The sequence below is a fragment of the Pteropus medius genome, unplaced genomic scaffold (genome assembly GCF_902729225.1).
Source record: "Pteropus medius unplaced genomic scaffold, Ma_sr-lr_union100, whole genome shotgun sequence".
Taxonomy (NCBI): domain Eukaryota; kingdom Metazoa; phylum Chordata; class Mammalia; order Chiroptera; family Pteropodidae; genus Pteropus; species Pteropus medius.
In genome coordinates, this window is record NW_024340701.1 from 3,843,444 (window position 1) to 3,987,622 (window position 144,179).

At 35.0% G+C, this 144,179-nt stretch overlaps 1 protein-coding gene and 1 pseudogene across 10 annotated transcripts; one reads left to right on the forward strand and one right to left on the reverse strand.

Moving 5' to 3' along the window:
• Positions 1 to 12,096: 12,096 nt before the first annotated feature.
• SPATA6 (spermatogenesis associated 6) lies at positions 12,097 to 113,981 on the reverse strand. Of its 10 annotated transcripts, XM_039885633.1 has the most exons (14): positions 113,546 to 113,663; positions 112,725 to 112,828; positions 99,288 to 99,425; positions 98,078 to 98,126; positions 86,335 to 86,376; positions 85,171 to 85,295; positions 76,101 to 76,181; positions 71,537 to 71,830; positions 66,901 to 66,988; positions 59,056 to 59,096; positions 46,027 to 46,214; positions 41,966 to 42,065; positions 27,611 to 27,702; positions 12,097 to 19,969 (listed from the first exon to the last, which is right to left on the reverse strand). In XM_039885633.1, the coding sequence occupies exons 3-14, from the start codon at positions 99,300 to 99,302 to the stop codon at positions 19,789 to 19,791; spliced, it is 1,296 nt and encodes a 431-aa protein (XP_039741567.1). In that variant the 5' UTR covers positions 99,303 to 99,425; positions 112,725 to 112,828; positions 113,546 to 113,663; the 3' UTR covers positions 12,097 to 19,788. The 10 variants fall into 10 exon arrangements, with proteins under 10 accessions (XP_039741567.1, XP_039741564.1, XP_039741565.1 ...); XM_039885630.1 differs by lacking the exon at positions 112,725 to 112,828 and having other exon boundaries at positions 46,027 to 46,211; positions 113,546 to 113,786; XM_039885631.1 differs by lacking the exon at positions 112,725 to 112,828 and having other exon boundaries at positions 42,014 to 42,065; positions 46,027 to 46,211; positions 113,546 to 113,738.
• On the forward strand, positions 103,877 to 103,993 carry LOC120580993 (uncharacterized; annotated as a pseudogene).
• Positions 113,982 to 144,179: the final 30,198 nt, after the last annotated feature.

Genomic DNA, 144,179 nt, shown 5'->3' on the forward strand with positions numbered 1-144,179 from the left:
AAATTACATCCCGACTATTCGTTATTTATTTTTAAGGAAATAATTCACAAAACTGGGAGCTCCTTGTCGGAGTGTAAATTTATCTGGGAAGAAAAGTACATGAAGACTAATAATACGGATACTTTTTTTAAAACGCTCACCTTATTTTATAAAGAGCATTTCCACATCAATTATCTCATTTAGTTCTCCATACCACTCTAGGATGTTGAATTATTTACAAATGAAGGAACAGACTCAGAGAGGTGAAGTGATGTGCCTGAGACCTGCCACTCAGTAGTGGAGTTGGTCCTTGAACCTGAATTCTGATTCCACCTTTAGGCCCCTCCTCATCATGCTACTCTCATTTGCAGCATTCTTTATGAATGCTACTAGTATCCAGGCACATGGAACAAACATGCAAAAAAAATGTACAGTCCAAGCAAAGGCCAATCTAATTAAATAAAGGCAGGCAAGAAAGCAAGTCATTGCAGTACATTGTGATAAGAACTGAAATTAGAGGTAGGAACAAAATATTTGGGGAAAACAAATTACCTGGTGGGGTTGGGGAGAGCTTCACAGATATGACGTTTAACTCAAAATTTGAAGGGTGAGTATAAATTTCTGGGTGGAAAAATGGAATGAATTATATTCTAGGCAGAAGAAACAGTATAAAGCAAGACAAGTAAATAAAAGGGCATGGTCTGTCTGGGGTAGAGATATTTGGTGTGGCTGAAGCATCAGGTGCGTAAGGGCAGAAAGCAGATCAGCTTGGAGAAGTAGATAGAGGCAATCCTTAGCACACAGAATGCCTCTAGGAACTGGGCACCACGATGTAGCTCAGAATGGGATAGGTTTGGGGAGGGCGAGTAAGGGCAATGAATATATCCAGGGAGCATCTTACTGTTCATTTTAGAAAGGTCATTATGGCAACTGAAAGAGAACAAAGGGCCGGAGGCTGCTAAGGGATGGCAATTATGAGGTTGTGGAGGTATCACTGGAAGGAAATAAGGAAGAGTCCGTCGACAGATGAATGGATAACCAAAATGTATATATACATAAGGAATATTATTCAGCCATAAAAAGGTATGAAATTTTGATGTATACTGCAATATGGATGGACCTGAAAACATTATGCTTAAATAATAAATAAACCAGACATAGTACGAAATAGTGTATGATTCCACTTATATGAAGTACCTAGAATAGGAAAATTCACAGAGACAGAAGGTAGAATAGAAGTTATGGGGTAGTGGGGTTCGGGGGATGGGGGACATATTGTTTAATGGGTACAGAGTTTATGTTGGGGATGATGAAAAAGTTTTGAGTATGGATAGTACTGATGAGTATACAGCATTGTGGATGTGTTTAATGCCATGGAATTGTATACATTCAAATGATTAAAATTATATTGTTATATATATTTTACCACAATAAAAAATAAGATTGGTGGATGGATAGATATATGCTCAAGCACGTATAGTAAAGTGATGAGTTCAGATTCGAGCACACTGATGTTGAGATACCTGTGAGATATCTTACTGGAATTGCCCAATAGTAGGTTATTTGTATCTGTGGGTGTAGAGCTTGGTGAAGAGATCAGGGCTGTAAAACTTCCTTATAATTGCTGCTTGGGACATATACAGCCCACCTCACAAGACTAGTGTTAGATCTGTGTTTTTGTGTCGTGGTTGGTGGTATTGCCCAGTGGTGTAAGTAATTTTGGGATAGTGCGTTACTCCAGACTGTTTACTGGAGGAAGCAGGGAAAGGAGAGAGTGAAGCTTCTCTCTGTCTAGTCAGTCCTCTGGGAACTGGTTTGGACCACATATGTTACAGTAGAACGCTGAGGGGCGGAGGCGCGGGGGTGAGGACAGGAAGGACTTGTCCCAGCTGCTGGCAGTTCTGTACAGAGGCAGCCTGCAACTGTCAGCCCCATCAGGATTGTCTCAGCGGCAGAGTCACCTTGCCCGAGGTGCCACCCCTCCAAAGGCAGTCCATATCTAATGACTAATAAATATAAAAAGGCATGGCCATTTCAGCCTAAAGTCAGATAACTCTGATGGGCCATTTTAGCTCCAGAGGCCCCGTGGGGCTGCCCAAGGCGGCGATCAGGCCTACATCACAGCTCAACTTCCCCGCATCCCTCCTCCCACAGGTACAGATCCAGACCACTCCAGAATAAACCTCCTGCACACTAAACTCCAGCCTCAGAGTTGGAATCCAACCTGTGACAGGGGTCTGAATAGATAACCAAGCTCCTTTGACTCCACTATCATCCCAAACCATGCTGACTGGCTCTCTGCAGACAGACCCTAACTGAACCACAGACCACTGCATTCTCACGTGTACTGGTGAGTAGCTAACGGCTATTTCCTGTTTTACAAAAGAGAATGTTAACAGGCTTCAACGAATCCAGCTGGACAAGTGACAGAGAGACTATCATGTGTTCAGCAAATAATTCCATGTTAGCTGCCCCAGAGATCCCCACGGCGAAAGCCATTAAGCCTTGTTATGTTTTATCTTCTTTCTGCTGCAACCCTGAAGTGTTTGCTGACATCTGAAGTCTGGTAAGAATCGTGGTCCCCCAGCCAAATTTCTGAATCTTTAGGCAAATGCACGGCTGTTGCATTCTGAGTCAGGTGTTCTGATCAGCTAATCCATTCTAAACAGACTTGCTTCTGGATATAAAAGGGAAGAAAAAGCAAACCTCTTCAAACTTCAGGATCACAAAAATTGTGCTATTAAAAGTTCCCAGTGGAAAAACTGAATGGTCACAGAAGACAGGCTTTACTAATAAAAATAAATATATTTGAGACTTAGATGTATTGGTATGAATCAAATTAACCAAGATTTGGGTACAAAAAATTGCTCATTCAACACCTTTTCGAAGGATTTAGTTTCGTTTTCTTTTGCTGGGTTTGTTTCCACCTTTGCACACTCTTCCTCCACAACAAATTCAAGGCCCAGCAAGTTAAGTGAAGTGCACCTTGCATTGTACTCTAATCTCAACACATAGATTGCTTAACAAGGATGGAGATGCATAAACCTTTATAAATAAGTGGGATTTTATATGGATTGTTTAAAATCGTAGCTGCCTGATGAACAGTAGCTAGTGTTTATTGAGCACTATGTGCCACCCACTGTACTGTTATTATGTATTATCCTGTTTAAATCCTCCCAACCCACCTGAGATAGGTAAGACTTCCATGTATGTGAATGATGCCTCTCACAGTAGTGCTACATGGTAGCCCTGGGGATAGGCATTTTTTTTCTTTTCTTCCTTTCAGATGAGGACATAGAAGCATAGAATGATTCAACCCCTTGCCACCAACTCACGCAGTTGGCGCACGATACTGACAGGCCTCAAACCAGGCTGATCGGACTAAGTCAGGGTTCTTACTAACTGCACTGTAACTTGTCCTCTGCTAGATGTCACAGGTTTTAACTAGGGCAGGATACATAGTCTCTATTACCTTAACTTCTTCTATTCTTTTGTTTGCCTTTCTATGTACAAATTATTATTTATTATGTATATGATGTAATATTATTAATTTTAATTAATGTTAATTAAAGCCTAAATTATGTGATATATATCAGAACTGTGAGTTGCAGAGAACTATACTTTTTTTGATTTTTAAATTAGTTTCGAGTCTACAGTACATTGGTTAGACACTAGTTTATAAAACGATCCCCCTAATTGCTCTTTCTCTCCTCTGGCTCTCCACCTAGCCATTCCATTAATGCTAACTGGGTTCCCTATGCTGTGCTCCCCATTCCAGTGACCATCTATCAACTACCAATTTGTATTTCTTTAAACCTTTCTCTCAGCCCTCCTTCTCCTCTGGCCGTCACCAGATTGTCCTCTACATTTGCGTCTGTTTTCGATTAGTTTATTCTTTTTGTTCCTTAGATTTCGCATATAAGTGAAATCATATGGTATTGATCTTTCTCTGTCTGACTTATTTCGCTCAGCATAATGACCTCTAGGTCCATCCATGTCATTGCAAATGGAAGGATTTCATTTTATGGCTGAGTAATATTCCACTCTGTCTTTGTTCTAGTTGTTCTCTTTGCCTTCACTATCCTGTACATCTCTGCCTACTGAAATCCTGTTATCATTTAAGGCCTGGCTCAAATGCTTATAAAATTTTCCCTGGACCCATCCTTCCTCTAGCAGAATTGACCATATTCTCCCTTTGTGACTACAGTACTCTGTACCTGGATATTTTTTTTTCTTTCCCAAGATAGAATAGTAACAGCATTCAAAAATGTTTAATGAACGCTACTCTAGTATCCCTAACATTGAGTAGGAACATGTGTTCCTCTTCTTCCTTGGGAAGGGGAAAGGAGCATTTTCTCCTGCCCTTGACCCTTTGACCCGCCAAACCCTATCTCTTTTTTTTTTTTTTGCTTTTCCTTCATCCTCTATACTTGGATTTGTTTATACTTACACTATCTTCCATGTTGAAATGTAACTCATCCATTTGTCCCTTTCTCCTTGGGACTCTAAGTTCCTCAAGAGAAGAATGTAGTTTCACTCATCTCTATATCCCTCTCTATGGCATCTAGCACTGTGCCCAGCACGTAAGTGCTCAGCAAAGTTCAAAGCAATTCTTTTGTGACCTACCAGAGCAATCTATTGGATGTGTATTTCTATAAGATTTAGTTCAGGGAAAGAAAAGCTCTTATCAATTGTATAAATGTGTAGGATATAATTCAGAATGTATTTATTAAAATTAAAGTGACTATTTATTGAAGAAATAAAAAATTAATTAGTCCTTTTCAAAATGACTGCACATAATATACGAAACTTTATATGTTAGCTCTTTCATTTGCATTCTGAGGAAAGGTTTCCATTTCAGAGAGAAAAATACCACGAGCTTAAATAAAATGTACCATAATGACTGTACTGGGGTAATGATAAATCTTGCATCATAGGTTATGCGATACTATATTAAAGACATGCATTCTAATCATTTTGGAAGTTGTATGATATAGTAAATTATCACATAAAGAAATCTCAATGTAGTCTAAATGCACTTGTTTCTCTCATATTAAAACATATGAAATTAGAACTTTAGGCCAAAGCAATTTTTTTCTTAAATGTTTAACTAAATTTGGAGAGATGGTCAACATTTATACTTACACTCTTTGAACACAACGAGTTCATTCATCTAGATGGAATAAGAGGAAAACAAAGCCTCCTCATAATAGTCAAAGCTGATGACATAACAGTAATACTTACATGGTCCCTGACAGGACATTTTCGTTCTTCTTTTATATAATCATATCAAATTGGTAATCTGGTCCCCAAGGCTACTCTAAATCATAAAAAGAAAAATTTGAAAAGGAAAAAGAAGTTCTGAAATAATGAGATGTGTCAATTGTCAGCAAGGGAAGGACAAATATCAAAGTAGCGTAAACACTAAAAATAAAGCAAAGCTGAGCCATATTAGCGTGGAGGCGAGACCGCAGGCACTAATGACTCCCCTCAACCTCAACCGTCCTGCATTTACACTGGCCGATACAATGACTGGTGTTCATGTTGGTAAGCCAGAGTCATCGAGAATGCCTTGAAATATATTCAGTATCCACTGTTTTAAGGTTAGCAAATAAGTGATAAACTTAAGATGTTCCAACTTTTAATTAAAATATAACAGATTTTTTTTGAAAAATTCGGGAATTCAGAACTCATTAGGGTTCAGATAGTAAAGGTTTTACTATTTTGGGACTTTCTACTATGGAAAATGTAAAGCCTATCATGACTAATAATTTTCTTAATTTTTAGAAAGGCAAACTTTCTAATGCCATTAGGTCTCACTGTCTCTACTAATTCAAATTCAGCTTAAGCATTACTACTTTTTACATTAGTTCATCTCTGACTACACCTAACTTGAAGTACAACACGTTATCTCAAAAATCACTTTTACTTGGTGTGGACAATCCTGCAAACACACTTTCAGATAAAAGCATGATAGTGTATTGCTAAAAATAAAAGGGATAGTCTAATTTTTATGCTTTCCCCCCCTCCCCCATCTTCACATTTGGTTTAAAAATCGATACTAAAGAAATCTAATTTATATAATGTATGCTATTGCCAAGTAGCACCAGTAGTATCTTAATGGTAATTATTTACATCTGGTAAGACTTCAGGTCTCACTGAACACATTTTCTCTTCATATCTTATAAACATTAGGAATTTAAGGTCACATCCTTTATAATCACACATAAACTAACAAGCCAGAGAATTATTCAGTGTTTCCAGTTTGCTATTTTACCTTCTGACAAGTTCTATAAAAGAGAAGAGAATAAACTAACTTGCATTACATGCAAGATGTTGCCTACACAAATGCCAGAAAGGGAAGTGAAATGAACAGCCGGAACATATGGCTGTGAGCTGACAGCATAAAGAAACTAGCTCCGCATGAGCAACAAGGAACATCTTGAAATGTACAAGACATATGTGTTTTAGGAAGAAGACTGAAGTGTTTCATAATAAAAACAGGACAAAGTGAACTATGAGTGCTGAATAAAGTTTTAATTAAAAATGGATTTTTAGCCTTCAATGTGAATATACAATATGCTTCACAGATGGATCTTATATTTAAACCTTATCCAAACCAAAAAGTAAGTGAGACAAATAAAGCTTCTGAAAATGGCATAGAGGCTAAAATGTATGTAAATAATAGAGAGTACTGGTACAAACAAACAAGGAAGGAAGAACAACCCTTCTGTCATCCATTTTCTGCTTGCACATTGCATAAGCAGATCATATAACCTACCTTTGGTGCAAACACGTTTCTCTTCAGTTTAAATATATAATAGTCACACACATTTAGGAAACAACCTAAACGTCCTACCACAAAGAAATGGTCAAATTACTCCGTAGGATATCAATGCAGCATTAGATGATCATTTAAAAATTCATTTATGCATCGTTTTAGAAAAATAAAGAAATATGTATGAATTAACATTATAGTAAATACAGAATTTGTAAAAAAAAAAAAAGAAACTTGGCAGAAATGCATGGAATACTACAATAAAATATACAAAAATGTTACCAAGTTATCTCATTTTTACTTTCATGTGAGTACTTCTATACATCTTCCAATTTTTATGCACTATTTATTAACATTTGAAAAGTCCAGTTAAAGTCAAACTAGTTACTTAGAAAACCTGATATAAAATAACAATGATTTTAAGTTTATCGGGAAATGTTTTTATATAAGTCTTTGATGCCTGAGCTATGGTGGTCTTTACCTATATAGTTTCATTCTTGTCCCAAGGCAAGAAGGAATTACCTCTAAAATGCACTGACTATAGACAAACAATGAATGACACACAGACATGGAGAAGATGAAGATGTGACAATTACACTCTTTGTGTACACAAGACCAATGGCTATACTTTCTATTTTTTCCTTGGGGGAGGGGGCGGGGCCGAGAAAAACAACTTCTAAACCAAACATAAAAGACTAAAGCTCTTTCCAATGCATTTAAACAGCATGAGTTTAAGCTGGAAAATCTCTGGCAATGACTTTAGTGTTTGAAAGTATCTTAATGCCAGGAAAAACTCTACTATTACAAAATGTTTATTTTTTAAAGTTCAGCTGAGGTTTGAGTTTTATGGAAGATCTTTAAGACGGATCAAAAGTAAATTCAGGAACAGCCTTTCTTACTAGATTTCCTGCAGGTTTCATTTCATTTTAGAAGCCATATTTATTGCTAATACTCACTGATATTCTCCCCTGCGTGAAACTCTAGCTCCAGGCAAGAGCTGTCCTCAAACACACTTCATTGCCTTTATTTCCACACCTTTATGCCACTGTCCAATTTTTTTTCCCACTTAAACTACATTTCTCTTTTCCTACCTATTCTAATCTAACCCATTCTTCAGACTGAACTCACGTCCCTTCTCTGTATTCATGAAGCCTTTACAGATAACCAGCTTTAGTTTTCTTCATCTTTTGAACTCTTATTACTCATTGACTCTTCAGCAATTATGAATCCCTTTGTGATATTTTTTACTGTGATCTCTTCCAGCACTTATGTCATGTGCTAAACTAGACTGAAAATTCAATGAGAACATTTAAGAATTATTTTTTATGTCATCTACAGCAACTTTTTGGCACCAGGGAACAGTGCTCCTATGAGAATCTAAAGCTTGATTATCTGAGGTGGAGCTGAGGTGGTGATGCTGGCACTGGGGAGCGGCTGCAAGTACAGATGAAGCTTCGCTCACCCACCAGTCACCTCCTGCTGTGCAGCCCAGTTTCTAACAGGCCATGGACTGATACTGGTCTATCTCTCAGGGGTTGGAGACCCCTGATCTATAGTGTTCAATTTGTAAGTGCTCAGTAAATACGCTGAAAGATGAGAAATGGCTAGAGAAATAGAGACTCCGAAACCCTTACCCTTGGTCTTAACGTGACCTTCGGAATGTCAGATATATCTGTTTAACACCATGAGAATGAAATGGCATTATTTGAGCACCTAAATTTTTTTTGGTATAAGGACACAATTCAAATTCAATAGTAAGGTATATGAAGAAGGGCCTTCTGTTAAAATGTGATTTCAACATACATTTCACCATCATCTTGGGCCCCAATTTCACCATATACCCTTGTACTGTAACCATTCAAAACTTCTTGCAGTTCCTTGAATATGCTGTGCTTCTTTCATGTCCATGCAAGCTCTGATGCCTTGTCTTCTTCTGATAAAATCATCCATTAAGATCAAGATGAAAGACTGATTCCTTTGTGATATCTTCCTTCACTTAATGATTCTCTTTCATGCTCTTAAAGCGCCTACCCAAACGACTCCTTCATACATTTACTTATACTGTAAATATGTACAATACACTGAATATTTTACAATATACTGTATTATAATGTGTTTGTGAGAAGTCAGGATATATGTTTTTATTTTATATTTGCCCAATGCCACTCACAGTATCTAGTTTATACTAGGTACTCAATGTTTACTAAATGAATACATAAGTGAATGACTTTGTTAACTGTTTAGATGAAGCGGGAAAAACCTGGAATTTAAAGGTTAGCCATGGATAACCAAAAGGTATGTAATTCACATGGAAGTCAAGAGCTAGCCATTATCCTTCAAGGTATTTTGTATCTAAAATAAAAAGAAATTCAGATGATGAAGAGGTTAATAAAATAATGAGAAAGATAAATTTAGATCAGCAAAAAAAAATAGTCCTACCTGCTCCTCACTACAGAGGAAGCCACGAATAGGTGCAGGACACCTGGTTCTCCAACCTGGGCAAGCATCATAATCACCTAGACAGACTCTTAAAAACACAGTTAAATTGGCTGCATCGGGGTCTCCAGAGGCTGAGACAGGAAACTATTTTTAACATGCTTCCTGAGCTCTTCCGATCAATCAGACCAGGAACCACTGAACTGAAACAATAACCGAAAGCTTCACCAGCTTCACACCTGGACGCTATACGGTCATGTGTATTCCACTAAAGAGATGAATATTAGGCACATCTCAGATATTCTACTTCTGAGTCCTATACCTAAGGAAAAAATATTTCCAGATTATGACAATTTCTAATTATTTGTTGTAACTAAATCACTAAATTCTTTCAATCCCACAGAAATCTTAACTACTAAACCTTAGGTAGAGCCGCTAACAAGTCACAGGTTGGCTATTTTAATTTCCTTTGCTGCTCAATGGAGCAAAGGTGTGTTAATAAGTAGGTGGATTGGCCAACAGGTAGGACAGAGTAGAGATCAGGAAAAGCTAATGTGTAGAGATATTCACAAACATATAACATTTCTGGATAATGGAAAATAGGCCTCCTCCAAATTTAGAAGTGAATCAATCACTGAGAATCAAGTATCATCAATATTAAATCTGAAACCTAAGGAAAATCAAACAATAGTAAGAAAAAGTTCTATAGGATATTTATGAGAAAGTACTAATACCTGGGTTTAGGTCCTAGTTCAGCCACTTCCACTTGCACTGTGTGACCTGCAAGAGATACTTAACCCGAACTTGCATGTTCTCATTTGCAAAAATGTAGATTATAATCCTGCCCTACCGAATTCACAAATATGTTAGGGAGAAATACAATAACTCATATAAAGATGTTTGAAAATGGTAAGAAGCTATATAAAATACAAACCACTATTTATCATAAAAGTTTAGTGGAAATAGTTTTCCGAGGCTTTAAATGTTTACCAGACAAAAATTCACTGAAGTCAAATGTTCTTTTTCTTCCATTTTCCCAACATAAACACTTGAAAATACTTCCTAATTCAAAAGCTGGCATCTTTTCTCTCATTTGGCAAAAATAATTCCCCCCCTTGGGTTTCCAGTGGAACTGAAATGAGTTTGACTGTTTTTGTTTAAGATTATCAACAAAAACCTCTCCAAATTATGCAGTTTCTATGCCAAAACACATTCTTTATGCAGCACAATTGTAGAAATATTATCATATGTGAACAAATGCTGGGTCACAAAGGAGAATTGGGATGGAATATTTTTTCTATCCTTTAGGAAAATGCAAAATGTTTTTAACATATTCTTGTTGAGAAGAGTGATAGATTTTTTTTCTTTTAAATAACTTTATTTTACAACAGAATATCATTAAAAATGGGGGTGGGGAACAGAGCTATACTAATTGTTTCAGAAAATATACGTTTCAGATGAGTCCAACAGATAGGCAGCCAGCTATGTTATCATCATCATCATCATCATATCATTTACAAAGCCTCTTACCATGCGTTAGGCATTGTTAAGCACTTTATAGTTGTTAACTAATTTAATCTTAATGACCCTATGAGATTGGTAATGTTATTTTCATTTCACGAATGAGAATATTGATACAAAGAAATCAGATAATTTGTCTATGGTCACACAGTTATTAAGTAGTTGAAGTGGGATTTGAATCTAGCACTGACTCCAGAGGCCATGTATTTAACCACGAGGCTATCTTTTCTGGGATGTGAATAATTCATATACAGTTAAGATGCAATAGATAAAATATAATACTCATTGGCCAGCAATTCTAAAAATATATACATAAATTAAAATTTTATTTTATATCTTTTTATTTATTTTATTTATATCTTAGGTTAAGCTCTCTAAAGAAAATATTTTGCAATTTAGAAATCTTTAATTTAAAACTTCTAAAGAATTATCTGGTAAACCCAAGATGGGTCTACTTAAAAAAGGTATGTACATATGATATATATATATATACATATATATATATATACAGTCATGTGCCCCATAAATAATGTTTCAGTCAATGACGGAACGAATATACAATGGTAGTCTCAAAACATTATAATGGAGCTGAAAAATTCCTATCACCTAGTGACATCGTAGCCATCATAACAGACATATTACTCACGTTTGTGGTGATGCTGGTCTAGGCATGTACTGCCAATGGTATAAAAGTATATCACATAAAATTACATACAGTCTACGATACTTGATAATGATAATAAATGACTATGTTACTGGTTTATGTATTTACTACACTATACTTCTTAGTGTTAGAGTGTACTTTTTCTACTTATTAACAAAAAAGTATACTGTAAAACAGATTGCCATGTTACACCGGCATTAGCCTCATACATCTCGTGTTTACCATGTCCCTTGACTGCACCATTTTCTCTTGTGCTTAATTTAATCTCATGTTGTTTTGCACAGTAACGTGCTGCACAGGCTTATAGCCTAGAAGCAATAGGCTATACCATCTAGCCTAAGTGTGTAGTTGGCTATACCATTTAGGTTTGTGTAAGTGCACTTTGTGATATTCGCACAAAGATGAAAAATTGCCTAATGACGAATTTTTTATAATATATCCCCATCGTTAAGTGACACGTGACTACACATACATATACCTCTGTGGCTAGTGTCAAACAGTGTAATCTTCTGAGAAAGGTTATTGCTCAATCACACTCATTACAGATTCTTAAGAGCTGTAGAGATGTTCATCTGACTGAGATGATCTGGGTTATTTCTATTGCATTACGATAACTTACTCTAACTTCTACCTCTAACATCCCCCAAATCAAAAGACTACGGTTAATTTGTAAAATGTAACTGCACAAATTTTAAAATAAACAAAGGACAATATAAACTTCCTAGGTAAAAATTGGTTTAATAGGACATACCCACAAACCAAATTTATTTTAGAAATAACACCTTAACAAGTGAACGAAGTCACATGTAAAGTCCATATGGATAATATATCAGAGACTGAAGTCATGCATTTAGTTTCACTTGTAAAATCTACATAAAACCTCCAGCAAAGTGCACAGGATTTAAAAAAATAGAAATAATGATGGTAAGGCAGCTGTCTATGCTTAGGTGGATTTATGCACAAAAATGATTCCACTAAATCATTTTTAAGCATATGCTATTTGTCAGGTACAATGCCAGTCATTTTACATCAATTATCTAAGATATCTTTTTTATTATAACAATCCTAGGTAGGTATCATTCCCATTTTATGAATAATAAAATTAAAGTTTAATATCTCCAGATAGTACCACAGTAAAGAATTCAAACCCGAGTATACATGGCTTTTTCCATAATTCTGCACAACCTACATAAAGTAACTTTAAGATCTATGACAAAAAAATCTCAATAACTTAGTCTCATATCTTAAAACAATTTGAATATTTAAAAGAAAATTACTCACATAGCTCATATTCCATTTTTTTCACCAATCAGATCCTCAAGACCTTTCAGAATACTACACCTCTATATTGACTTAAATTTTAGTTATTATAGTTCCCCTTTTTTGAGCACCACGCATTGTATGAAGTGCTCCACATGCATTAACTCTTTAAGTGATCACAACACTATGAAAACATCTTCCATTTTACAAGTGAGAAAACAAGTTCAGAATGGTTAAGTAACACAGAGGTAACAAATTCAGAGAAAGAAATCTGAGGTCTGTTCAACTCTAGAACCAACAATATTGCTATTAAGGCACATGGAGTATTCTTTCAAATTGCAAATTATTTTTCCTAGATCATTTCCAAAAAGCAAATATAATAGTGCCTAATATATGTCAAGGAATGTGCATATTTATTTTCCTATTTAATCCTAATAATACTTCTCTGAGGAATGAAAGACAATGTTTATTAATATTCTATTTCACAGGTGGGAAAAAATGAGGTTCGGAAAAGTTGTATAGTGCTTTTTCTACTATGCAATGTTGCTGTCAATCCCTTGGAAATAGAACTTTCTGAAAATCTATATATACATAAAATCTTCAATAATTTGTTTGCATATATCATTAATTTTACTGAAAACCAAACACAAACAAAAACTCCAGTGAAATATGTTTCACTGATAAAAGAAAGGCTCTCACAGGATACTTATTCTCAATTCTATTACATATGTTCAAAGGCATTAAAGGTTTTCTCTTGCCTTATTTCTGAACTATATCACAAACTCAGAAAGGTAAACTTCTTTAAACTTTTACTGCAACAGAAATGTAGTGGTACTTGCAAATTTTTGACTTAAAGTCTACTATTTCTGATATTACTATAGCCACATATTCTCTTTTGTTTACTATTTGCAAGGAATACTGTTCCTCCATTCCTTCATTTTAGTTTGTATGTCCTTAAGCATAAAGTGAGTCTCTTGTAGATAGCATATAGTTGGGTTTTGTTTTATAACCACTTCGGCCACTGTCTTTTGATTGAGTTTAATCCATTTACGTTTAAGGTAATTATTAATAGAAAAGGGCTTACTTTTGCCATTTTGTTTTCTGTTTTGTAGTTCTTTAGTTCCTGTTTTTCTATTGTTGACCCCCTTTATGTTTTGTTATTTTTTTTGTAGTAATATTTTTTCATTTTTCTTTTTATTTTGTGTACCTCTCTATATATAATGTATGTGTATGTGTGGTTACCATGTGGCTTGTTAAAATGTCCATGCTACTCAAAATGATCTACAGATCACCATATATATCATTTCATTGCTATTCTATCAAAATCTCAATGGCATTTTTTACAGAAATTTTTTAAAAATCATAAAATTCCATACAAAAATTTTAAAAACCATAAAAATATGGAGCCACAAAAGACCAAGTATAGCCCAAGTGATCTTATGAAAGAACAACAAAGCTGGAGGCATTACATTTCCGGATTTCAGACTAAATTACAAAGCCATGGTAATAAAACACTACAGTATCAGCATAAAGACAGACATATAGCAATGAAACAGAATAGAGAGCCCAGAAATAAGGCATATACACAGTCAACTGATCTTTAACAAGGGTGCTAAGAACACACAATGGGGAAAGGATAGTTTCTTCAACAAACGGTGTAGGAAAAACTGTATATCTAATGTAAAAAAATGAAATAGAATCTCCCTACCTTATCACACACAAAAATCAACTCAAAGTCAATTAACGATTTAAATGTAAGACCTGAGACTGTAAAACTCTCCCAAAAAAACACAGGGGAAAAGTTTCTTGATATTGGTCTTGGATAATTTCTTTGTTATAACATCAAAGCACAGGTAACAAAAGGAAAATTAGACAAGTGGAACCACACCAATTTAAAAACCTTCTTCATAAAGAAGGAAACAACAATTAAAAATCAACCTAGGGTACAGGATAAAATATTTGCAAACCATATTTGCAAAGGGGTAAGGAGTTAATATCCCTATTATTTGTTAATAATAACTCAAGATAAATCCTAGGGAACTGAATGAACAGCATGGTGCCCATAGTTAACAAAAAAGGGACACCAGGAGACTCTGGGAGGTGTTGAATGTATCTATTACCTTGATTGTGGTGCCAGTGTCACAGGTGTTTGCATATGTCCAAATTCATCAAACTGGACATATTAAATACATGCAGTTCTTTGTATACTAATTATACCTCAATAAGGTTTAGAAAATGCAGTGATGTGTGTGAATGTGTGGTTACTCAGTCAAAGATGGTCAGGTAAGAGGCTCCACAGAAAGCACACCCTCAAGTCCTTTACCTACAACAGTCGCAGACATGAAGTCTGGTGACCATGAAATCTCAGGTCCGTTAAAATCTTCAGGAAACTTTCATACACTTTCACCAACTTCTACCTTAGTTCATGAGATGATCTCTTTATTCATTTTTAGCGCTTGGATGTTAGAAATCTGCCTTAGGTTTTATTGTATTAATGTGAGTTCAATTTGCATTGTAATTCACTGACTGGTTCTCACTGAAGAGACACAAGCTCCACCATTTAAAAACTTATACAATAATACTGTAATAACTATGTATGGTGCAAGATGGTTACTAGACTTATGGAGGGGGCCACTTTGTAAATTATATAAGTGCCTAACCATTTTGCTGTAACGCCTGCAACTAATATAAAATAATATTGAATGTCAACCATAATTGAAAAAAAATTATGAACTGTAACAAGCTGTTTTCAAGTACTTACCTAGCTGAGAGGCAGAGTTGGGGTTAGATTCAAATGCAAGCTTTACCATTTACTGGCTGTGTTTATCACTGGCCAATCACAGCAGTTCGATCCTTAGTTACTTAACCTGTAAAGCTGGGATGACTTATACCTACCCTCACTCACAGAGTTGTTGTGAAGATCAAAGATGATGTATGTACATCGCCAGGTACTAATGGTGGTCCTTAATAAATATTATTTTAATTCCCTTGTTTTAAAGTTGACACTAAGGTGGAGATGGGAGGTTCGAAAACAACAAAAAAACCACCACGTCCCCTCGAAAAACCTGCAGACATTCATATACTATATAAATCAGAGCAGAATACATTATCTTCCATCAGGGTCATAAATGTAAATTGTCGCAGCTTGAATGTGACTAGGATTTCTTAGTAAAAAAAGAAAAAAAAAGGCTGCACTTCATTGAGATAGTTTTGCTTAAATAGTCACATAAATACCTAATTCTTAATTAATCAAGAGAGCCACAGTTTCTAAATTAAGTCAGTTGGTTACATCTGAATGCTAGAAGATAGAGAATTATTCAGTCCTGCAGTCAAAAACGCACTGCTTTGTGAATGACAAAAGATAAGACTTTGGGAAAGAAAATATTTGAGGCTCATCTTGGGAACCAAGAAATTTGCATTTCATAGAAGGGATTTAAACTACATTGGAATATAAGGTGCTGGAAACAATTGCAGGCAATTGCTTTCTTGGTCCATTGCCTAACCCTATACTTATCACCCTTTGCAGTAGCAGTTTATGAGCTGGCCCTAGTCACCTAAATGCTGTATATCTTAGTTGGTTTGCCAAATAACAGACAAAGGAAAAGGCAGGCCATCATATTATGACGTTTTTTCTTAATTTAAGAGTATTCTTTTAAAAAAATAGATTTCACTACAGAAACACTAACTCAACTAAGGAACCGTATATTTCTTCTCAAGGACCATGGTACAACTAAGATTTTCTCTTTTCCATTTTCGTCTCTGGCTACAGGCAGAAATAGACTAGCTGACAGCAATAGTTTTGTCAGGGTATCTTATTTCTTGTATCCAGATAGAGTTAGGCTTTGTATTGTTTTTAGTGGCCTTTCATGTATTTTTTCTTTCATGCAGTTATTCAACAAACATTGTATATCTACTGTGTGCCACGAAAGCAGAGGTAAACGAGGCCCTAGACCAACAGGAAAAAGCACACAGGTTATTCATAATTCAGTTTTTGTTAAGTGCTATAATAAAGATATGCCCAGATTGTGGTGCTGGGTTACTTTACAAAGATAAAGAAATACATTCTGTGTACAAGAGCCTACACAGAATATGATAGAGTTAAAATGAGGAAATCCATAGCTATTATGTTATAATTGTTTACTTGTCTGACCTTCCACCAGTAGTCAATAAGCTCCTTGAGTTCAGAAACCCATTTCTCTCACTTATTTATGTTTAGTACTTTTGTGGAGGTGATCCATAGAAACATAGCAAAATGCACTTTCTTGAATACCTAAATCCTTACAAAAATTTGTACACAAATGTTCAACACAACTCTGCTTCCCAGAGCTTCCTGATTGTCTGTGTTAATCAATTATACAATTATAGAAATGGTGCAACATTTAAAGGTCATTCTAAATTAACCCCTTCATCACCTTATAGGTAAGAAAATTGAGCTCTAAGAAAAATGACTTAATAAGGTTATACAAACAGTACTGGGACCAGGAAGAATTCACTTTCAATCTAATGATTCATTGTCTTCCTTAGTTGATTTGACATTTTCTTTCATATAATCCTCATTTTTTTTTAAAGAAAAAAAATGATTTAAAAAGAAGAAAGCCTCTTTATCTTTCATAAGTCCAATAACTATTATAAGATTGTGGGAAATATAGAAAAAAAGGCTAAGAGAATAAACAATTTTACCTTTCTGCTTCTATCAATGAGAAAATACAACTATTAATACTTAAAGATCTTACTCTTTAAAGATACTACAACATAAGAATTCACAGGAATAATTAGGGAGAGCAACAAAGACCCTTTCTTCTTCAAGGAAATGGAAATAATCAGACACATAACAAAGATGCTACATATCTGAATATGTACCCAATCCTTGAGAGAGATGTCAGATTTAATCCACAAGACAATGTCTTTCAGAATGTCACTTTCTGAAGTTCCCCTTTGAGATTCATTTTTTTGTGGCATTTGTAATAACCAATGGCAGGTATAAATACAATAAATAATCTTTGTGGTATTTATTCACTCGAGAGGTTTTCTACGATATCAAAACCTTTTCTTGAAATTCATATTTGTTCTTTTCACCAGGTAGTAACTTTTAAATGGAGTTTTTCGTTTGTTTCCATACATACACACAAACAAAAACCAGATCCTAAGTTTCACTGATAATTTTTTTTAAAGCATTATTTAACATTGACCTTCAAAAGCTGATTCTATAAAACAGTATATAACCTACAGCCAGAGGTAACTCAGTGATCGTGTAGTCCAGCATTTTCCCAGCTAGTGTCCATGTGCACCTGAGGATGACATCTGAGAGGGAGTGTGGGAAGTTGAGGAAGACAGAATGCGAGGGGAGAGAGAGCCATAGCAATAAATACTGATACTTGCTCAATTTTGTCTAGGAAATTCCGGGTTACGTAAATAAATATTTAATGAGCACCAACTAGTGCCAGATTCTACTAGATGCTAGAGCAAACCGGGTTTATGCCTGGATTTCTTAGAGCTTCTAACGTGCTAGTGTTTACTATGACCATGATGACCATATGTCCTAGTTTTCCTGGGCCAACTGTTTCAACATTAATAGCACCCTCTTTCACTCATGATAATTCTGTAAGTTGAAAGGAGGGTGAATATAATGCACAGATTTTCCTAAACTTATATGAACAGTGAAATACTTGTATTTACATTTCTACAACCTTCTCCTGGAACAGTAGTCCATAAATCACAGTTTGGGAAACTTGATCTACTCCAGTCTCTCTCTTTAATAGCTGATGGAAACTAGGGACCAGAGAATTAAAGAGACTCAGCTAGAAAATGGCAGAGATGGATTCCTGGATCCTATCTCTGATGCATTTTTTGATGTATCACAGATTACTACACTAAAACTCTCAACATGAAGTTAAAAATTCCTATTATTAGGTTGCAAGTATTATAATATTTTCTCCTAATAAAATGTCATCCATATTTACATGTTAATTTCAATTTAAATGTAGTTCAAATAGATTTTTTCTTTTTAAATTATAGCTGTAGAATTAACCAAAAATGGAGTCAATGAAAAAACATTATCTTGTAGTCAACTCTTCAAGCTTTTAAGCTAAGTTTATTTATTTCCTATCCTCTGCTTTCTCTCTACTGTCTACCCCAGTAAATGTGAGGTAACTGATTTCTTCATATCTTCAAAGTGTCACTGGCCTAACAGGTGTGTGTTTGGTATATGGGAAAGGAGTTAATTTATCAATCAACAGACTTTCCAGTGCCTACTACAAAGAGTTTCACTATATTTTATTCCTCTTTATAGTCCCAAGTGTCCTTTTAAAGTAAGGATACTACTTTCTCAGGCCATTTGTTACCTATGAAAAGTCTGAAAAGGTTAAATTAAAATATAATTTCCCTTATGCTTTTCAAGTCTCTTCACGCTCACTAACAAAGGCTATTTTCTGATTCTGTTTGCACCAAAAGATATGGCTCTAGAAGAAAATCGGGCAGAGAATTCTATCTTTAAAAATAAATTATTCACATTTTTGGGTCATACATGGCCACTGCTATTTCTAGCTGTTATCCATTTTAGTTAACTTAAGTAGTTCTTTTGAGAAGAGGGAGTAAATGATTATATAAATTTTAAAAAGAAAGCTATTTTTTATGCGCTAAGAAACATAAATGGCCTTTACTGAGGAAAAGCAGAAAATACCAGTTAAAACACAGTTTAAAGTCTTGGGATATACATTTCTGTACAGTATATCTTTTTGCTCATCACCAGGAAAAGGGAGTTAGCATTAATTCTTATTCAGACAAGATAACCAGTGAAGTATATGAAAAGAAAATTATAAGGTGACTAAGGCAGAAGAACATTTCTGGAGAGAATCTACTCTCGGATTTGTAGATGGTGAGATGAGATGTATGTGGCAGAATATCCGTCTCACCATCGGACTGGACGCCGTGATGGTGGTGTAGAGCTTTGGAACACAGCTCTCTCTTCTGTGACTAGAAAAAGACCTGTTTACGATAATTTACCATTTGAAGCAATGAACTTATTCAAGTCTAACTACAGTACTCAATTAGAGCCACCTGTTTAAAAAAAAAGGAATACAGATATTGATTACATCAAATGTTTTCATTGAGAAGTTGACACGAACACTCATACAGTTTATCGCGGATGGTCTCAGAAGCTTTCCTGGGTATGAGAAACAGAATTACAGGCCTTTTTGTACAAGTTCCTGTATATCTTGTCCATGCTGTTCTCAAAGACGGGTCGGTGGGACTTTCCTTTATAAGAGGCTGCCCTGTTGGACCAGTATTCGCCATCATCCAAATGGTGACTTCCACGTGGCCGTTGAAATGAGCTAGAAAAAAGGATATAAAAGGCTGAAACAATGGTGGAAGTAGGGGAGAAGTAGTACTATATAAATTGCATATTTACAGAGCACTTCATGGGTATGTGATACTCTGGGTTATTAGAAATAAAAGACAATAAGTCCTGTGCCTTCAAAGGGTGATGCTATTGACATGAAATAATTACAAAACAATAAAATGAAAATCGTGTGTGAGAGATGGAGTTAAAAAGGAATTCAGAGAAGAGTGCCATGGTGAAAGCAGAGCCCAGAGGCTGCGGTATGGCCAGTTATGGCAGTGGCTGGCCTCTGAAGTCAGGCAGACCTGGCACTGAATTCTGTTCAGTCCTCTGTAAGATCAGGACCTTGGGCAGTTTATTTAATCATCCAGAGTCTTGGCTTCCTGTACTGTATCTTTGCAGTATTTGCTTTAAAAATCAAAGAAAATATATTTAAAATGCATAGTACAACGCTTATCTTGCACACGGAAGTTATTAAGGATAAGGCACCGAACTACTAGGACTTTCTACATATTTATATATGTTGATCAACACATCTTACAACCCTCTGAAGTTGGTAAGTGTGGAAACTGAGACTCAGTGAAGTCAAGTGACTGCCTAAGACTGCTCAGAGAGGAAGTGGCAGAACGGAAAGGGGTACCATGTCTCTGGTTTTAAAGCCCTGTCTACCATGGCATGCTGCTATTGTCCTCAAGCTGGAGTAGAAAGTGAGCCTGCATGTGGACCACTTTCGGGAAATGAAAAACAAGGTAGAAGAATCTGGATCTGAAGTGATAAGGATTTACTTTAATTTTGAGAGTTTTGAAGAAAAGTAAAAGACAGATAGGAAACTATGAAATAGAACAAGACTACTGTTGGAACGAGACTAGAGAAGAAAAGGCAACTCTTTCTGAAAGCTGATAGTATTTTTTTATACATACCAAAGTTATAATTTTACTGTCATAAACATTAAGTTCTGGGCTTATTATATCATTTGTTAGAAACAAAACATTGACTTTCGCAAAGACTAAGTTCATTTTTTTTAAAATCAATAATCGACCTACTTCAATAAATTAAATACTTATTATAGATAAGACTTCTCAGGAATGTTAGAGATTATGAAGTTTGTGCCATAAAAAAACTACATGGCTATTAAATGCTACAAATATTTTCTTCAGATATTTGGAATCTCACTTCACACAAACAAATGATTTCTTCCATGACTTATCAGTCTCATGATGTTAGCTCTATTGTCAATTGTAAAAATAGGAATTCTTGCAGCTATATATCTGTAAAAAGTATTTGCTATTTTGCCTGAAGTCAGTCTTACCACCGAAACACCATAAAAGTGACAACAACAAAAAAAAAGGCATGGAGTGGCTCTGTTATCATTTCTAGAGCTTTACACAGTGTCAGTGATGATGTAAAGTAATGAGAACATTTATCCGCTCACTTTAGAAAACAGTTTGGTGTGACCTAGTAAGGGTGATTATGTAACATCAACCCAGGTAATCCACTTCTAGGGACCCCAGTGAAATTCTCGCACATGTGTACCAGGAGACAGGTACAGACATGTTCATAATAACACTCTTCGTAACAGAGCTAAGAACTAGAAGCAGCCTGAATATGCATCTACCTTAGAACAGATAAATCAAATCAGGGTATATGTATACAATGGTATAATATACAGTGGGAAAATCAATAATCCAAATATAATAATAATCCATTACACAGTTGTAATTAAATTTATATGATGCTTAAAACAAGGAAAATTAAATAATTTTTAAAATAAATATAGATACATATATAACTACTGAAAAAAGGATTAATAGAAAAGTCACACTAGCCGTTACTTCTATGGAAAGAGATGCAATTGCTTAGGGGCATAAGGTGGCTTTATAGGTATTGGTTATATTCTGTTTCTTAAGCTTGATGGTAAATAAGTGGTTTTTTATTATTACTATTACTATTATTATTATTATTATTATTATTATTATTATTATTTGGGATGCACAAACCTTAAAATATATTTCTTTGTTAGAGTTTATATATCTTATATTAAGTTTTTAAAAATTCACTTCCATGAACCATGACAATATGTCTTTCTACTTGCTGATGACTTTGCTAAAATGGGATTCTACCTCACACATTCTATCAATATTTACTAGATCCTGTCAAACTTTATTTACACTTGGTATCACCTCTTTCACCCTGGAAAATTTTGAAAATGATATAGTCTTCGGGAAGACAAATGTATTTTTTATGCTTAAAGCAGCTTTATTTGTAATAGTAACAAATTGGAAACAATACAAATGTCCCTCATTTGTGAATGAATAAACAAATTCTAGTAACATCCATAAAATGAAATATTTTCAGCAATAAAAAGGAATCAACTGTTAAAAATAGATACAGGTTCCAAGTTGGATGAATCTTATAGACAAAGGTATTTTGAAACATGATTGTCATTACTTCTATTTTGTCCATTCAGTTTCAGAGAGGTAATGAAAACAATTTCTAATAATGTCAGTATAACCTTTAAAAATTTTCAAAAGGCTTTAGCCAAGTCTCAATGCTACTGTTTTGATATCACATTTCTTTTACTGTCTTTGCTCAAGAAATAGTCTAGCCAACTGAATATAATTTATTTCACACCATTTCTCCCCAACCCTAACTCCTACTGTCACTTAAAACCGGTTTTTGGCAATTTGAGTCAAGTGATAAAGAAATCACATGCACAGATACGTTAACAGAAAAATTTCTGCCTGTTCTATCTCTGCAAACATACCTAGCAGCCTAAGCCCCTGCATATGCCTCTATTCCCTCATACTATTTTAGGAGTCCCACATGTGGTTTGTTTGGTTGTCTTTTGTTTATTTGTTTTGTTTTGCAGCAAGTCATACACTAATTAACAGTTCACAAAACACAGATCTGTTGTCTGCAATCATCAACTTTACTGTACAGTGATGGCCAGATAATAATGTCCTTTTCTGAGCTCTATAGTTTGTTTAGTTGCCAGGCTCATTCTACTACCATGAACCTACTCAACACAAGTTTGGCCAAAATAGACATTCTAATGCTTTTGGATCTTGCAAATTTGGCAGGGAGTTCGTTTATATTTAAAATCGCAAACTTTTTCAATTTAGTAAACAGTATTGTGGCTCTCTGGAGAGAATTCTAGAATTGGTTCAGCCTGGAAGTCTGAATTGCAAAACAGAGATGTGAACACAGAACAGGTTCTAACATGGTTCATGGGTAGACAGGTGCAAACAAAGAATATCAAAATCCTAAAAACAATATTTACTTGTATACAAGGAAGCCTTGGCTAATTAATGCACTGTGAACATATTAAGTTAATTCTGATTTTCCATTACTTGGTTTATTAGTAAGTTCAAAATGTGTAAGTGACACTAAAAAGTCTTATTATAATGACAGAGTCCTTTAAAAACTACAGGTCTCTGTTTTGCTATGAGTATCTCCAGCATCCATTCATTCAAAAAATTTAGTAAGTTCCTACTATACTCTACAAAATACTGCATCAGTGCTATATGCCATAAAATGGTTATCTTCAAAGCAGGGATAATATTGTTATTTTATTAAATGCAGTGTTTGTTTTTATCAACTTAATAATCATGCTACTTGAATAGGGAGTATTCTCTTTAATTATGACAATGCTATTAAGAAAAAAAGAAAAAAGAACAGAGACCAGAGACCAGAGACCAGGATAATATCTCAGAACTGGGCAGTTTCAAATCCTAATTGTTAATAAGGTATAAATTATAAATTTATTTTTTAAAGCCTAGTGTATATGCAAAGAAGAGAAATGTCTTAGGCAGCTTATTATGGACCAGGAGACAAAGGACATAACCAGCTTTTTCTTTAGAAAAGAATGAACTCTCTTAAACCCTGATGGTGTTTTCTATAATCAGTATCAAATAAAAATCAAGCACATACATAGTGTTCAGATAAAATACCTATAAGGTTGTATACATAGAAAAGAAAGTCAGATGGATATGCTACCCAAAGAATATTAATTCTAAAAAATAATTAGAAGGTCATGAGAATTTAAAAAGTCATCATTTACCATTTGTTGAAGAATCAGAGTTGAAAGTGAATTTAAAAAATGATGATGCATATGCTATACTTTAAACTTGTGACCTAAGAATCAATATAATGAAAAGTATTTTATAATATAAGAGATGAATTCCTTTCTATATTACTCTGTAAAAGCTCCTATCAAGCAAAACTTTGACAAAACATGTAGACGAGCATTGATGATATAATATATGCTGTGTACACACTGAATGGATGAATGGGTGGAAAGTAGAAAGGATTCAAAGTCTTGGAGTTCAGAATAGATGATAGAAGATTATATTATGGTCTAATAAAATCTAAAAGGTACTTTGTACCTTTAAAGATACCATAGATAAATGTCATAAAAGATATCAAAATGTATTGATAAATTATAGCACTATATTGCTCAAATTTTAATATGCATCAGAGTCATCTGGAAGGCTTATTGCAACTTAAATTATTAAGCCTCGGGTCTGAGATGGGATCCACGAATGTGAATTTCTAACAGGTATCAGGGTAATGCTGAATGCTGCTGATCTAAGAACTATGCTTTAGAAAGCATTAAACTAGAGGTTTAGTTTTCTACAGGAAAAGAAAAAAAACTCAGGGAAGAAATTCCATGTTGGCATTTATCTTCTATTAAGTAGAAGAAACTATACAGTGAACATCAAAAGGTATTTATTCAAATAAATTCACTGAAAACTGGTTATTTATGGTTTACTTACAGGTCACTTATTTCCCTTCCCTGAGTAAGAATGTGTGGAAATGAGCCACTAACAACAAATAAGTTCTAACAGCTTCCGTCACTGTTAATTCTAGTATTGATTCCTTATCTAGAGATGTTACTAAATATCACAATCATAAAATGGGTTTATTTAAATAATGCCTTAGAGTTTCAGCAATGTAACTGATCATTATTAATAAAAGACCCAATTTTAATATTTGAACAATATTTTTAAAATTGAGCTCCTAGCACACTTCAGAGACCTTGATGGGCAGAGAGAAACAAAGATAAGTAAAACATTTGTGCCTTCAGAGAGCTTACAGCTAATAGAAGAAAGCGAGAGAGAGACAGAAGGAAATAGTTATCATTGCTAATTGAAATTATATATATGAGAGGAAGTGGAAGGATAATAGAGAAAATAACTACATCTTAATCCTAAAGAATGAGTAGGCATTTGCTAAATAAACAAGAAGAAATGGGTTATTCCAGGCATCATATTGTGACAGAACCAAGCATGAAACAGTCCAGAATGTCATGAAAAACCAGGTATATCTGCAGAGGTAAGAATAAAGTAAGAGTTAAACAGAGAATTTTATCCTGGGAGTAATAAGAAACTTACAATGGGAGAACAAAAAGGGATTTCTATTATGATGGGATATTAAATTAAAATTACAATAAAGTCTCCTTAATCTCAAATACTATTTTCAGTGTATATCCGGGTAAAAATGACAAACTGTCTTTATTTAAACACATAAGAATAGTATTTTAAGCTGATATTTTAAATCATCTCTCTGGTTTCACTAATGTAGGTTAAACTCAATATCATTACCATGTCCACAGAGAGCAACTAGTTTATTTTCATTATTCTTTTATGAATGTCATACCATCCTTCCAGTAAAAACAAACAAAAAAAAAAGCAAAACAAAAAAGCTAGTCATAAAACTGACCTAATATGGAGTATAGACAGATTACTTCAGAGAAGATCCATAAATAAATAAAAGAATGAACATATTTATTCCTAAAGGCAGTTATCACTAAAGCTTAAATGACTATAGTTTGAGCGTAATATCAGTAATACTACTTATTATGGTTCCCCCAAAGCTAACTTGGGATTGCTGCTAATAATCTTTTCCATGTCATCATCTAGTCAGTAGTCCACCTACCTAATAATATTTAGTGAGGACCATAACTGCCTACTCATTTATGAGAATGTTAGAAAATCATAATCCTTACTAAAAGTTACATTTAATGTATTACTTTCTCATAATCTATTTAAAAAATAAATTAGTCTGGCAAGAATTGCTAGTCATAAAACCATTCTAGTTGTCTACTAGTGTTCTTTAAGGAGGCTACAAGTTAAATGCTAGACATGTACTGATATTCTCCAGATACCAGGCATTAATATTAAGTAGGCTAGTCTAATTAATAAGATTATACTTTTGTTTTTAAAGATGAATATACTTCCCTTTTCTAATAATGAGAAACTTCTCTAGACCCCTAAGCTATAATTTTACATTTTGAAAAATCATGTAAATATGCAGCAACCCAAATTTTCTGAATATCAAGATGCCTTTTTGACAAAAACTTTTAAAAAATAAAAACTAAGTCTTAAATATTTAACGAAAAAGTTCTTTATGATACTTGAGTTAATAACACAAGATCCAATGAATTCAAATTAGAATTAAGCAACATTTTTCTCACTTAAAAATGAAAGCTTATTTTTAGTTATTCAAGAGATTTTAAGTATACATATATATAAATATATATATACATATATATATTTAGACTTTTTTCCTTCTATTTGTTAATACTAAAGATAGATTTTGGCTATTTATTACATCTTAGTAGATTTGTCAAATTAATCAGATAATGACCAATGGGAAAGAGAACTAAAGTCAATCCTGTGTTATTTAAAAATATATAGGCAAAATTTAAACTACTCAGTTTGAAATTCTGTTATAAATAATTTCATAATTAAAGCATTTATATTGAGCATATTCCTACTGTTAGTAACCTGAAAAAATATGCATAAGAAAATAGAAAACAGCTTTTATCAGTAGCCAATTCCATAAAAGAACAACATGGCTAAAAGTTTTGGGCAATAGACATAAAAGGTCAAGTCATATTCTAAATGTGAACTTCAAATTATTTTTATACCATTTCTTTTTGTGGCTAACTCACATCTATATGAAGCATCACCTCATGCCTTGTCTTTAATTAGGACTAATGCTCAAATAGGATAGTGATGCCAGGAGTACTGAAGAAATTTGAGATATACATATAAGATACTAAAAGGAGGGAAGAGCATCCTAGGGCCCTGGGAAGTAGCAAGGCTACCATAGCAAATGTCTAAAGTTTTATAAAAGGTGGGCAGTATGAAAGTAAGAAGGAAGTCTGTAGGGGTAGTAGATTCTTTCCCCAATCCAGCTCTCAAATCCCAAAGTATTGGAAATAAAGGTCATTTAATAACTCCTTGAAAAGAGATTTCTTCCAAATCAATTTCAGATTCAAAGGTGGTGGAAAACATAGGACAGCTAGCATGGACATACGAATACATCCTGAAATAAGCCCTTGATATGTGGATTTGCAGGGAAGCCATATATACTAAATATCTTAAGTAGGATGAAAGCATCACCATTAATTGACTATATTTGTTTTCACTGAAAAGTTTCAGTAATACAAACATTAAAATATCTTAATAGGATTTTACATAATTAAACTTTTAAATTTTTTAAAGAAATAATTAATAATTGCTCATTTGAATCTGAATTTCCCACAAATCCAGCAGATTAGGAAGAACATTGTTTTTATATTGACCGTGAGAAAGATCTCTATACACAGAATTAACCAAACTCATACCTATACTCGGGGTCACTGTCATAGGCAGAGTCTCTGTATAAAAGACCTCTTTTTAGTTCCAGTTCATCTTCTTTCTCTAGGTCTCTCTCATCCTGAAAAACATAAATATTTTCATGAATTCATTTTATAGTTAAAATGATGCTATGTCTCTCTGGGAAATGTTCTCCTCCTCCCCATGATAAGAAACTGAATTAAATGTTTGGATATGTTAGGAAAGAAACAAAAGGGTGAGTGAGACTTTATTATTCTGTTCAATAAAACTAATATGGCTTTATTATATTTTTGCTAATACTGTTTATCAAAGATTGGGCACCCGGTAGATGCTTATTGAGTTAATGAATGAATGGGAATGAATACTGTATGTTAAGATATGTAATAAGATGTGTAGTAATATCTTGCACATTGCTATGTGACCTCTCAAAAGATTGTACCTGCATTCTGAAGGATAAGTATTTGGGAGAACTATGTAGAAATAAGCATTCTAACATGTACCTATGACTGACAAAGTAGACGACTTAGAATAATTACTCATAAGCCAAAATGCAATAACAAGCTACAAGAAGCAAAAATGAAAAGCAAGCTAGTCGAAATCAAAATACATGGCTACTCATTCTTCTATGGGAGACCTGTTCTTTTAATAGACACATTCAAGGGCTGGAGAAATAAGATTCTAAAGAGAGAGTTTTGTGAGCTATATCATTCATAGTAATTATGTTCTTAATGGTATTTTATATAGTTTAATATCAAACATCTTTTTCATCTACTGGCCAATGCCCTTATTACTCAGTCAAACTGGAACAGAAATAAAGAGAATTGATAACAAAAGGAACTAGGAAACACAAATAGATTGCTATTAGGTTTAGTGTTAATAAGGGATTCATTCACTTTATGTAAGAAATCAGCTGAACACAGATTATGAAGAAAAATAATTTTAAAAATTTGAAGACAGCATGAAATTGGAAAGAGAGCATTCAGTTAAAAATGTAAGCAATAAATAATAGAGCCATTTGTGACAACATGTATGGACCTCAAGATAAACATGCTAAGCGAAATAAGCCAGACAGAAAAAGTTGAAAATCACATGATATCACTTATATGTGGGATATAAAAGCAACAAGAGAATAGGACAAACAGAGATTCATGGACATGGACGATAGACTAGTGGTTACCAGAGGACAGCGGCGAGGGGAGAGGGAGGAGGTAGATGGGGTAAAAGGGGTCAAATATTTGGCAACAGAAAGAAATCTAACTATGGGAGGTGAACATGCAATGTAAATATATATATGCCTTACTGTTAAATGTACAGCTGAAACTTACTGGATTTTATTAACCAATATCACTATAAAAAATATTAAATTTTAAAATAAGCAAGTTTAAAAATCATAGAATATGTGAATATATATTTGAATTATTATAGCTTCTGGGTGAATTGAACATGTCTATCATGAAGTAACTTTGTTTATTTCTATTAATGCTTTTTTTCCCTTAACATTTTTGGGGGACTATTAATGTAGCACAATAGCTTTCTTTTCGTACTTGGATGGTATATATCTGTCCTTTTATTTTCAACCTTTCTTTATTATTAGGTTTAAATTTTTTCCTTAAATAGCATATAGTTAGATGTTGCTTATTTTGGTCTAGTCTTATAAGTCAATAAAGTGGAGTATTTATTATTAACAAATCTCTCTTATAAGTCAATAAAGTAGAGTATTTATTATTAATAAATCTCTATTAATATCACAGCAAATACAATTGCCTGTAATGAACGCAAAAGACACTACGAAAGTTTAAGAAATTAAAAAATGTAATGTTTTCAATCTCAAGAAATAGATTATGTTGCAACTAATTGAGAGATGTAAATAATATTAAATTAAAAATTCTATACATGGCAAAAGTTATTAAGTTCTAGATTATATTTCAAATTCTATACATGGCAAAAGTTATTAAGTTCTACATTATATTTCTAGATTATATAAGTGATATCAGACATAACCATAAATCAATATTCTTTGTTTAAATTTGTCAATACAATTGAAAAAAATTAATTTTTGACCAGTAGCAATAAAAATATTGACTATATTTTAAAAGTTTACATATAAAAAAATATATAAAAATACCTTTAAAAAATCTTAGCCTCAATTATTCATTAAACAAAAGCCATAGTTTGAGCTGAGTAGCTGCTATTCTAGACTCTGAAGATAGAAAGATGACCATGACATGGTTCCTGCACACTTGCGGAATAAGATTTGTTTATTCTATGAAGTTCTGTGGTAAAATGGACTAAAGGATAGATTTATCAGGAGACATAGTAAAGAACAAAGTAAGAACACTACAATTAATTAAGCATTGGGAAAAGAGAATGGTTGTCTTAAGAGGGAGTAAGATTGCAATCACTACAAACTATGCATGCAGAGCACTGATCCCCATCTAGACTGAGGATTTCATGGAGGGTAATTCTGCCCTGAGAAACAAAAAGGACTAGATGGCCTTCGTGGTTATTCCCTGCAAATTTTAAGACTCTATTTTGTGACTTTTATATATACTTGATACACATACATATCTCTCATAAGAGTCCTTTTATATAGTCTTTTTTTTTAAAGGTCAGGTTACATAAAAGCCAAGAGGCAACAAACATCACATTTTATTATAAGCTATTAACTATAGATCAAGCAAACATTTGAAAAGATGTATCATTCTTGTCAGTGCCAGCAAATACATTCCTGGGGCAAGGAGAGGTAATTCCCCCTTATTCCTCACCAACATTCCCATTTTCCCACATACGAGTGCAGAAAAAGATAGATGACACCAATATTTCTCAAATACCTTCAAAGTATCTAGGACTCAGGTACTTCTCATATGGATATCATTTAAGCCTTCAATGAACCTTATCAAAAAAGTAGTAAAACTCAGAAAAATTATATAACTTGCCCAAAGATACAAGTTATTTAGTGATAGAACTGGACTTTAAATCCAGATGTAATTTGATTTACATTATACTGCCTCCCAGAATGCAAGTAAACTGGACTATGAAATCAAAACCTCCATCCCAAGCCATTAGATTATCCTTCTAGGTGAAAATTAGGCTCAGATTCCTTCAGCTAATATCTACTTGGTTTTTTAGGAGACTATTCTAAAATAATATAGCCCAGAAGAAACTTTTTCAGAATTTCCATGAATACTTTTTTTTTTTCAGCAAAAGTCATCAATAAAATGAAACATTATTAAAAGAAGCTAGGGCTCTCCTCTGAATTGGCAGTAAATTAAATGTTCTCTTAATATTCCTTTCACCAATGATCACTATCTTACACATGTAAATGACATCATACCTAGAATATCCCTGGAACAAAAAAATAAAAGCTATCCACTCATGCTTGCGAATTTAAAAATTTAGGACAAAAGAAAAAATAAAATAAAAAACAAATCTGGGTGAATTCGTCTGAGGTAAGAGCCGCACTAAAGAAAATTCTAGAGTATTATAATCACAGAAGTAAATAATCATAGAAGAAGCTTGGAGATGCAATGTGGAATAAAGAGCCACAAAATGGAAATATATGATAACATCTAAGTAAGTATCACCTACATAAAGTGCGATGACGTAATATGATGCTTAAAATATACAAAAAAACCCCCACGCAGGATAACAATAGTATGTTAAGTCAGAAGGTGAATAACAAAGTTAATATGTTCATTTATATTAAACTTTAAGAATACCTGTTTTAATCTTTAATGTAACCATCAAAAGAATAGAAAAAGCATCACAACTTAATGTTTGAAATATTAACGTATAATCAATCCCAAAGAAGACAAAAAAGAAGGAAATATAGAATGTTAAAAAGGCAGGATACATACAAATAGTAGATTTATAACCAAATATATCAGTAGGTATATTAAATATGAACAGAGTAAATACTATAATTAAAATACAATGATTACCACATTGCATAAAAAGTCAACATATACTATTAAAAATTCCCCTTATGTAAACAGAAAGGTTGAAAGAGTAAAGATGAAGGAAGATGAAACACATTAACAAACACACCACTTAACAACAGACATCACATTTTGTTTGCCAGTACACTTGGACCAAAAATGACCACAAACTAGGTATAAATGAAGTTTCAACAAATTGCTCTCTGGTGATTGCCAGAGGGGATGGGGGTTGGGGGGTTGGGTGAAAAAGGTGAAGAGATGAAGAAGTACAAATGAGTAGTTACAAAACAGTTACAAAACAGGAATTTAGAGTATAGCACAGGATATATATAGTCAGTATTATTGTAATGGTTGTGTATAGTGCCAAGTGGGTGCTAGAGTAACCAGGGGGATCATGTCATAAATTATATAAATGTCTAACCATTGTACTGTATATCTGAAACTAATATAAAATGACAAATAAATTCGTTTACCATAAATAAAAATAGAAAATAAATTTTCACCAATTATGGGTTATGACATGAATGATATTAAAGTGAATGGAAAATTAGGTTAAAAAATGAGGGCATCCTATCATTTGTGACAATATAAATGAACCTTGAAGGCATTATCCTAAGTCAAATAAGTCAGACAGAGAACGACAAATACTGTATGATCTCACCTATATGTAGAATCTAAAACAAAAACAAAAACACCAACATCATAGAAAGAGAGATTAGATTTGTGGTTACCAGAGGTGGGGATTTTGGGAAAGAAGGAATTGAAGGAAGGTAGTCAATAGGTACAAACTAAAAACAAAAAACAAAAACAAACAAAAACTTCAGAAGACTGAAAAATTAAATAGTCACAAACCACAGAATAAAGCAAAAAATAAAAAAGTAGAATAACCCCACACAAAGAATGTTTGGAAATCTAGCAATATACTTTTAAATAACCCAAGGTAAAAAAGAAATTACAATGGAAATTAGAAAATATTTTGAACCAAAATATGTAAAAATGTGGCATTAAAACTTATGAGATCCAGCTAATATATTGCTTAAAAGGAAATCTATAGCTTTAAATACATGTAATATTAGGTGAAAGACTAAATATTAATGATGTGAATAGTCACCAAAAGTTTGTAAGAGAAAGAACGGCAAGTTAATTCCAAAGAGGAGAAAGAAATGATATATGGCAAAAGTCAATAATGTAGGAAAAACATACAACAGAGCCAATAAAACAAAATTTTTCAGGAGGAAAAAAGTAATAAATCTCACAAACCTCTGGTGAGACTGACTTCTCAGTTTTTATAATTATCTGTTTTATTACCATCACAAATAGCAAACATTTATTAAACACTTTCTATATGCCAGTGTCATTCTAAACATGTTACATATACTGCTTCTATTATTAATACAAGAAATCTTTGAGGAAACTGTAGCATAGAGAAGTAAATTGCCCAACAGACTGGTTCCAGACAGAACCTTCATAAAATGGCACATTCTCAGCAGCATGATGAAATCTCCTGCCATCCCACTGAGAACGTGAATCATTTCTTTGTCCAGAGTGTCTAAGCTATATCTGCTACCCATCCTGCTGGTCACTCATTGGCCATCTCGGTTATCAGATTTAGATTGCAGTGCTTGTATTCCAATGATTCTTATTTTACTTAATAATGTCCTCACAGCACAATAGTGATGCTGGCAATTTGAATAGGCCTAAGAGAAGCTGTAAAGTGCTTCCTTTAAGTGAAAAGGTGAAAGTTATCCACTTAATAAGAAAATAATCGTGTGCAGAGGTTACAAATCTCTACAGTAAGAATGAATCTTCTATTCGTAAAATTGTGCGGAAGAAATTCGTGCTAGTTTTTCTGTCACACTTCAAACTATAAAAGTTATGGCCACAGTGTACATGGTTAAGTGCTTAGTTAAGAAAGAAAATGCATTAAAATTGTGGGTGGAAGATATGAACAGGAAACATGTCTTATAGGCAGCAAGCAACATGTTATGCAGGAAAGCACTGAGCCTATGTGAAGACTTTAGCCAGGGGCCCCCTGAAATAAGTGACCATGTTCACATAACTTTTATTACAGTGTATTATTATAATAGTTTTAATTTTATTATTAGTTGTTAATCTTACTGTGCCTAATTTATAAATTGTATTATCGATATGTATGTATGTAAAGGAAAAAATGTACTATGTATAGGGGTTTGGTACTACCTGCAGTTCAGGGAGTCTTGGAACATAACCCTTAAGATAAGGGCAGGGGGACTGCTGTGCCTACTCTAACCCTCAAATGCATTTGACTTTATGACTCCTGTATTCCAGGATGAAATCTAAATTTCTTATCCTGGTTTTTCATTATCTGGCCCAACATGAACCTTCTGCTTTAACTGGATTATTCCTCACAATTTCCAGAATGAGTTTTATCTAAAAACATTAATTTCCAGACAAGAGAGGTGGACAAGATTAAGCCATACTCTCTCTGACTTCTACCAAAAGGCAACAGAGCTTGGGCCTTAGATGTAATAGCGAAAGGACTGGGATTTTTGTTAAAATGATCTCGCATTTTCTTGAATACATGTGTATGTCAAAATGTTGGGTATTTGCTTTTTTCCACTGGATTTTATTTTCAACAGAATCTTTTTCCTGATCACTGACTTCCATCAGTTCGTTTGAGATGGACTCTCTTCATTTTTTAATGATTGTCTAACTTCTGATATAGTATGTTTTATGCTCTTTACTAGTCAAATATTTAATAATTCACAAAGGACTTTTTCACTGTTCCAGAAGAGGTTGCTATTTAATTTGTAAAATAAAAATCTGTTTTCTCTTTAAAAATTCTCTGGGAAGCTAAAACACTCCCGATGTTTATGTTTAAGACTGTATATCTTTGTCTCTGAGTATCCTTCACACAGGACCAGAATGGACCTGTGTCCAGGGAGCATGTTTCAGTGTACAGCTCACAATGTCTCTCTCTAGTATGTTACTGTTTATGTTTCTGAACATGTATTGTCACCAAGGGTCTTATGTTTGCATGTTTTTACATGTTTTTATTTGAGCATATTATTGGGCTTATGTGCAGATTGACTTTGTGTTTATATTTGTACAGTTTAGTAGTTATGATCAAAGAGTATTAATCTAGATTCAGATCTTGGCTCTGATCATCTTAAGGAACTATGTGACCTTACATAAGTCGCTTACCTTTTCTGAGTCTCAGTTCCTCATCTTTAAAATGGTACTTAATACTTTGTAAGATTTTTGTGAGGATAAAATGGAATGGTACATGCATAATGCCTAGCCTGTAATTAACACTTAATAAACAGTTATTATTTCTATGTAATCAGTCTGGTTTTCTTTGGAACAAAGATGCCATTTCCTACTTATGCCTTTTATTCTTATACGTAATCATATACTATGCCACATTTTTTTTCTTTTATATCCACTTATTGGTTTATTAAATAATCATTGGATTATATAAATTCTTTATGGGCAGGAAATTTGATTTCATAAGAATATCTCCAGTGCTTTGCATGGTGCCAGGTACTGAATAGGCAGATATTTGGTGAAAAATGCTCAATATATACCAAATAAATAAACAGAGAGCAGAAAAACATGACTCACTTTAAGCCCTTGTTTTCAGGTTGCTCTTAATGTAAAATGATTTAAGACATTGAAATTAGTGTCCAGTGTAAGCCACATGAGCAACATTACTGCCTACCATTCAAGAAAGTCAGGTGGTGGGGGGTCTTTTACTCCTGAGTAAGGAGTAGTTTGTATATGTATAAGCACACACATATATGTTTTGTTTATTTGTTTTTGTTTAAAGGCATTAGAAAGCTGCTTAAATGGTACTAGTGGTGCCAAGATTACTGAGAGGAGAAATGAGCTAATGGTCTGCAGCTGGATTTTTTTCCTGGGGGTATATGTGTTTTCTGATCACTGAACAAAATGTCAAGAATCTATGCTTTGTTCAACCACAAGTCCACTGCTGCAGGACAAAGACACCAGCCAGGTTTTTGCAATCTTACTGTGCTAGATGAACAAAATTTAAAATCCAAGAGGCCCAAATCCAATGAGACACAATGGGTGCAAAACTCAGCTGATGGTTCCTTCCAGACAGTTGCAGAATGTCTGAAACTGCGCAAGGTGAAGAGACAAAAAGCTAGGCAAAAAGCCTCTGAAAAGCTGAAGGCAGTTTCTCTGTCTTGCATAAGATAAGAATTCTACATAGTGCCTACAAGAGAAAAGGGGGCTATAATCACACCAACTCTCAGTTAAAAACACAATGTGCTGAAATTAAGAACTCAATAGTTAAAATTTTTCAGTTTTGAATGTGTAGATTTACAAAAAACCTGTAGTTAAAGTGTTCCTGCATACAGGAACTTCATCCTTCATCTAGATTTTTAAAATTTTTTAAATTTTATTTTATTATTAGTTTCAAGTATACAGTACATTGGTTAGTCATTTACATAGTTTATGAAATGATCCCTGATTGCTCGTTTCTCTCCTCTGGCTCTCCACCTAGATGGATTCTCTTAAATTTAACATCTTATGTAAGCTATGTGACCACGATACATTTTGCAAAACTTAGAAATTAACACTGGCACAATACTATTATCTAAATTGCAGACTGTATTTTGATTTCACCAGTTTTTCCAAAAATGTACTTTTCTGTTCCAGGATCCAGTATAGGATACCTTATTGCAATTAGTGATCATTTCCCCTTAGTCTCTTCTGATTTGTGACAAGTTTCTGGCCTTCCTGTTATTCCTGACCTTGACAGTTTGGAAGAGTTCTGGTCGGGTATTTTATAGAAAGTTTCTCAATTTGGTTTCGTCTGATGTTTCCTCTTGTTTAGACAAAGGTTATGAGTTTGGGGGAACAATATCACAGAGAAGCATCATGCTCATTACCCGATATCAAGGGATACATATCAACATGAGTTCTCACTAGTGATGTTAATACTGATCACATTGTTAAAGTGTTAAAGTGCCAGATTTTTCCATCTAAGTTACTATTTTTTCTTTTCCATGCTTTATTCATTAGAAGTAAATAAGTAAGTCCAGTCCATACTCAAGGGAGGAGGAATTAAGTCTCATTTCGTGGAGGTGGCAATATCCACAATTATTATTTAGAATTCTTCTATAAGGAAGATGTGCCCATTCTCACCTTTAGACATTAATTGTTTTGCTTAGATCAGAATGGATTCATGAATATTTATCTTATTCTTTGGGTTATAATCCTTTTACTATTGCACCCACCTGGCACTACATAATTACAATATTATTTATTTTTCCTATGCTGAACTTCACATTCCCTTGACTATTTGGTAATTCCCAAATTGTACTACTTCATCTATTCACCTTTTTCACCCAGTCTATTGCTGTTTATTTTGTTGCACAAATTGTTGCGGCAATATCCACTGGGAGTTCATTTAGGTTGGCTCCTGTGTCCTTATGACAGGCACCTATTTCCCTCACTGCCGCTTTTTTGAGCAATTCCTCACCTTCTACACTACAAGATGTTCCATGCTAATCTTGTGTTTTCCTTGCTCCAGCCCCAGAATTAACCATCGCTCCAAGAGAACTGGTAACTTTTCTTAAAAATAGACATATAGAAACCAAGATCTGGGAGCTGGGTGTGCTCGTTGCTATTGGGCTATCACTCCTTCTTAGCCCTTTTGGAGGAAAAACCTAGAACTATGTGTGTATATTAACCTGTGTATACACTCATATCTGTATTTCTAAATCAATCTATCTGTATACATTAAAATAAACACGAATTAAAATTGTTATCTTAGACTCTAATCCAACATCGCAGGGTTCATTATAGCCTTTGTCCACCTTGTTTCTTTAAAACTTCTTTTTCTGACAATGAGAAACCAGTTGTCTTTATCTGCAATTTATTTAGTTATTTGTCCAATTTTCATGCACATGCATTTTTAGAGATGCTAATCCATACAGTTATATGAGACACATGTATCTACTAGAGCAGCTTTTGGCAAACTACAGCTCCCTGGGCAATTCTGGCCCTTTGCCTGTTTTGGTATGGTCTGATAGCTAACAGTAATTTCTACAGTTTTAAATGACTGAGGGAAAAAAAGATTTCATGAAAATTTACATGGAAAGTACATGAAATTGACATTTTAGCATATTTGGATAAAGTTTTATTGGAACACAGACATGTTCACTTGATTATGTATTGTCTGTGACTGCTTTAGTGCTAAATAGCAGAGCTGAGTAGTTGTGACAGAGACCTTATGGCACATAAAAAACAAAAATATCTATTTACTATCTGGCTCTCTGCAGAAAAAGTTTGCTGACCACTGAACAGAGTACAGTGATTATGTAGTTCTTTTTGTCTGTAGCTTTATAGTATCCAGCCAAATCACTGTATTCCAAAGTTATTTAGGTATGATAATTTAAAGATTTTTTTAATACTAAAGACATTTTTAATACTGTTAAATTCATGTATTACAAACTGCATTAAATCCTCAGAAGCCTCAATATTATGCTTGCTATTTTCTTCTTTTAATTTTCATAAAGTTCATTCTTTCTGAGGTAAACTTTCTGAAGTTCACATTTCTAGGAGTTGTGACAAATGCATACTGTCATATAACAACCACTCCAGTACCAACAAGTCCTATCACTCTAAAAATTCCCCTGTGAGTCTGGTGTCTGTGTGGTCAACCTCTTCTGCCTCCCCTAACATTTGCTATTTTAACAACATCAAGTAAATAAAATTATGTAATACATAGCTTTGGGGTTCTGGCTTCTTTGATTTAGCAAACTGAATTGAAGGTTCATCATGTTGTGTGAATTAATAGCTCAATTTTTAAAATTGCTGAGTTTTATTTCTGGAATGGGCCACTTGATTATAATGTACTTTCATTTTTATATACTGCTGGATTTGATTGGCTGAAAATGTTGCTGAAAATTTTTGCATATATGTTCATGAGGGATTTGGGTCTATATATTTTTTTGTGATGCTGTTGTCTGGTTTTGACATTAGAGTAAATGTTGACCTCATAAAATGACTCGGGAAGTTTTCCTTCCATTTTCAGGAATATATGAGACTGATATTATATTTTCCATAAAGGTTTGCTAGACTTCACCAGAGAAACCAGCTGGCCTTACTGTTTTCTTTTATGGAAGACTTGTAACTTCAAATTCAGTTTCTTTAATATGTATATAATTATTGAGATTATCTATTTCTTCTTAAGTTAGTTTTGGTAGTTTGTTTTTTAAAGTTATATCTTTCAAGAAGTTTCAAATAGTTTTAACAGCAATGTAAACACAGCAGAAGACAGGATTAGCAACTTAGAGGACATTTCAAAAGAAAATATCCAAACTCGAGAAAGAGAAAAAAGCATTAAAAAGATCAAAATAAGCATAAGATACATGAGTACAATCTAAAGATCTTAAATAAGTGTAATTGAGAGATGGGGAGTAAAGAGATATTGGGGCATAAGCGCTGTTTACAGAAAGAATGGCTATAGGTTTTCCAAAACTGATAAAAGATATCAACCTACAAGTTTGAGAAGTTCTTAAAACTTAACATAGAATTAATCCAAGAAAACCACATCTAGGTATATAATGATAAGATTACTAAACACGAAATTGAAGACCAAATCTTAAATGCAATGGGGGGAAGGGAACACTACATTATTTCAAAGGAATAACAGCTGACCTTTCAACGGACACAAAAGAAGCCAGAAGACAATGAATGACTTCTTTAACATGCTAAAGAAGATAACTACCAACCTAGAATTTTATATCCAATAAACCCATCTTACATAAAAGTAAAGCCAAGATGTTTTCAAGCAAACAAAATTGGAATTCACAACCAGGAAAATGACATGAAAAGAAGTATTACAGAGAATTCTTCGAGCAGATGGAAAATGATTCTAGAACCTAGATGGGAACATGGAATTGCAGGAAAAGAATAAAAACTAATAAAAAGGATAAATAGTAGTTAAAATAAATAAAAATTACTACATAAAATTTCTTATCTGTTTCATATATGTAGAATTAAAATCCATGATAATATACAAAAAAGGAGGTGGGTTAAAAAGAGCTAACTGTTTTTAGGTCCCAATATTATTGGGGAGGTCATCTAAGAAATAATTTGTCTGGTACACATGTTGAAATCTGTAGGACAACCAATGAGAGAATAGTAAAAAAAATAAAGTAAGTTAATAAAGAGGAAAACAAATGGCAAAAAAATACTTATTGATCCAAACAAAAGCTGTATCAAATGACATAAAAATATCAGATTTTCATTCTTGAAAAAAAAATCTCATGTGCTACTTATGAGATATGCACTTTAAGTTTAATGATAAAATGCAAAGGATGGAAAAATACATAACTTGCATATACTAGCCAAAAGAAAGCTGCTTTAACTAACGTCAGACAAAACACACTGTGAAACAAGGAATGACACTAGAGATAGAGAGACATTGCACAATAAAAGGTTCATATCACAGTCTGAAATCTGTATCCAACCAATAACATAGCTTCAAAATATATAAAATAAAATTAACAGAACTAGAAAGAAAAAGAGATACATCCACTACCATGAAACTTGAGCCTTTCTAGACACTTGAAAACTATTTACCACTCCACAGAAAAAAAATGATTTCAACCTGATCATACATTTAAATGTGAAAGAAAATCAAAAGCCTTTAGAGAAAAAAGGACAAAGTTTGGAAGTAGACCAGAATTCTAAAAATACCAATCAAAAAAGAAAAAAGATGAATTGGATTCATTAGAATTAAGATCATCTTTTCATCAAGAGATATCAGTAAGAGATTGAAAAGGCATGCACAGAGTTGGAAAAAAAAATGTAAAACATATATCTAAGAACTCATATTAAGAATCTATAAGGAACTCTAAAGCCAAAAGTGAAAGGGAGAATTAGTACAAAAATGGGCACATGACTTGAACAACACTCACAAAAGAAAATATCCAAATGACCAATGAACATATTTACCAGTCATCAGGAAGCAGCAAATTAAAACAATTATGTAATAAATTGCTAATTACTTATCAAAATGCCAAAACAAAAACACACGCAGGCACACACACGACCAGTCAAGTAGTAATGAGGATGTGGAACAAGTAGGACTCACACTATACTATCAACAGTATAAACTGTTAAAGTCACTTGGAAAAATCTTTGGCAGTATCTACCAAAGCTGAATGAATACATACCCTATGACGGAGTAATTCCACTGATAGTTGTATACTCAAATAAATCGTATACAATCTTACTCAAGGATATGCATAAACTTCTAATAGCAGCTCTATAATAGCCCAAACAGAAACAACCAAAATGTTGGAAGAAGGAATGAGTAATCGATGGTCGTATTTTCATATAATGAAATATACCGTAGCAAGAGTGAAGAACTATTGCTAAATATAACTAGATGTCGGCATTGCAGAAATATCTGAATTGTAAGACCAAAGTAGAACAAGTCAGAAAAAAAAGGAGTAGACACTGTAGGATGTCATTATATAAAGATCAAAACACACAATACCAATCTTGCTATTAAAAGTTAGGATGATGTTTTATCCTTGGAGTACAGTAACTGCGAGGAAAAAGAAAGGACTTCTGCAGAGCTGATAATGTTTCGTTTTTTGATCTGGTAGACAGTTTACATGAGGTGATTTGATTATAATTCATGAAGCTGTTACTTATGATTTGTGTATTTTCTAAATGCATATTAAACTTTGAAAACAAGTTTAATTTAAGAACATTATACATATAGAAGCTTAAAACAGTACAAACTGATGTCAATGTCACATAATCCAGTTATATTCCCAGGACTGAGCTTAGTGCCCGACATGACACAAATGATAAACAATTGTTTTTAAAACTAATAAATGAAACAAGAAATCAAACACAAAAATAATATACTGTCATTATTTCCCAGCTGTCATTTGTTTACATTTTTTTTTTTGCTTTATTTCAGAAAATAGTCTCATATTGATGTTCTCTAATACTAAACCTGATAGCCCTGACCTGTTTTTTTCCTCTTTTAAATATTTAATTAACATAGCAATTACTTGGGAAGTTTCTTCAGAAAACATATTTTATCACCCTCTCCCCAGTTCTACCATTTAGAATCAAATCTATTTGTAGGATATGGAACTACTTTGTAATGGGCCACAAAACAAGAGTTCTCACATTTGAAGGCTATGAAAAAATTATCATAAAGTCATTACTTACTGACTCTATGAGATAATTATCACTAACTTTGTTTATAGTTCAGATGATCTGTGTCAAACATTTTGCATAATGACTCAGGTCAAGCAGGAAGTTAGATATGGAGATTGTATCTTTTTTCCTTTCCAGTGATTAAATATTGCAAGCTTTAAGCATCTTGGGTCATTTTCATGTCCAGTTATAAAAAGCCTTCAAGAGAAAATTTTAGAAACTAACATATAAATGTCTTTGATGAGCCTGATGTGATTTCAAGACATTTTTTACCCGGTCATGGATCTCATCGCAGTTTGAAGGTGAACACCAATCAGAATGGAATCTGTAGGCATAAAAAACAAAGGTGATTTGTAACCAGAGGGAGAGAAAAAAAATCTTTCCAAATGCCAGATACAGAAAGTCATTTTTCTTATCCCTATGTAATCATATATAAAGATTAGAATAACATATTTTCTTCCTTTGACCAAGGATGAGAGGCATATATAAAATCAGGTACTAATTCTCACCTGTAGTATTAAGTCCTCAAAATATGTTCAATAAGTAGTCTTAATAATAAAGTTTGACATGCGCTTGGGAGAACATACCAATATATCTGATTATTTTAATAATTTCCATACATAATTCTTTAGAGCTTTATCTCGACATAAAGATATAGATTTTCATATTAGAACAATAATTCCATGTAGCATGCCTTTAAAATTCGTTATTATTTTCCAGTAATTTAATGATACTTAAGCTTTGTAGAAGAAATTCCTTTCTGCATACAGAAAAATTAAGCTAATTTTGTGAAATAAAATGAAATATTTATAATAGATGAAAATATTATTTATAATCCAATCATGTTCTTATTTCTTCAGAATACAGGAGAACAATACAAATATTAAATCATTTCAGGCATGTCGTACACCTGAAACTAATATAATGTGTCAATTATGCCTCGATAAACAATCAAATAAAGAAGACGGGGGAACATAAAAATTGAATATTCCCATCTCAGTACAGATTATAACACTGGTCTAGTCTCTTCTATTACATAAGTATATTTTTAAAAAGTAAACATTGAAAAATAGGAAAGAAAAACATGACTTTTATTAGAGTCTGAGTGTTAGAATTACAGATGTGAAAGAAGAAATAAAGCAATCATTTCTCTTTCTATGCCTTTTCCAAACTCAAAACTGGTCTTAATATAATTAAGCTACTTTGTTTTATATAATAATAAAAATTTCTAGATCTGATTATAGTGCATATATACAAAATGCTATTGATAATTCCTTTATAAAGGAATGAGTACTAAAATGCTAATAGGTTGCTTGAAACTTTGCCTTTTTATCTCCTAGTTTGTTCTTAAAAAGTTATAATTTTATATGTTTAAACGGAGTGTAGACTATTAAGCGTGATAAATGATTTATGCAATCTTTTTTAAAGAATGCAACCAGTAATGATCAACTATATCTAAATTTTAATCTCCTTCATTTGTAAAAGGAAGTGTTACTGCATCTCTGCAAATGTATAGGCAGACTTTGTTATTTGCTACATATGTAACACATCTTGAATATCTTGATATCCATATGTAGCTTCAACAGGAGCTCTTCAATGATACCATGATAAGATCCACTAGTCTGTGCTGTGGTATAAGAAATGATTGCCTAACAATCTAAGACATGATTGCCTAACAATCTAACTCCATTTACAAAAATTAAAACCTTAAGCATGATTTAAAAGAATACCAGCTTCTTTTAATTAGATTTGCCAGTATTAGTCTGATTTTAGTAACAACTCTACAGCCTAATAAAAATTATGTCATAATATTAATATTTGTACTTTGAGGAGAAAACTGCTTCTGAAATGTAACACTTATCAACATTGAAACTATTTTACAGTGTGCTAACTCTCTGGAGTTATTTTAAAAATGAGCTTAAAGCAAAAAGAACCTTCACTATAAATTAAAAAATTTATTTGCTTAAAGTCAGTGATAAAGTTTTTAAAAATCTGTTTATTCAAAGAAAATGGTTAAGGAGTCAGTGTTTTACAGTAATTTCAGAAAAAAACTTAATTAATTTTAATGAATATTTACCTAGATATATTCCTGTAGATGTTATGTTCTGTCATACTCTCAATTTTGCCTGGGACATATAATCTACATTTACACCAGTTTAAATCACTTATTATTCCAATGGATTTTCTAAACACCATATAAGTATATTGCTCTGTGACCTAAAAAGCCAGATCAGAGAATGTCTGAAAGCCAGATCAGAGAATATTTAAAGAGTGGTGCTGATTGTACTAAAAAAAAAAAAAAAAAAAAGTGTTTTTATTTCTAGTAATATATCTTAAAGATAATTAAAAATAAAATTTTCCTGTATAGACTAATTCTAGATCTTTTTTGAAAATACAATCAGAGTAGAGATATTTTACCTTAGTGAAAATAAAAAGTTTATCTACCCTAAAGAGTACCCCTAAAATTTTATTGATTTAGATAAATTCAAAATGAAAAGAAACTCAACCTTCCTCAAGTCATAGGAAGAACACGTACTGTTTAATATTAGAATCACTTGTTTCCTTCTATCAGAGCTTATCCACATCTATATCCAGCATCAAACTAAATGTGTGTAAATGCTACTATCTAATCTAAGCCATTCCCTGCATGGAAATATGAAAAAAAGACAACTGACTTCAGCTATCCTTAATGAAAAAAATTTGAATATAGCTTCAAAGAAGAATTCAAAAGCTGGGACAAAATTATATGCAAGGATAAAATAACACTAGACCAAAATTGTTGTATTATAGTAGTAAACAATTGGAGAGCTCTGCAAAATATGTGAAAAGGTAGAAAAATAAAACAGCATTTATAAAAACATAGCTAAGGAAATATAGGTAAAAAAAAAATTCTCGAAAACCTATGGATACTACAAAGAACCTAATCAAGAAAACCACAAGTGTTTAATTCTAAAAGTAGCTAAAAGAAAGTAGCACCAACTAAATATCTGAACATCTTAGCAGACATGGAAATCAAAGCTAATACTGAGACTAACGTTACCAGACTTCATCAGAAAAATTCTTCGAGAGTTCTTCTTGAAAATTCTTCGAGAGTTCTTCTTGAACTTTTTTTCCTCTTGAACAATGAAAGCCTATAGAGAGAGATAGATCTATCTATCGCCTACCTACCTACCTACCTACCTACCTACCTACCTACCTGAACCCGATGATCCCCAAAAGGCATGGTTCTAATGGACTAGAAGCAACATTAGTAATAATTCCCTCTATCTCAGGATTAGGTCTCTACCATACCTCCATATATCCATTTTGAATGCTTATAGGGCTAATGAGAAAACATACAAATCTATTTGTTCAGAATAGGGATGTTCCAATATAGCCTCCAAACTGACACACTCTATTTCAAAGCATCAGCTTTAAGATGAACTTTTGACAGACCCTCTACAGACTCTATGATTGAAACTTCATCAATTATGTCTGATGTCCCTAATATGCTGTAGAAACTTAGTGTGCTACTTTAGCTTTTTGATACCAACTGTAAAGATAGATTTTACCTCCATGTTGTTGATGGTATATCTGTTAGGTTTTCAAATTTCCATACAATTTTTAAAATACTGAGGGTTCGGTGCTTTTTTTTTTTAATTTATGACAACTATTTTTTTCTCTTACTATTTGTGAGAGAGGCAAAGAGGCAAGGAATTTCCAATTTGGATTCAACAACAGCAACAACAAAAACGGATGAAGAGGAATTACTTTTTCACATTCAAATTATAACTGGTGTCTAATTTTGGTTGCAAGAGCATTTTTAGAGAGCGAGCTGGAATCTGGAATCTTTACATAATTCAGGTTCTTTTACGAAGTTGGGAAGAGGTTATTTGAGGAAACAGGTACCACATACCAACAATATACAGTATCATCATTATCACCAAAAGGAAAATATAACCTATGCTATTTTTATACATAAGCCATGCCTATAATATTAAATACCTATGAATCTACTAAAAACAAACTATCACATACTCTATTTTTCACTTTTATGCACTACAGTACTTAATCAGGGCTAAAGTAACTCTAATTAATAATAGTGAACTTGCTTTAAGGGAACTGGGCTGGAGAGTATTTAACACTAAGTAATATGCAATATGTTCTAAACAAAAATAATTTAAGTAAGCCTCTTAAAATCAAATTATACTTTTATAAATAATCACTTCACATATGTAATTGCTGCCTTCTCTTTTCTAATTATGATTATTCAAAAAAGTAGTACAGAAATAGAGACTAAACATTACCTTTCCCTGAGAGAAGCTCGATTTAACACAGGGCTTGGAGAATGCTTTGGTACTGTTGAGGGTGCCGAATGTACTAGTAAGGTCCTCGCTGAATGCTGGGGCTTGCTACATGACCTTGAGCTCAAATACTCATCACACCTTTCCAAGGAGTCATCGAAGTCTCTCCCATGAGGTGTCCTGGTAACCTGCTTTAAAAAATTATATATGTATACACATAGTAACATTACACACACACACACACACACACACACACACACGTTCTGTAAAAGTAAAATATATATATATAACACCACAGCTATATTTGAATGTAAATTTCAGAATGTAGCAATCATTATCATTGTAAGATTAAACATTAAACGCTATCTGAATTGTTCATTCCACATGTCTAAAATATACAAAACTCTACCAATTCTAAGAGCTTTTGAGTAAGGGTGAGGTAAAGATAGGGGTGTATATATAAAACAAAAAACAAGTACTCATAAAGTAATAATAGCCTAGTTTAGCTATGAGGCCAAACAGAACAGAATTCTAATCCTAATACTCATTCATTGCTTCATTTGTTCTGGGGGCAGACAAATAAATTGGGACAGACAAATTAATAAATTTCTGCCTTTTTAACTCATATTCTAGTAAAATTTATATTCTAATAAGGAATGAAAGATTTAAACATACACACACCAAAATAAATAGGTGAAATATGAAGTATGTCAAAGGATGACAAATACCATGGGAAGCAAATAAAGCAGGAAAGGAGAGAAGAAGTGATGGTGGGTGGAGAGGGAAGGGTATGTAGGGAAAGAGCTGTAATTTTAAATAGGATAGTCAATAGAGACCTCAGAGAAAAGAGAATGTCTTAGTAAAGACCTAAGGAGCGAAGGCTTGAAGACCTTAGTAAAGACCAGAACACCTAAGTCATGGAGACATCTGAGGGAAGAATGCTGCAGAAAGAAAGAAAAATAAATGCAAAGATCTCGATGGGCTGGTTGGGTGGGGACATGTCTGATACATAAGAGTTAGCAAGGAAGACAGCAGGGCTGGACTGAATAGTAGGAGATGAGGTCAAAAAAGAGATTTTAAGGATTTAAGCTTCTATTCTGGACAGAGAAATTATGCTCCTTAAAAAAAATAAGATCTCCTTGGCTATTATATTAAGAACAGTTTATAGAGGGGTCAAGGAAAATGACAGAGAAATCAGCTAATAAATTATTACAACAAAATAGAGAAAAGGATGCTGGCTTGGATCAGAGTGATAGCAATGGAGATGAAAAGTGATCAGATGTAGAAAGCAATCCAAAGATGGAGCTAATGGAATTTGCTAATGGACTGGATGTCTAAGATAAAACCAACATCTTCTGGCCTACATAGCTGGAAGAGTTAAGTTTGCATGAAGTTATATATAACCTTCCAACTGGGAAGGGTGGAAGAGTACAGTATTAGGAGTCTGGTTTTAGACATGTTTAGCTACTCACACTCATTAATCTGTTAACATATTAGCATGGCATTCCGGGGAAGATAGAGATACAAATAGTATTTAAGGATATGACACTAGGTGATATCACCAAGAAAGTGAGAGTAAATAGAAAGAAGAAAACATCTGGAGACTGAGCCTTGGGAATATTCCATCATTTAGAGGCTGGGAAGATGGGAAGGAAATAGACTGAGGACTGACCAGGGGAGAAGAGGTCAGGGCAGAATAAAATACAGAAGGGAGAATGTGTTGTTCTGGAAGACAACTAAAGAACGCACTTCAAGGAAGGGGAGTAACTGGGTCAAATATCATTGATAGGTCAAGTCAGAGAAGACAGAGAATGGACTTTTAGATTTAATAACAAGGAGATCATCAATAACATCAAAAAGTGTAGCTTTGATGGCGTGATGGGAGTGATAAATGGGAGCTGAGTTCAAAAGAGAATGCAATATAGGAATTGCATTCATTTAACACATAGTTAACTTCCAGTCTGGGGTAAGTGGGTTTACAAAAGCTTATATTCTAGCAGTACTATTTCTGAAATACTTGACCTTTAAGAAAGCTACCTAATCTTTCTCAGACTCATTTCCTTCATATGTAAAATAGGGTCAATAATAGCTAATTTGTAGATTTTCCAAAGTTTAAAGTATTTTACAGAATGCCTAGGTATATGAATGAATTCTACAATAACTGTAAGTAATTATTAAAACACCAGTCCAACACAGCTTTTTGATTCAACACTACAATTTCCACTGCTTTCCAGAATTACAGCAACATATGGTAAGTTGACAGTCAGCTGAGAGAATCAAGCTCTCATCACAGAACCAAATAGCATGTAATTCAAATGATTCAGTTACAATCCCAAACAACTAAGAAATGTGATCCAGATTGAATAAAAGAAAAAAATTGAAAATTGCTCCATTATTAACTTCACAGAGACAAAAAAGCAAAAACGGTGAATGTCAAAAACAAGATCAAAGAGGTCCATGGTCAACAAATGCAAGTGTATATATTAAGAGACTGACAGGAAAGGGGCAGGGGGCGGGAGGAATGCTATAATATTGTTTCTAGAATTATAACCAAATACAAGCCACTTGGCTTATACTAGAGAGATTATTTTCTCTTCATTAATTCCAATGTCAATTGAGACATGTTGGCTGGCTGACCACTTCATTTTTTGTTCACTAAAATTTCTCTACAACTAGTCAGCAATGCTTTAAATAAAGCCTCTTCTAGGTGACTACAACCGACTTTTTCTTTATCAGGACATTCACTGAGAAACTCTTGAACATGTTAGCTACTATTCAGATCTAGAGAGGTACATGGATTTAAATTCACAATCCAGATGAGAAAGGGCATAAACAAAAAGATAACTGAGAATGAGATATGCTAAGCGTCAGGTATACCCTAATGACAATAACAGCAGAATGAAATTCAAAGACTTCTAACGATTTGAATGGTAGAAGTCTCATGGAGGAGGTGAGATTGGAATTAAGGCCATAGTAGGGAAGAGGGAGAGAAGGGCATTCAGAACGGAGAAAAGGGCACGAGGACCGACAGACAATCACTACAATCACTTGGCTATCTCAACAGCAGAGTAATAGAAGAAAATATCACAAAGGTGAAGAAGGACACATTGTAGAGAACTTTAAATACTGTAACTCAGTACTACTCGGCATTTATTAAGCGTCTTCTAGGTACTGTATAAAGTACTGAAAAGGTAGGAGAAAGCAATCACAGATAAATACAACAGGAGACCGAAAGACATTACAATCCATAATCGTAGACATTAAAAAACAAGTAATGATGAAACACCGAGAAATGAAATTCGGATTAAATAGACATACAATAAGTAATTGTGCAATGAGAACACAGCTGGGATGCAGTCTTTCCAAAGAATTACAGTAAACATTTGTTTTGGAAAGTTTTGCGTCTAAATGGGGAACTGGGAGGTATAATGAGGGATAAGTCTTTGATAAGGATCCACTTTGAACTTTCAGCCTTAAGCCTTAGTTTAAGAAACATTTCCGTAGCTCTAGAGAGTTTTCCATAGGTTACTTATCATTTCCAAAAACCAAATGGAATATTGTCTCTTTGGCTCATTACAAAAGAGTTTCATTTCTTGGATGACTCCTCAAGAACAATGGCTTAGAGTCCAAAGACGTGGGTTCAAAATCCTTTCTAGTTGTATGACTCTGAGCAAGTCATTTACTCTATCTAAGCTTTGGTTTCCTTACCTATAAACTGGGGAAATAATCTTGTAGGTTTGCCACAAATATAATGACATAAAGTTAGTGAAAATGCAAAGCAGAGGCTTATGAAAGACAATAATATTGATTTCTTCTGTTTATAGTAATCTTCAAATGTCAGCATAAGGTTTTTTTTTTTTTTCATTTATGGAACTAGTTCGGTAAATGCCTTTTCTAAGATCTCAGCAATGTAACAATTCCAACATTTCAAATATTGAAATGTACTAAGATTAAAAAAAAAAACTAATATTTTAAACCAATCTGAAACCGTTACAGGTAAGAAAGAAAATTTCATATGCTAAATTCATTATAATTACATAAATGTAATATGATTATGTAAATGACATACTTTTCAAATCTGTGAGATATAATGGTTTGGTTATACCATACTTATAAGATTCATAAAAGTTGCTTATACAGTAAGTTAGCAAGTTAAATCATACTAATAACCGTAAAATTTTTATATTTACAGGAACATCAAAATCAAGTTGATGAAAGAATTAACCACTAAGTATAATGGGAACCGGAAATTCACTTACAGGACAAATATTTGTTGAAAGCCTTCTAGTGCCTGGTACTACACACTATGCTCTAAAATCTCTTCTTTATCATGGGGCATCAAATTTAAGAAATAAATACAAATAATTCCAATAGAAATAGTGGGAAGTAGTTAAGAATAAAGACTGTAGGAAAGGAGTTCAGTATAGGTACTACTTTTAGGATGGTTCTAGTTCAAAAGGGAAAAAAACAAATTTTGGTGCCAGATCAGTTTTTCAATTTGCCGAGAACATTCTTCAGTGAATGAATTCCTATCTTATCCAATTTAAAAATCCATAAGCTCAACTCTATGGTTTGGTTTAAAGAAGATATACTTTCTTTACACTGAAGAAGAAATTAGAAAAAATTCCAAAATAACACAATAAAATTATAATTCCTAAATATATCAATCCCTGGGGTGGGGGACGCTCTCTTTTTAGACAACTGTTCTAGGCACTTATGAAAATAACTTTAATCCTCACAACGACATTATGAGGTAGGTATTTTTATTTTCTACACTTCATAGGAGAGGAAACTGAAGCAAATTCAAACTGCTATCAAGCGGTGGGGATCCCAGGCCAATGACATATGAGATTTTCATGGCAGAAAAAAAAAGAAAAACTTCCCTGATCCAAGCTTCACAGGTTACCTGTAAGGAAAGTCCCACAGAAAATGGGCTCGAAATCCAACTTACTAACAACCCGATACACAGAGCTAAGGAACAACTAACTGACAAACTATTCCCAAGAAAGAAAGAAAACATCCCCCAACTAATATTATGATGTGATCATAACAGTGCTAGCAAACCCCTCGAGGAAAGTAGAAGAAAGGGATTTATGGACTATCCTCACTAGTGACCATACCTGGAAACAAATCTTAAATAAAATATTAAAAATTAAATTCAGTAATGTTAAAAAAAAAGGATACGACATGACCAAGTTGGGTTTATTCAAAGAATACAAGGATGGGTTACCATAAGAAAATCTATTAATTCTCTAAAAAAAAAAAGTCATTATCAAGAGATGCTGAAACAAAAGCACTCAATAATATTCAACAACCACTCACTCAATTTAAAAATAGATATTCTTTGCCAACAAGGAATTTCAAAGGGTACTCTCTCAACTTGCCAAAGGATATCTAACTAAAATCTACTGCCAATAACATTTGTAGGTATAAAGGCTTGGACATGATCCTATCAAAGGACCAAGATAAAATCGTGTACTGTATTAGTCTATGCTGCTCCGTGTTAGGCTACAGTGTAGCCGCAAATTAAGTTTGAAAATCAGGGTCTTAACATAATAAATGTTCATTGTTCCCTGTGCTTTATGGTAATACAGGTTAGCAAGAGAAATTACACTTCACAAAACTGCCCAAGGACCTATGCTGATGAGACATGCTGAACAACTTATTGCTGCACCAACTATAAAAGGAAGCCTCATCGTCACGGTTAACAGGAGAGAGTTCATATCAGTTCTTCTATGCTTCACCCTGGAAGGTATCCACATAATTTTCATTCATAACCTATTGGCTAGGACCAGTATACCTGTAAGAAGGCTTGAAAATATGGAGAGGACATAAATAGCCAATAAGCAACAAATGTCTCTGCCGTATCCACTATCACCACTTTTACTCAACACTGTATCGAAGGTCCTAGTAAGTTAAAACAAAGAAATAATTTGAAAGTCAAAAGTAAAATGCATTATTTGTAGATGATATGGTTTCCTCTATTAAAAAAAACCTCAAGAATACATATAACAAGAATCTTATACAAAAATCAATTTCAAACCTATATACCACGGTAAAACACACAAAAATGTAATTTTACACAAAATACTATTTACCAAAGCTATAAGGTTTCTAGGAATAACTATAACGACGTGTAACACATTAATAGAAAAGCATATATAACTTTAGTGAGACATGTGAGAACTGAGACCACCTGCATTCACATGGCTTAACTATTGGAATAACCGAGGCCCACCTACCTCGACTTTACCATGAATTCCAGTAAATTCTTGCTCAGAAAAATAATGCTATAAACCAGTAAATAACTTCATTATTTGCTTCAGCACCTTCCAATAAAGCATGTACCTGAATGACAGTCTGCTTAATTATCAATCGGCCCCCTTCTTGGTCTGGGTAAATAGTCCCCTTCTCAGGACAACAGATCATGTCAACTAGACACATCCCCCTTCCTTATCAAATAACTGTTTACTTATCACGACTTACATTAAGACCTCAACCTTTGCATCCATTAATCCTACATGTATATATCACAAAGTCTATTGACTAGATTCTCTTATTAAAAGTCCTACCTTAAAACACTGAAGCCTGGAACTTAAAATGCCATAAATATCTGCCCTTAACCTTCCCAGGGACTTCCAGAGACACAGCTAAGACAGTCAAGATGGTTCTCTCCCTTGCGTCATTATGTCGCAAATTCAGCTTTGCTTGATACCAACAGATTAATCAATTATTGGGGTGGTCTATTGGTGTGCAGCAGTTGATAATTATGGAAGTTCAATAAGATCCAAATAGACCCCCCTTGCTGCCACAGCTAAGACCCTCCACTTAGAAACAGTGTTAGAAAGTCTCCTCTGAGGCTTCTTGAGCCTCCCTCCTTGAGGGGTTATGCTGACGACAGTGGTGAGGTAAATGGATCTTGGTGTGGAGTCTGGGCCCTAATTTCCTTTTTGTTAAAGCTCCCAAATGCTACTTTACTTTGTCTTCTAGGAATGTGGAACCCTTTTAGTAATCTTTTCATTATCTGATCAGATTTGAAAACTTGTGTCCCAGGTGGAAATCAGTCTTATTTCTAACAATACTAATATGTCTCTATCTTTGTTACTTTTTGTTGTGAGTCTATAGGAGGAAGTTCATAGGGAAGTGAAGGGGCATAAGCTACCAGATCCATCTGCGAGCCAGGCCCAAGGACCAATAGGTTCAGATGTTGTCATCATACCAGAATTCTTAGAGTAAAAACTTAGCCCTGGGTCACTTGTCAAAAATATGAAAATGTTCCTTGTTTTTTTCTTGTTTTCTCCATGAGAGAAAATGCCTCTGGAAGAAATTGCTCCAAAATCTTTACATCTTCCTAGAATTGCAGATTTGTCAGGTCTCCAATTCGAGACACCAACTAGGTTGGGGCCCAAGACACAAGGTGTACAAGCAACGTATTGACCAACATTGCCTGTCTCCTATGTGTTGGTTTCAGTTTAGGTCCATGCCCCCTCCAAGTTAGAGTCAAGCTTCTTACATGTATCACACCATAATTTTAAATCATACGCTTATTGTTCTGAATGGCATTACTTCACCAAAGATATTTTAGAATTACAGTGGCTACTGCAGAGGACATTTTTGTGATCATAACTGTTCATTTGAAAGATGCCTTAGAATGAAAAGGAACAAAAGTCCGACACATCCAGTGGTCTGCATTTCTTAACTGGAATGAGAAAAACTCCCCCCACCAAAAAAGTCAGATTCCAAAAATTGCTTTCTTAAAAGACTTATTGGCCAAGGCAAATAAAAAATAAAAAATTTAAAACTCTCTGATTTAGATACTCTCACATCCCACCTTGAAAGAAATATCATTTACCCCATCATTCCTCATGTTCTGGGCTATGCACAGACCCCTATCCTTCCTCTGACCTGCTTTCCTTCTCATCTGACCTGCCAGAAACGAAAGCCCAATAACTTCTTAAAGTTAATCCTCTTCAGAATACAAAAAGTACCATCTGACTGACTTTGAAGCCTGGTCTGTTTCTGAGCTGAAAGCCATTGTCAGAGACTCTCCAAAGTCTAAATAAGATAAACAGGTTTTGCAGTACTATTTAAAATTCTGTGAACTCCAAACTCACCTTCACACGTGGTATATTAAATGGTGTCATCATTCACTGAGTTGTAAAAATCAGAAATCTAAGAGTCATTCTTAACATTTATATAGCTAAACTCCTTTCAATGCTCTCTGCTTTCAACATTTTATTGTCTATTTTTGCCTAGTTTCTGGAATTTAAAAAAATGTGTGGAGATATTTTTAGTGGGATTTTGTTAATTTTCAAAATACTCTAAGTAAAAGGACATTTTATGATATTGAGTCCTTCTCCATGAGAACACAGTTTCTTTTCCATTTTTCAAGTCTACTATTCCATCGACATTAATCCCAAATATGTCTAATATCTCCACTGCTATCAACGTCCATTACTACCACACCCTAATCCAAACGATCATCATTTTTCACTTTGACTATTCAATACCCTGCTAACTTGTCTACTAGTATCTACTCATCTCCTAGTCCATTCCACTTTCCATACTGCAATCAAGAGTGATATTGGTCAAAGTATAAATCTAACCATGTCACCTTGCTGTTCAAAACAACTTCATTTGCTTCCCATAGTACTTAGGACAATTACCAAAATTCCTATAACATGACCTAAAAGATTTGATTCTGTCTACTACTTCAGCCTCAATTTATGCACCTAACTTATGTCTTTCACTTCTGGCAACACTGGTCTTTTAGTTGCCTAGCCACTGAACCTTTATAAATGCTATTTCTTCTCAGCCATAAGAAGAGATGAAATATCGCCATTTGCAACAATATAGATGGACCTTGAAATAACCATACTAAGTGAAATAAGCCAGATAGAAAAAGTTGAAAATCACATGATATCACTTATATGTGGGATATAAACCTAAAAGCAACAAATGAACAGGACAAACGGAGACTCATGGACATGGACAATGGACAATGGACTAATGATTACCAGAGGGGAGGGGAGAGGAGGGAGGTAGACGGGGGAAAAAAATGTAAATCATTTCTTCAATTAAGAAAATAATAATAATAATAATAATAATAATAATAATAAAAAATAATAAAAGAAGAAAAAAAATTCTATTTCCCCTTTCTCCTTGTACATGTTCTCTCCTTTTCATGTAGTAAATTCCTATTCACCTGCAGAGCTCAAGAGCAATTGCTGATCCTCCTCAAGATGTTTTTTCCATTCTCTTTCACCAGATCAAATTCTCCCAGCATACAATGTGTCAGCTAGTGCACATCCTCCATGATATTTATCACAGTTCCAAGTATATGCTGTTTTTGTGATTTCATTAATACCTATCTCTTTCACTATTATGAAATATCTATGAGGGCAGAGATGATTTCTAGTTTTACTAAATTTTTATTTCCAGTATAATAGAATTTTCGTCACATCATCTTTCTTAAAGGGAAAGAGAGAAGTTGGGAGTGGGGAGGAACAAAGCATTCCAGGTGTGGCAGAAATAGCAAGCTTGCCACCACAATTTATCTTTCTCTCCTTCAGAGTAGAATTATTGCTGAGAAGCGATTCTTGCTCTGATCAGGAACCAAACCGGCTGGCACCCTGATTTTGGAATTCCCAGCCTCCAGAACTGTGAGAAAATAAATTTCTGTTGTTTAAGTCTCCCAGTCTATGGTATTCGTTATTGTAGCCCTTGTTTTAAGAACAAATATTTTGCATTGCCCTCTACTAAATCCTTAAGTGAAATGTATTGAAATTGTAACTTACAAATACACATACTTTCAAATATTGTATTGTCCTAACTATAGTATAAAAGAGAAATTAAAGGAATGTGACTTCGAACATGTACATCAATACATTAATGCTCAAATATGACTATTCTAGAAAATATAATGAATGCTTGCACTTGCTTATATAAATAAGTTTGAAGTAAAAGTAAGAGGATCATAAGCCATTCCATCCAAGAAAATCAGGAAAATAAATGAGCAGCCATATACTTCATCATGGTTTTATATTACACCATATGTGTTTTAACAAAATAAACTATAATCTTTATACTATACATGTATTCCTGTAATATATGGTGTATCTCAAAACAATTAAAAACACTCTGTTTTATGTAGAGTTGGACTGGTTCTAATAATTAGGAACATGTTTTGCACCTCCATAATGGTCAGTGAGACAGCTGAAAGTCATGAGAATTCCTCACTGTTTGGAATTGTCGCACTCTTTATAGAGTATATAGCTTCTCTACTCATTAAATATCAAGAGCACTTTCCCTAAATAACTGTAACAAAAAAAAAAGTCCCTATAAATGTCTAAAATGCCACATTGAGGTTGATACAACCTCCACTGAAAACCAACATAGTAAATGAATGCCTATTATACACAAAGCATATGGAACTACATATGTGGGAGAGAAGAAGCCAGTGATTCAGGGTGGAGTGATGGTACAACAATAAAAAGAAATGACACTAAAAGAATATAAGTATTTATGAGAATAGCTGTTTATAATTTATCCAGGATGAAGAGAGTTGAGTTTGGCCAAAAGAACAGATATAGTCAAGCAACCAGAAATCTTAAAAAGGGAGCCAGAACATGTAATAGGTATGGAGAAGTAGGAAAAATAGTAAATAAAGATGTTAAAAAGCCATTATCACTCGAGCCAGACCAGTAGTTTCTCTTTTCTCCCAGGACACTGTACTAATTCCAAATCCGAAGGCTTTTTCGTGTTGCTTTCCTTCTAAAGACACTCTGCTTTTTCTTCTCTTGCCTATGTAAAACATATTTCTCAACAGAATTCAGGCAAAGTCCCACTTTTCTAGAAATTTTTTTGCAAGTACCCCCAGCTTCATGACTCTTTTCATTGTAGAAACCCTAAAGTGTTCCACAATCTGAATATTTATTAACCAGCTCCTAGGTGCCTATAAAAAAATCTTTTATTCTTTCCAGTATAAGCATTTCTATGAAAACCTATGCCTTGAATACAAAAATAATCCTGTCAGCTCACTGACCATCCACTGCTTTATGAGGGTAGTAAGACTTATCAATTTATACGCTAAATCTAAAAGTAAAGAATCTGGAGGTGAGAGTGGAGTAGAGTTAAAGATGGGTGGAAGTGCAGTTCTTTCAAAGAATTCATTTGGAAAAGAGGACTCTAAATACTTACACCTATTTTTAAATGGACTAGCCAGCGTAGAGCTAGAGGAGTACAGTTACCTGAGGATAAAAATCAGTGTCCTATGAGATTTATCCCATTCTCTCCACTCTGTATTTTTATATATTTGGTTTACTTGTTTTCTCTTCATAATCTACTCACACAATACACATATATTAAGAAGCCACGTTATATAGCAGATGACCTGCTAAGTACTAGCGATTAATTAAGATCAACAAGGTCCTTATCATCCTGGAACTTACAGAGTAGTAAGAAGGGAAGATTTTAAACAAAGATGAAAATAAATATACAATTATAAATTACAAGTGATTTAGGATAACTAAAGAGGCTCCCCTGAGCCCCATGTAAGACACCGAGCATTATGCTTCCTGACGTGTGTGAGCACACATGTGTACATGTGTGCACACACACACACATATATTATATACATCAGTGTGCATGCACATATGTATGTGTATCTGAGTGAATTCCACATAACAGGATGGGTCTGCATCAGTTGAATTATGCCAGGTCCCCGCTCCTCTCAGGGAAGGCTTGCACAAGGACACAATCCCATCCAAACACGAACAAGGGACAGCTCTAACATAAGTGCTATATTCGTAGCCTATACTAGTGGTTCTCAAATGCCAATCCTCGGTTAGACGGCAAGAGAGCTGCATAAGGATCACCTAAAACTATAAAAACTATAAAAACTATAAAAACTTGTTAAAAATAAAAAATTTCCAGTCTCCATTCTCAACAATTTCAACTTAGTAGGCCTGAAATGAATTTTTGTAAAGTTCCACCTGGATGATTCTGACACTCGGTAGATCTAAGCCTGTAGTCATACAGTGCCTTGACTCATTACTTCACTGTTCCATATTTCTTTTATCACATTCAAACCATGACAAAGCACTATGCTATTTGGTAAGCATGAAATAAATTATTTTCAAGTAAATAAGCAAAGGTATTAGAAGGAAAGTTATGTATCTTGTTTGGCTTTGTTTTCCCAACTATATTAACTCTATTATCAAGAAGCTTTCACTTAAGGACAGAAAAGACAAACTCTGAGACAGAACTCCAAATGTAAGACTTGAACTACTAGAGGTATGACAGATAATTAATATGGTACCCCAAATGATTTTAGATGGTACACAGTAATATTTTACCTGGCACATGGACATACACTAAATAATATAGCATCACAAAAAAATGTATTTTCTTTTCAATTACCTTTCAATCAGAAATCTTCGGTTAGCTATTTATGTCTCCTATATCTCTCTACCATTGCTTACCTCATTTTAAGAAATAGAAAACATGTCTTACAGCCTTTGGAAAACAACAGTTATCTAGACAGAATTTAGCACAATTGTCTTGTCTTCACTGTATTTTTTAAGACTATCATACTTTGAAAGCATGTAATATTGATTTTTCATTTACAGTGGTGAGAAAAAAAGAAGGTAAATTTAAAGAAAAAAGCATAAATTGCATGCAGATATTACGAGGATCCTCTGTGAATGACTAAAATTATGAGGATCCTCTGTGAATGACTAAGTTTACAAATAGTACTGTGTATTACTAAAAGCAACAACCAATTTCTGTCTCTCTCTTTTTCACACACACTTATACATACACAAACACATTCAATAAGTAACTATACCAAATGAACAATCAAAAGCCACAAAATACTAGTGGGAAGAAATGTAATGAAAAGTCTATTATACCACTTGACAATGTAGCCAAAATAATGACATTCATATGACAATTATTGTTTGTGCAATAATCTCTGACATGCTTTTGTCTGAGAGCAAGGATAGTTATCATTTTGTAATGTATACTATATACCTTATAATCCTTGGGTCGGTAGCAGCCAACATGAGAATGATCTAAAAAAGGATATACAAAAGAAACTATAAATATTTCATATCAAAAAAAGAAAATTTTGTTTCAACCTTGATTTTTTCTACTATCACCCTGTTACTATGATTATAATGCATACAGCAGTTTTCAAAAATATCTTAAAATCCTTCAACAATGTTACATAAGTGAAGATGATAAGCAACAAGTTAAAATCTGTATCAGTTCTTCAGTAATTAAGGGATTTCCCAAATACTAATTTCATTAGAGTAGGAAATACCTGAATATAGATTTGCATAACTTTTAGTTGATAAACCAATTTGTCTACATGATTGGTTATGAAATTGATATGGATGACATGGATAATTTACAGTTTAAAAAACCAGTTTATGATGAAATATAATTTGAATACATAGATTTTATAGATATTATCAAACTACATGTATTCCTATTCTTAGTGTCGAGTTTGCATAATGGAAACAAGACCAGCTTTAGAAGGTGGTAGCACATACTTTAGTGTACAGACCTTTTTAACAAATAAATCTACATTAGTCTGGCCCACAGCACTTCTTGTATGACCTTGGACACATTACCTAATCTTTCTAAGTCTCAGATTCCTCATCGGTCTCATTACCTCTTTCATAAATTTTTTAAAGATTACATTAGATATTACATGTAAGGCAATAAAATAAATGTTAACTAATATTACTAACACCATCAGCGACCTCATTACTATCAAATTCTAAGTCAAATAAGCCTAGGTTTAATTTCTGATTCCACCATTTATCAAATATATTACTTTGGTCGAGTTATACAATTAATCTGTTTCACTCCTAATTTTAAGAGTATAAAGACAATGCTAACTATCTCAGAGAGTCATAATAACGATTAAATTATATAGCTTATGAAAGTCCCTATATCTGTAACAAAGTCGATTACAAAACAATTCTAAATCTCTCTTGAAGATAACGACTGCTACACAGTCGATGCGGACTTTTGGTTTTACTCATTACTTAAAGGAGTCAGCTTTTAAGAATCAACTTTTAAGTATTATAATCTTTTTTATATTGACAGTCAAGCATATTAGAATCATAATTTGCAATTTTACTTCCTTACTCATACATTCTGGTCAAAAGCATTCTAACATTCTACATTTCACCTTCTAAACTGCTTTGTCCAGAAAAAATAATGGCTATATGGACAGACACCTAGGATAGTCTATATTTAGTCAGTTAGCTTTCTTTTATGGTACAAGTGTTGCTTATTTTCCAAGTGTCCTGAACCATTGTAGAAGAGAGCTGAAATATTAATGTATTTCACACAAGGACAATTTCACCATTTAATTCAGTAAGATTCAACTACTTCAAGTGCTTTTCAAAATTAAAAATGAAAATAAATCACAGTCCAGCTCTTCTTCTGCAAAGTCTAATATACAACATGGCCACAAGTAGCAGAAGAAATAAAAGAATGATAAGGACATCCTGAGCCTAGTTCTCCAAACATGCTAACTTTGAAAATTAAAGTAATAATTTCTGGACATGGTATATCTTCCCTTTGACAGCTAATGTAATATTAAAAGTATCAATATATTAAAAAACTAGTATGTCTTTTGCTTTAAACGAAATATTTATAAACTTCCTCTAATTCAGGCAGATTTATAATTTTCTTTCATTTTTACAAATTAAACTGTTACTTTGATCTGAGGTTTCCCAATGTTCACATTTAATCACCCATACCAATAATTACTAATTATATTCTATACAGGCGATAAGAGTCATGGCTTGTGGTTGCAAAGTGCTTATAGTTTACTTTGGTTAAGTTATACGAAGTTGAATAATGGCAGCATAAAGGAATAGGCTAAGTCAGAATGGTATACACAATTGGTACTATTAAAGTCATATCAGAGATCAATCTCTCAAGGTTGTATCTCTCAAAAAAGCTTCCTAAATGAGGAGAAAGTTGAGTTGGGCCTTAATGAATGGGTCACATCTGAGAAAAGTATGAAGAGCTAATTTGATCGTGTGTGTGTGTGTGTGTGTGTGTGCATGCATGTGTGCACGCGCGTGCGGGGGGGAGGAGTAGAGAAAGAAAGAGATTATCTTGATCGACTTCTTTAAATCTCATGTTTCTTTGTCTGTAAAATGAGGATAAATAATAGTATCTAAAATTCTCGATATTCCTATGAGTAATTAACCAATGAAATATAAGTACTTAGAATAGCTGCTAGCAAAAAACATATATTCAATAAATATTAGCTATTATCTGATTCTCTAATAACTTCATGATATAGGTATTATGGACTGAATGTTCGTGTTATCTCAAAATTCATATCTTAAAGACCTAGCCCCCAAAGTGATGGTATCTGAGGATTGGGCCTTGGGTGGTAATTAGTTAGATGAGGTCATAAGGATAGGGCCCTCAGGGACAGAGAGCTTGCACTCATGTGCATGCTCATGTATACTTTCCTGCTGTTTCTCTCAATTTCTTTCTCCATGCATACACAAAAAAGAGATCATGTGAGTATAGGGTGAGATGGCAGCTACCTATAAGCCAAGAGATCTCAGAATGAAACTTACGTTGCCAGCACCCTGATCTTAGACTTTCCAGCATCCAGACTTTCCAGAAATGCGATAAAATATTATCTGTTGTTTAAGCCCCCAGTCTATGGTATTTTGCTTTGGCAGCCTAAGCAGACTAATGTAATACATAATACTAATTATTATTTCTACTCTACATTTCAGGAGACTGAAATAACATCAGATTATGGATTTGTTAGCCAAACAGATGTGATATACATATAATCAAATTAATCAAATATCAAGTAATGACTAATAGTACACATTGAAAACAAAATGTGGCCATCAGTTATCAAAACATTTCCTTAGCAATTATCTAATATAGAAACTAAGGTCCACTTTGTATCAAAGTCACCAGTTACACTGGGAGTAATTTGATAACTCTGAGTCTCTGCATCCTGCCTTTCTCCCTAGTTGACCCTCACCCAATAGGTTCAGATATGACTCAGTCCTAAAGGACCAATCCTGACTTCAAGCAAGGACTTAAAAAAGCTTTAATCTAAAACTCGACATCTCTTAGCAACTCATTCTTTCTATCAAAGTAATTCTTGAGCCCCATTCTGATAATGATTACCACTGTGTTCCTTATGAGTCAGTCCCTATTCTTGGCAACCTCCACAGTATCCTACTATCATCTTCCCTTTTCATAACTTTAAGGAGTTATAAACTAGTCTGGTAGTTAGCACTACTAATATTGCAAAACTTCTCTCATGCTGAATGAACCTATTTGAATCTTCAAAGAGCAGGCCCCTGGCGTCCTTTATCTGCACATATCCTACTGCTACCTCAGTGCCCACAAAACATTCTAAGGTCGACCTCTTCTCTCCTGTGAATCTCCATGTGGCATACGGCCAATGCATTTGCTATATGTCAGTCTCTATAAATGGAAGCAAAGCTAAGATATCTAGCTTTATAAAATAAAACCAGGGTTTAATATCTCTCAGGAGTTCAAGCCTTCTAAAAAGGAAAGGCCCTTAACAAAGTGTTTTCTATCTCTTGCTCACTTGTGACATATTCACTTGAAACTTTTTATTCTGATCTCTAATATATTTATCTTTTGTATTTTCATGTCTGTGAAAGTCTCTATAGCAGAAGTCTCAGACTTTCCTCGCTCACTTTTCTCACCTGAAGTTTAGGAAAGAGCAAATTCCCTATTTACCAGTGACTGGAAGAGTCATGATCATCAAAAAAGATGTATAAACGACTAATAAGCACATCAAAAAACATTCAATGCCATTAATCAAATGCAAATTAAAATCACAATGAGATAGGACTGGTTATAATGGTTACAATAATAATAAAAAGAAGCAATAACAAATGTTGTCAAGGATGTGGGGAAACTAAATACCTCATACACTGCTGGTGGGAATGTAAAATGGTACAGCCACATTGCAAAAACAGTTGGCAATTGCTTAAAAAGTTAAATACAAACTCACCATATGAACCAGAAATCCCATTCCTAGGTACCTATCCAAGAGAAATTAAAACATATGTCTATGCAAAAACTTCAATGCAAATATTCGCAATAGCCAAAAGGTAGAAAAACTATCCAGGAGCTGAGTGGGGAATGCAGATTTATTGTAAATGGGTATTAAAAAAAAACTCTTCTGGATGATGGAAATATTCTAAAAATGAATTATGATAGTTGAGCAACTATGCAAATTTATTAAAAATTATTTAACTGTACACTTAAAACAGGTGAATTCTATGGTAGATAAATCATACCTTAACAAAGCTGTTAAAATGTTTAATAAAGAATAGAGAAATAAAGAAACTACAAGAGGAGTTCCTAAACAGGACACAGTTCTGTTGTCTATTGCTTCAAGATGAGGAGGGACACATTTAAATAAAAGCCGAAGAAAATAAGATATTTTGCTTATAAGTATATACATATGACAATATGTTATGTTATTAAAAAACCATCAAAATATTACCACTTTTTGCTATCTACTCAAGATATGACATATTATGACTTGAATATTATTTCCAATTTATTTTACTTTACTAATAATAACCATCAAACAAAGGGATTAATGGAAGCTCATAAAAATATTACAATCATATGTAGAAATGAAACTCACAAAAGAATCTTCAAATGAAGAGAATAGGAGAAGTTTCCTCCAAGGGGGGGACAGAATCTACCACCTTTCCTAAATTCTAGGCAAATAAAATAGGGCCAAGTATGATGCCCTTGATTTTCTCCTCCAGATACATAAGTGATTGGACAAAGCTTCCAAACATTCTTGAGACATAGTGAGTTTCTTCAAAAAGACTACACAAATTACAATTAGAATTATATATCATGGAAATTCCAGATAGAGAAAATGTGCTCAAAAAATTTATCTAAGAAGAAACAAACAAAAACAAAACAAAACAAAACAAAACAAAACAAAACAAAACAAAACAAAACAAAACCACCTGAATGAAAGCAGAGAAAGGAGGAGAGTGCTGGAAAACAAAGAAACTTGGGGTTAGAAGATATGGATTCTAGACTGACCATGGCTATCTCAGAGCTCTCTCACAAATCAACCTCTCCGAGCCTCTGTCATTTTTCTTGATCAAATACAGTTAAATTCATCTTCACATGATTATTATGAGGACTAAAACAAACAACGGTGATGAAAATGATATCCTATAAAAGCTTAAGTATTATTAGGCAAGATAATTTGGCAAACAAATGTTCAAAAACTTCCATCAAAGTAAGATAGTTTCAAGTAAAAATTCACTATGTTTAAGAGAGACTATCATAAGAAATCCCCATATGCATTTAAATAGCTGATGAAAACCCAAATCACAACTGCTCAACTGCCAGCCAGGGGGAAAACATGTAGTCAAATGAATGGAGGCATTAAAATTAAAGAAATAAGAAAGGAAAATCTTTATAGTAGAAATGCAAGTAATAAATTTACGAAGAATAATGGAATTTTAAAAAATCCTTATTTGGCATATATCACAGTAATAAATAGTTTCAAGCAAGAATCATCAATGTATGCTAAAGGGGCCAAAGTTGAGGAGTAACAGGGTATTACAGAGTCTCCAGGTATCTCTCCATACTATTAAGGGAAGAGACAGCACCTTTATGATAGACAAACCTAGCAGGTACCATCTTAATCAAGTGAGCAAACTAACATCACCAGTAAAACAAAGCAACATCGTATACTTCCTGACATGATACACTCAGAGTAACACATCATGCCTATTGTATTATTCTGGGGAAAATGAATAAGCTAAATCTAACCATGAGGGAAAAAATCAAACAAATTGAGGGACATCCTACAAAATAACTGGACTATACTCTTCAAAATTATCAATGTCAAAAACAAATTAAGACTAAGGAATTGAACTATGTTAAAGAAAACTAAAGAGACATGGCAAATGAAGGCCATGCATGATGTGGGATTTCCTTTGCTATAAAGATTTTATTGGGACAAGTAGCAATATCTGATTTAGGTTTATAAGTTGGATATTATTCTTATAAAGTTGTTAATTTTTGTTTTTGATAACTGCATCACATAAGACAATATCTGTATCAGTCTCCCTCGGCTGCCATAACAAAAACCACAGACTGGGTGGTTTAAACAACATACATTTATTTCTCACAGTTCTGGAGGCTGGAAGTCTGAGATCCAGGTGCCAACATAGTCAGGTTCTGGTAAAAGCTGTTTTGACTTGAAAATGGCTGCCTGATGGCTGTGTCTTCTCATGGCAGAGAGGGAAAACAATATCTCTCTGGTATCTCTTCCTATAAGGGCACTAAACTCATCTAAACCTAATTGCCTCCCAAAGGCTCCATCTGCAAATACCAACACACTGGGATTAGAGCTTTGACATGTGAATTTTGAAGGGACACAATTAATTCCATAGCGATGCCCTTGTCAAAAAAAAAGTTCATACATAGGTGCACATACAGAGATGGAGGTAGGGAAGAGAAAGAGGTCGAGAGGGAGACAGAGAGGCAAATATTAATATTTGTGGATTCTGAAAGGTATATGAGAATTCTTTGTACTCTTTCAACTTTTCTGTGAGTCTGGAATTTGGCAAATATATAACTGTTAAGAGAAATCAGATACTTAAGTGCATTCCGAAGACACCTTCTAAATAAATATCTATATTGAGGTTATTTGCTGTTTTCTTATTCTTAAAGCTTAATTTTCCATGTCTATAAATTTCCTCTAAGAGGGGAAACAATATAATATCTGTTCCTAATTTCATGTAATCTGACATTCTAGGTATAAAAGAGTTATTAACACATCTATCTCCCTGTTAGTGCTAAAGAAACAAAATAAATGAGCACAAACTTTGCATGTTCTCAGAGAAGAATGTTTCAATTACCCATTTAAAAGAAAAAAGAGATTATCTACTACAGGTTAGAAACAGAAATAGATGGAGCTCACTACATGTCATGATTATATTTTTTTCACTCTATCTTTTTTCTTCCTCTGTCTTTTTCAGTGTGTAGTAAATTAACTTAAAGGCTGCTGGTGAATGCTTGCTGAAATGACTAGCCAATGTCTATAGATACTAACACTCAAATATCCCTAATTATACAATACCATTTAATCTTCATAAAAATCATCTTCATATTGAACTTAAGAAAAGACTTATCTAACCATTAGAACCAGGAGTAAAGATGAAAGAAATATTCCTATAAGCTAAACCTAAAGGATGTTATCTTTTCAGAAATATAAGTGATAAGTATTTATATATTATAATTACAGCTAATATTAAGTCCTGTGTGCTAGAGCATTTTATATGGTAACATTTATCATTTATCTTCATTCTTTAATAAAGTGATTATCAAAATAGTTAAGGATTTGTTCAAGAATGCCCACTTTATAAATAAGTGGCAAAACAAGTATTTAAGTACATGTCCAAATGTATACCCCAAATCTATAACTCTATTATTACTATTTCCCAAAGCCTGTTCCACAAACTAAGTAATATGTGTTGAAGTAGTGAAATAAATTTAGAAATAGCTGAGCCAAACAAAATCGTTTTTTTTTACTAGAAGAGTCTTTATTTAATATACAAATACATATTTTGAATCTCAAAGAAGGAGATGGTTTATAGCAGCACAGAAATTCTATTATTTTTAGAGAGTACTTATATGGGTATCCCACAAGTTATAGAACGTAGCGCTATACCATATTATTCAATAATACAGCAAAGATTCTGTTTTTGTTAATTGATGCCAAGTTACAGGCTTGAATGTAGCAAAGGCAATTAAGGAAATGAAGAGAGGTAATTTGTAGCTTACCATTGTGCACCCTGGACCACCCATCTCTTTCACAGTCTCTGCCAGAAGATCCATATAAAGCATCAGCCCTGGGACTTGGGGGATCAACCTAGAAGAAGAATTTCAATGCAAAAGAAGAGCTTAAATTTTCTTTCAGTCTCCGGGCACCAGAAAATCAACTAAAATATACAGACTACATATCATCAGGTTAATGTGATAGTAACTACATGGTTCTGCCATGTTTCAAAGTCAGAGTTTAGTAGAGAATTTTGCTGTTCATTTTTAAACAAAATTAAACTCCAGAGATTTATATATATATACACACACACACATACATACGTATGTATGTATGTATGTATGTATGTATGTATATATGTATGTATATATATGTATGTATGTATATATATATAAAAGTCTACTTTAAAATGAACAGATTTACAGTTGAAATATACATTGCTCCATTGCCTAGTTTACTTTCTATTATGAAGTTTAAAAAAGAGGACTCTACTTTGCCACATTTAAAAAACAAGTGTAGCCATTTTCTACTTATCCCTTTAGTATACAGATTTTGAATTCAAACGGTGTCATTACTTGGCCCTGCATGCTGAGTGCTTTACAGCTTACAGATAATAACAGTCAATCATGGTTTCTAACCAAAAATAAAAAAGTAAGCATGATAAATTTGTGCAAAAAAGACAGTTCTGTTCATTAAAATTAAAAACTTTGTGCATAAAAGAACAATACCAAGGGAGTGAAAAGACAACCCATAGCAGAAAACATTTGCAAATCATTTTCTGATCTGTAGGCATTAATATGCAGAAAAATTTTAAAAACTTCTATAACTTAATGAAAAAAAAAAAACTCAATTAAAAGCAGCCAAAGGACTTAGATAGTTCTCCAAAAGGTATACAAATGACCAATAAGCCATGATCAACATTCATGGAAATTGTTCACATCATTAATCATTAGGGAAATGCAAATCAAAACCACAGTAAGATAATACTTCACTCCCATTAGCATCTCTATTATTAAAAAAAAAAAAGTAAATAATAAGTGTTGACAAGGATGCAGAGAAAGTGAAACCATTTTGTACTGTTGGTGGGAATGTAAAATGGTACGACTATGGAAAATAGTATGGCGGTTCCTCAAAAAACTCAAAATAGGATTGTCATGTGATACAGCAATTCCACTTCTGGGTATATACCCAAAAGAACTGAAAGCAGGGAACTGAACAGATATCTTTACACCATGTTCGCAGCAGCATTATTCACAATAGCCAAAAGGTGGAAGCAACTCAAGTGTGCATCAACAGAACAGATACGTAAAATGTGGCACATACACATAAAAGAATATTATTCTACTGTGAAAAGGAAATTCTGGCACATGCTATAACACGAACGAACATTGATGACATTATGCTAAGTGAAATAAACCAGTCACAAAAGGACAAATACTGTATATTCTACTTATATGAGATACTTAAAAGTAGTAAAATTCATAGAGACAGAAAATAGAATGGTAGTTACCAGGGGCTGAAGAGAAAGGGGAATTGTTTAATGGGTTTCAGTTAAGCAAAATGAAAAAAGTTCTGAAGATAGATAGTGGTGATGCTTACACAACAATGTGAATATTCTTAATGTCACTAATCTGTACATTTAGAAATCGTTAAAATGGTAAATTTTATGTGTATATTTTACCACAATTTTTCAGAATTAAAATTTTAAAAGGGGAGTCAAAAGATAAGCCATAGAATGAGAAAAAAGTTTCGAATCATATCTGATAAGTTTCTAGAATCCTAAATATATAAAGAAGACTTAAAATTAAACACAAAAAGAAAACCACTTCCCACTTAAAAATGGGCAAAGAACTTGAGTAGACGTATCTCCAAAGAAAATACATAAATGGCTAACAGACACATAAAAAGATACTTAATATCATTAGTCATTAGGGAAATGCAAATCAAAACCATAATGAGATACCACTCCACACTCCCTATGATGGCTATAATAAAAAGAAAACAAAACAGAAAATAAGTTACTGAGAATGTGGATAAACTGGAACCCTCACACATTGCTGGAGGAAACGTAAAGTGCAGCAAATACTGTGGAAAACAGTCTGACAACTCCTCAACAAGTTAAACAGAATACCTTATGGCCCAGTAATTCTACTCACAGGTATTAAAGCAATTGGGAATTAAAACAGGTATTCAAACAAAAACCTGTGTACGAATTTTCAAAGAAGCATTATTTATATAATCAAAAGGTGAAAACAACCCAAATGTCAATCAACAGATGATGGCTAAACAAAATATGGTATATCTATATAATGGAATATTATTCGGCCATAAAAAGAATCGAGTACTGATATATGCTATAACATGGATGAAAACTCAAAAACACTATATTAAATGAAAGAAGCCAGACACAAAAGGCCATATAATTGTATGATTCCACTTATATGAAATGGCAGAATAGGAAAACCTACAGAGATAAAAAGTAGGTTAGTGGTTGCCAGGGGCTGGGGAATGGGAGGCGCAGGAAGTGAATGCTTGAGTACAAGCTTTCCATTTAGGGTAATTAAGTAGTTCTGGAACTAGATAGTCGTGACAGTTGCACAACAATATGAATGTACTTAATGCCACTAAATTACACATTTTAAAGTATACACTTTAAGATGATTGAAATGGTAACTTTTATATTATATATATTCTACCACAATAGAAAAAAAAAGGGTCTTATTCTGCATAAACGAAATCCTATTCTATATAAATGACTAAGAAAAAAATGCTGTTTAACTCTTCCAGAATGATTGTCCCAGTTTGGGGGCATGTTAGTGATTTCTTGAAATTGATCCATATTCTTTTAGGCTATTTTTCATACAATGTATATAAAATTAGAATATCTTTCCTAAAAATGTTAACTTTTTTGGTTATCAATTTGGTAAATGCTTTTAAAATCATGAATGGCTATGGGGAGGGGGGTGGATGGAAGACATGTCTATGTTTACAAATACAACTGGAAAAATCCAATCTCCTTGTACAGTGCGATAAACAATTTTCTAACTACAGGCTTAGAAGTATGCATTTCATTCTATTCATTAGAAAGCTAAGAGGGAAATAATTTAAATTAAAATGTCAAGATTTATACCAAGCCATATTAGAATTATTCTATTTTGAACACTGATGTGAAAAACAATAATATAATAAACATTTAAAAGCAGTTATATCCCCAAACAATTTTTATGTGGTTAACCACACCAAAATTCCTGGTTATCTTTGTGTATAGGCATTTTAATTAAAATGCTACTATTCTTTCAGATTAGAATTTAGTATGTCCTTTCTTTTTAGCTTAATTATAATTGAAGGCAGATATAAAATTAAAGACATTCTGAAACTGCCATTAAATAAGCAAGCAAATATTACCTGTATATTGTTTATATAAATGAACACAAAAAAAGTGACCAGAAGTTATAAATTCTACAGAAATAAGACAAATGTAACCACAATAATCTCAATAAAATAATGACATTTAAAAGTACTCATTATATTATAAATTTTCTTTCTAAAATAAAAATTCTATTTAAGTTAAAAAATAAAGGATTCAGTGTCAAAATATAAAGACAGAATGAAATGTTGCTTAAGGCACATCTAAATTTTAAAAAAGGTATCACAAAGAAAACCTTAGCTTACAGGCGAAATATATTCAAAAAGCTATTAGATTGTCAAAGGAGTATATTTACATGTTTAAATTTATATTTACATTTTAGAATTTGGGAAAATGAATTAGAGGCATTAAAATCAGAAAGCTTTATAGATAACTCAAAAAGCTGTTCTGCTTCTATAGGCATTTTCAGTCTTCAAGTTTATTATCATTATATATATTAGTATTATATATTATCATTATATATTATTAGTAATTTATTAATTTGCAAGCTTTTGTTAAAGAAATGCTTTCAAGGTAAAAATTATAATTTTTTTTCAAGAAACTATGAAGATTCTGAGAAGGCCCTTTTTAAATATTCTCATTATAGACATTTAAAATTAGCCAAAGTCTACTTGACTATCATGTGGACATAAGCTCTAAACTTAAACCACATTAAAAGCAGGTTTCTGTATAGAAAGATTAGAACTATGCAACCCTTAACTCTCTTCATTTTCAAAGGCTTTTTCATCCCCATCAAATGATGATTGGCTTCAAAGATCCATTATATAAGGTTTACCCAAGGCACATAATTTCAAAGGAAACTTACTTTCCATTATAATTTTTAAAACGGCTGAGGCGGGTCTTCCTTTTCATAAAGAAAACTTGGTCTTCTTTTAAAACCCTACTCTGCCCTTTTAATAGTAATGCCAATTACATCTAAGTTTAAGGTGTAGGATTATTATTACATTGTCCACTGTTTAAGAAGAAAAGAAATGGGTACTTAGAGGATTTAACATGGCATTCATAATGGAGCTTGATCTCTGTCAGATGTAAAGACTGACAAAAAAAATGTTCTTCTATTTTAAGTTAATTTTTCACTTTAGATTGCTAGGCTGAGACAGCAGAAAAGAAAATTATTAATATAAGTTAGAAGCTGAGAGAAGTTTTAGAATAATATTTTCAGTGAAGAACAGATTAGATCTGTATTAAATGGAAATGTTTAAGGGAACACATACATGTCTAATCACAAATGGAGGTTTATCTGTTTCTTTTTTGAATTCATAGGGTCCCAGATTTAAATGGGCCAGCCGCCGCCTGGTGTCTTCGGATAGCTCACACATGCGTCTTTTTGTGTAGGGAGATGGAGAGTGTGATTTTGAAGAAATCGTAGGCTGTTCGTAGTTTTTTGCATTTACGCAATATTTACTTCTCTCAGGTGACTTGGACTTTTTCTTCTGTGATCTTGATGTTCTGCTTTGAAGTTTGCTGTGTGATTTTTCAACTGGAGCCGTATGGTAAATATATTTATCCTAAACGTAGAAAATAAAAATTAACTTCAGTAGAATGCAGACAGATAGACAGACAGACAGACAGATATAGATACACACTTTAAAAAGTAATTTAAGGCACATATAACCTGTAAAATCCAATTAGATTAGTCTGTTGTATCTGTAGACAGGGGAAGTCAAATCCATATTTTCCAAGATAACTCTCTGTCTAGTAGTTAATAAAGTATACTGTATCAAATTTCCTCTTGAGTCTAACAAGTAATTTATGAAAATGAAAGCCCAATATTTAATCACTTGAAAAATCTAAGAAAGTCAGAAAAATTATTTTTCAGCATACTAAATTATTAAGGCAAACTTTGATCTGTCATTTATAATTATCTAAAAACTGAATATTTAAGAGGGCTTTGTTTAGTAATGTTACAGATATACATGCTTAATTAGTTGATTACGAAATCTTTATGGAGAAAACTATTAGACTAAGTTTCATTCATACTGCTTTAATGACATACACATATGTACAATGTGAAAATCTAAAGAATAAGTTTATACGTATTTTCATGAAATGTATTACTTGGATTATACAAGGTAAATAGGATTTTCAGATGTCTTCCAAACTACAACTTTACAATTCAGAGACAGATATTTGTACCATCTTAATTCTGGTTCCATATTGTTATAAAAGTAAAAATGTATAAAAGACACATTACAAATTTGAATGACTAGTATTCTATCTTCTAAAATATTTGTTAGCAGCCTAAAATTTTAAAAAACAAATGTGATGTTTCTAATTTTTTTTTTGCATTAGGATAACATTTTATATAGTCTCTGCTTTATGAATACATTAAACACTGGATTACAAGTAAATAAGACCTTTTCACTATCTAGAATTATAAGTTTTCCAATATTAAAAGAAAATGGACAGGTAAGAATCTTTGAGTGTCTTCTTAACTTTAATCACTTTTAAAAAACACCAATCATACCCTCTCTCTACTTTCTCAATCCTGCTCCCTATTTTCTAAAGGTATCTCTTCTAAAACAGTAAAACACAAATGTGAAATAGAAGGGAGAAGAGTCAAATATTCTTTAAAAACAAATAAACGGGAAAGAACATATATTTTCCTAATTGGAAAAATAAGTCCATCAGTTTCACACAAACCAGCAGCATCGGATTATTTCATTGTCTTTCTTTCTTCTATAGCTCTTGATATGCTCCTGGACCTTCTCCCACCTTGTTCAATGGCTTCAACAAGTAATTCAGAATTCTTCTACCTTATCCCATTTCATCCACCTCTATGACATCACACTGACTCACAGAAGCAGGAATATTAGCACATGAAAGGGCCTTTGAGGTTTAATAAAATGTTCAAGCCATGAATCTAAGACCTTGGACTTAGACTTTCCATTTATCAGCTTCAATTATTTCCTTATACTTTCCCCTGGATGTCATTATTCAGATCCAAAGTGAAAATTCCTTGCTGACCAAAACTTCTTTTCTTCAACCTACTTCTTTTATTCTTACCCTCCTCACCTTCTCTGACCCTAGACCTCTTTCCCCGAGACCTTTATAAATTTTTAGTATCTCTTAGCTCCAGATCCAGATGAATCAACCCATAACCATCCATTTCAGCAATGCTGTAAAGTTCTTATTCACCTCTGATTATACCATACCTGAAGTAACCCCATCTTCTTTCTTCATATTTTTGATTGCTGAATACTACTAGAGGAAGTTATAAACTGTGGTGTATCTACTACAGATATATGCTGTCTAACTTCACCCGACCCTCAGTGCATCCTATTAAAGCCCAATAAAACTTAAAATAGTGGCTGTTTTATACTGTTGACATAATGGCTCCCTCCTTTGATCAACAGGACAGTATAATAGCACGCTTGACACAAAGAGGGATTTGAAAAATATTTGCAGTCTTTTACTCCTGAAAACCTTCTTGCCCCTAAGTGATTGAGCCAAATTGAGCTAAATTAGCCTACTAGAAAATGAGTCTTATGGCCATTGTCCCAGCTGAAATCAAGCCAATTACCAGAAATGGAAAGTCTGTCCTGGACCAAAAAGGCAGACAACCGCCAGACATGTGAATGAAGCCATCCTAGATCATTCAGCCCTAGGCTAGCCAGTACAGACCAAAAGAATTACTGAGCCAATCCGGAGAACTGTGAGGAACACTGTGTTTTAAGCCGCTAAATTAGTGTGGATTTTACACAGCAAAAGCTTAATGAATATATTAATAAAGCTACTATTGATATTTAATAATAAATTTTACTTTGTAGGAGGTAAAAAAAAGAGTAGATAGTTTTATTCCAGAAAATCACAGTAATATGCATAATTTTTCAGTTCATTCAATTGGTGACAAAACATCTCATTTGAAAACAATGTGCCTAAAGGAATAAAAATCATTATAAGTATTTTTAAACTTCAATAATTTCATGATTTTACTGACTCCTCTCTTAAAAACCAAAATGGTTTCTTATTCTTTATTTGAATCCGAAAATGCTGCTTTATAGCCATTAAAATTTTACTTGTAACTAATATCACTTTTTAAAAAAGCAGATTTATCACATTCTCAAATAAGTTCAAATAGGATTAAAATACTGGCTGTGTGCATTCAGAGTTTTAATATAAGAGTGTATATTTTGCGGTGCCCACCAGACAGTGTTGCAACTATTGTCTTCTGATCTCTCCCAATTGTCTTAATTAAAAGATAATAACCTAGAAACAGCCACAAAATTAATTACTTATATGTTATATGCCAGGCATACTGCATATAGTCTCTTTTTTAATTTTTAAAGCAGTCTTATGAGGAAGTGGAACCCATATCTGTCTGATTCTAAAGCATATTTTTTTTAAACAGTCTGACACCAAAGCCTATTCTCTCACATCTCTGTTCAATAAAGAAAAAATGAGGGACATTTTTGAAATAGCAAGTTAAAGAAACGAAAAAGTCTTCCACAAAGTCTACAGAGAAAAATGTTAGCTCCTAAGTCCAACGAAACCAATGGGGTGACAGCTTACACTTAGAAAGGATCCTCCGCCAAGCTGTACATGCAGAATGTGTGCACTTTAATGTATATATGCTATACTCCAGATTAAAAAAAAAAAAAAAAAAAGGCTTTTCTACCAACCCACTAAAAGAGCATACGCCAATGTGGAGAGAAAAAAATTGGCTGAGGCCAGGTAAGCCATTTCTGATAATTTATAATTTATAACAAGCGTGCACAGCGCATATCACAAAACAAGTCAGTAACATATCTCTATGGTTGGAAACCCCAGGCTGTTAGAGCTCTAACGGCTGTGCTTTAGCTTGCATTTAAAAAAGATAAATAACTACGGTCAAACTCTGATGTACTAAATATCTTGCTAATAAAATATGATTCCCTTGATAATTTTATAATTATATTTTACCTTTCTTAGCTTAAATCAGTTATGATCCTCAGCAAATGTACTCTAAAACTGATAATGCCATAATTTAACACTCCACTCTTCCCATCAGAGGCCCAGTCCTGCCCTGTTTGGGTTCTCTGGGCTTTACATATTACTGGCTCTTCATCACAGACTGGCCATTGTTACCTGGTCATAATGCAACCACATATGAATGAAACCTAGACGTCAGTAGATAACATGTGGATAAGGTAGCAAAATGACCCTGGTGACTTAGTAAGAAGTTAGACCAAAACAGAATATTAGATCCAGATATCTAAGTTTACTAAAGGCAGTTTTCACAAATATAGAAGGTGCTTAGGCTGGAGTGTCCAAGCTTCCCTTGGTCCGATAGTATCGGTATGGCCACCAAACTGAGAACAGTCCCTTAAGGAATTAGAGACACTCAAGAAACCATACTCACTAAACACCAATATCCCAGCCTGAGAACTTATGATTATATATGCTAAAAAGGTATCCTTTGAACTTTCGGCGGTACCCAGTAACTTCTGAAAAACTTACAGAATCCTCCAATCTATTTCTCATGGGACTTCTTGATCCCAATATCTTTCTGACAGCCGAATTTCTTGGCATTAAAACAAAAAGGCCCATAAAGTTAAAAAAAATAAAATAAAATAACATCATGGCACCATCTACTTCAGGTACCAAACTTTTTTTTACACATTTATTAAGAGGTAACCAAGCTGCTAAAACCTATGTTAATCATTTTACCTAAAGATTGACCAAAAAAAGTGAAAATAGCTACAGCCAAAAATAATAATAATAATAAATAATGCTTGCCAAATGCCCATAAATATGAACAAATAAATTAAATCATTAAATACTTTAAATGACTTTAACCTGAGTGCGGCACTTCCTTGAACTTATCAGACATTCAGTAATCACTGAGGTTGTAGAAAATTCCAGCTTTGGAGCAATTCCCTGAGGGGGCAAAAGGATATTATTAGACATTTCAATTTAAAAAAGGATAATTATTAGTGATGGAAATATGAACTAGAGTAATAAACACTTGTCAAGGTTCAGCTGCTTCACTTGTTGGTTTGCGCTTCTTATTAAAGACAACATAATAATGCTAAATGTTAGCTAGAAACAGTTTCACCACTGATGATTCACTTATGAGTTGATTACATTACTTTTATAGAATAATTAATACTTTTTTTCATTTTCAAGTATATCCCTTTCAAATTCTTTTAAGATTTGAAAACTATGATATAATATTAAAGTCACAAGTACATAAAAATATTTAATGGATTTCAGCTCTTTTTATTTTTGCAACTTAAGATATATCTAACTACAATCAAGAAATACTTTGGATAGTCTGTTAAAAAAATCACAGCTCCTGGGTATGCAGTTGTTGAAAACAGAAGAGAGATAAATCTCTACTAATTCCTTCAACATTTTTTCCATAATGTAGCTTACATTCAGATCTATGAATGACTCTGGCTTTTATTTCTTGCAACATTTCAATCACCAGCTTGAAAACTGTTTTGAGGAAGGTGAAAACAAATGGTGAAATTCAAAGGGACAGTAACAAAGCATCTGAGAAAACACAAGTTATGAATTCACTGAAACATTAAAAGACATTGTCTGTACCTACTGCAGCTTTACTCTAATATAGTGGAAAACAGACATTGACCAAAGGTACCTACATTGTCCTCTACAAACACAGCCTTTGACCTACTAAGTTTAACGTTTCGAACATCAAACAGGTTACAGAAAAGCAAGTCTGACTTGCCTAAGAATTAACTGAATGATTGTTTTCTTGCAAACATATCTATTATTAATGATGTCCACTATGCCTCTTTGTTAGTTATCTATTGCTGAATAACATATTAGCAGCTTAAAACATTAATAAACACTTATTATCTCATATAGTTTCTATGGGGCAGGAATGTGCAGAAGCACTAATTATAAACTAAGTAGTTTTATAAACTACTAAACAGTAGTTTTGGCTCAAAATTTCTCATGAGATTACAATCAAGATGTAATAAGCTGTAGTCATCTGAAGGCTTTATTAGGGCTAGACGATCTGCTACTCAAGAAGGCTCATTCACACAGCTTTGGCTGAAGGCCTCACTTTTTTTCTAGCTTTTGCAAAGAGACTCAGCTCCTCATCACATAAACCTCTCCACGGGGCTGCTTGAGTGTTCTCATGACATGGCATGTAAATAGAGAGAGAGCGAGCAAGAGAGAGAGAGAGAGAGAGAGAAAGCGCGAGAGAGAGAGTGAGAGAGAGCGAGAGAGAGAGAGAGAAGGGAGGAGAAGGAGGGGAAGGAGAGAAAGAAAAATTCTTATATATGGGAGTCTCTCTCTTTCTATGTAAATGTATGTGTGTGTGTGTATATATATATGTTATATATATATGTATTTATATATAGCCTTAGCAATCTAATATCTTCTAATTATACATAAAAGTTAACTCAAATTGAAGGAAGGAAGATAACTACTAATGGTCCATACTCTTATGTTTATATTGCCAATCTAAAATAATAGAGCATTTTAAATTACTTTTAAAAGACCATAATTTAAAATCAATTTTTTTTCATTGCAGGTTACTATACAGTTGAAACACTTTTTGAAAACTTTTATAGTATAGAAGGTGGCTAATGGACATTAAAAACATCCCAAAAAAGAAATATTTCCTAGATCTGCTAGTCCACTTTTATGCTTTCAGCAAGCTGAAGTTGCTATTTCCTAGGATAGAGCATATCATAAACATAGAGCTGCAGGAGAAATTAATCCACCATATTGGCTCATATATCACCCCACTTTCCTTACTCAGACTCCTCTTTTATAAACTTAGTAAAAAATGTCCAAATTATGTCAAGCTAAACAACTTTTGCTTTGTGCTTTTTTGAAACAGCAGAGGCTTCTCTCAGTTTCTTTAAGTGGAGGACATTTTCAGGGATGATATTATTTTGAAATCAGCTAACAAAAGTTGAAGGAAGCTGGACAGAGGATAGAAGAGTCGGCTGTCAAACTGTGGTTTTCGCTTTTAGGTGTTATGCATGTATATTCCACTACATGAACATATAATAACCTGTCCAAACTCCTACTAATGAACATGTCAATTATTTCCACTTTTCACTATAATTAACAATGCTACAAATGAACATTCCTAAGAAGGCTCTTAGTGTATCAGAGAAAATACGTCTCCTAGAAGGTTGTAGGCTATGAGAATCTTTGCCTTTGCTAGATAATTCTGAATTGTGGTTGGTCCGGTTTATGTGGTAAACAGCATAAAAGAGTCCTTTTTTTTGATAGTCAGATTTATTCAATTTTATTATTTTTACACTTTAAAAATGAAATCATATGGTTGTTTTAATTTAGATTTCTATAAATGTTAGTGATATTGAGCACCTTCCAAATGTTTACTGGTCATTCTTTTGAAAGAAAACTAGAGAGAAGAAGAGAGACAGAGAGACAGATAAGAATGGTGAAGGGGGCGTGAGGGAGAAAGAAAGGAGAGAAATGTAAAGAATATAAGGCAAAATAGCACTTGGTAATTTGGGGTGGTAGATGCATGGGTTTTGTTAAATTATTTTCATTTCATTCCAGTATGTTTAAAATAACAGTAAAATTTCAGAAAACCATTATGTTTTTTATTTTTCTTTTTTTTTTAATTTTTTATTTTTTATGGTGACATTGGTTAATGAAATCCAGTAAGTTTCAGCTATAAACTTTAACAGTAAGGCATATATAAGTTTATAGTGTTGCTCACTTCTCATAGTTAGATTTCTTTCTGTCACCACATATTTGACTCCCTTTATCCCCTCTACCTCCCCACTCCCTACAACCACCTACCCTCTGGTAACCACTAGTCCATTGTCCTTGTCCATAAGTCTCTGTTTGTTTGTCCTCTTCATTTGTTGCTTTTAAGTGTCTATCCCACATATAAGTGATATGTGGTTTTCAACTTTTTTCTGTCTGGCTTATTTCGCTTAGCATGATTATCTCGAGGTCAATCCATGTTGTCACAAATGGCAGTATTTCATCTCTTCTTATGGCTGAGTAATCTTCCATTGTATAAATGTACCACAGCTTCTTTAGCCAATCACTATCATAGAACACTTCAGTTGCTGCCATGTCCTAGCCACTGGGAATAATGCTGCTAAGAACATGGGTGTGCAAATATCTTTTCAGATATGAGTTTTCAAGTCTTTGGAGTAAATACTGGGTAGAGGGATTACTGGATCATACGGTAGATCAATTCTTAGTTTTTTGAGGAAACTTCATATTGTTTTCCACAGTGGCTATACCAATTTGTAGTCCCACCAGCAGTGTATGAGGGTTCCTTTTTCTCCGCATCCTCTCCAGCATTTGTTATTACTTGTTCTGTTGATTATAGTTATTCTAACAGGTGTGAGATGGCATCTCATTGTGGTTTTGATTTGCATTTCCCTAATAGCTAGCGATGTTCATCATCTTTTCATATATTTATTGGCCATTTGTATGTCCCGTAGCGAGAAGTCTCTGTTCAGGTCCTCTGCTCATTTTTTGATTAAATTGTTGCTTTTTATGTTGTCATTCGGTTGTATGAGTTCTTTGTATAATTTGGATATTAGGTCCTTATCGGAGGCGTTGCTTCCAAATATATTTTCCCATTTGGACAGTTGTCTCTTTACCTTGTTGATGGTTTCTTTTGCTGAGCAGAAGCTTTTTAGTTTGATGTAGTTCCATTCATTTATTTTTGCTTTTACTTTCCTTGCCTTTGAGGTCAAATTCATAAAATCCTCTTTAAGTCCGAGATCCTTGAATTTTGTTCCTATGTTTTCTTCTATGCATTTTATTATTTCAGGTCTTATATTCAGGTTCTTAATCCATTCTGAGTTAATTTTGGTGTGTGGTGATAGACAACAGTCTAGTTTCATTCTTTTGCAGGTGGCTTTCCAGTTTTCCCAGCACCATTTATTGAAGAGGCTTTCCTTTCTCCACTGTATATTTTTGGCTTTTCTTTCAAAAATTATTTGCCCATATAAATATGGATTTACTTCTGGACTCTCGATTCTGGTCTGTGTGTCTGTTTTGCTGCCAATACCATGCTGTTTTGATTACTGTTGCTTTGTAGTATAATTTGAAGTCAGGCAGAGTGAAGCCTCCAGCTTCCTTCTTTTTCTCAGGATGGCTATGGCAATTCGGGGTCTTTTGTGCTTCCATACAAATCTGATGATTTTTTTTGTTGTATTTCTTTAAAAAATGCCAATGGGATTTTGATGGAGATTGCATTAAATCTGTAATATGGTCATTTTAATTATGTTGATTCTTCCAATCCAAGAACATGGAATATCTTTCTATTTCTTCATATCTTCTTCAATTTCTTTTAATAGGGTCTGGTAGTTTTTATAATATAGGTCCTTCACATATTTCATTAGATTTATTCCTAGGTATTTTATTTTTTTTTGTTGCAATTGCAAAAGGAATTATTTTTTCCACTTCTTTTTCTGACACTTCATTATTAGAGTATGGGAACGCTATGGATTTTTGAACATTGATTTTGTATCCAGAAACTTTACTGTATTTATTGTTTCCAGTAGTGTTCTTGTGGAGTCTTTAGGGTTTTCTATATAGAGGATCATGTCCAAAAATAGTGACAGTTTGACTTCTTCATTTCCTATTTGGATCCCTTTTATATCTTTCTCTTGCCTGATTGCACTTGCTAGGACCTCCAATGCTACATTGAATAACAATGGCGATAGTGGACAGCCTTGCCTTGTTCCTGATCTTAGAGAGAAGGTTTGGTTTTTCACCACTAAGTATAAGGTTGACTGAGGGTTTGTCATATATGGCCTTTATTATGTTACTTTCCTTCTTTACTATTTTTGTTAAGTGTTTTGATCATAAATGGATGCTGTATCTTGTCGAAGGCTTTTCCTGCATCTATTGATATGATCATATGATACTTATTTTTTAATTTGTTTATGTGGTGTATCACATTAATCGATTTGTGTATGTTGAACCATCTATGTGCCTCTGGGATGAAGCCTACTTGATCGTGGTGTAAAATCTTTTTAATATGTTGCTGTATTTGGCTCGCTAGTATCTTATTTAAGATTTTTGCATCTGTGTTCACGAGAGATATTGGTCTGTAGTTTTCTTTTTTTGTGTTATCTTTACCAGGTTTTGGTATCAGGGTAATATTGGCCTCATATAATGAGTTGGGAAGTATTGCCTCCTCTGACTTTTTGGAAGAGTTCGAAGAGAATAGGTATTAAATCTTCTTTGAATGTGTGGTAGAATTCACTGGTGAAGCCATCTGGTCCTGGACTTTTACTTTTTGGTAGGTTTTTGATGATTGTTTCAATTTCCATACTGCTGATTGGTCTATTTAGATTTTCTAGTCTTCTTGATTCAGACTAGGAAGACTGTATTTTTCTAGGTACTGGTCCATTTCTTCTAGATTATTAAATTTGGTGTTATATACTTTTTCATAGTATTCTTGTATGATCTTTTGTATTTCTGCAGTGTCTGTCATAATTTCCCCTCTTTCATTCCTGATTTTGTGTCCTTTCTCTTTTTTCCTTAGTGAGTCTAGCCAGGGATTTGTCAATTTTATTAACCTTCTCAAAGAACCAGTTCTTTGTTGCATTTACTTTTTCTACTGTTTTTTGTTTTATTTTGTTTTGTTTTCAATTTCATTTATTTCCACTCTAATTTGGATTATTTCTGTCCTTCTGCCGACTTTAGGTTTCATTCAGTCTTCCTTTTCTAGTTTTTTTAAAATAAAGCATTAGGTTATTTATTTGGGCTTGTTGTTGTTTTTGGAGATAGGTCTGTAATGATATGAACTTTCCTCTTATGACCACTTTTGCCATGTCCCAAAAGTTTGATATGTTGTACTATCATTATCATTTTATATGTATCTCTTGATCTTTTTATTTCTTCTCTGACCCAGTTATTCTTCAGTAGTATGTTGTTTAATCTCCATGTATTTGTAGTTCTTCCCACTTTCTTTTTATAGTTGATCTCTAGTTTCAAAGCATTATGATCAGAGAATATGGTTGGTATGATTTCAACCCGCTTATATTTGTTGAGGCTATCTCTGCATATTAATATGTGGTCAATCCTTGAGAATATTCCATGTGCACTAGAGAGGAATGTATAAGCTGCTGTTTGGGGATGAAAGGCTCTGTAAATATCAATTATGTTCAGTTGGTCTAAGGATATTATTTCCTTATTGATTTTGTTTGGATGACCTGTCTGCATCCGACATTGGAATATAATAGTGTTTTGTTCTGTTTCTCCATTTAGTTCTGTTAGTAACTGTTTTATATATTTTGGGGGTCCCTTACTGGGAGCATAGATATTAATAACTGTTATGTCTTCTTGGTGCATGATTCCCTTTATCATTATGAAGTGTCCCTCGGTATCTTTCTTCACCTTTTTGAATTTGAGGTCTATTTCATCCGATATTAGTACCACTACTCTTGCTTTTCTCTGAATGTCATTTGCTTGAAATATCATTTTCCACCCCTTCATTTTGAGTCTACATCTGTCTTTGGAGCTGAGATGTGTCTCCTGGAGGCAGCATATGGTTGGGTTTTGTTTTTTGATCCATTCTGCAACTCTGTGTCTTATTATTGGTGAGTTCAGCCCATTTACATTTAGACTGATTACTGAAATATGAGGTCTTCTTATAGCCATTTTATCTTTTGCTTTCTGGTATAACTCAGTATTTCCATTGCTTCCTTGTCCTTGTGCTTCCGTATTCTTTATTTTGGTTGGCTTTTGTGGGTTTTCCCTCTGGTCCTTCTTGTTTTATGTTATATACTTCAGTTTTGAATCTTTGGCTTGTGGTTTCCATTACGAATATGTAAAAGATAGTTATGTATATACAGTCATCCATTTTCTTCTGCTGTACTTTATCTCCATTCCCCTTTGCAAATTCGGATCTTTGAATCTCCACCTTTTCAGTCATTGTTATCTCAATTTGTCCATGTGTATGCTTAACGTTCATTACTATCTTGCAATAGCAAATCTCTTCTTATTGTTTAAGCTTATAATGTCCTGTTCTTAGTAAGGGTTATACTCTTCTACTTCTATTTGCCTGATAGTCACCTTATTCCTAATTATGTTTTTTGTTTTTTTTTTGTCATTTTGTTTTAGGTGAGCTGACCCCCTTCAGTATTTCCTGTAGTGCAGGCCTCATAGTGGAGAATTCCCTCTCAATTTTTGTATGTCTGGAAAGGTCTTTATTTCTTCTTCATATTTAAAGGAGAACTTAGCTGGATACATTATTCTAGGCTGGTAGTTCCTTTCACTTAATAGTTTGAATATTTGATTCCACTCCTTTCTGGCTTGTAAGGTTTGTGCTGAGAAGTCCAACAATAATCTAATGGGTTTTCCTTTATAAGTTACCATCTTCTTTCCCCTGGCTGTCCTGAGAATTCTGTCTTTGTCATTGATTTTTGATAATTTTAATGCAATGTGTCTTGGTGAAGGCCTTTTGGGATTGGGATAATTAGATGTTCTGTTCACTTGAATTCCAAGCTCCAGCTCACTCCTTATATTTGGGAAATTCTCAACTATTTGTCTGAAAATGATTTCTAAACCCTGCTCCTTTTCCTCCACTTCAAGAATGCCCATTATTCTTATGTTTCCTCTCCAGATGGTATCATCAAGTTCTTGTATTTCTCTTTCATTATTTTTCATTCTTTGGTTTCTCTCTTCTTCCTACTGACATTTCTAGATTTCTGTCTTTGATATCACTGATCCTTTTCTCCATTTGATCTACTCTATTCCCCAAGCTTGCTATTTCATTTTTCAACTCTTACAGTATGTTTTTTTATCTCCAGAAGTTCTATTCTGTTCTTTTTGAGGATTTCAATCTCCTTGCTAAAGAAGTCATTCTGCTTATCTAGTTGTTTTTTCAATTCCTGAAATTTTTAATATGATTCATTTTGGATCTCACTGAGTTTTTTCACAAGTACCATCCTGAATTCTCTGTTATTTAAGTCACATATTTCTATGTCTGTAAGCTTATTTTCTGGAGGTTTTTCTCTTTCTTTCTGAGATGCCTTGTCACCTTGGCTGTTCATGGTGTTTAATGGAATATTTCTCTGCCTGGGTATTAATTGAAGTGTATTCTGCTTTTTTCCCAGAAAAAAATATTTATTATAAAAGGTCTCTTTAGTCTGTTGCAAAGAAGGCATTTTTCTTTTGGTTTCCAGTAGGTGGCGTCTAAGCTTCTTGGATCCCTGCTTTGTATAAAGCCTTAATCATGACTTTTTTTCTTCTAGATGTTTAATCGTGTGTGCTACTCTCAGTCTCAGGCCCTGTCAGTTTCAGTAGCATTTGCTCAGATTCCTCTGGGGCTTTGCAGTGTTCAGTCTGAGGCTATGGAGGGAGGAGGCCTCTGGGTTGGGGGGTGGGAGGCTGCAGCTCAGCCTCGGTTTTGCAACCGTTGCTGGTAAAAATTAACTGTTGTTTCTCTGCCGTCCCGCTTCTCTGCTTTCTGCCCTGATGACTGGGCCCTGCCACCAGGCGCGTGGAGCTCACAGCACTCCCAGGCAGCGTTGTTCAGGGAACTCGTGCACCTTCTCCCCTCCTGCTTCTCCCATAGGGATCTCCAGCGGCTGTGAGAGGCAGCTTCTTTATTTCTCCCAGTCCACCACCCAACACCCAGGGTTCTAACCTGTAGTAGCTCTTACGCACTGATCCCATGCTCAGATGTGGTGTGCAGTTTGGGCGTTTTTTGTTGAGTTTTAGATGTTCTGCTTATTGTCGTTTCAAGGGGAGATATCTGGGGACATCTCTCACTTCGCCATGTTTCTTTAGGCCCAGAAAAGCATTATGTTTTAAACCAAATTAAACTTTGAACTAGTTCCTCACTTTTCAGGTATTGAGGGCTATGTGGTATGTTTTAAGAATAATCCTGCATCACGAATTGATTTAGAAAATAGCAAGCACTTACTCGAAGGCCAGAAATCCTCCTCATGGTAACCTGGCGGTTTGAATCATGGTGTCCAGAAATTTGGTTTGGACCCGGGAACATGAAATCTCGTGTATTTTCATCATATGTAGACAGTGTTTCACCCACTACAAGAAAGATATCCTATGATTCAAATTATAACAAAATATTCTATTTAGAAACAAAATCATCAGGTAACAATATATATAATGCCTGATGCCTTACTGAAATATCTGCTAGAGGGTGAAGGGTTTTTTTCTATGAAAAGAAAATTAAAATAAAGTTATGTTAAATAAGTTAACATATTTCCTTATTCAGACATGTAGTGCATATTAATAATTATACCTCCTGCCTTTTGTAAAAGGAGGAATATTTATCTAAATTTAGTGAATATCTAAGAGTTCCTAAAAAAAAAAGTCCTTGTAAACACAGCAAGTTGATATAACATTTACACATCTGAAAGTTAATTACCATTTCTACATTTTTCTATTTTCCATCCTTTTCTACTTGCCATTATAAGGTATTAGGTTCCATATTGAAAAAAAATGTAGACATTCTCTGGAATTTGTGGTTATCTGAATTAGATACATATTTAATATTCGAAATTTTTCAAATTACGTTTTCAATAAAATATAACTCTATTTTTCATGCAAAATATGTATTTGATTAAGACAGGTTTCTTCTATAATCATAGATATCAATAACTGAAATGAAACTATCCTTCATATTTTAACTCAAGCCATCTTAGAGATTTGTAATGTTTACTAAATGGGTAAGATTTTATTCCTGTCCATTCCCTATAACAGTCCACACATAAAAACAAAGATAATTGACTACTTTATCAAGAAAAGTTTTATAAAAATCACAAAAACTAAAAAATCAATTTTAATGAATGTCACAAAATATGCTGAAATGATATTGGATTATTTTTTTCACTTTCAATTATTACTATTTACTCATTTTTTAGAATAGTGTTTTCAAATGCCACATGTAAATCTTTCTGTACATATTATTTTGGTCTACTGATATTTTACACACCCTGGACCAATACTAGAAACTCAACATTGTTCTTAATTTGGGAAAAAGGGGAAAAGATGAGATATTCAAAAAGCATTTCATTGAAATGGGTTCACATGTCAATTTCTTTATCAAAATATAATACAGTACCTGGTGGAACTAGTTGAATCAACTCAAACAATGCTGTATCATCTGAAAGTTTAAAGAAAAATTTCCTTAAATAAATTAATAACACACAAAAGTAACTTTATCAGAGAAGCATCTAAAAGTCAAAGTAATTGCTAGATAGACTACATATATATTTATTAGTATATTGTGTGTGTATATATATACATATATGATACATCTCTTATGGCTTTACTAATCTATATTAGAAATTAACCCTTCAATCTCACTGGGGTTTTCTTTCTGATTTTTTTAAAGACTTTATTTTTTTAAGTACTCTTTTTAGGTTTACAACACAACTGAGAGGGAGATACAGAGATTTCCCATACATCCCCTGTCCCCACACATGCATAGCCATTATCAACATCGCTCACAGGAGTGGTACCAAGATAGAGCCACTATGGAAAGCAGTATGAAGGTTCCTCAAAAAATTAAAAATAGAAATACTATAATGATCCAGCAATTCTGCTTCTGGGAATATATTCCAAGGGAATGAAAGCACTAACTTGAAATGATATCTGCTCCCCCATGTTCACAACAGCATAATTCGCAGTATCGAGATATGAAAATAGTCTAAGTGTGTCCATCAATGGATGAATGGATAAAAAAGCTGCAAGATACACAGAGACACACATACACATACAAACACGCAATGGAATGTTGTTCAATCATTAAAAAAAAAAATGAGGAAATCTTACCATTTGCAACAACATGGATGGAACTTGAAGGCATTATAGTAAATGAAATATTTCAGACAGAGAAAGACGAATACTGTACAATCTCACTTATACGTGAAATCTACATCTATTACCAAGAAATTAATGATCTCCTTTTGCCTCATGCCATCTGATTTTGACAACTGTTCATCCTCTTTCTCACTATAATCTCTTAATCTCAAAGTCTCTACAACTTTTTCACTGAAGATAAAACAGGTCTACTTTCCTCTTAAACCTAAGACTTGCCGTAATTCTGAACAATGTCAACCTGCATGTGAATGCCTCATCCAACACTTCTCTGATCTCAAATCCAGTACACTTATGCAAGGATCTGATTATTTATTTACATGCCTGATTCTTCTTTTATTAAAATGGACACTTCTTTGAACAAAGAGGCTTCATTTCATTCATTTTGGAATCCCCTGTATTCTCTCATAGTGACTGAGATTGCAGGCAATCAAAAAGTTTTTAAAAAATTTCTTAGTTCTTATTATAGGTCAGTGGATAAGCAACTTTTGCTTGAGAAGGCTTTTCTATCACCCCTCGAATCACACAACACTTTCCATGAATACATCATACTGTTTCTCATCATATTACCAATAAATGGAAAAACAGAAAAGGACTAATGTTAGATAGCACTGAAAAAATAGGCTTTTAAAACACTTGATCTACTGCATATACAATAATTATAATACTTGATCACAAAGAAAAGCCCTTTTAGAAAATATCTAAACATAAAGTGAAGTTTCATTTGAAATCAAATCAAATAATCTTAAGATATGCTCAGTGTCATAACTTTCTATACATACTCACGCTATATTTTCCCTGAGGTCACTTATTCTGCAACCTCAAATATTCAAAAAACATGATTACAAATTAAAAAATACATTAAAAAAGGACATAGGTAGTCAAAACTATATTACTTACTACCATTTAAAGAATATTTTCTGTATGTTGGGACTGAGCTCCTATAAGCTTTACGTAAATCCTCAAAACAACCCTAACAAGCTATTATCTCCATTTTACTGATAAAAAAAACAGAGACTAAAGGTTAAGGTTACCAAAGATAGTAAGTTTCCTGAGATGAGATTTGAGCTCAGTTACAACTGTCTTCCAAGCTGGCACTGTTTTCATTAACAACTCTACTGGAACTAGAAAGCAGCAATTTACAAAATAAATGTGAGGTGAGGAAGTTGTATTTTGAATGAGTAGTAGAATAAAGAGATAGGACAGTAACTAGATGGAGGGCAAGGATAAAGATAGAAAATATTTCTTTTTAAGATGAGAATTTATAGGATGTTTATAAAGGGTGAGGGTTAGCAACAAGAGAGTGAAGATATACAAGGAAAAAAATAAAATATAATGACCAAGATATTAGAAATGGCATGAGGAGATGGATGAAGGGGATAAATAGAGAGAATAACCTTGAGCAGAACAGAAAAACCTGTAAGACCAGGAGAAAGAAGATTAGAGTGGGTAATGATGTAGGTGACCCCAAGGACAAGGGTGTAGTAAACTGAAGCAGATCAATGCCATGGACTCGATTTTGGTCAGTGAAGTAGGAAGTAGGGTCATTTGTTCATCTTAAGAATGCTAGAGTTTAAACAAAAGGCATATATGATAAATGAATATGCTTAGAATATCTACATGAGAAATTAGAGAGAAAGCTCTCCAAGAAGTAAAAAGACTGAAAGGTAGCACTGAGAAGCAACTTGTGTTGGCACAAACCTAAAGTTCATAAGAGTTTATCAGCAACACCAAATTAATGCTTTCAAAAGAGGTATTTGCATTATAGATCAAATCTATAATTTACTACATTGAAATTAATAAAGTAATATAAGATGTTGAAGAATTACATAAATCAAATTTAGAAAAACATTAAAATGAGATATAACTCAGAAAGAAGTAGAAATAGAGGAAGTAATTTCAAAAATGAATATTAAACTAAAACAAAAGCAAACAGACACAACAGATAATGCCTTAAAACAAACTGAACATAAAAGTTTTTTTTTAATCAAAAGGAAACAAAAAAAGATTTCAAAATTTGAGAGAAAATAACAAATACTAACCAAGCAAAAAAGATCAACAAACTATAACAGAGTCTAATCAAGAAAACTATGACAAAAGACAAAAATAAATACTAAATAGTATATTTCAGGAAACTTTGCAGAAATAAAACAAGATTAGAAACTATAAATGAAAGAGAATAAATACATTGTACCTAAGAATACCAAGCCATAAAAAAAACAACTTCAGGACACATTCTAGTAAAATTACTAGACTTAAAAAATATTTTAGGCATCTAAGCAAAAAAAAAACAAAAACAAAAATGATTTATAAGTGAAAGGGCACTAAACTTTGAGAAAATGATTTAAATATCTGAGGGAGAACTAGGGTTAAGTTAAGCAAAAGCTAAAAAACTAAAATAAACTATAAAACCAAGCAAAGGAGAGCAAATTATTAATTCGAGTGAAAACAAAATTCATGCAGGAAAAATAACCACAGTATATATGCCACACGGTTCAACTATAAATACTTTAAACACATAATCATGAAAATATAAACCAAAATTGGGATAATTGTATTAAGGAGAGAAAGACAGAAAATAGGCATGTATGTGTTTTGAGGGTAAGCAGAGAATATACAAAAATATTTAAATCCTCATTTTCCATAAGAGAAAGTACAGATAATATCTAAAATTGAAAAATCAGAATGTTTCGAATGCAATATAAACATGCTAGAGATATAGAGGTGAGTACAAAGAAAAACAATTTTTAAAAACTGAAAAGTAGTCCTTAGGGAGTGGGAAATGATGAGAGAGATGTTACCGGGCTACTATTTTTTTTGTAAAAAGCTTTGCAGACTATATATAACTCTGATATAAAGAAAAACAGCATAATTTTGTAACCAATTAAAAATAATATTTTGATATAAGTAAAAAGCAAATTAAAAGGTAATACATTAGCATTTACATATATGTACATATTTATATAGATAAGTACATATGCATGTATATGTGTATATGTAGTCATGTATATATGTAGTCTGAAAGTCCTACAGAATAGTAAAATTAAAGCAAAAAATCAGTTCGTAACAAAAAATGAAAGGCTTTAAAATAAAGCCAAGGAAGGAAACAGGGATCTAAGTAAAATGAAAATGCCCCACTCTAGCCAGAATCATTCTGGAAGGGGCCAAACACACAAGCAGAACATAGTCAATAGAGCATTAAGCAAAATACTACATGAGGACTTAGTATTGCCAGGTACTATTGCTGTAAACAATTTACATAAAAAAAAGAAAGAAAGAAAAATGCAGCTGTTAACAAAATGTATTTCCAATATCTTTACTAAAGGTATCAGTGATCTCAGAAGTGGCAATGGTCTCAGGAGTGTAAAGTTTAAAAAGTTTAAACAGAAAACAAAGTTAAGATTTCTGTCAAATACTCTATACCTTCTAAATCTACCATCGACAAAATGAGTAACTGCCACACAGAGTAAAGTAATGAAATAAACAATAAAATAAACAACTCACATTGTCACTAAAACTCCTCAACTGTAAAGAAAAGGTCTGAAAAATAATTGCTTGGGTTTGTTTAGTTCATATTTTATTGTAAGAACACAGATTTTCTAAGAAAAATTATTTCCTAGTTTCTATAAACAACTTTCTACTCCTTTATATTTAAAAATCTTATTTTGGCAAAAATACTTCAGGTAAATTGTTAAAGGAAAAGCCTTATAGAGAACTAATGCTGCTGGAAACCAAAAACTAAGTTAATGTAAATTACATCTACTAGAATATGTAGTATAATTAACCTCATCTTATAGTTACCCTTCATCTTATACCTACTTATAATTTTCCTCTTTCCTCTGTAAAAGTTTTCATTTTCACATGTACTTTTAGTGTGAGTTACAAAGTAAATGCAGTGCAATGCTCCAGAAATCCGAGTCACAAATAGCAAATCAAAAGCTATAGTAAATACCTTGAGAGAGAGCCAGAATGCTATTAAACCTCTGTACCAGCAAGAACAATTGCTATCAAAATTTCCTCTAGATGCCTATTTATCTGCCTTAAATACAAAGGCGAATTGGTTGGAATGAATTTGCCATTGTAGATTTAAAATACACATCCTGAGTCCTATAAGCTCTCCTGAGGATCCAGGCAAGGATATTTTCATGTACAGACTTTGAGGATTTATTCTCAGCCTTCAAATCTTTACCTGAAAGCATTTTAAACACCTCAAACACCAGGTAAGCACTAATTCCCAGAAGCTGAAAAACAGGGGCTCTAATGAAATTGCTTTTTTTTCCCTATAGGCAAGAGAAAGCAATAGGGACACCTAGTAATCTACTGCAATATAAATAAAGATCATATCTTCTCTTTATCTGAATGTCGAAGGGAATGAAGCCACAGCAGTTATTATAAATTTTCGAATGCAAAATGTTGCCTAATAAAAGCATTATAATATTACAAATAGGTATCTCTCAATAGGATAGTTCCAACATTCACAAAAATAATGAGAGGCAATTATTATTATATTTTATGATATTTTATTTAGCTCCCTGGATAGCAAATTCCTAGTATGTATCATGTATTGTCATATGTACTAGAGATACAGGGAACAAAACAGGAAGAGTCTCTGCTCTAATAAAACTGTTTCTAATGAGAGAAAATAAAAAATAAATAATATATCAGCACTAGGGAGAAAAACAGGAGGACCATTCATCACTATCTGCCCTGAGCAGTACCCTTTGACACCTGTTGTCTTGGTTGAAATATTAAAAGCATACTCTTTTAATCTGAAACTATCCTGGTGTAGAAGATATAATAACTCTAAAGATAATGGGATAGAGACTGAGATATTGACCAAAAGGTGATGCTATTTTAGACAACACTGGTGAGAAAAGGCTTCTTATTAGGATGATAAATTTGAGCAGTGACTGAAAAGAAGTGAGGGAGCAAAGCACTGTGTTTATCTGTATGAACAACTTTTCAGCAGATATTTGTGGCAGTGCGTGTTTGTACATGTGTGAGAAAGAGAGAGAGGACTGAGAGCTTGTCTGTGTGTGTGTGTGTGTGTGTGTGTGTGTGTGTGTAAAAAAGAACCTGCAAACCTTCATTGAGAAAGGATGAAAATGCAATTTCAACAAAGATGCAGAAAAATTTTCATTATCTTTCTTGCCTAAAAATGGTTCCCAGGATATATAGCTTTAGCCATAACTAATTTTATTCTGGTAAATATCAGGATTAAAACTATCTCCCTAAAGAGAATGCCTTCACTATGAATGTAAAATTTCCCTATTATGGCTTATAATATCATTGGCACTTAATATCATTTTATACATCATAAATGTATACTTCCTCAGAGTCTTAGGTGATTCTGGGCTTTTGGAGTTTCCTTAGAGGTGTGAAATGGAACTGGGAAGTTCTCCAAATATTAACAACAGTAACAGTAGCAACACACCACCAATTATAATAAACAATTTTAAGTGTTTACTGTGTGTCAAGGACTGCTCTAAGCACTTTCCCTAAGGTTACTCAAGGATCTGACCCTTTATCAGACCGTCTAGTTAAGGAAGTCCTAGAATCTCCTTGAGAGTTTGTACCATGCTCAATATGCTTTTAGATGACAATTATTAATAATGAATTGTTTTAGATTTTAGACAGGCAGACAAGCACACATTAGTTTTGTATGTTACACAACGTAAAATGATATATGTGACAATTCCTGTAGTAGAATAGGTGGGTGGAGATTCTGGAAAAATCCACATTGATTCAATGTTTCCTTCCTTGAAATGCTTCTCTTTGCTTCCATTGACATAAAGCCTGCTTTAGTACTTTAGGGTCCATTTTATATTCTACTTAAAGGGGCTATTTCTCCTATTTCTACTATCGCGCTATACGTGAAGGTTCAGCACTATGTTGGCTCACTGTAGGGACACCTATGAGCCATCTCCACAGCATCCAATCCCCCTCCTTTCCCCTTCCATGAGAGACCGGCGTAGCTCTTACAGAGCTGACATATGCACCATCGGAAACAAAGGTAGAACACGTGCAAGCTAAGCCAACAGCATACTACATTCTTCATCCTACTGTGATTAGAACAAATCTCAAGATCTGATGAAAATTATGGAACACGGACTCCTTATTCTTAAGAACATGGTAGGAAGATGTGAGGACTGAAACTGCTGTAATTTCACTACCACAAACTTTACTACCATGAATGAGGTTTTTATCAGTTTGGGCCTAATTAGGAGAGAGAAACCACACAAGGAAAGTTTAATATAAAGAACTATTAACCACAATTGGGGTTAAAGTAATGGAGGATTACCTAGGAAGCTGGAAAGAGAACTTAAAAATATATAAGACTAGCACTTAGAAGAAATGGCCATTAGTCCTGGGGCTCGGACAGAGAACCCAAGGAAGACCTCTCCCCAAGCTATCCTCCCCAGGGCTGAGATCCAAAATTTGTTAGTGAGATTATAGCCTTGGCTCACTGAAAGAGAGAAAAGTTTCTCTAGTGCCATGCCAGTAAAACTTATGGAAATCTGACTCTGGAACTTGTCAGGAATCACCCCACACCTCTGGGGTGCCAGGGAGGCCTTCAACCAGAGGCTCCTCACTACAAAACCACTGAAAGGAGGATGGCTAAGGGGAGCTGCTGTTGGACACCATGTATGATGATACCTGGGTTCCAGAGAGGCTGCATAGGCTACAGAAGTCTGGTCCTGGAAAAAAACCTGGCATAATGCAGGCGCCTGCCAAGCAAACACATCCACACCTGGAAGCAAAACTCTTTCCTTCTACAATGTTAATCAAGGGCCTTCTACTACACAAAGCTTCAGGGCCAAATGGAAAGAAAAAAATATTTGAAATTTCAATATTCAACAGAACATTCAAATGCCCCTTTCTCAGTAATTGATAAAATAACCAGATCTCCTCTAGCCCTAAGAAATAAAATCTGCAAAAATACAGAAGACTTGAACATTAGCAACTTCACTGAGTGACAGAAAAAGATTGATATAGAATAATTCAACCAAAAATAACAAAATACTCACTCTTTTCAAATATACTTGGAATATTTTCATGCATAGACCTTAGGATAGGCCATAAATAAATCTCAATAAATTCAAAAGAATTGAAATTCTACAAATTATGTTCTCTCACCTTAACAAAATTAGAAATCAACATTAGAAAGAAATATAGGAAATCTCAGAATATTTTAAAATACAATATATTTCAAAGGAACCCAAAGATCAGAGAAGAAACATCACACAAAGAATTAGACAATATGTTTAAATTAATGAATACAAAAAATACGTCAAAATTTAAGAAATACAGCAAAACAGGGTGAAGAAAGAAATTTACAGCTTCAAATGCTTACAATGGAAAAGCAAAAATATCTAAAATCAATCTAAGTTTCCACCTCAAGAAGCTAGAAAATGAAGAACAAATCATGCACCATGTAGGTAGAAGAAAGGAATAATAATTAAAATGAAAATCAATGAGACAGAAAAGAGGAAAATAAAATAAATCGCTGAAATAAAAAATTGATTATTTTAGAAAATATCAACAAAATCTTTAGAAAATATCAAACATCCAATAAAAAATGAGAGAAAACACAAATTACCACAAGAATGAAAGAAGAGACATCACTATTAACCCTACAAAAATCAAAAGGATCATAAAGAGAAAAGTATGAACAACTTTAAGCTAGCACTACACACCTGCCAAAATGGCTATATTCTAAAACATGGAGAATATCAAATCTTGGGGATGACGTGGAAAAACTGAAACCTTCATACACTACTGATGGGAATGAAAATGGTACAATAACTTTGGAAAACAGGTTGACAGTTTCTTAAAAAGTAAAACATATATTTAGCATGTAACCCAGCGTATAGCCATATATTCATAGCTACATTGTTCTTAACAGCCCCAAACTAGAAACAATCCTAACGTCCATCCAAATAGTCATAAAATAGAAATAATGTTAAATCTAAAGATAAATTTTGGGCAAATTGCCTTCAAAATCTTTGATCTATGAACATGATGTGTTGTTGCATTTTAAAAAATTTCTTTAATTTCTCTCAACAACATTTTGTAGTTTTGGGAAGGGAAAAAAGTTCCATACAATAAAATAATATTATTCATGAATAAAAAGGAAGGAACTACTAATACACAGAATGACATGCATAAACCTCAAAAACATTTTAAGTGAAAGAAGCCAGACATTACATATTATATTAACCTACGTATGTGAAATTTCTAGAAAAGGCAAATATATACAGAACATAATCAGTGGTTGCTAAGGACTGAAAGTGAGCATAGGAAATGACTGTAAACAAGCATCAGGGAACTTCTGGAGTGATGGAAATATTCTAAATTGGATTGTGGATGGTTCATCACTGTTTAAATTTTCTAAAATCATTTGACTATAGTTATAATGGGTGAATTTAATGAGATGGAAACTACACCTCACTAAGGCTGTGAAAGTAAGGAAAGGAGAAGAAATAACCCATTTCTATAAGGACTATATTTCAGAGTAACCAACTTGCTGATAAGGAAAAAATTTTAATAGAAGAATTCCAGCTAATAAAAAATGACATATTAGAAAATGTCATACTTAAAAAAATGACAATATTATTTTTAAAAGTCCCATTTTATAACCCCTAATAAAAGATGTATCTTAACAACGCTAAAGCTATTAAAATAAAAGGCTGATGAGGAACCTTATAACGGAGGAATCAGATTGATGCTGCCTGGAGCCAAATGTCACTAAATTTAAGATAGTCAGACATTATATGCCACTTGATGTGATGCAATAAAATACGTAACACCAACTATGAAAGATTCTTGCCCAAAAGTAAAATAATTCTGAATCTACTCAAACTCCTAAGTCTAATTATCAATTTATATAATAAAAGTGATAAACAAAACAACCAGAACTTTAAGAAAGCAATTAACCAAATCTAAACTGTAGGGCATTCTAAAGGACCTGGTTTTTCTAACAAATTCAGCATTAAAAACAAGTGAGAGATACTATTACAGAAAAAAAAAAAAAAAAAAAGAAAAGAAAGAAACTTATGAGCTAAACAGTCATATATAATGTATTGAACCACCCCCTGACTAGATCCTGATTTTAGCAAACCAAGTACAAAAAGACATTTTGGTGACAACTGGGGAAATCTGCAGAGTGACAACACATTTGATGTTATTAAAGAATTAAGGAATTGGTATTAATTTTGTTAGGTGTGACACCAGCATGGTAGATATATATTTTTTAAAGTATCAGTCAGAAGTCATGTCAGAGTATCTGCAATGAAATAATGTAGATATAGAATTTGCTTTTAAATATTCCAACAAATATTTTAGTGGCAGGGTGAACATGTAATTAGACTGGCAGTATGTTAAGTATTGTTGAAGCTGGGTGATAGGTATATGAGATATTAACTTTTTTTCCTCTCCATTTTTAGTGTTTTTAGATGTTCATAATAATAAGGTTAAGGGACAGTGCAAGATTGCAAAACTGAGAGGAAAAAAAAAAGTAGAAAAAATGGGGCCCAAAGCACACAAGAGAGATCAGAGATAAAGAGTGATGTGGAAGTCATCAGAAGATAGTAATATATGAAGTCAAGTCTTTGAAGAGAATATAAAGAAAGAGTAGAAACTATGTAAAAAGAGATCAGAGAAGGGAAGCCTGCGGACTACTAATATTTAAAGACGGGCAGAAAAAGATGAATTTAAGAAAGATACCAAAATATGAAATGTCAGTGAGTGGGGAAGAGACCTAAGAGGAAAACTGAATCAGAGAAATCAAGGCAAGAAAGTTTCTAAAAAATGATAACCACTAAGTACTCTTTTTATAGCCCCCAAATTTCAAAACAAACAGAAAAAGACAATGTGTTTAACATAAGAATTTCCAAACAATAAAAGAATTATCTTCATATCATCTAAGATATACAATTTCCTAGATATTAAGATGTTCAGGAAATAGTAAAAGTCATATATCCACTGGCACCAAATTGCCAACTAGTGAGTCTACCATAGTGAAATTTAGAATACCAAGTGACAGAACAGCTATAAAAAGTGAGATATTGACACCGGCCATAAAGAGTACTCTGGAGAAGAGTCACTAAACCATAAATTCCCAGAATGTAAGACAATGAGCCAGCTCTATTCCTCCCTATATGCCCAGATTCTAGCATGGTGCCAGGTTCCATGTTTCTACATTGTTAGAGTCCCAATGGGATGTGGAAAGGGGAAGGTTTGGAAGAGATGGATGGCAACGATGATGCCCAATATCTCTGACCTTCTGATCCAGTTACATATTAGACCAATCTGGTGATCCCAGGTCCCTTTCTAACTATAAGGATAAATAACAGAGCTTTTCATTTCATACCTAAAGCTCAAATAACTTATTCCCAGGTATATACCTTGACACTGTTGCTCTCACAAATAGCTGCACCTTCTAATAGTTGATTCCTAGTACTTTAAAGAATTTACTTTTATCAAGTCTTAAAAAAGCCTCTTTCAAATAATTTATTAACATTAAATGTAATACAAAGTGAAAAGCATATATATATATATATATATATATATATATATATATATATACACACACACACACACACACACATATATATAGCTACCATTATGACAATCTTCTATTATTTACTCTCTTGATTTACAATATACCGAGGATATCTTTGTCTACAAAGCCTCACTTAATATGAATCTCTGTCCTTATATCATAAACTCTATATTATCTAAATCAATAAAAAGTTAAAATAAGTCTTTTTGTTTTCCACAGACCAAACACAGAAGAAAAAATTCCAAGTACATGTATTTTTTTATTATTTGCAGCTATATTCTGAAATTCCAAGAAGTATAAAAAAAGTGCTCAAGATTTTTTAAAATTCTTATTAAACTCTTTTTAACTTTTATCTAACCCAGGATTAAAAAGGGTAATTCTAAACTGTCTTAGTATCAGGAACTAAAATTTAAAAACTCACATTCAAGCTGAGCAACCACATCTCCAGGGTCTACTGCTTCAGGGAACACCTACAGTGGGAGAACGGAGGGGAAGCAGGATGGAGAAGAGGAAGTGAACGGAACATAAATATAAAATAGTCTGTTTTTTCTCTCTCATTCCCAAAATATTCCTTTCCCAACCAAAGAAACTTGACACTACTGAGAACTGCTACTTCTCCTCTGCTTCCCATGATCGCTGTGGAAGATTTCACAAACAAACAAACATTAGGGTTGGCTGTGTGTCCCACTCCAATTTCATCTGCTATCTTTCTTCCCTTTGTTTTGTTACCATGGTCATACTGGCCTTCTTGGTGTTTCTCCAGCTCATCAAGGTTATTCCCAACAAGAAGCCTTTATATTTGCTATTCCTCTGTCTAGAGTGCTTTACCCCTAGACTTTCAAATGACTGATATTGTCTTATAATTCAGGCTTGGCTTAAATGTTACTGCCTTCTCCGACCACTCTTTAAAATAGAAAATCCCCTTAATCTCTCAGTCCCTCTTTGTCTCCTTACCTTCCCCTGTATTCTCTTCATGGCACTTATTACTATCCAAAATTATATTATTTGTGTATTTACTTAATTATTGTCTGTTTGTTCTTTTACAATGAAAGTTCCAAGAAGGAAAGATATTTGTCTACTCAGTGTCCAGAGCGGTGCATGGAACAGAGCAGGTACTGGGTAATTATTTGTGGAGAAAAGGAAGAAGGGAGCGGGGAAAGAAAAGAGGAGAGAGGGAGGGAGAGAGGCAGGGAAATAGAAAAGAAATGAAAGAAATTTAAAAATCAAGAAATACAATTGGTAATAAACAAAAGCAACAGGTTTAGGGGGGGAAAAAGAAAAGAGACTTATAGAAAGTAGTACCACAATATAGCCATAAGTAAAATATTCTTACCTATTTATGTCTCTTCTCTCTTTTCATGAAAATGACTTTTTAGAATTCTAGGTGCTGTATTTTACATAAAATCCCACTATGACAATTTTAGAAACAAGCTGAACCATCATGAAAAAGAAGCACTTGATTCAATGTATAATATAATGCATATTTATTTTCAAGTCTCCAGATTTGTGACAAATCTCCTTTTGAATTAAGTCAAAGTAGATAGCAATAATTTCTCTTCTAGGATTTTATTCAAAATTTGGAACTACTTTTGTTTTTTGTTTGTTAATTTTGATTTGAGATTTGAACTCACCTTTTCAAACACCATTCTGGCATTGAAGACCAGTGGAAAAGTGGCTGGGACACATTGTGTCTTTTTATATTGGCCAAACACACAGATGCTAAGATAGATATCCTCCTTGTCTTTCAGCACCACTCCTGGACAAGTTACCTGAAAGAAATTAGACTGATGTGACTGCTTTATGAACTCCCTGATCTATCCTACTAAAATGACAAAAAACATTATATAAAACACTAGTCTGCTATGCTAATAAAATATACAAATACAAAGAGAACACAATTCTGGTATTTACAGAAGTTAAATGAAATGCCTTTATAACTTCCATTCCTCTGAGAAATTTGTGATTTTCCATTTGGTTATTTGTACCCCATTTGAAGCTCTATGTACTAGCTCTTGGGACAGACACTAACAGTTTTAAGCAGTCAGCCTTAGGCACCCACTCTATGCTGAATGCTGACATAAATTTATTCAGTATCATTTAATCACAAAAGATTAAGACTCAGTAGAAATAAAGTACTATTCTAGAGGACAAAAAAATACTGATAAAGAGCATAAACTTGACCTGTATTACCCTAAATAGCAGGCCACACACACCCTCATGAAAAACAAGATGACAAAGCTTCAAAGCAAGTGAATTGTAAGTTTCTAGTACAATGCAATATTTTTCAAATAAGAAATTGAACTCGACTATTCTCACAGTTGACAGAAAGTACAGGAATAAAATGTGGAGTTTCTAAAAAATACATGGTACACTCTCTCCAGTCCCTGCCATATTTCATTGTCAGTGACCGGCCACGCCCTTAATGGGATCTTAAAGGCTAAGATTTTAACCCAACTTACCCACATAGTACTATTATTCAACGACCTCTAATAATAGGATCAACGTATATTTTTTTATGGTTGTCTGAACTCAAACATTGCTTCCCTGCCTCGCATCTTTCCATTTATCTGAATTACTGCTCCATCTTTTCCTCACTTATTCCCACTACCTGCCAAGGCTTATACCATCTGCCATCTCCTACACAAAACTTCTCTTGATACACCAGCTATCATTATTCAATTTGAACTAATTTAGAAATTTATTATGAATTTACTATATCCAAGTAATATGTTTCAGATTCTCATAACATTTTGTAGTTCCATTAAGGTCCTAATTATTGTTTCCATGCATTTTAATAAAGTGGGTACATTTCCTCTCTTTTATTTGACTATACATTCCCTGAGGACAGAAATTTTATTTTCCTCATTAATGTATCCTAAAACATGAACCTTAAGTATTAAGAAGAAGCTCAGAGATTATGGGTGTTTTTTATATGAAAACAGAGCTCCCCAAAAGGATAGGTGATTTACTTACTTAAAATCACACAGTAAAGGAGTCAAGAATATGTTAAAAGTGCTTAGAATAGTGCCTGACAAATCATTTATCTAATAGAAATTATCATTGTTAGACTAAAAACCATTATCATCTGTCATCTTAATATAGACTATTGCATTTATTAAATGACTAAGACTTCATGTCTCTTTGTACACAGCAGTTTGCTATGCCAGCTATTTTGACTCTATTTCTTATTCTACTTTCCACTTTTGTCCTAAAATTATTAAACTCAAGGTTCTTAGTAAATCTTATTCTGTTCATCATCTTCATATCCTACTCTGCCTTGTTAAAACCAAAGCTGTGTGAGAGTCCCTCAAATCTGTGTTCTCTAACATAGCTGCTGCCCACTTATGCCTATACATGAGGCCACTTTAAATTGAGATGTGTTGTTATTCTTGTAAAATGCAAGACTTTGAAGATTTCAAAGAATTGTTACAGAATAAAAGTAAAATATCTCAATAACTTTTTATATTAATTATATTTTGAAATACTGTTAACATTTATTTAAATAAAACTTATTTTAAAAAATAATTTTACATACTTCTTTTAACTTTTTAAATGTGATTTGTAGAAAGTTTTAAATTACATACATCCATGGCTCATATTATATTTTCATTGGACAGCACTGCTCTAATTGTCCTCACTGGAAAATACTGAGTTTCTTTCCAATTTGTAATATGTAAGAAGGCATTACTTTTTTTTTCTTCACCCACAATTCTACAAATTCTGCCATCCTTTAAAGGAATAGCTAGCAGATTTCCAAAATGAAAGTGGAGGTGGGGTGGGGGAGATAAAGAAAATCAGATGGAACAAACAGAAAATAAATAGCAAAGTGGTTGACTTAAAGCAACTTTATGGAGAATTTCATGAAGTAAATATTATAAGCATTCTAATTAAAAGGCATAAATTGTCAGATAGGAGTTTTAAAAAAGCAAGACAATATGCTGTCTGCTAAAATCCACTTTAAAGACACACAGAAAAAGTACTTTCAGGATGGTGAAATAAATGCCTCCAAAAAGCAGCCCTTCTATGAAAGCGATGAGAATCCTATCAAAAACCGTCAAAATCAACTTTTTAGAGCTCTGGAAGTTAACAAGAGGCTTACGACAACCAAGGAATATTTTTTCTGGTAAAAACAGTGACATTGTGGTGTTTTAGCATAATCTATTCACAACTCTTCCTATCCGGGTCTTCTGTAGCCTTGAAAACCAAAGCCCTTATAGTTATGGTAGCCATGACACCAGCAGCCCCAAAGCCACTGGAGGAGAACAGATTTAGAGCTGCCAAAAAGCCCTAGCCTTAGAGAACTTTCATTGTTTGATCTGTATCACAGTACCATGGAAACTCCTCTTCACAGACCTTCTCTTTATTTGGCCTGAATCAGAGCTTACTCTTGACAGACAGACTTCACCCTCAAGGCATTTGTCAAAAACAATCAGCAGCAATTATTTAACATCATGGATGCCCAAGGCAGGGATCACAATGGGGCAAACAATAAACTAATTAAAACACTTAAAAGGCAAAGCTGGAGAAGTGTGTGTGTGTGTGTGTGTGTGTGTGTGTGTGTGTGTGTGTGTGAGGGTGGGAATCTGACAAGCTATGATATATTCTTGGCAATTTAGAAAGTCATGCACATGTTCAGGGCTATGCACTTGGCTGGAAATAACCTAAGGAAGCCCTATTCTCACCTTTGGCTGACCTTGAAGTTTTAGGCATGTTGGAAGTGAAGGCTAAGACAGAGTTGTAAACTGCCTGCCAGGACATAGAAAGCATACTCCAACATGCACAGAGGGATCCTCAGCAAAGACTGGGTTACTTATTGGTATAAAGCTTTTAAGAAATATAAATCCAGTCATTAGCAGGACAGGAAGCAGAGACTTCAATGGCCATACACAACAAAGAATACAAACTATAGCTTAGGAAAGTAATAAACAAACAAAAAGCAACAACAGCAGCAAATAACAGTAAACCCTAAGAAACAATGGGAGTCTGATTTACAGAATTCCACATTTAAAATACTCAGTTTTCAAAAAATATTATAACATGCAAATAAACAAGAATATGACCTATACATCTTGAAAAGCAGCAAAAGAAAATGATTCAGCAATCCCTTTTCTGAGTATCTACCCAAAAAATTTAAAACGTTTATCCATAAAGATATATGCACCCCAATGTTCACTGCAGCATTGTCCACGGTGGCCAAGACATGGAAACAACTAAAACGCCCTTCAATAGATGTTTGATTAAAGATTTGGTACATATTTACAATGGAATATTACTCAGTCATAAGAAAAGATGAAATGCTGCCATTTGCAACAACGTGGATGGATCCTGAGATTATTGTGCCAAGCAAAATAAGTCAGACCAAAAAAGTTGGGAACCATATGATTTCACTCATATGGGATGTAAAACTAAAAGCAACAAACAAACAAGACAAACAAACAAAAACTCAGAGACACAGGCAACAGTTAAGTGGTTACCAAAGGGAAAGGTGGAAGGGAAAAAGATAAGGGTAAAGCGGGTCAAATATGTGGTGACCAAAGGAAATCTAACTTTGGGTGGTGAACAGACGATGCAATACACATATGACATATTACTGAATTGTACACTTGAAACCTATATAATTTTATTAACCAATGTCACCCTAATAAATTTAATTAAAAAAAAAAAAAGAAAAAAGATGATTCAGCAGATACCAGAAATCCTCAATAGGATTAACAGCTAATTTCTCAGCAGAAACATTAAACCAGAAAGAAGTGGGATGGCTTATTTAAACTGCTAAAAGAAGAATTCAATATCTAGAAAAAATATTCCTTCAAAAAGGAAAATTAAGATATTCTAAGAAAAGCAAAAATAGTTATTTCATTATTAGAACTCTCCTATCGGAAATACTAAAGAAAATCTTTCAGAATGAAATGAAAGATACCATACAGCAACTCATAACCACATGAAAAAATAAAGACCAGTAAGGCAGCTACATAGGTCAATACAGAGATAAGATAAATGTATTTTTTCTTTCATGTCTCCTTTCTTATTTAAAATAAAATTGCATAAAGCAACAATTATTAAACTATGTTGAATGGGTTTATATGCATAAAGATGTAATTTGTATGACAATAAAAAAAGAAGAGGAGAGGGAAGGGAACTAAATAGAAATAAAAGTTTTGTATACTACTGAAATTAAATAATCCATCCTAGATTGCTATAAATTAAGATGTTAATTGTGGTCTACGGCCATGCTACCCTGAACAAGCCCCATCCCATCTGATCTTGGAAGCTAAGCAGGGTGGGGCCTGGTTAGTACTTGGATGGGAAGTACTAGGAAGACCAGGTGCTGTAGACGCAAAAAATAAAAAATAAGGGATTGTAAGATGACAAGGTCTTTGCAATCTGTGAGGTCAACCAAGGGTTGCCTCACCCCCCAAAAAATAAAATAAAATAAAAATAAATTTTAAAAAATGTTAATTGTGAACCCCAGGACAACCACTAAGAAAAAAACTTTAAGAAATATAGCAAGAGAAACAACAAAATTAAAATGGTACATTAGATAATAGTTAATACAAAAGAAGTTATTAATATAGAAACAAAAACAAAAAAGACATAAGACATAAAGAAAACAAATAGCAAAACAGAGGTAAATCCTATCTTATCTGTGATTACATTAAAGATAAACTGAATAAACATTCCAATCAAAAAGTACATGAAGCAAAAACAGACATCACTCCAAAAAAGATAAACGAATGGCCAATAAGCACATAAAAACATGTTCAACATCATTAGTCATTAGAGAAATAAAAATAAAAACCACAATAGGATATCTCTTCATACTAGCTAGGATAATGATAATAAAAAAGATGGACAAACAAATGTTAGGGAAGAAGCCTAAACATTGGACCACAACAATACATTACTAAATCATTCATGAGTCAGAAAAGAAATTATAAGACAAATTAGAAAATACTTTAAACTGCATGAAAATGAAAACATATCAAATTTTGTTAGATATAATTAAACCACTTCTAAAAGGTACATTATAGTATTAAATCTTACATATTCCCTTCAATTCTTTTTCTGAAGAAAAGACACTGACAAAATTTAAGCCCCATTTATGATAAAAGCTCTCTGCAACTAGGAATTGAAGGAAATTTCCTTAACTGGTGAAAAATAGCTATGAAAAAGCCTAAATCTGGTATCACACATATTTAATACTGAAAAGACTGAATCCCTTCTCTTAATATCAGCAAAAAAGTAAGGCTATCCACTTTCAACACCTCAATTCAACAATGTACTATATAGGTTCTAGCTAGTGCAAAAGGTTAAGAAAAAGACATTTAAAAATAAATGAAATAAAAGGCATACAGATTAAAAAGGAAGAAGTAAAACTAAATCTATTTTCAGACAACATAATTTTGGTCTACGATCAACAAATATGCTTCTAGCAATGAGTTTATCGAAGTCACAGGACATAATGTCAATATGAAAAAATCAATTTTGTTTCTGTATACTACCAACAACACTTAGAAAATGAAATTTTAAAAAATACCAATTAGAAAAACATTAAACAATAGGTATGCACTACTCATAAATTTAACAAAGTAAAGGTATAAATTTATTTTATAAATTTAAGTAAAAGTATAACAGTAAATAAAGATATAAAAACTAGGTACAAAATTAACAAAATATGTGTAAGACCTGTATACTGAAAACTACAAACATCACTGAAAGAAACTGAATACCTAAATAGATGAAAAATATACCAGGATCATAAATTGAAAGACTCAATATTGTTAAGATAATAATCCTTCAAAACCGGTCTATAACTGCAGTGCAATCCTAAGCACTAAGAAAACCAACAGAGTTAACTATCATGAGATAAATTCACATCAAATGAAAATTAACTTGCATAATCTGAAAACAATTTAAAAATAAATATTTAGGATCTCTCATCTAATAAGAGAGAAAAACTCCATGAAAATTATAAAATTAAAATAAGTAAAATAAAAATATTTGGCAGATATTTAAAAATAGAGACTACATGAGAAATCTTAAAATATTTAGTCAATAAAGTTAAAAAATCTCAATATAGGAGATAAAAATATTTAACTTAAGTGAATAAGAATATAATTCTGATGAATTCTCCCAGAACAAGAAAATATCAAAATAAATATTCCATCAACAAAAAACACTTAAGATACATAGAGAATACAGATAAAAGTTTCAATAAAAGTCTAATAGTACCGTTAGAAAAGAGAAGGGCAGAAAACAATATTCAAAGATATAATAGCTAAGAATTTTCTGGAACTGAAGAAACTCAAATTCTCAGATGTAAAAAATACCCAGTACAAAAGAGAATAAACAGAAATGAATCCACAGTTCTACACATCACAGTGTACTGGAATACATCTAGGATAAAGTGAAAATACATAATTATAGTGAAAACTTTAACCTCCATTACAACCTGGTAGAGATCATGCAGACAGAAATTTAATATGGAATTGAAGATATTTCAGAGAAAATAAACTTGATCAGATAATGGTAGATGGAGCCCTATCTACCATAATATCTAAATGAAGTTATATATTATTTTCAAGTAAAGAGAATATTCACAAGAATTGAATAGGTGTTAGGACACAAAGGAAATCTCAACAAAAATAATATCATACAGACCTCATTCACTATCCCAGTGAAATTACATTAAAATGCCACCATCGAAGACAGTATGCATGTAAATGTGTAATTGTGCATGTATGTGGGGGGTTGTATACACACATACAAATCCTATGCATCTTGAAATTAAAACAAATTCCTAAATAGCTCATAAGCTAAAGTAGAAATAAAAATATAACATAAAATATTTAGAACCAAATAATTTTAAAACAATATTATCCATTCCTTTAGAATGACAGTTAAGAAGCTCTTGGAAGTAAATAAAGTGCCTTAAAGACAGGTATTAAAAATGAGAAATATATTGAGGAATGAAGAGAAATGATAGCACGAAATTTAGAATAGTGATTAGCAAAAGGGAAGAAAGGAGGAAGGATTCTCTTACAGATATACAGGAGGTTTCACCTTCATCTGTCTTACTTCTTAAGCTGGTAGGTGGATACATGTGTGTTCATTATGTTACTCTTTGTAACTTTTTTATGTCTGAAATATTTCAAAATAAATGTTTTAAAAATAAAAAAAAGGTAAAACTAAATAAGTATTTGATTCATAAACTAAAATCTCATTAATGAACACTAATGAAAAGATCCTAAATTTAAAAAATTAGCCAAATCCACCAATATATAGTAAAAATAATACATTCTGATCAAAAAGAATTTATATAAGACTGAAATTAGTGCAAAATCACAAAATGTGTCCTTTTTATAAGTATTCTATAATAATCTCATTAAATTGAGAAAAAGCACTCAGTATAATTAAATGTTCAAAATATTTTTAAAACTAGGAGTAGATGGGAACTTTCTTAACTCAATAAATGAAAATCCTATAGCCAATATCATATTAGGTTGAACTACAAGAAATAGCCATGTTTGTTTAAAGTTAAAAAAAAGATCCACTGTCAGCAATTTAGATTCAATCTAATACTGGTGAAACATCAGAAGCATAGCTTAAAAGAAAAATAAAAGACAAGTATATCTACTATTATTTCTACTATTTAACATTATACTGGGGATTCTGTAGTCAAGGACATACATAAGAAAAAGTAAATAAAAGAAAAAGATTATACAGGAGAAGTGAAAACTGCATATTTGTAAACATGATTTTCCACACGGAAAATTCAAATAACTATTAGAACTAGTAAGAAGCTTCAGCAATGTTTGCTGAGTACAAAATGTGCAACAAAGACATGTAAAGAATGTTCATAGGAGCACAATTTGTTAATATCTCCAAGCAGGAAAAAATGAAGGCGTCCACCAATAGAATGGATATAGAGGAACTGAATAGTTTTCCCAAGAAGACATACAAATGGCCAACAGGTACATGAAAAAGTGCTCAGCATCACTAATCATCAGGGAACTGAGAATTAAAACAACGATGAGATATCACCTCATACCAGTTAGAATGGCTGTAATCAAAAAGACAAGAGATAACGAATGTGGGTGAGAGTGTGGAGAAAAGGGAACTCTAGTGCACTACTGGTGGGAATGCAAACTGGGTACAGCCGCTATGGAAAACAGTATGGAGGGTCCTCGAAAAATCAAAAATAAAACTGCTATATGATTCAGAAATCCCATTTCTGGGTATTTATCCAAAGAAATTGAAATCAGGATCTCAGAGAGCGATCTGCACTCCCATGTTCATTGCATGACTCACAATAGCCAAGGTACAGTAACAACTCAAGTGTTTGTGGACAGATGAATGGACAAGGGGGTGGTATACATTCACAAAATAATATTATTCAACTATGAGAAAAAAAAGAAATCCTGCCATTTGTCAACAGCTTGGATGAACCTTGAAGACATTATGTTAAGTGAAACAAGTCAAATAGAGAAAGACAAATGCTGTGTGATATCACTTATATGTAGGATATAAAAAGACAAACTCAGAGAAACAGATAGAATGGTGGTAACCAGGGGATCGAGGGTTGTGGCAGGGGTGGGGGGAGAGATGAGGAAACACTGAACAAAGGGCACAAACTTCCAGTTATATGATTAATAAGTTTAGGGATTTAATGTAAAGCATGGTGATTGGTGATTACAGCTAATAATACTATATAATATACTTGAATGTTGCTAAAAGAATATAGATCTTAAATGTTCTCACCATGGCAACTATGGGATGGAAAGGAAGTTGTAGCTAATACTATGCTGGTAACCATTTTGAATTTATAAGTATATGAAATCAAAGCATTGTATACCTTAAGCTTACACAGTTATGTTCGATTAGTATCTCGATAAACCTGGAGGCAAAAAAAAAAATGGATAAAGAAGTATTGCCTCACAAAACAACAAGGATGAATTGTCATGGGAGGGAGAGAAGGAGGGAGGGAGAAGGAGATATGGATATTTCAAAAATTCAACATATATTGTGACAGAAGTCAAGATACTGGTTACTTTTGGGAGGGAAAGGATGGCAGGTGGAGTGGCTGAAAGGATGGAGCGATATTCTAATTATTGATCTGGGTAGCGATTACACACTGAGGATTTCGATATACTTTATGAAAGTATGCTATAGTTCCATAAAAAGTTAATTTAAAAAGTCAATAGCATTCTTTGTTTACCAGCAACAACCAAAAATTAGAAAATGAAAAGAAAAAGGCATTACTAAAGAAAGCAAAACCAAAGTGGAAAAATAAGCTTCAATTAGAAGATCTTTGAAATTTACATAACATACAACAAATAGAGGTTAGCATCCAACATATATTGAACAAGAAGAAAAAAACTCTTACATACCTATAAACTGGCTATTCGAAAAAAAAAAAAAAAGAAAAGAAACCCCTAGGATTAGAGACTGGAGTTATGCAGTAGCTAGAAGAACCAGTAAGTCTTCTCCCCTAGAGCCTTCTGAGGGAGTGCTGCCCTGGCGATATCTTCGTTTTGTACTTCTGTGTTCCAAAATATAAGGGAATAAGTTTCTGTTGTTTTAAGACATCAAGTTTGTGGTAATTTGTTACGGCAGCCCTAGGAAAATAATACAACTCCCTAAAATTCAGTAGTTTCATTTATAAATCTATTCCCTAGAGCACTGAGCCTCTGTAAGATCCAAAACCCCTCTATAACAAATATTTTGCAATTTATATATAATTTCTTAGTTATATATATAACTAAAAAATAAACCAATATCCTAACTGAAAAAATATAGAGAAATAATTTATAATAAAACATGTATTCTACATGTAAATGCTCAAGCAGTACTAAACTAAAAGATATATCTGTACCTATATATACAGAAGCTACATGAGATGGACAGTTTCAAAAGCAGTATGACAGGTGTCACATATTGGCAACCCAACAAAAGTAGGGCTGACACTGGTGCCATGATTTTCTGAAAAATAAATTCTTAAAATTCTAAATAAAACGAAGTACACTATTTCCTCAATTTACATGGTAATTGTATTCCTGGAAAACTTATGGTATTTTAAAAGCTTCCCCCCAAAAAGAGACTTTGTGTTTATATACAAAACAGAGTTAGGTTCTTAATACCAAATAATTATAAATAGGTTTTCATCTACATATTCAATGGAACATTCAAGTCTAACAGAATATCAGACAATTAACACTAACAGGACCCCACCGCCACCTCTATGGCAAACGAAGCCCAACAAATTTTTTAAATGCTCCCTAGAATACTGTACCTGCCCTTGAGAAAAACTGTCACTTTGACACCAGGAGATATGTACAAATATAGTCACTGAGACATTGTTTGTAATATTAAAAAACAGGAAAATACTAGCATGTACAAGTTCATCAATAAGGTAATAAAAATTAAAACACTGTCATATAAACAAACAGCATTATATAGCAATTAAGGAAATGAACTAGATCTGCAAAAAACAACACTGACAAATTTCAAAAAAACACTGAAGTGGAAAAAACAGGTTTGCAGAAAGACACATACAGTTCGATGCCATTTGTATAAAGTTTTAAATGAAACAACAGTAGAGGTAGTACACAGACATACACAAATATGTAGTAAAAGTACAAAAACCTGATTGAAAAAAATACATTCCAACTTTATCCATGGCAGTCACAACCTGGTAACAACCCAAATAATTACATCAATAAAGAAAATAAAGAAAACAGAAAAACATGTTGTGATATGCACATACAATAGAATATCACTCCACGATCTAAAAGAACTACTGATAAACACAGCAACACGGATGAATCCAAAAATATGATGAGCAAAAGAAGCCAACACAAAATATTACACACTACATGGTATCATTTACTATGAAGTTCAAGTACCAGCAAACTAATCTATAGTGACACAAATCAGAAGAGTAGTTCTCTGCATGGGGCTTGAAAGGGGTTTAAGGTAATTTCCTAGGGTGAGAGTAGTGTTCTAAATCATGATCTAAGTAATGGTTACATGAGTGTATGAATTTATCTAAATCCACTGAAAATTAAAAGGAAACACTGTGGGAATGAAATATAAAACTACTCTATATTAAAATGTACCAAAGAGACCTAACAAGGAAATTCAACATGTAAACTTTGATTTCTGGTTTGATAATGTTAACTATATAATTCATTTTGGGGACAACTGGGAGAGCTTGACTTAGACATTAAGCAATTATCATTAATTAACTGTGTGACAATGGTTTTGTGGTTATATACAGCAATCCTTATTTTTAGAAGATGTATATACAGGTATTTAAGAGTGAAATATATCAACAACTTTTAATTTTTCAGCAAAAATATTTATTTTATACATATGCATACACATATGTACAGATAAATCATATTAATGTACATAGGTCATGAGATATAGTTATTTATTGTGCTATTTTCCAGATACTCTTATTTTGAAAAATGTCAATATAGATATAATCTTCAGGATATACTTAGTGAAGAAAAAAAGCAAAGTGCAGAATAGCATAAATAATATGCTACCTATTGTATAAGAAAGTAAAAAAAAATATATGGAGTGTATTGTGTGTGAGTGAGTGTCTATCTGGTTATATTACAAAAGGAGATACTAGAAGAATAATTCGAAAATGAATAAAAATGGTTACCAATAACAGATGTAGATAGTAAACAGATTTGAATAGGGCTGGAATTCAGACTTCTCTATGCAATTTTATAGTTTTAACTTTTATACCATGTAAATGTAAAAAATTAAATTTAAAAAGAAAAAAGTTGAAAAGATGTTAAAAAATCTATGGTCATATAATTCCTCTATTCAATCAAAGCCAAATTAATCAAGCTTTTTAAACTTGTATGGTTATTAATAGTCTTTTCTGCTCCTTCTCAGCATCAGAGGCATTTAACCTGGCTGTGCTAGTCAGAAAACTTAGCGTCTTGTTGTAGATGTGCCCCTTAAAAGTTGTGTAACACTAGAAAAATAGTCATGCCAAGCCTCGATGATTTTTTCACCTGTAAAAAGGAATAAATCCAATGAGAGCTAAGATTTCTTAGAAACATGAAATTCTGTCTCAAATATTTAAAAAAAATTAAATAGGAAGGTTTCCACCCGCATAATTTCTTAAGCCTCCACAAACAACAAAGCTCCATTTTACATTAACTTTCTGCAGTACAACTAATACTGAGCAGAAAGAGTAGTGAAATAAAATCTGTTTCTCAGACTCCTTCAGGCAGTGATCAGTTACAGTACAACAAAGTACTTCCTCTTAGAAGTCTATATCCGCAAAGGAAGGGAAACAGCAGCCAGCCTGTCAGGCTGCAAAATCCCATTGGTTAGCAGGGGAGGAAGCAGCAGCCAGTAACAAAGTCTGTTGAGTTTTAGTAACTGCCCTGAGCAAGCGGTTCAGGAAGGTTCATGTATTCTTTTGCTGAACATCTTACTATACAAAAAAGTTACCAAACTTTAACAGTTGTGGGAGAAAACATCCCGAACTAGCGATACAGAATTTCCAAAACAGCAAAGAGAAAAATCTCTGCTGTCTTAAAGGCAAACGGTGAGTGCCAAAAACTCATCTCCTCCACCCCTGCCACACACTCTGCCCTACTCAACCTTCCCTCTAAAAGTCTTATGAATTCCCTAGATGTTTCATGGACTGTGCTGCAGCAGACTCATTCTAATGTGAGGAGGGACAGCCGGGAAGGGGTAGAGGGAGCCTTGCCTGCAGGGTGCACAGGAAGGAAGTGGGAGGGCTGGCTTGGTGCAGAAGTGTTGGGCACTTAAATTTTTGCTAGATCAAAGACTGAGTTGAGAGATAAGACTTAGAGAGGTGGGAGGGAAAAAAAGGACTGAAGGACGAAGTCTGGTTCCAAACTGCTTGCAAATCTAAACTGGGGGTATGGAACGGCTTTTGGGGGATTTACAGAAGCTGGAACTTTCTCATCTGAAGAGAAAAAGGGGGTTCTCTAAACAATGAAGGGGAAGTTTTCTCATAGCATGGAGAGGTCCAAGCACCCTCACCTAGGAAAGGACTTGAAGTTCTCTACCTGGGCTGGATCTGCACAGCAGGTTGGGGGAAAAGGAGCCTCTTCAGAACGCCTGGGTGGGGATGCAGGTCCTCCAGAGAGACTTCAGAGAACAAGTAGTTTCCCTTTAAAAGTTGGTGCCTCTTTAGAGCGACAGGAAGGATAAGTGGTCTCTCTCAACGTCGGGAGGGTTTAGGGATTTGGAGGGGCCTGGAATGATTTCTATGGGTTTGGCTCCGGGAGTTGGGGGGAAGGGGTTGGTGGCAAGATGCTTTGTGCAATGATGACACACTGCAGTTGTTGGGTGTGGGGATTCTACATTGAAAACTGAGAGTAAAGGCCCAAATCAGAAGCTTGGAAAATTGAAAAAGTCCGTCTGCAATATGTTTCTTTCCCCTCCACCCCAAGACTGGAGAGAAGCGGGGCCAGTGGTACTCTCTCACTAAAAGACCAGGGGGAGAAAAGAGGAATTTAAGCAGAAGTCCTCCCCGCCCCCCAAAAAAGAAAACTTATTGGAAAGTTGTGGGCGGGAATAGGGTCTCTAAAGCGCTTTAGAAATGATTTGAAGGAATCCCAACGGGGAGTTGGGATGAAGCCAGGAGAGTTGAGGCTGAGGCAGGGGGTCGGACCTCAGCGTGGCTGGAATGGGAGAGCGCTCATGGGTTTTAGATGGGGAAGACCGAAGTGACGAGGGAGCTAGTCTTCCTAAGGATGATTTGGAGGGTGAAGGAGGTTTCGAGGTGACTCGGGGTTCTCGGAAGTTAACAAGAGGCGTCCCGAGTAAATTCCGGGGCCTTACTGACACCCAGGTGACGGGGGCTGGGAGCGCGACCGGTACTCACAGAGCGGATCTCCAGCGCCAGGGCGCATTGCAGCGCCTTCACCTTCGGCATCCGCGCGGGGTGGGGCGGCGGGGAGGGACCCCGGCCGCGGACCCGAGTGAGGCGAGGAGACGCGGGACGGGGAGGGGTCAGGGAGGAAACGAGGTGGCGGCGGCGGTGGCAGCTGTGGCCCCCAGGCCGGGGCCCGCGGTCCAGCCTGGGTCCCGCCCGAGCAGCAGCTGTGCGCGGGGCGCGGACTCGTTGTCATGGCAGCCAGGAGGGGCGGGGCCGGAAGAGAGGTGAGGCGGGTACGCGCCCGAGCCGCCACGCAAGGACGAGCGGCTGGGGGCGGGGCTCGACGATGACTTGGAGGGGAGGGGCCGCGCGAGGAGGCGGGGCTTCCGAAGTGTGGGGTGAGGGCGGGGCAGTTCTTCTGTGACATCAAACTACGGGCAAAGGAGAGAATAACCGTTTGTATGGTGAGACAGTGCACAGATCAGGGAGTTGTACTCAGGAGCCCTGAGTTCCATCGTGGCGATGGCACCTTGGGCTAGTGGTGTCCCTCTGTGGCCTCAATTTCCCCGACTGCAAAAGAGTAATATGTAGTTCTCTTTTGAATTTCACTATACAATTTACAAAGGCAGCATGAGGAAACTGAGGATTAGAGAAGACCGGCCCAAATCAAAGGCAGAATCAGGAATGGAAATCGGGAGCTCTCAAGTAGAAAACCAGTTGCCGCCCTGAGAAGAGGGGCTTGAATCAGATCACCATGTTCCTCTTTCTAGTCTCTTATTCTGACATTCGTTGTTAATGCGTCTCCGTCTCCCTCTTTCTTCCAGTTTTCCTGTCTAATTTATCTGTGTTCGCATCTCAATTTATATTGCTTAAATTGAGCTGTCAATGAAGGGCCAACAACAAATCAGTTGGGAAGGGCCAGGCCATATATGATCAAAGATGAAAAGAATCTAAGAGATTACCCAATCCAAACGTTTCAAAAACGATTTCAGTGAAAAATGAAAAATACATTATACATACAGAAGTGTACAAAACGCGACCATCTTAAGCAACAATAAAGGGAATACCTGCGTAAGTAACTCCCAGCTTAAAAAATAGAACACTACTAGACCTCAGAAATGCCCCCAACCATTGCTTTGCCTTTCTTGCCCTGGAAGTAACCAGTTAGCTGACTTTTGTTACAATAATTCCTCTGCTTTTCTAAATACCTTTGCCATTCATATATGTACTTCTAAATAAGACATTGTTTAATTCTTTCCTGTTACAGATGTTATATAAATGGAATTAACACTATATTCTTCTGTGACTTGCTTCTCTCACTATTATGTTGTGGGATTTATCCAATGTTAATGCCATGTAGCTGGAAATTTTTCCATTATTAGCATCCTAATATATGAATATATATTTATTTACTTATGTTTTCTATCACTTACGGTCGCTTATACTGTTTCCATTTTGACTATTATTAACAATGTTGTTATGAACATTCCAGTACAGGTTTACTAGTATACAACTACTAGAGTGAGAATGGATTGACTTTTAATAGGCTTTGCACGTGTGGGACTTTAATAGGTAATGCCACACCATTTTCCAAAGTAGTTTTACCTATTTATAATCCCACTGAGAGTGTATAAGAGTTCCTTTTTCACATCCTCATCAACATTTGGTATTGTTTGTATTTTTATTTTTTATAATATTTGGGTGTATATAGTCCAGGTATCTCATTGTGGATTTATTTTGCATTTACTGCTATTGAGATTGAGCACCTTTCATGCTTTTATTAGTCTTTCCATTTTCTCTTTGTGAACTGCCTAGTAATTCTATTGTCCATTTTTCTATTAGTCTCTCTCTCTCTCTCTCTACCTTCCCTCGTTTCCTCTTTCTTTCTCCTGCTTTATATGAGTTCTTCATATATTTTAGATATTAATTCTTTGTCTATTATATATGTTTCATATATCTTCCCCAGTTTGTGCTTGCTGGGTCTTTTAATTTCTCATAAAGTGTGTGATGAATAGAAGAGAAATTAAGTCGTGGAGTGAGTATGAGTATTCTTAGTTTGACCAAATAATTCCAAGTTGCTGTCCAGAGGCCACACTAGTCTACACTCCCACCACTAATGCTTGAGGGTTACTGTGTCCCACATTCTTCTCAACCTTGGCATATTCAAGCTTTCTTGTTTTCCCCAGTATAACAGATGTAAAGTGCCACCTCACTATTGAATTTCTGAGATTACTGATGAGTCTGAACATATCTTTATTTGTTTATAAGATTTTCAGCTTTCTTTGCTATAAATTATGTGCTCATATCTTTTGCCCACTTTTTTGTATTGGAGTTTGTGTCTTTCTTACAGGAGTTTGTGTGTACTCTAGCTATTAATCTCCTGTCAGTTTTAGACATTGCAGATATCTTCTCCCTTTTGCATCTGTTTATAAACTTTATACAGGGTATATTTCAGTTGTAGAAATACCTTACTTTTATGTAAATCATAAAGCAATCATTTTTGCTTTATGTTTTGTGTTTGTATTTCTCATATGTTAAGACTTTCCCATTCCTAGGTGAGAGAAATATTTCCTATATTTTCTTCTATCAACTTCATAGTTTTACCTTTCACATTTTGATGTTTAATCTATCAAGACTCAATCTTTGTACATGATGTTAGGTAGGAATCCAGGTTCCAATTTGTTTTCCCTCTAGAGAGTGAGCTAGATTTCCCAATAACATCTCCTAAATGTTTCATACTCTCCTTTATTGATTTGCGGCAACACTTGTATCATATATTAACTACCTAGAGTTCTGTCTTCAAACTTTCTATTCTGTTTCAATGTTCTATTGGTCTACTACTAGGACTTCTTAATACCCTATTTGGCAAGTCTCTCTTTTTTTATGAGATTGATTTAGCTATTTGTGATCCTTTATTGCTTTGTTTTATTTTAGAGTAAGTTTATCAATTTCTTCAAATGCTCCAACTGAAATTTTTACTTTGATGCATTATATTTATAAAGTAATTCATCCTATTCAAGAATATTTGTCTATTTATTAAATCACCTTCTACGTCCTTTACTAGAGGTTTCAAGGTTTCAAGGTCCTACTTAATTCCTAGGTACTTAATTACAGACAATAAGACATTATGTCCCTTCTGAGGTGATGCAGATAGGAGTACATGACACAACCTTTCATGCCAAAAATCAAACTTAAATCTGACCAAGCATTCAAATCTATCACCAATGTACAGGAAATACAATATTCAAAGTAACTAACTTGTTAAACAAAACCATAGTGATGCAAGCAGCAAAATAAATACAATGTGATTTCTTCAACAAGTAAATTATGAAGGAAAAAAAACAAAAAAAAAAAAGGAGGGAGACCCTATGTATTAAAAAAAAAAATGACTAAACAGATATAACCTAACATATAGTATTTATGAGACAATAGGGAAAATTTGAATGCTGATTAGACATATGATTATTTCAAAGAATTTTTGTTAAAATATTTTTAGGAATGATAATGTTACTGGGGTCCTGTTCTTTTTTTTGTTTGTTTTTTTGCAGTTTTATAACTTTATTTGACAGTCAACAGTTCTCATCCACATAACTATAGATTTTTGTAAGTGGTGACAGGTATGTGGGTAACCAATGCATAGAGCTTGTTCAGTGAATCTTCACCTTCATTATGTTTTCTAGACCACTGTACTGGGATTCAGTATGGGGCATTCCTTATTCTTGCAGCCTACACAACTTTGTTGAATCTGGTGTCAATGCATACACCCGGAGTTCCCATCTCCTTCATGGCAAATTTCTGGATGCCCCAGGGGCACACTTCTTGAAACTCCATGATGCACTTGTGAATGTTGATGGTGTATTCTCTGGTCACTTCCTGGTCAATGGCAGAAGAACCCTTCTTTTTCCCACCACTTTTTTGTAGGAGCTATTCTGCTGAGCCCAAGATGGAAAGGAACTGGGATCCCGTTCTTTTTAAAGAAAAGAGCCCTTATCTTTTAAAAAGTCCAATGCACTGAAGTATTTATCAGTGATATATGATGTTTTGAGATTTGCTTCAAAAGCTCCAGTGGAGGTGGGAGGCGGTAGTGATGGAAACTGGGTGAGAGTATGGATGAAACAAATTAGCCATGTAATTCCTGAAAGTTGATGACAGGTATGCTGAAGTTCATTATACTATTATTTCTACTTTTGTATATGTTTAGTTCCATGTTAATTCATACAAAATAATAGGTGTTGAGCAGTGTCATATGCTCTTTCTATATTGATTATTGAGATAATCATATGGGCTTTATAAACTTTAGCCTATTTATGAAGTGAATTACATTGATAGAATTTTCTGCTGCTGTGCTTTCCTTGTAGTCCCATACTATGTTATTTTGTGAATTTATATTATGTTTTGATTACGTTAGCTAATATTTCACTTAACTATATTCATAAAATAATTGGACCTATAATTTTCTTTTCTTTATCGTCCTTTCTCAGTTTTGGAATCTAGATTACACCAGCCTCATAAAATAAAAGCATATATTAGACCATTTGCTTGCTCTCGTCCACAAGTCTCTGATGTTCTTTTTATTTTACTTCAATCCTTTTTCTGATTCTTTAGTTTGTATATTTTCTGTTGATCTGTCTCCAAGGTAACTGATTCATTCCTCTGCCATCTTCAATCTGCTGTTAAGCCCATCCAGTGATTTTTTAATTCCAGTTAATATATTATTCAGCTCTAAGATTTCCATTCGATTTTTAGTTTCCACATGTCTTCTGAGATTCCCTGTTTGTTCACTTATTAGGCCCAATTGTCCTTTACTCTTTGAACATATTTGTCTTTAATTCTTTGAACATATTTACAATAGCTGCTTTAAAGTCTTTATATGCTATATTCAACATTTGTGCCATATCGAATTATGCTTCTACTAACTTCATGTTCATGACCATAGACCACATTTACTGTTTCTTTGTATGTCCTGTGATTTTTATTGAATACTGGATATTTTAAAGAACTTGTTGTAAGACCCTGAATTCTATTATCTTTTTCTGAAGAGTTTTGATTCTTGTTTTAGCAGACAGTTTATTTACTGGCTGGTTACATTAAACCTGAGTAAACTTACTGATATACTTGTTAGTACAGATATGTGTAAAGCCCAAGATGTTTTTAAAGCTCCTCAAACTTGATAGGACTAAACCTCTAAACTCTGTTTCCCCTATAGGTTTTGTTAGGTTTTGGTTATAGACCTTATTAACACGAATCTAGTGTAGGCCTTACTACAGAGTATCGTCCTTTCCGGTAAAGTGCAGCCTTTTAGGTCTATCAGGTGGAATCCAAGAGTATTAATAAAGTGTTAAAAAGATCTCTCTACGACAGAAGTTTTCACAATGCCGATGTTTCCCAGCAGCGACTGATCTCAAGAATCTGTTCCGCTCTCAACCCTGTAGCAGCTGCTAACTGGAAAGCCTCAGGTGCCTACGCCCTGCGTGTGGAAAGCTCATCCCTCAGCCTTGAACTTTTGGAGAAATCCCTCACAGGTTTCTGGATCTCTCTCTCTCTGCATAGCTCCTGTCTTAGTCATTTTGGGCTGCTATAACAGAATACCATAGACCAGGTACCTTATAAACAATAGAAATTAAGTTCTCACAGTTCTGGAGGCTAGAAGTCGAGATCAGTTTGCCAGCATGTCGGGTTCTGGTGGGAGCCCTCTTCTGGGTTGCAGATAGCCATTTTCTCTTTGTATCCTCATATGGAGAAGTGGGCAAGAGGGCTCTGTGGGGTCTGTTTTATAAAATCGCAATCCCATTTGTGAGAGCTCCACTCTAATGACCTAATTATCTCTCAAAGGCTACACCTACAAATACCATCATATTGAGAGTTAGGATTTCAACACATAAATTCACGGGGGACACAAACATTCAGTCCATAGCAACTAGTTGGAAGGTGTTCCCTCTGTCAAAGCCTTCAAATTTCAGCCTCGTACAGAAATTCAGCTGCCAATTTCTAAGCCTCAGGCATAGAATTTTGGTGAAAATTCTAATATGCATGAAAAGCAGCATTGTGAATGGTACCACTATAATTAATGGTATCTCAGGAAGATTTATAATCACAGGTAGCAGATAAAATAGAAATTGTACTGCTTCTGTACTTCCCCTCATTTTATCCTCTATAAAATTTTATGGGAAATAAGTCTAATAAAAAATATAAGGTCTTAATCTTTCCCAGAAACCCTACTTCATTTGATGAATATTTTGAGAGAATAAATTAGAGCATTTTTTTTCTTGTCTACAGTCTACTTTGCATTTATGAAATAAAGATGGTAACTCAGACTCTCTGGCCAAATGGTCAGAAGTCAGAGGCATTTTTAAAGACTTCTATTGTTTTTCATTCATGTTCAATCTCCATAAAGAAATTGATTTCCAACAGAGTCAGTGTCTTCATTAGTTATAAGACTATTAACAATAATAATAGTCATAGTAATCATTCACTTATAGTACATTATATATCAGGGATTGTACAAGATAGTTTTCATACAAAATTATATACCTCACACATCTATCTCTACAAGGTAAATATTTATATCCTCATGTAACAAATCAGGAAATGAGCTCAGAGTAAATTAACTTGCCCATGCTCACACAGTACCTGGCACAGCAGGAATTTGAATCCAAGTCTGCCCTACACCAAAGGCAGCCTTCTTTCTGCTATAAAATGCTGCCTCTCTTTATTATTTTAATATTATCAATAACAAACATGCCAGTTAGTTTTAGATACATTGCAACCAAATAATTATGATGACATAGTAATTGCTATATTCATAGAATATATATTATATATAATATGTCATTATGATATTGCATTTGAATAGAAATTTGTTTCTTAAAGCATCTTTTAGCCACTTAAGTTGATTCTCAGAATGATTCTGTATATTTTATTTATTTTTACTATTTATTATTATTTATGCTTATAGCACCTGGTCTTCTTTGATGGTCTCCCATTCAAGTACTAACCAGGCTTGACCCTGCTTAGCTTCCAAGATCAGACATCAGGCTTGTTCAGGGTGGCATGGCCGTAGACCATGGACCGTGGCTCCACTGGGTCATGAACCCAGAACCTTCTGAGTGTAAAGTAGACGTGCTAACTGCTACACTATGGAACCATGCCCTGATTCTGTATATTTTAAAGTAGAGCTATATCTAAACCTCTAACACTAGACTGTAGGCCTATTTGTCACAGAGAAATGTATGAAAGGTTTAAGAGAAACAAGACTTGAAAAATTTCTGATATGCTTTGAAATGAAAAGAGAAAGCAGAAATCACCCTGTAGTAAGAATTTTCTTATATAGAACAGTATGAATTGTATCCCTTGGAAAAATGTGTTTTGGCTTAAAAAGTATTATGCAACTATAATAATAAATACCCAGAAGAATGTTTGTTTTATTAATCTTGTATCCCTATGCAAGATATGCTAGTTCAGTCAATAATAATGAGATTGCCATTCTTCTAAGTTTTAGAAAGTAATAAGCTAATGAGGAATCATTTCCAATTTCTTATATAACAGCCTTAGAGAAAAGGCTGTTACATATGTAATACATGCACTTGCTTTTGAAAAACAAGAGATGAGCATATTACAAACTGGGTCTGCTGGAATTAGGCATTACTTCCAATCTGGCTGATAGCCTCCAGAGACTCGACCTTACCCTCTCATTTCAGGAAAGATAAGGATGTGGGCACATGCACAAGGGTCCCCAAAGGGCTAGTAGCATTGCATTGACTGCAAACCACATCCATCCTAGGGAAGAATCTCTAAATGAGGAAGGGTCCTCTTGTGGTGTTGGAACTAGGTAGCTGTTGGGGATTCTGATGTAAATACCATTTGCTTTGTCCATGACTACCAAAAACTTGTAAGAAACAAGCTGTAGAACCTGGGACACTGAGTGGTAAACTGAATAACGGCCTCCCAAAGATGTCTACATCCTAATCCCCGAAACTTGTGAATATTACTTTCTATAGCAAAAAGTACTTTGTAGATGTGATAGTTAATGATCTTGCAATGGAGAGATTATCCTGCCTCAGCTAGGTGGGCCTTATATAAGCACAAGGGAACTAGAAGGGGTCAGAGTCAGAATGAGGGCAATGTGATAATGGAAGCAGAGGGAGAAAAGGTGATGTGATATGGGGCCATGAGCTAGGAAATGAGGGCAGTCTTTAGAAACTTGAAAGGCAAGGAATGAATTCTCCCCTAGAGACTCCAGAGGAACCAGCCTGTCGAGGCTTGATTTTAGCCCTATAAGACTCATTTCGGACTTGTGACCTCCAGAACTGTAAAATAATAAATTTGTGTTGTTTTAAGCCACTAAGTTTGTGGTGATTTGTTACAGCAGTGGTAGGAAACTAATACAGTACTTGATTTAGTCAAAAACATACAGAGACTTATGGACATAAGTTGTGGATTAGTGGTTACCAGAGGGAAGGAGGGAGGGAGAGGTGGATGGGGTAAAAGGGGTCAAATATTCGGTGACGGAAGGAAATCTAACTTTGGGTGGCAAATACACAATGCAGTATATATAAGATATACTGTTGAATTATACGCTTGACACTTATTTGATTTTATTAATGTCACCTCAAACATTTTTAATGAAAAACCCAGGTGGGTTAGAGGTTAAACAGGCTGACTATAAATTTTTTAAACTACTACATACAGAATTAATTTTGCAAAAGAAATTGCAAATTTTAAAATCATGACACAAATAATGACCTCGGGGGACTTTTTAAGTCACGCTCTCAGGAAACAAATAACACCTCTGCAGTGTTTGCTAGGGATGGTTTTTTAGCACACTAGGTGATAAAACAGCCCCTTTCAGTCTTTCCTTGGCCACCTTTCAGTTTCAATAAATTAAATTCTAATAACAACCCTCCCACCCTGCACACGCCTGGATATTCTATTCTGGGTATTCTTCCTCAAATGGATATGGCCGCCAATGCCTCTGGGTATCTTCATTTCCCCTTGTTCTTATAAGAAAGAGGAGTGGGAGTGAGTTGGATCTCTCCCCACCTTCTGAACAAGATGTGCAGCCTGACCCCTACACTGAAGACACACTTTCACATTGCTCCTCTCCCAGCTTCTACCCATCAGAACAAGATTTGTTTATCTCTCCCTCAAAGTTCTCAGGGATTTTTAAAAAATAAGTCTTTTTTTTTTTTTTTAAACTTGGTTTAACCAACTCTCAGAAAAATAATACCTAAAATTATATATCTGGTCCCACCGTGACCCATTAAATCAGCACCTTTGGGAACGAGGCCTCGGCATCTATATTTTTAAAAATTTCTTTAGGTAATTATAATCAGAATTGAGAACCGCTGATCTAAGCCAATCATGAACATCCTGTCTGTGGCCAAATTTTTATCACCAGTGTTATGAGCTGAATTGTGTCTCCTAAGATTCTTAGGTTGAAGTCTTAAACCCTGGTACCTCAAAATGTGATTGTATTTGGAGATAGAGTCTTTAAAGAGATAATTAAGGTTAAATGAGATTATTGGGATGGGCCCTAATCCCACAGTGTCTTTATAAGAAAAGGAGATTCAGACACAGAGGAAAAATCATACAAAGAAATGGAGAGAAGATGGTCAAATACAAACTAGGGAGAGAAGGCCTCAGAAGAAACCAACCCTACCAATGCCTTAATCCTGAACTTCTAGCCTCCAGAACTGTGTGAAAATACGTTTCTGTCGTTTAAAGCCACCCAGTCTGTGATACATTGTTATGGCAGCCCTAACAACCTAATACTACCGGTAAAAAGTTGATCTTGAATCCATTATACATTTTCATCTTGGAAACACTCATTTTCTGAACTCTGACGATCAGCATAGGCTATACTTCTCTTTTTGTAATCATAATACCTTTCACCATAAGAAAATAGCATATACTCAGGTAAATTGCTTTTACTTGCAAATAACAGAAAATTCAATTATCATTGGCCTGAAAAATAAATATATTAAATTACCTTACATAACAAGAAGTCTGGAGGTGATCAGGAAAAGGATGCTGCAGAAGCTCACCTGGTTTGAATGCCCAGGGCTTTCTATCTTTCCATTTCACTGTCTTTAGTGCGTTGTTTTATTTATTTATTTTTTTTTTTAATTTTTTTTTGGTCTTCATTCTGGTTGTCTTTAGGCTGGTTGTCTAAATTCACACCATGAAAAAGGAAAAAGGGACACCCCAGCAGACTAGAAAAGTCATGCCTATCCCTTTTTATAGGGAAATAAAAGCTTTTTTAGAAGCATCCCAACAGACCTCCGTTTGCTAGGTCACAGGGCTGCCTGCAGCTGCAGGGGAGACTGGAAGTGAAATATCTCACAAATGAGGAAAGGATGTTTGTGACTGAGAACTATTGGTTCTCAGCCCTGACTGGAAACACCTGGAAAATTTTTAAAAATATAAGTGCCTGGGCTTCATTACCAAAGGTGTAGATTTTATATAATATATTAACTGTACAGGTGGGGGTACATTATGTAACCAGGTTGGAAAACACTGGTGTAGAACAGTTAGGGTTCACTCCACAACTCCACCTGGAATAAAACTGGGACTCAAATACCAAGCGGAACGGGAAAAATAATAGGACAGGGATTAATACCTTGTGGCAGACACAGAAATTATTTGCTCATAAAACAAAGACAACGCAGCTGGATTTGGGCATATTTGGATATAAGATTAAAATGATCAATCAATCTCTTTCTCTGCTCTCTCTCTTCCTCCTCCACCTCCCTTCCCTTTCTTCTTTCTTCCCCTCCATTTTTCCTTCTCTCCAGCTCTCCCCTTCCCACACCATTTTTTCTTCCCTTCATCTCCCTCCCTCTATCTCTAGCACATCTTCATAACCAGGGTCAGATAATTATAAGCAAAATTATAAGAAATGTTCCCTACAGAACCAAAGCAGATCATCCAGTCATTGTTTGACTGCTTCCAGTGACAGAAAGCTCAGTTACCTTCCACACAATTACTACATAAGACAGCGCTAGTTATGCCCTGCACTAGTTCACCTGCCTGAAGCAGCAAGTGGAGACTGACTGCCATTGATTTAGGCTTTGATCAGCCAGAGAAAGATGTACCTTTTTCTAATTCACATGAATATGCCATATAGGCTAGCGGGGGCCCTGGCATTAAGAGACTACCTTTTCCGCTGCTACATGACTGTGACCACTATGAAGTTATCTTTTACAATGAAACGAAAATCTACCTTCTCAAGATTCCATTCAATGCTCCATTTAATGGTTTGGAGCTGCTTGGAACACATTTGCTCCCTCCTTTCCAGGCCCTGTGACCTCTTTTCTCCTCCATGTTTCTCAGCCATTCTGCTTCAACGTGGCTCAAATTCCCTTCATCATTTTTCCTCAGTCTTCTTTGGATACATTGTTAAGGGGTGAGTTGCCCTGTTAAGCTACAGCACTGTAGCCTGAGCATTGGAACAGGGAGAGTCTTCCCAGAGATGGGATGATTTTATTGTCCTTGAAGGGGAGAAAGAGGATGTGGAATATAAAAGCCTCCATTCACAGAATCGCCTTGCTGCCAGTAAAGAAGATACACGTGGGTAGGCACAAGAACAAGCAGCAGAGTTTAGTGTCATGGAAACTAAGAGAGGAAAAAGTAGTGACAGTGCTTAATGGCTTTGGAAATTGGTCATCAATGGTGACTTCATTAGATGAGTTTCAGTTAACGGATGAACACCAAATAAGGCAGTAGAGACAGCAAGTGCAGAAGAACTGAGAGCTCATAGATGGCAGTGACAGGAAGGACATAGTCCAGAAGGTAGAGGGCAGGGTGTATCTGTGTACACATGAGCATGGGAAAAGTTTGAGTATGGTTATAGGCTGACCAAAAAGAGGCATTGGAGAGGTAGAGGCTGCATCAAGGAAGCAGGAAGATAGCTAGTGGAGCTATGTTCTGGAGGACCCAAGAGAGTCTGAAGTCAAGGGCACAGGGGGAGGGATGGGCCTTGAATGGGTAGACTAACACATCTTCCTCGGAGGCTGAGGGAAGGAGGAATAAAATGTGTACACAGAGAAGTGGAAGACTCCTTTGAAATGAAGACATAGAAAGGTTTGAGGAGATGTCTTTTATAAAATGAAGCAATAATATGTCCCTCGATCCCTCTCTCTCCTCCCTTCATTGACTATTTATTGAGTCCTTACCACCCAACATTGTGGATATGGAAAAGAAGAAGACAAAGCCCTTGTCCTTACAGAGCTTCTGGTCTGGATAGTGATGGCCCTGCTCTTCACCTGTCACTCTCCACCACCAACAGGACCCAGACCAACACCACATATAGGCCAGGGATTAGAGAAAGAGAGAGAGTGAGCTCTTTCCTCACAGCCCACGATATCCTATTTCCTTTGAATCTTGCTATATGTTCTCCATTTTCTAATCATTTTGCCAAAGCTGTACAGGAGAATATAGCTCACTGGGATGGCTGGATAAGAGAAGACAAAAAAGAGTTGGGATAGACCAAGTGGGAAAGAAATAAATTATCGTAAGGCAGATGGCCTAATTCCTTTCCTGGGAAGAACTGTTTTTTTGGAGGGGAAAATAATTTCAAGACTTCTCTACAGGTATGAACAGGGAAATCCAGAGGATATAAGCAGGATAACCTAGTCCAACCATGCCTTGCACAGTGAAGCGGGATGAGGGGAGAAGTCTGAGTTTGCCTCAGATGCGAGAGGGAGAATGGAGGGATGAAAGCACCGTGAGAGCAAGTGAGGTACAAGAGCCCTTAACAATTCATATGTGAATGGAAAAAAACTGAGTTGGGGGTTGAAGGGAGGCAAAAGCCCTGAACTTCCTGGTGATGCTCTATGTAATTATTGGTTCATGTATGGGGCTGGCCCAGCAAGCAGTCTGTGAGATCTTTGAAGTCGAGGGCTAGGTCTTGGCTATTCTACTCCCAGTAGCTATCATTGTGCCTCAGCAGTTCCAGGTTTTGTGGACCCTGAAGCTTATATAATTTGTGGAGGAACCTTTAAGAAAAAGAATACAAAAGGTATTAGTGGAAAGTTAAGAAAGTGAATATTTATTTCAAGTGAAAAACAAATCGCAGAATTTTTAAATATTAAAATCCAGAGAAATCACGTATTTTTGTGAATTAGCTACCTGATATACCTCTGTAATAATTTTCTTCCTGTATTTCCAGTATTTTCTCTTTGATGACCTCTTCATATGACTACGATTTTTGTAAGATCATTTTCTTTTCAGAGAACGGAAAGATAGTTCTGTTTTTCTTCTAGCATGATGGATAAAAATTGGGTTTTTATTTTCCAGAATTTGGAAAAGTTTCTTTTGGCTTCGCGACTCCTCTTTTAAAAATTAAAATTTAAATAAAAAAAAATTTTTTTTATTTAACATTTTAAAAAGTTAGACATTTATACAAACCATGAAGTGATCCCCCGATTACTTTAGCACTCATCTGGCACAACCATTACAATAATATTGACTGTATTCCCTATGCTATACTCTAAATCCCTGTGACTGTTTTGTAACTACTGATTTGTACTTCTTCATTCCTTCACCATTTTCACCCACTCCCACTGCCCTCTGGCACTCACCAGTTTGTTCTCTGTATCTGTGAGTCTGTTTTCATTTAGTTTGCTTGCTTCTTCTGTTCCTTAGATTCTGCAATAAGTGAAATCGTATGGTGTTTATCTTTTTCTTGATGTTTTGCAGATTTTCAGACTATTGTTTTAAAAACCTCTTTCTAGATTCTTGTTTTAGGTGCTATAAGAATTCAGAGCATCTTGCATATCCTCGTGCAGTACTAATCCTGCACACTCTCTGTATTGACAGCACTCATTTAACGGTTTGCTGCCAGTGGAGGTCTTTGTTGTGGAGGGCCTGCACCTTTGGGTTGCAATGCTGGGTAGGTCAGTACAGTGGGCAGTAGCAGTGTTCTTGGAAGCCATTCCTACACCGAGGAGGGCTAGCAAGACCTGAATTGTACTTGGGAAGTGACTGTAAAGCACATAAACATAAACCACTACACACATACTTCAGCTGGACTTCCTTTTACCTGGATTCCCCAAATGGCACATCTCTTTGATTGTCACCATATGTGAAGGCAATTTAGGCAGAGGAGATGTTAGAGTGGAAAGAGACAAGGATCTTAGATGACTGCCATTAAAATCTTCCTTATGTGATTTATAGAAATATATGATAGGTGAACATAGTACTGGAGGAGGAGCAAGTGAAGGGCCCTGAAGCCTCGTGAACCTACGATAAATCAGTTGGTCTGTCACATAGCGGTACCCAATGAATGAACAGATGTGAAAGGGAGGGAAAGGAGAAGAAGAGGAGAAAGCAGGAATGATACCTGAAAAGGAGATGCCCGATAATGCTGTCATTGGTGAGGTGTCATTGGTACCCCAGCCTGACCTGAGCCTGGGAAACTTGCTTTGCTTGTGCACTGGGGCTTCTGACCTCCGGAGTAAGCTGCCTGTGTTCCTCCCTCCTCTTCACCCCATCTGTTCCAGCCACACAAAGGGCTATATTCTCATCTCTATAGCAGGAAGTTTGCCAATCGCCAACCCTCCCTGTGTGCCTCTTTGATTTGTAACATTTAAAGGGCATGAAGAGCTGCATTCAGAGTCAGGCTTTTAAATCTGAAGTTACCCTAGTGTGAGTCCCAACTGAAACATCCTCGCGGGCAGTAACCGCTGAGCACAGCTGGGCGGATGGCAGCATTTGCCCTATAAAACATTTGATAGTTTGCCAATAAACTGTAAAGAGGAAAAGAAACCCCCTGTCTAGTTTGAAGTTACAGAGCAGCTTTAGAATGCGCTGACCAAAGCAAAATGTGCAGCTTGTTCCCTTAGATTATAGTGCCCCAGCCCTGCTGATGAATGCAAGCGTAGTCATCAGTACTGCAGCCCTTGGACTCAAGCCAACACTCAGCAAAGCCCCTGGGATTTTAGGACCTCCCCCAGATCCCTCTCCTCCCCATCAGGGTGGGGTTAGGGGTGTCCTCAGGAACCACTGCAGCCAGCCAGCCATGGGTGACAAAGTCATTCTCCACTTCATCTTCTTCCAGCTTTGTCAACTGCGGCTACTACCATGTCAAAAGAAGAATAGAGACCTGAACCGTGACTGCCATTACTGACATTCTTTAGAGCTGTTTCTTCGCTTGCCTCCTTGCTTCTCTGCTTTCCCTATAAGGGTCCTTGAAGGGGAAGTCTCTCCAGCCAATGAAAACATCCCCCTCACTCAGACTTCAGAGGGTCTGGTAACCTGAAAACAGTTATTCATAAAGCTTACCAAAGGTAAACGTCTTTTCTGATTTTCACATCCATTCTTAAAGAGTGTAGATCATGTTATCCAAGGCCAAGTTGGAAGACAGTTGAATGGTAGCGTGCAGTATCAAAGGCAAAACATGAGTCTTCCCTGACAACTCACAAAGCTACAACAATTCCAAGATAGGAGTCATAGGCTTACTGTAGGATGAGTTCCTTGAAAACCCATGGGTCCTGCTTGAGGGCATCCTGTGAGAGCCAATTTACTTGAGGATTCAAAGGCCAGGGATCTGGGCTCAATCATCAGGTTCATCTCCCACTCACTATTTTTCCCCAGAAGGCCTAGAAGTCCTTATGCAAACAGGGCTCCTGAAAGCTTTGCTCTCCCAGAGTTCCTGTCTTAGTTTGGGTTCCCTCAGAACCCTCAGACAGTTATTTTAGTACAAGTAGTTTACTGAGGGGTGGTGATCCCAGGAAACTAATCAGAGAAGGAAGGAGCCCAATAAAGGGTAAGTTTTCAAGCAGGGTGTTTTCATGGGCAACTGGATGGAGTTTAATCCGCTTGAGAGCCAGTGTAGTGTACACATCTCAGAATTATCCCATCCAAAAGGTGAGGAATCTAGTGTCTTTATCCATCCATTCCCATCAGCCATTGGTTGAGAGTGGTAATTCCAGCCCTTCTTGGCTTGCCATGTGGGTAGAGTGGGTTCCAGCAGCTGCAGAAGGCAGAAAATTACAGGTGGTGGCAGTTGGAAGTCTGGCCAGTGAACTCAACATAGTGCATTTGAGATAACAGGGGTGGGACACTGACATGGGAGGCTGCAGTTCCCAAGTGGACAAGCAGACACTCTCATGATCCATAAAGAAGGCTACAACCAAAGAAAAGTAGTTTGTATGATCTTCCGGATATGATATTCTGTATGAGAGCCCTGAGTAATCTATTCAGTAAGTAACAGCTGAGAATTAAAAACAAACAAACAAAACAAAAAAACCTGAAACAGTCCTATATTCTTAGGTCCCTGGGCACTGATAAGAGTAAGGCAGGGAGTTGGGGTTTAGCAAAGAAATCTTAGTTCAAAAAGGAATTAGGTTTGGAAAGGAGGGAAACTGAGGCATAAATCTGCATTGCTATAGATAAATCGTTCTCCGTGTGGATGATATCACCCAATAGTTTGTTTCAGAAATATGTGGGTCTTTTAAAAATGACTGTTGCAATAATTGGGGGGTATTCCTAGCACTTAGTGGGATATATTCAGAAATACCAGGCAGTCCTACATAATGAATTGTCCAGCATTCCCAAATCCTACCCCTTCACATATTATTATAGATGAAAAACTTATTTATAAATATCTGAATTTACAGCCTACCTTCATTTCACATATAAACTCAAAGCCTTTTTTTTTTTTTTTTGCTTAACTTAATACAGAGCAGTTTTTTTCCGGGAATATGCAACTGTTTTTTTAAATCAAGAGAAAACTGTATTTTGTTCAGTACTCTATATGAGTTTAGAGAAACACATTGCTCTCAGCTAGTGGTAGTATTTGAATCACCTATTCAACTTACCTTACTGAGTCAGTTTGTATTTGCAGTTCTCACATTCAGGTAATTTTATAAAGAGATGAGAGCATATGTGACTTCATTATATCTTTTCATGTGGCTGTGCCAGAGCATTTACATATGGAAATACATATTATTCTATTATATGTTACTTTTATTTCTCCTTTATATTAGTTAGAATAATATATATATTTTAAAGTTATACATGTATGCAAGTCACACTTTCTGTGAATTTCACATAGAAAAGTGTTACAAAATATTTGCTATAAAAAAGGGGCATTGGGTCTTGTAGGGCTGAGAGTCTGTGCTCTAAGCTTATCAAAAAAATACCAGGAAGAGCAAAGATAGCTCCAGACACCCATGTTGGTGAGGACCAGCCGCTGCCATCTCAATAACCTCCTTCACCCCGCATTGTGTTGACTGATTCTGGAGTCTGCCTTCAGATTTGGTGATCTGCTGGTTAGACTATCAGCAAATCCTAAGATGTCAAGGGATCTAAGAAACTTTCCCTAAAACAAAAACAAAACAACAAGCAAAAAACGTGGTTAAGAGGGGATTGATGACTTACCTTGGAAATGTGATTCGGGAGTGAGCAAATGTGGAATGAGCGAACTAAATGCTATCGTTTAATTTCTGAGGGGCTTACTAGAGCAAACTGGGTCTGAGTGAGAGAAAGGGGAAAGCTAGGACCAGCTGATTGGAATGAACATCTCTAAACTATTATGGTGCAAATACAGTAACTTTTTTCTAGTTAAATAACCAAAGTCTCCTTTCCCTCACCTCTTAGACAAGTTGGTTTCTGGAAGTCCAGTATCTCTTTCCTAAGTCCTCCTTCATTCGTCTGATTGTTTTAAGAATCAAATCCAAACATGAGTCTATTAGGCTTTCACAGCCAAATGGAGACAGAACAGAGCATGGGGTGTTCCACCCCTGCTGTTGCGTCTTGCTCCCACGTGGTGGCACTGTTGAAGGAAGCCCAACAGAGTACAAAAGATGCTGCAGGCCAGCTGCAGTTGACAGTAAAGATTGACCCGGTTCTTTGAGGAAGGATAACCCTAGCCTAAAGGAACCCCATACTTTGGTCCTAACGTTTTCAATTCTCAGTACTTGCTTTTTCAGCTTAAACACCCAGCCTCCTTTCAAGGAACGAGCTGGCCATATTCATACTGTGACTCCTTGCACCCAAACCTCTGTCCCCAATATTCACCTTGGATGAATGGCACCTTTTCTTCTTGAACTCTCCAAAATTCAGGGTCTCATTTTCCTCTTTTCTCAAACCATTTGACCTCCTTTCCACAGTTTCCAACTCATTTTTATTCCTGCCTATTCTGGGAGGTCAGTGTCTCTTATTACACAATTATGGTTATCTTATAATTATATATACTCCCTGGCAAAACATCTTCTCTAGCAGGCACCTACCACAATTGATTCAAGGAAGGGCACAGATTTTAACTTAATGTCAGAAGGAACTTTTAAAATCCAGAGCTCTAAGAAGTCTGCCTCAAGAGGTAGCAAGCTCCTCATCTCCAGAAATACTTAAAAGAGGCTATTTGAGCAACCTCTAGACCAGTACCTCAACAGGCGTACAGAACAGACACCTTCTGCTATCCTGTCATTGTGGCTCAGAGAAGACAATGTTTCCTGTGTTAACTGTCAAAACCCCCAGTCCCCTAAATGTGACCACTATCACAGTTTTTCCCTTTTTGTTGAAACTAATGAGTCACGATTCGAGTAATGTTTCTGTGACTCCAAAACCATTTTGCTTAATGAGGTAGTAAGTCTTTATAATTAGGCCCAGAAGGAAATGAGGACGTAGCCCTTAAGAGCAATAATTATTTCAGTTATTTATGGTAATAAAAAAAATTGGAAATAGGAATTCTTCCTCAGAATGTGACTATTTATTCTTTTACATATTGCCTAACAGGCAATTACCCTATTAAGGCGGCGTTTTGTCGCTAAAGACATTAATTGAAATGTAAATTAAATGTAAATCAGCTAATTAAATTGATATGTAATGAACTTGTCAGGCGGGCCTCTCTGATCAGATGCATTTCACTAATAAACAAGCATTGTAGCCGGCCCAACATGCAGCTGGGGTGCAGGGTGCCTGAGCCGTTCCCCCCAAACCTGCTGTTGAAGAAAGGAGGGGCTTTCTTCAGGAAATCTTCAGGAAGAAAGGAGAACAGTTCCATCAGGCCCTCGGAAATATGTTTCCCTTATGATACCTCTCTGGGTCTCTTATGGTTTCAGCATCTGCATTGCCTTCAGATGCAAAAGCTAGAAAATTCAACTCAAACTGGGTCAGGTGAATGGAACATCCAGAGGTAGGAGGAATTTTAGAGTGACTCTTTCAGGGATATTAGTCTGTAGTTTTCTTTCCTTAAATATATTTGTTTTATTATTATTTTTTAAATCAGGATAATATTAACCACATGAAATGAATTGGAAAGTGTTGCCTCCACTCACATTTTCTGGAAGAGTTGGTGGAGAATTGGTATTATTTCTTCCTTAAATGTTTGATAGAATTCACCGGAGAAACCATCCTGGCCTGGAATGTTTTTGTGGCAAGGTTTTTAACCATAAATTTAATTTCTTTAATAGATATAGAACTATTTGTGTGATGCATTTTTTTTTCTTGAATAAGCTATAGTAGTTTGTGTGTCTCATAAAATTTTTGCATTTCATCTAATTTGTCAAATTTATTGGCATTAAGTGGCTCATTATATTTCCTTATTATTCTTTATTATTTCTAGGATCCGTACTCATATTCTCTTTTTCGTGCTTAATTTTGGTAATTTGTGTCTTCTCACCTTTTTTTTTTCCTGATGAGGCTAGCCAGAGGTTTATTAATTTTATTGATTCTTTTCAAAGAGCCATCATTAGGAGACAAAAGGATTATTCACCTGGTTAATATGCACCACTGCAAACTGAAAATACATATCTGGGAATGCATCCTAAGGGACTAGTGCAATGGGGGGAAGTAAGGGTGATAGTTGAATGTGACTGGATAAGAGAGATTTTGTTAATATGGGGACATTAACTTGTAACTGAGAACTTAGCATCCTGAAAAGACACCTGAAGTCATCCTAATATGCTGCTTTTTGGCTCCTTTAATCTTGAAAACACACACACACACACACACACACACACACACACACACACACACACATATGGTCTACAGTAAATGAGGAGAGATGCTGGGACTGCCTTGGTAAAGTACCAAAAAGGGGCCAAAAGGTGCAAAGAAGTAGCCAATGATAAAATAGATTTATTATAGAAATCTGAGACCCCATCGACTGATTGTGTGACCTATGAAGGACCCGAGGATGGCCTGCGTTAATGCAGTAAGAAATGTGCTGGTGAAAGGAGTCCCATGATCCCTCAAAGCTCAGTGTTGGTTATCCTCTGTTGGCAGAGGTAATAGTAAGGGACACTGCTATGAAACTGTCCCTAATATTAACCAGCATGACATAATTCTGGAATAACAGGGGCCAGGAGTTAAAAATCTATCAAAGTGAAGGTAGATGTGCTTATATAATGGGCAGCAAAGCCACAATGGTGACTCCATGGTCCTCACCCACAGGGATCTGTAGCAAAATGATGAGATGGATGGGTAGAAAATGAGGATTTTTCTTGACTTAACCCAACAATATTGAGAGCAGATAAGCAGAAGGCTGATGTCAGCTTCCAGAAGGAAAAATCATGATCCCTCACCCAGTTTCCAGACTTGAGCCAATTCTCATATCCAGAGCTCACTGATCAAAGGCAAAGCCAGGTTCCCTTAGGAAATAATATATACACAGTTGTGTTCCCCAGTCTTTCTCCAAAAGGACCATTATTCAGAGTACTGAATACCAGAGAGTAAGGCTTACCTAGCTCTTTTGAGGGCTGTTAAATATGAGATCTGAACTGGTACGTTTCCAGGAAACCCCAAACATCAACTTGACTACCTAATTAGAGTGGAGGCCTAGAGGAGCTAGGAATAAGTTGAGTTCTGATCCACTTCACAGTAGATCCAATGTGGTCACTTCTCTGGGACCTGAATGCATAATTGAGATGCATATACTTAGTGGCTCGCAGAAATTTCATGTTCATTTCATGATCTGTGAAGCAGGAGTCATTATAGTGGGGAAGGGAGAGTACATGCCTCTGAAACTGCACTCCACCCCAGCAAGATAATAATAAATCAAGAGCAATACTGACTCTAGTGGAATGATAGATGTTAGGAGATGCAGGGCTAGTCGTCCTCATCCTATTCCCATTCAAGTCGCCATTCTGACATCTGAACAGAAAGAGATGATTATGGTGGAAGATGGTGGGTTACTGTAAACATAAACGAATGAGCCCAATTGCAGCTATACAGGATGTGATACATTTACTAGAAGACATCAAAACAGCCTCTGGCATTTGGTATGGGCTACTGACCTGGAACATATATTCTTTTAATCTCCATCATAGAAAAGAATTAGAAGCAAACACATTCACTAAGGACAGCAGTCCATATTCAGTTGTCCCCAGAGCTACATTAACGCCCCTACTCTCCGCTACAGTATAGTCTGGAGGGGTTTTGATTGTTTGAACCAGTAGAATGTCACACTGGTTCACTATATTTGTGACATCATAGTAAATGAACCTAAAGAGCAGGAAATGTCCAGTAGTCTAAATGCCCTGAGAGATATGTGTGCTGGAGTAGACCAGGTAGCCACGGTCGGTTAATTGGTGTTGGATACTCAGGCAAAGGCTCCCTGAGGAGGATCTGTAAGCAGCAACCAAGGGAAGGAACAGCTAGTGTTATAACCCTAAAACCAAATGAATATGTCATATTTGAGAAACAGGAAGAAGGCCAGTGTACCTGGAGTATAGAGGACAGGTATCCTATGTGGTAAGAGGTTTGAGAGGTGGTTAGGGGCCACATCATGTCGGGTCATGGGTGCCAAGTTAAGATGTACAAGTTTCAATTGCCCATTTGAAACTTTTTTCGATCTAAGCGTGATGGGAAAAAAGTGAAGGGCCCTCTGTAGGAAAATAATGATGTCTCAGTCCGTTCAGCCTGCTATATATATATTTTTTTAAAAATCCCATAAACAGGGGCTTATAAACAGCATATTTATTTCTCATGGTTCTGGAGGCTGGAAAGTCTAAGACCAGAATGCCAGCGGATTCGGTGTCCAGTGAGGCCCACTTCCTGGTTCAGAGATGGGCCTCTGACTGTGGGGACGATGGAGCTCTGTGGAGTCTCTTTTATAAGAGCACTAATCCAATTCATGAGCGATGTACCCTCATGACCGAAGCACCTCCCAAAGGGCCCACCTCCTAATATCATCCCATTGGGCATTAGGTTTCAACATGTGACTTTTGAGGGAACACAAACATGCAATCTGTAGCAGATGACATGATTTATGTTCTTTAAAAAAGAGTGCTTTGGTTGTGTGTGGGGAATAGATTGCAGGGGAGTGGAGGTGAAAGCGGTTTCCTCAGAAAGATTTTGCATTTACAAAGGTTGGAGATGGTGTTGACTTGGTCTAAAGTGGCTATAATGGAGCTAGAGAGAGGTAGACGGATTTGGGGCATATTTTATAGGTCTAGTAATGTATTAGATACGAAGGATCAAAAGGGAGGCATTGCGAATAACAACAAAATGTTTGGCATGAGCAACCAGATATTTGGGGCAGGGCTGAAAAATACGTGGAAATCAAAATTTCTGTTTGAGTCTGAGATGCCTGGTAATCAACTGGCTATATGAGTCTGAATTTCTGGACTGGTGTTAGGCTAGAGATGAGGATCTGGAATTGTTGGCACAATCTATGAGTTTTAAATCTGCATATTAAGGTTGGGGACTATCTAGACAGTTGGAGGTGGTGTCCTGATGTTAAAGTGCTCGGGTTTTAAAGCCAGTCTGAAGTGAGTTTGAACCCTCTCTCTACCACTTACTAGAGATGTGGCCCTGGGCATGCTACTCTTTGTGTCCCCAACTCCTCATCTACAAAATTAGGACTTAGAACCTTCTCTCAGGATTGTTGAGAGGGTTGAGAACATACATAAATCTCCTGGAAATAGTAGTAGATGTTGAAGACCTCGGTACCATCATTCACCTGCTGAAAGCTACTTGTTATAGCCTTAGTGCCTAGGAGTAAATATGCTAATTTTATTGACCAAAATCTTTGAAACATTAACTCATGTTCCATACGACCCCTCCCCCCCAAAAAAAATCCCAGATAAATTCTTATACAGGCCTGGACTAGAGGGGGGGCTGAGTAGAGAAATCCTGGTGTAAGTAGCTGCAACACAGGAATGGTCCTGTGCAACTAATTCACATTGCTTTCCAGTGATTGGTAAAACTTTAAGACATCTTCGAAGTTTTGAAGTCATGACTTGAAGCCAATGGCTGGACGTCAGCCAGATCAGGGTTCAAATCTCCTGTTGGTCTTGACCATACCCTTAAGTGTGGACTCCAGCTGGTGGGAGCAGCATTGCTGACTTCCCATCTGTAACCTCATTGGCACAAGCAGCCCATATTGGTTTCTCCAGGGTCTGCACATTTAATAAATATGTCAGCTAGCATCTTTGTCATTTTTACTTTAACGCAGCTTAGCATTGAGAAGCCCTTGAGTTTGAAGCTTATGGAGCAATTATGTTCCCTCCTGGGAGAACCCAGACCTGGAGACTGTTGGTGCATGGAGATGAGCAATTGTGTATTTGTCTCCCTCTTGCCAGATAAATGAAACGCTCCAGAGTTCATTGAGGACTTACACTGTATTTCAATGAGCTATCTGTACATTGCATACTATGTAATTAATACAGAAAACTGCTCAGCTAATAAACTCAGAGAACCAGCCTGTCTTCTATTAATTTCTTTTAATTAGCTATCATCAGGAAATCCCTGAATGTCTGCCTGATATATTTCCTACCCACCTGATGGGAATGGTCAGTAATACTGAACCAACGATGGCCTTGCTGATAATCAAAGTGCTGACATATCCGTGCTGTCATCTCATGACAGTGCTTTGAGTCAGATATGGCAGACAGCATTATCCCCATCACATCCTGGAGCTCAGAGAGATGAAATGACTTGCCCGAGGTCACAGGGAGGTTTTGTTTCTCTGCAAAGCCAGGTCGTTGAAGGTAAATACTCTGGAGTTAGGCACATCTGCGTTCAAATCCCAGTTCTGACAGTTACTAGCTATGTGACTGACCTTAGTGGCGCTGGTCAGTGCCCACCCTTACTCCTTCATCCTCATCACTGAAGAGAATGCTCCCAACTTCTGACTGCCAGCACCTGCATTTATGTGGCTGCTGGACCCTGCTTTGCTCCCACCCCCATAGTAGTCCAGAGTGACAGAGAATTAAGCTTCTTGGGAGCAGCCTCAACCAAGACATAACAGATTTGGTGAAAAATACCAGTTCCCTCATCCTCCATGTGAGATGATTCTGAGATCTGAATACAGTGGCTCCCCAAGTTGCCCCAACAGGAGTAAGCTCAGGTTATCCACGGTGGCAACTTGCTTGATAATGAACACTTCATCAGCTGCCCCATCTTTATCATCTCATCTACTCATTTCCCTATTTTTTATTTTTTTCTTGAGAGCTCCTCTAAGTAAATCCCTTTCACTTGAGTTCTTATCTCAGGTTCTGTTTCTGGGGAACCTGAACAAAAATAGTGACTTTTGACCCCTCTCTGATCCTTAGTTTCTTAATCTGCAAAAAGAGAATCTTTATAGCACTCTCATAGATTTGTAGGGGAATCTAAAGACATATTGCTTATGGAAGGTTTTGCACAGTTCTGTTCATAGCAATAAAATTTATAATAGCAAATAATGGGAAATGACCAAAATGTCCAATAAGAGGGAAATGGGAAAATAAATTTGGTTTTATCTGCACAACAGAATGTTACATAATCAGTAAAAAATAATGTTTCAAAGAATATTCAATGGCAGAAAATTGTACATGAAAATGATATATTATACAATCCACTTGTGGAAATACAAGTGGATTGTATAATATATTTACCCCCACTGAATTATACAAGTGGATTGTATAATTCAGTGGGGGTAAATATCTAAAACTGTAAGTATAAAATCACCTCAATTTTGTTTAAGATGTATCAAAAATGCATTAAACATTTTTAATCTCTTAATAGTGGTAGTTTTCTTTATGCTTTTTTCTATTTTTCAAATTTCAAAAATTTCCATATAGTACTATGTTCATAATGAGGAAAAAGGAAATGTTACTTACAGAAATTCATCTTAATTTCAAGATTTCAACTATGATTAAAAAATAAAGATTCCTAAAAGATATACAGAAGCTCAAACACTTTGTTTTTGATTTTCACTTTCCTGGTGAAATGCACCAATTATGAAAAGGAAATCCAAGTTTCACGCAATATTGAAGTGGACAGTAAGGGCAAGGCTTTGCAAAGGCCTAAAGAGTTTCCAAATCTGAGGTCCTTTGAGTCTAAGCTCTGACACTATTGTTCTTCATAATTTCAGTTTAGTTGTTCCTCTGGTTCCATTCGTAGTGTTGGTATCTAGCTGAAGTACCAGCTTGGGGAACTCCACCAACAGGCCCAGCATTGATGGCCCATGTGGCCCATTCCACTTGACCCAGCTCTAGATACATTTCTTTGGAAAATTCCTTGACTTACCTGCTCCTGCCCCATGTTGATCACCCTCTACATCAAAATCTATCTGCATCCAACCTTCCCCAACCTCCACTTACTCCCCAATTTTGTAGGTAGAAATTACTGTTACAAAAGAAAAAGTCCATCTATCCATCCATATGGCTATCCATCCGTCATCAGCATCCATCATCCATCCATTCATCCATCCATCATCCATCCATCCATCCATCCATCCTTTCAGTCAACAAATCATCTCTGGGTATGCAACTCTGTCGTGGCACTGTGCTAAATTCTTGGAATGTAGAGTTGACTCAGACGCTATTCCCACCAAAATTTCCAGGCACAGGATAGCAAAGATAAAGCACTCATGCTTCACTCAACTCTCTTGTCCACACCCACCTCCATATGTAACACACTGTGCTGCCTGCCACACATCTCCTCAGCTTACTCGATTTCAGCACAGCCATGGTGGACAGTTCCATGCACTTGGTCAGCATCCCTTATCGAGTGGACCTGAGCTATCTCAGGGATCAGCCTTGCAGAGTAGCAGCTAGGAAGGGGAATTTACCCCCATGAAGGCAACACTCAATTGTCTCCCTGTTCCATGTGGAGACAAATCTAGGGAGTGTTTTTACGTCATTTCTAAGAAAGTCCCTAGAGGGATTGACTCCTTTTCCCTCAGTGGTAATTAGCTCATTAGCATACCTTTTCCTGGGTTTTCTCTCCGCTCTTCTCACTTTTGCCTTTCTCTTCCTTCTGCTTCCAGGTATCACCTGGCAAATAAGCTGCTTGCTCTCAGTTCCTTGTCTCAGTCTCTGCTTTTGGAAAAACCCAAAGTATAATACCATGGCAGGCATAATGACTGACGGACTGACTGAATGAATGAATGAATGAAGGTTGATGATGATATAATGAGAGGAGAGGAGGACATTATTGGAGGTGGACAAATGACCATTTGCTGTTAATAAAGAAATACTTTATTACCTCATTATCCATTTACAATGAGGGACCATAGTTTCTAAGTGTGTGTGACAGTGCATTGGCTTGACTAAATACCTTGGAAATACCTTGGAAATAAGAGTAATGTGGATGTGACTAATAACGATAGTTACCCTTGAAGGGATACTTCCATTTGCTAAAGACTTTATTCACATCATGTCATTTACTCTTCATAAACCTCTTGTGACCCAGGACTTAATTAACCCCATTTTATAAGTGAGGAAACAGATTTATAGAGGTGGCTCAAGATCACATGGTGGCAGAACTGGATTTCAGCTGGATCTGTGAGATACCAGAGTCCATGCTCCTGTGCCCACCTCTCTACATGGGTCTATAACAGCATCCAGTCAGGGACATAATTCTCCAGCTGCTTGGCAATCAATTTATAGTGCACATCATTGAAATCAGGGTGTGCCTTCTCACAGGGTCTAGGGCAGCCATAGCAGGTCTGTGGAGTGAAATACAAAAAATAATGCACAAGTCTATTTGTTACTGTTAACCAATACTGAAGATAAAACATCACTTTATTTATTCTGTCTGGCAGCTCAAGGGTACTCCATGGTGTCTCTTACACAATGATATTAATAAGGTCCACAGCACTGCACCTTCTGTATGCAAGGTTCTCCGTGTCTCCTGCTGATCTCATCTCTCCAGTGGCCTCTGGTTCAGCATCAGGTCTGAGGATAGAGAGAATCTTTGGGAGGCCAGCATCACCGCTAGTGTTGCTGAGCCAAGTATGAAAATTTACTATCTAGACATCTTGCCTACAGCATTAGGGTCTAGCAACCTGACATGCTTTTCAAGGTGGATATGAGCTCATCCTTCAGGGTAGGAAGCTGGGTGGGGAGGGGTCCTAGAACGCAAAAATGACAGAACTTAGGAGGTCTTAGTGACCACCTACTTTTGACAGGCTTATTTTATAGAAGGGCAAACTGAGGCTTAGAGAGGGAGAGTGACTTTCCTGAAGTTATATAAATGCTAGTAGACTGGGATTAGATTCCAGATATTTTTGCTTCCAGTTCAGGCTCTTTCTAATGGATCATTTTGGGGTCCCTGTCCCTTGCCCTCAACCTCCTACGTGTAGCTGCAGAATGGATGTAGGCAGAGAATGTTTGTTCCTTCTCCCCACTATAGCTGTTTGCCCTGAAGTTCCTAAAAGCAATCTTTTGAGTATGGAAAAGCGATCTTTCTTAATTCCATCCTGCAGGTGAGGGGAATTGACGTTCAAAGAGGGAGGATAAAAGCAGTTGAATCAGGCTTACATTCAGGCTTCTGGGTTAGCACTCTTTCTAATAAACCACATGGCCTGCCTAAGAGTGAATGAACAAGTGAACAAAAGAAAGAAAGAACAAATGAACTGACTAAAGAACAAATTAAGGCACGCCCGATGAACTAGGTTTAATTTTTCAAAATCTCCATCCTGTGTATTTGCATCTCAATAAAGTCAGTGTCAAGCCCCTGAAGCTGCTCTATGGAGCAGAGCATTTGCAATCATGTACTGTCTATTCCAACCACCACCCATTACTCAGCCTAGTTTATAGCGGGCCCTCAACAAGTGCTTCTGAAATTGAATAGAGATGAAAATTCAGGACTCATGGCATTTAACTCTTCAGGGGCAGTTTGGAGAGGTATTGGGTGTTAAGGAGAGCAGCCTCTCCCTTCTTAACACCACATCACAGTTGTTTTTAACCTTTGGTCAAGACTGGCCTGAAGAAGGAAAAAAAGAAAAAAAGAAAAAACATGGGAACACAAAGGCTGAGATACAGGAAGGAGACCTAAACATGAGATTGCTTGCTGACAGTCAGGAAAAGGGTCTTGGTGAGCTTCCCACCCCAGGGACTGGTCTGACTGGAATTAGCATCAGCCTTCACTGGGGTTGGGTAGGAGGACAGGAGGCCCTGACATCCTGCTGGGCTCAGTCCAGGGAGGCTGGGCAGAGGGGTGACCCATTAATATGGATGAACTGTCAAGAGATGAGGTAGAATTTCAAACAGAAACTTAACCCAGGACCTCTGACTAGGAGTTGAAGTGAAAATGTACTCAGAATCGACAATGATCTGTCATCTAATACTCAGGGATGCACACACGCACTCACAACTACACAAGCTCATGCATTTTCACACTCAAATATAAAGAAATTACTCGTAAAAACCTCATGTATAATGCAAATATACTAGTGTGCACACTCACTCACTCCCACACACACACTCAAATCCATCATAGTCAATTATTTCCGTCACCTCTCCCAGCCTCTCCTCGTTCCTCTCCTTTCTTTGTCTTTCTTCTATTGATATTTAAAGTGTGACAACTTCCTATATGAGCCTGTAAGCTAGGTTTGATCCACTTTACCCAGCAGTTTAATGGGTTGCCCTTATTTATGAACTTCTAGAAGGAAGAAGAGAAGGAGGGGAGTCAGCCTCCTGAAAACGTTCTGCTCAGAGCAGCCATCCCCATCTTCATTCCCCTCACCAGTAGCAGCAACAATACCTGCAAACTCCGAGTGAATGGTTACTGTATGCCTGACCTCATGGTGGGTCCTGGGACCTGAACAATGAGTAAAATTTGTTCTTGCCATCTCTAATCATCTCACCTCAAGAACAATGCGAAGTCGAATTGGGAAGACAGAGATGGGAAAAGTGAAATGCCAAAGCCATTGCTAAGGGCCACATGAGACATTGAGACAATAGTTTTCTTAGAAGCTCAAAGGAAGAGTTATCTGTGAGGGCTAGGAGGTCAGGGAAGACTTCTTGAAGGAGGGACCTTGAAGGATAGGTAGGAATCAGGGCTGCAGAGAGGAATGGGACGTGCTTGACAAACACAAGATGTTTAATATATTTTGTTGGATGATAATGATAGGACAATCTAGGCCAAAAGCACAGTATGGACCAAGTGGGGACCTTCATGTTATCTCAGATGAAGGGGAGAAAATACTAAGAAATACTTTTCAAAAGACTGTACTTTCCCATTCATTCTCTCATCGTAGCCTCACAATATCCTTAGGAAGAGGTTGCCTGGGAATTATGTTCCCATATTAAAGAGTAATAAACTAAAACCAGTTGAAACTCTTGAGTAACTCCAGACAGGGCAAGAGATGTACTTAATGTCACACAGCCAGGCAGAATCAGAGCTAGAAGCAGAACCCAGGCTCCTAGTGGCCATATCTTTAAATCCTCTAGCTTTACAATTTTAATCCTAAGGGAGTGAGGAGGATAGGATGTGACTCAGGCTGGAGGAAGAGGAAGTCTTCAGAAATTTAGTGGGAAAACTCCCTCTAGCTTGTGACGAGCGCCTGAATTACTAGGGGCAGGGTGGGTTAATAGAGGGGCCAGGCCTCCTCTGCATTACCCCATCCTGGTCTCCTGGCAAAACATCTCTCTTGTTCTTACAGCTCTGAGGGTAGCACCACCTCTGCCTGTTAAGACAATCATTTCTTGGCAGTTATTTCAAAGGAAGAGACTCAGGCCTGGAAGACGTGCAGGAACATCCAGCTGCAAAGGAGAATACTCAGAGCCAGGCTCAGGGGAATAAGGCAAAATGAGGTCATGTACGGGGATAAAAATGAGCCAGTGAGCTCCCTGAGGCAGAGGCTTTTTATAACCACCATTAAATATTTACTATATTGTCAGTCTTAGGACTGAACACAAAAAGGCAGAGGGAAGAATGGAAAGAACACGAGCGCTGGAGTCTGGTGATATCCAGGCTCCTCCACTTAAGAGCTGTGACTTTGAACAGATGATTTAACCTCCCTAAGCTTCTATTTCCTTATTAGGAAAATGAAGAGAATAACGCTCGCTTCATGGGGCTGTTGTGAGGATGACATGAGATCATGTATGATCAAGCAACCAGCGCAGGGCCCGGAGCCAAGCAGGCACTCAGTCGGGGCAGAGCAGCGGCAGCAACAGCAGCAGCAACAGCAGCTGTACTAGTGGTAGCTTAGCAGTTGTAGCTTAGCAGTAGCAGATGACTAACATTAACAGTAGTAGTGGTAGCAGTAGTAGTAACAGTGATCGGAGCCTCAGAAGTAGTACAAGGAGTGGTAGATTAGCAGTAGTAGCAACAGCAGTCGTACTAGGAATAGATTAACGATGGTAGGAGTAATAGTAGCAGGAGGAGGAGGAGGAGGAGGAGGAGGGAGGAGGAGGAGGAGGGCAGGAACCAGGTAGCTTCAAAGAAATAAGTTGCAATGGTAGCGACAGTAGCAGCGGTAATA

Bases quoted from the DNA above. Each gene is read 5' to 3' on its own strand.
- SPATA6 (XM_039885626.1), bottom strand. From the start codon at position 113,966: ATGTCACAGAAGAACTGCCCCGCCCTCACCCCACACTTCGGAAGCCCC. The intron at 71,831-76,100 runs GTTAAAGTCATT...TTCTACGTTTAG, and splicing joins CAAGGAAGTGCCGCACTCAG to GATAAATATATTTACCATAC. The intron at 46,215-59,055 runs GTATATAGTATA...AATTTTTTAAAG, and splicing joins ACCGACCCAAGGATTATAAG to CAGGTTACCAGGACACCTCA.